Source organism: Uloborus diversus, chromosome 4 (genome assembly GCF_026930045.1).
Source record: "Uloborus diversus isolate 005 chromosome 4, Udiv.v.3.1, whole genome shotgun sequence".
NCBI classification, from domain to species: domain Eukaryota; kingdom Metazoa; phylum Arthropoda; class Arachnida; order Araneae; family Uloboridae; genus Uloborus; species Uloborus diversus.
In genome coordinates, this window is record NC_072734.1 from 177,208,571 (window position 1) to 177,352,749 (window position 144,179).

At 32.6% G+C, this 144,179-nt stretch overlaps 3 protein-coding genes across 3 annotated transcripts; 2 read left to right on the forward strand and 1 right to left on the reverse strand.

Annotated features, from left to right (window-relative positions):
* Nucleotides 1-5,695: 5,695 nt before the first annotated feature.
* On the reverse strand, nt 5,696-31,920 carry LOC129221218 (NF-kappa-B inhibitor cactus-like). The gene is made up of 7 exons (XM_054855672.1): nt 31,750-31,920; nt 25,802-26,226; nt 19,519-19,624; nt 17,567-17,828; nt 13,194-13,282; nt 9,537-9,794; nt 5,696-6,148 (listed from the first exon to the last, which is right to left on the reverse strand). Exons 2-7 carry the CDS (start codon nt 26,197-26,199, stop codon nt 6,095-6,097), a joined length of 1,167 nt encoding a protein of 388 aa, XP_054711647.1. The 5' UTR covers nt 26,200-26,226; nt 31,750-31,920; the 3' UTR covers nt 5,696-6,094.
* Nucleotides 31,921-32,366: 446 nt separating this feature from the next.
* LOC129221014 (WD repeat and HMG-box DNA-binding protein 1-like) lies at nt 32,367-76,641 on the forward strand. The gene is made up of 26 exons (XM_054855449.1): nt 32,367-32,431; nt 34,786-34,897; nt 39,158-39,309; nt 41,376-41,484; nt 42,506-42,603; nt 42,904-42,949; nt 43,657-43,749; nt 45,921-46,027; nt 46,110-46,191; nt 47,505-47,552; nt 48,616-48,691; nt 51,962-52,164; nt 53,807-53,991; nt 55,659-55,740; nt 55,858-56,023; nt 57,639-57,756; nt 58,423-58,531; nt 60,777-60,838; nt 61,269-61,383; nt 65,806-65,934; nt 66,936-67,177; nt 69,144-69,253; nt 71,029-71,102; nt 72,322-72,432; nt 73,460-73,675; nt 76,220-76,641. The coding sequence occupies exons 1-26, from the start codon at nt 32,367-32,369 to the stop codon at nt 76,469-76,471; spliced, it is 3,162 nt and encodes a 1,053-aa protein (XP_054711424.1). The 3' UTR covers nt 76,472-76,641.
* A 10,030-nt stretch (nt 76,642-86,671) lies between these two features.
* On the forward strand, nt 86,672-93,704 carry LOC129221015 (protein KRTCAP2 homolog). Its single transcript, XM_054855450.1, is given in 7 exon segments — nt 86,672-86,750; nt 87,500-87,579; nt 87,581-87,637; nt 87,639-87,656; nt 88,155-88,218; nt 89,819-89,885; nt 93,521-93,704. Coding segments are annotated over 7 exon segments (483 nt in total). The 3' UTR covers nt 93,639-93,704.
* Nucleotides 93,705-144,179: the final 50,475 nt, after the last annotated feature.

Sequence of the window (144,179 nt, forward strand, 5' to 3'; positions counted from 1 at the left end):
TATGTGGGTTACAAGTGGGAACTGATAGTTCAATTGTTTAGCATATTTACACTAGTGATTGTTTAAATCTATTACTCAAACTATGATAAATTTTATTACGTTAACATGGTTTTGAATGTTTAAAGTTAATGTCAACTAAGTAAACAGCATTTATATTGTTTTCTTTGTGTTTATATTGTCATACGGATACTTGATCCCTCTAAACGAAGGGATCAAGTATCCCTAATATGCGATTTTTACAAACATACTTCTTCTATTATTAAGAATCAGTCGCAATTTACTAAAAATATGCCTCAATTATTAAATACTATCCATACTTTAACATTACACTTCTTTTTTTTTTAAAGTAGTATTTAACGGGTAATGTAAACTTCGGAATGCTTTCCTAAAAAAAGTTTCCCTTGTCACATTCAGACAATCATTTCTTGAGCTAAAGCAAAATGGCTGAAAAAAAAAAATGTTACCAGCTTTTTATGTACAAGTATAACTTTAATATAATTGTCAGGTTTCAAATCTCTACTTAATGGTTTTGGTACATGTATGGCTATGGGATCATGTATCCCTAGGGATCAAGTATCCCTAGTCTCCCCTAATAATTAAGCTTCCCTAACTACTGACTTAAGATTGATTTTGATGTTTCAAAGATAGTACATAATATTAAGAGCAGGATAACATGTTGGCATTAAATGTACTGCTGGTAATACACAGTTTGTAAATAAATATAACAAAAACAATTTAAGTAAAAAAATATTTATTCCTTAAATAATGTTCAACTGCATAAATAATGAAACATACAACTTAATTTATTATTGAAATGTGCAACAAACAGTAAGGATTTTTATTTGAAAAATTCAATACCTGTGTTAAGTAACATTTATTTCCATTCAAAATTCTACTCAAAAAGTATGAAGTTCATTGTTACGTAAATGACTAAAAATCACTTTCCCAGCCTTTGCTTTGTTTTCAATTCCCCCCTCCAGGTCAGTCAACTAGCTATATTTCATTAGGTAAATTAGGTTAGGTACATACAGAACACTATTAGGAGGGGGAGGAGAAAAGTGCATTTTCAAAGCATTGTAAGATGTTTTACTAAACAGCCACAAAGTTACATTTATAAAATTTTCTAACTTGGACCATTCTCAGATAATGGTAAATTTTGTTTAAAAAAATAATACACTGTTTTATCTTTTTAATGGATTTTTAAACTAGACAAACCTTGGGGGGAAAAAACTAAAAGTCCCATTAAAAGTAAATAAATAAAAAAACAGACTTTTTAATTTGCCAAAATAAAAAAAGAAGTCAAGATAAAAAAAAACTTTAGAATAATTCAATATATCATCTTAAAATGCTCCATTAACATGTAGAATAATCAGCTTAAAAAATAGACACTCATGATTGACTTGCTTAATTTTGTAGTCAAGGACACTTTACATTTCAATTAAAAACATCAGATTCCTATTCTTAACACAAGTATTTTCTCTACTCCACTACACTACTGAAAATTATAGTGGTCATGAAAACCTTATTTTTTATAAATTAATGTGAAATTATTATTATTATTATTACTATTTTTTTTTTGCAGTCAAGGAATAGTTAGTTTGATACATTAACAAATATTCAAATTTTTGTGCTATAAAATAAATGGGTCACACTTCTCTTTTTTTACTTGAGATATACAACAAGAATACATGAATACGAATTAATCACTAATAAATGCAAATACAGTAGAAGACCGTTATAACGCAAACCTATATAATGCAGTTCTCTATAAACCGCACTACTTTTCAGAAGTAAATAATAGGTTTTGAAGTTCAAAAACTACCTCTGTTTTGTCTTGCAAACATAAAAATCGCTAGGCCAATTAAATTTTGAGAGTTTATCATCTTTCCATCTTAATTCAAAGCTTTTGAATGAAAATTAGTTCTCACAGTAAACAGAAAATACCAGATGGCTCTTGAAGATACAGCTGTTATGCACGCCATGAAGCCAGCAGAAGAGCAGGATAATTCACTTTCTTTCGATTGTGAAACATATTTATTTGTGAATTACTAATTGTAATATTGGTGCTTTAATACTCATTGCAGATAAAACTCATTCTGTAGTGCTAATATATAGATATATTCTGAATATTAGTTTCAAAATTTGTGAAATGATCTATATAATGCAAAAACCTGTATAACGCAAAAGCTCTGGTTCCAAGGTGTGAGTTATAACGGTCTTCTACTGTAATTCACTTTAAGCAGAACAAAGCTCACGTGACAACAAATGGTCACTGGTCCAACAAACTACCAAGTTTTTTTTTTTTTTTTGTTATGGTCCAAATTAGTTTTTAGCCATTTCAGACCAGAGCACAAGCAATGACTGATAATACCCTAACATTGAACTGCTAAAATACCCTGGACACACATGCCAAACTTCATGAGTTTTTGTGCCCAAGGTGTTCGAATGAGATTTGGTTCACTATTAAATGATTTGAGGCAGTGAGAAGCAAAATTAAAAATTTGGAGATAACCAGTACACATGGTAGGTGAACCTCTCCTCTGTCTTGGGGCAAGAGATGGTACTAGTAGCCAAGGCTAGTTGCTGCTGTAAAGCATGATTTGGAAAAAAAAATTCAATGAAAACCTACCTATGACATTATCTTTATAGTTGTTTTACTCAAAACTTGAAAATGTTACTCTTACATCCCTTTGCTTCTCACTGCCTCATTTGCACTTAGGTACTCTGCACAGCAGAATTATTTAATTTTCATACTTCCCAATCGATGGCAGTGTATGATTTGAAAAGAGAACAACTGAAGGGAAAAGGAATGAAGTCTTACATAAAATTTAACAGGGGTCATATTGCGTTTCATCAACTGATTTATTACACTATTCGAAAAAATACTTCATTATTGTTTAATTTTACAATCATTTTCTTTCATTCAGTAACAGTTTACTTTTGATGTTCAACTCGTACTGAAATGAATTACATTTAATTAAAATCTTTATGCATCTACATTGTACAGGGGTCATGGCGTAGACTGCGCCATTGAAATATTTAGGGGGGAGGGGGGTTGAGGAGTATTTTTGGGGGAGCTCTTGCTTTTGGGGGCCTTCACAATATTTAGGGGGGATGCACCCTTGCTTTTAGGGGAGTAGGCGGGCACCCCTGCATTGTATATCTGGTTTTGGTATTATGTTTGCATGTTCTGACATTAATCTGGAATATAATTAGAAGAGTTAATAAATTTACTTGTATTTCCAATTTATCAGTAAGTGAAAATGGTGGGCAAAAGCATGTGCAACACATCCAAGTTATAAAATGCGATATAAACAAGTCTACAAGGTTTCAACAAATCACAAAATAATTGCTAAATTTGAAATAAGAAATAAGTAGAATAATTTTTTTATGTGTCTGCATTGACTTTTGACCTGCGGATTTTTCCAATTCATTAATATAAAAAGGTTTTCTTAACATAAGAATCCACTTCCATATTAGTTGTGAAAAACGTTCTTGGTTGTTTTTTTTACAAACCTACAACACTGCATGAAGCAACACTAGCTAATTTCCCATACACACAGAAGAACCAGTCATAGTTGACTATTTTGTAATAAATTGCAAAATTTTGGAGAAATGTTAAAGCCTAAGATTTCAAAGAACATTCTTCCAACTGTGTTTGCACCATACTCAAAGCTTTTAATTTATGCCTGTCACCAGTATTTGGAGAAAAATCACCTATATATTATAAAATGTCTTAGCCCAGAATTTTTTCTTCTTTTTGGGATTTCTGAAAATTGTTCCCAGAATGCTGAACTTCTCCTAAATCTAGTTTGGACACATTTTGCATGCTTGTTATATTTAAAATTTATATTTTCCCATTTCCCATGCAAACGCATGTGATTACAAGTTTGAAGCAATAATTAATCATTGTACAGTCGAACTCATTTATAACGAGCCCCGATTTAACGAGAACACAGATTTAGCGAGGAAATCAGGAATACTTGGTTAGTACAATGTTAAATCTATGGGGAATAACTCTCTTTTAACGAGCAGATCCCGCCTAAAGCGAGCATTATTTTTGTGATTCAGACAATTTCCATCAACTTCTAGCTCAATTTACTATTTCTTGCAAAAATTTCTTTTGCACTACGAAGTCAACCTAAAATTATAAACGAGTCATTAATCCTGAGAACAAGTGATGACGGTACTTTTTCAAAATTTACTGTAAAGAAGCGTTTGAAAATTACATACTTATTGATGCAAGGATATTGAAATTCAAGCTAATGCAGATGGGGGAAAAAGAAGAAAGCAACGCTGATAACAATGAATGTTAGAAATTTTAAGCTGAGCTACCCTGTAAAAGCTCAATGGCTTTTGATGTGTCGAGAAACTTCTACCTTTTTTCGAAGCCATGGGTGCAAATGTTTTTGGGCATGAGTATGCTTTGAAAAAAAAATAAACACAAGAAAGGGACAGTGAGATAGCTCAAAGCAAATTGAAAAACTTATTTGGTACTGTACAGAAAACAAGAAACAAGCAAATAAAATATGTATGAGTCTGTGATTTTTTTCTCAGATCCGGTTTTTACGAGCACTTATAATGAGCAAATTTCGCCACTTATAATGAGCAAATTTCGCCACTTATAATGAGCAAATTTCGCGAGCACCGAGTACTTATAACGAGCAAATTTTGTGGTATCTTCGGTATCTTTGTGATATTTTCGAGCACTTATAACGAGCAAATTTTGCGGTATCTTCGGTATCTTTGTGATATCTTCGTATTTTGCAGTATCTTTGTGCTCGTTATAAGCAAGTTCAACTGTAGTATGAAAATCACACTGCTTATCATTAGTATCAAAGTCATTAAATTTTTTTTTAAATTATGGGAAATCTTTTTAATGGTAGAGAAATGTAAAAGAAAAATTCAGTTTTCTTCGAAGTAAGTTATAAGATAAGCATGCTCATAACATTCTGCAAGGCAAGGACAGTTATCAAATGTGTCTGACAAGAAATAATTTAAAATTTTTGATAATTTTAAAATAAATCTTTCTTTATTGAAATAAAACTGCAATTTTCATTATTTGGTAACTAAATGTGTTTTCTTATTTCACAAAATTTAAAGACTTTTTTCACAACTTCTTAGACAATTAGTAAAATATGAGGTGATATAAATACTTCTTTAAAAAAAAAATTATAAAATCAAACTAAGTATTAAAGATTTTACACTTGTTTCCTAGAATATCCAAAAATTTATCTTGGTATTCTATTAAAGTTCAAATTATTTTCACTTTTTTTAATGAAAACTTTCAGTTTTTCCAAGATGGTCATTTGTTTGGCTAATATTCAAAATTACTAGACACTTTAAATTGAAAAAAGAAAAAAAAAAAAAAAAGAGTGAAGGAAATGAAACAGAGATATAAAAGATCACTGGGAGATGGGGGACGTAAGGGGATTATGTACATTAGTATTTATAACTATAACAATTATAAGGAAGTTTTTCATTGCACGAAAAATGTTATCACATAAAGCAAAATATGATTTTGATAGCTGTTTGCTTCAAGAAACAAGAAAAATTAATATAATTTCAAAATAAATACAGTATAAAATCAAATAAAAGTAAAAACATTTTATAAAACCATTTCAATGCCAAATTATAAAAATATCTCTTATATTGAACACAGCTACACATATATAAGGCATTAAAACAACGGAGTAATTACAATAAACGTAATGTAATAGCAATACTCAGCTGTTAATAATATAGATTAGGCGTTTATACACTGTAAAGAATAAATATACTTTGAACTAAGCACAATCACATTCCTTAAGGCATGTTTTACGGACAGCATTCCTTCAGTAAACAAGCAACATACACTATGTACAAATATCATATTAACAAATTTATTTCATAATAAATCACTTAGTAATGCTTCAATACGATAAAAGCAATTTGTACTCTTCATCACCACGTACTTTTCAGGTGTAATTTAAACCAACCTTAAAAATTAACATGAACACTTTTGCACGGCAGTCAAGTTTCAAAATCCATTTTGAGTTCACAACAAGAATCACTTTCAATCAACAATTCATAAACTTGGTAGTTCCTATTTGTGTCATTTATTCGCATGTTCTTGAGAGTTCTTTTGATTTAATTCTGTTGCATCAGCCTAATAAAGGACGAAGACCAAAACAAAAATTAGTAATTACAAGAATAAATTAGAACAATTACCATAGTTCTCATTGAAGAAATTGAACACTTTGACTTTAAGAAACATGAATTAATAGACTAAATCAGAGTTTCCCAAACTGTGATCCATGCCAGGTGGTCCGCGGTGCTATACAGTTAAACCGTTAAATATAATCGAGATTGAAAGACTAGTAACGATTAATTCAAAAAGAAAGCACTTATGAGGAATAAAAGAGTTCTTGCTCAAGTACATCCAGGAAGAAGCAGCAACCCCCCCCCCCCCCCCCGTCGAAACTTTTGGAAGTAAACACACTAAACATTAGTTAATTTTGTGCGCATAGCGATGGTCATACTGTTAAAAAACTATCTTGAGTAATATGCAAATATTGAGGCACATTTTTACAGCTGCGAAATTATACTTCAAATGAAACTTTTGCTTTACAAGACTAAATTTAATAGTCAACACTCAAAATTTTAAGCAAAAGCTGAAATAGATCAAATGCTATAGTTTGCAGTCGATTTTAATAATTATGGAGTACTACTGCTTTATGAATTTGTTGCATTATATGCTTGCGTTTAGTCAGCAAAATCATTTCAAATGAAACTAAACGTTTGACGCTTGAGATTTTCACAGAGTCAACAAATTTTGGACAATCATCCTTTCATTTTGGCCGAATCGTCAAGGCCTAAAATATTTAGTGCTCAGAATATATTGGTATCATTAGCATACCTCATACTATATTGAACCCGCACCTGCTGGACTCTGGTAGTCCGTTTGTGGTGAACTGATGAACAAAAGCGGTGAGCAAGGTTGTAGCACTTGTGCAAATGGAATTAGTTTTTTTTTTTTTTTCTGTATACTGAAAAAATAAGCATACTTTTTCAGTATTACAATTTCATTCAAAGCATTAATAATGCATTGATTGCAATGAATGAAATTGCTTGCTGTTTCCGGGGTCTGGTGACCGATAGCGAGCAGAGGGCGGTGGCTCTCTAGTCCCTATAATTGAGGCAAATTTAAGGAGGCAGCATTGTGAAGGCTACGGAAATCTTAATCACAGTATTACGACGCTGCCAGGGTAGGTTCGCCTGAACTATAATTATTAATTAAACTTCTAATACACCATAAAAATACAACTTATATGAAATATTAACACACTTAAACTTGGCTAACAGTGTTTTTTTCCTTACTTCAAAAGATTTTTTTTATTAGTAAGCTCTTTGTACAAATTGGGTGATAACATTTTCATTCCTAATTGAATTTCAACCAGAATTTTACTTCCATAACTTAAAATAATAATTCGAGAAATGAAAACCAGACAAAAGCTCTGAAATGAATGAATAAATTTAAGAAAGAATGAATGAATAAATAAATTAAAGGGAAAAATAGCGTAAAAAATATATTAGAAATTTTTTTTTAAAAATGTGTTGACTCATTTTTTTTATGCGCTCGCCGTGGGGTTAGGGGGAGGGGGTCTGCGAAGTTCATAATTTTTCTAGAGGCGGTTTGCAAAGGTCTAAAGTTTGGGAACCTCTGGACTAAATGGAAGAAGCACAAGACGACACTCGGCTTTCCAGCATCATGATGCTTACTGATGCCAACGCAATAGCCCCCTAAACACTGCTTCATGCTTCTTCCCAGAAACACTCCACCCCTGCCCTAAACTGTAACTGTGCTATCCCTACAGCCATTACCAGGTTCAGGACCAAACACTTCAAGGGAGTGAGGATACATCCCGATGGCCATCGAAGCTATAGGAGCTGTCCTCACTTCACAGACATTGGACTCTCTCCCAACCATATCTTTGACTGCCCTGCCATTTTGGCAAAGTTCTTCAGAATCCATATTGCTCCCACACATCAACTCCAATATTCCTCGGAAGCTATAGATGTGGCCACGGGCTGTTTTGGATACTTTCGGACGAGCTTGATTCCATCGCACTATTCCAATGGACAAGACAACAACAACAGACTAAATTGTACAAATGTGATTTAAATTTCAGGAATTACTTCATAATAGGACTTGAGTTTTTAGAAATCATCTGAATTTGGAAGGAATTTCATTTCAATGCAGAAGTTAAGCTTCAATTCAGATTGGTTAGATATGATGTAACAAAGTGGATGTAACAATCCAGAGTCAAGCTGTGACGACTGCCGTATTCAAACTTTTCTCCTGACAACTTTTACATTTCGAAACCTCATACACAGAGACAGACCAAAACTGCAAAATCTTAGGAGCCACAAAAAGATGTTAGGTGACAGACAAATCATTTCTCTGAGTCTATATATAAAAATTCATCATAACATGACTTTTGAAAGGTTCTTAATCAGAGAGAAATAGTAGCCAAAGAATTATTTTTAGTTGTCTGAGATTTGTCGAACCCTGAACCCTGGTCACACAACACAAATAGTCACATTAGAGTCCTATTTTAGTCACTATGCTATTATGTGGTGACTCTTTTAGCTTAGAACTTTTAAATACATATAAAACATTACTTTGTTTCCGGTATTCAACATTGCATGAAAAACAACTAGTGTAAAGTTTTGAATGTGCCTTGTCAACCCCATTTGCACTGATAAAAAAGAGTTACTCTGTTGCTAAAAGAAATTTGAAAAGTCAACGAGGGACTTTCTTAATACAAGTGAACATGTAGTTAGACTTTGTAGTGGCTGCTTTGAAAAAAAGAAAAACCTTCTCTTCACAGAAAGTATTCTTTCCAGAAGTGATATAATCATATCTTAAGCTAACTATGTCAATTTTTAAAAATCTTCAATAGTAGTAATAGTAAGTCTTTAGAAAATAGCCAACAGAATGCCCAAGTGATTAGACAACAGATACGAGCATCCTCTGCTTAAATATTCTTGGACTGAAATGTAAAAGATGATTAAACAGCGGTGCAGTGTAAAAATTTGCAAATGAATGATACAGATGTGCTTTGGTGTTAAAAAGAAATAGAAAATTATTAAAATGTCAACAAACACATAGGAATGCAAATGCATACAATGTTGGCACACTTCCTCCCTGGGACAAAATGAAAGAAAGAAGGGATTAGATTGGCCATTCAGATGCCAAAGTATCAGTTATAATTAAAATGCATTCATACATGCTTACACTTTTTAAGAGGGAGGGTAGAAACCTGAACTATTTTATGCAACAACATTGGCTTTTGTCAAACTGCAACTAAATTTCCAGTAATTTTTAGTATTTTTGTTTCAACCATTCCAAATGTCGAAGCGGAATGAGCACATAAAAATGATTATAAAATTGCAATTTTTCAATAATTCTCCCATTAAATCAAGCAAAAATTATGAACTACTTGTTCAAAAATTAAAAAATAAAATAAAAATAATAATAATAAATAAAGTACCTCATCACTGGAAGATTCCCATTCAAAGTCAGAACTTGAATCCCATTTTTCAGCATAGGGTTTCAAAATTTCGATAATGCTTCTACGAATCTCTGAAGGCTTTCTCTTATGAAGTGATCGAGCAATGCAAAATGCAGTTTGTCCGGCGTAATTCTTTACATAGGGATTAGCACGGCATTTTGTGAGTAGTAGCTGCACTAATTCTACATTTTCATTTTCGATTGCGTAATGCAAAGGAGTTCGCCCACTTTTACCATCCTAAAACACAATCCAGTGGTTAATGACATAACATAACAAAATCATTTCAAAGCTAGTATAAAATTAAACTTTGAAATGTGCAACAGAAATTTTGCACATAAAGTGAAACTCCAATTTAACATTTCCTGTACTTAATGACTTTTCTCACAATGTCATTTTTCATTACACAAAAAAATATCCTTGTATTTGTAATGTTAAATCATTTTAATATAATGTCAATACAATTAACTCATTTTATGTTACTTAAAATGATTCCTGCATTTCACATTGAGTAATAAAATAAAATTTTGTTATTTTCCACAGAATGTCAGTTAACAAAATAAGTAACAGCCATTCTATCTGATGGAAATACCAAAGGTAACTTTTATCAAGTGACTCTTGTTTTTACAAACAGGTTCCCAGAATCCCTAATTCAAAAAAAAAAAAAAACCTTAGTCAATTGTACAAAGATAGTTCAAACTATCAATGAGGAGGTAAAAAAATACTGTAATCCTTTAAATTAAACTACCAAAACCAACTTCTGAACCAATCTTGCAAACATGAAATTAAGAGGCAAGAACGAGTTGGAATACCAGCTTGAAATCCTTCATATAATTTCTTTAGCACGGGAAAGTGTCAAAAATGCATTTCAGATTGTTTTGAAACATGGAGTTTCTGAATATCATATGCAATGCATTTGACAAACTAGAGCAAAAAAATTAAGTTATGTTTTGCCTAAGGGACATTCCATGGAAAATGGTGATTTTGTCCCGCACATAAAGCTTCATACATTTCATAAAAAATAATAATTTAAAAGCATGGTGGACAAAATTTTGTTGCTTAAGAAATCACATACCCATGATTGACTTCTTAAGCAAAAATTTTCTTCAAAAATTATTTCTTTTTTAAGAAATATAGGAACCATTACATTGGGGCAAAATGACTGTTTTCAATAGAATGGGCATATACATATTTTTTTTTCAATGGTTTAAATAATTATTTGTAAAATAATGAGATATGTTTCTCTTGCGTTGAAACCATAGCTTTCAAAATCTACAATTTGTTTCGTCATTGCTGTTTTAATAGAGCAAAAATATTAGCTTGTTCATAAGCAAGTTACCAGAGGTTGACTTTGGATTTCCCGAATGTGACGCATGTAAATAAATTTTATTTTAAATAACAAAATTGTTTAATAAAAATATAACTGTGTCAGGAGTATCTTTGTATCAAATGTAAAGATTAAAAAAATTGCTTACCCCTGTTTCATTAAAATATTACGAGGTACGACAAAATGTTAATGAAATTTAAGGGTATTTTTGTCCCGCGCGTGACTGTGGAATGGCTCCTAGGCATTTTTTCAAAGGCAACCCTTGCCTGCCTTTTTTTGCCCTTTCTTTGAGATCAATGCTCTCTTTTTGAACTTTTTATACAAAAAAAAGCCCCGTATCCTCTCCCCTTCTAGCATTTTATTCTTATCAGAAGAAAAGATTTCTACTTCTTGACAAGAGAGACATTTGCACAACCTTCCGAAACTATGATCAAGGGTCATATTTTGTTGTCTCTCACAGGTAGTAGAAGTAGCGGTCAAAGCTTGTATACCATGAATTTTTTTAAATTTGCAATGAAATTGGCGGCATATTTGCATATTTGGTAGATTTACAAAATTAACATGACTTAAAAAGCTGCATGATTTTGATTTTTCAATCGCCATTATTTTTTAAAGTATGATTTATTGAAAATCTTTCTTACCTTTTTTTTTGTGTGAATTAAACACATGCATTGCTTTAACTTAATTCCCATATTAATGTTTTTTATTGCACAATATTTTGATTTATTTAGAAGACTGAACAAAAGTTTTATCATGTTATGAATATCTCTGGTATTTAAAATAAAGTTTCATTGTTTCCATCACATAAAGAGAGAGAGAGAGAGAGAGAGAGAGAGAGAGAGAAACCTTTATTTTTGGAAATATGAAAAACATTGCACACTTATTGAACTGAAAATTGAATGGTGTGTTTCAAATTTCAACCCTTTTGTATTCTGAAAATATTACAATTATTTTGAAAGTTGGAAGTAATTTTCTGGTTTAAGTGTTTGTTTTACTTTTCAGTTTAACAATTCATTCATTTTTTTTAACTTAAATAGTACTTTTATGGAATTATTGGTAGTTACTTAAAGTTTGAAAAAATAGTATAAATAGCAAAATTTCATATTGACGATGACAGGAATCAATTTAGTTTGAATGGTACATGGGCAAGATTTTTTAGAATAACATTCACTATTAGATTTTGTTTAATGTTTTCCAAATGTATGCAAATAAATACTTAATTTCCACTGGACTGGATCTTTTTTGACTTTCTGATTTCTTTAATAAAAGTTACATTAAATTACAAATCTTACTTACCAGTAATTTCTGTTTTTACAAAAGAGTTTTTTAACATCTAAAATATTTTATAATTAGAAATTCATCATCACCAAATTAAACTACTTATATCTCCAACTGAATAGCTACTTGCAGAATACTAAGACTTTTGTTGCAGCTACCTAAGTTTTTAAGGGGCTATCAAAGTTTCTTGCATTAGTAGTCACTGGCTACCACAGAAAAATCTCAGTCTACATCACTACTTTTGTGGCAATTCAGGTCACCTTATTCAAATCATTTGCATGTTTTTTACTCTCGAAAATGACTTATTTCTGATACTTTAGGAATCAGTTCCCTAGTATTAAACCGAGTTAAACCTACAAGAAATACCACATCAGTTTGGAGATGTTTCAACACAATTAAAAACTTATACTTCGTTTATCTCACTTTTTGTAACTTCTCACAATAAAATAAGGATATTTGATACAGAAAAGACAATTGAGGTAGGGAAGAAGCAAAAGGGATGCAAGTGGCAAAATTGAAAATTTGGAGATAATCAGTACACATGGTAGGTGAACCTCTCCTCTGTCTTGGGGCAAGAGATGGTACTAGTAGCCCTGGTAGGTGCTGCTGTACAGCATGATTTAGAAAAAAAAAATCAATGAAAACCTACCTTGGATGTGATCTTTAAACGTGTTTTACTCAAAACTTGAAAACGTCCACTTGCATCCCTTTGCTTCTCACTGCCTCAATTTAGGTATGAATGAACCTTGACACCCCCAAACAATTTAATACCCAAAGAGATATCTTTACGAAATATGCATCTCATATGAATTTCAATCTCTGCTGGTATTATAGGCAAAGTGTGTTTGTCATCAGATGAAATGCAATAATTTTGATCACTACTAATTAAAATAAAATTTAAATAAAACCCATACCAAAATATTACACATGCATTCTTTCAGTTCTTAACAACATTATATTTAAGATAATTTTTATCTGATATCAGTCAAATATTTTTTTAAATAATGTGCACACAGAAAAATAACAATCCTTACTTGTTCATTTATGTCCCCTCTATATTTGAACAGACATTCTAGAACTTTTTTGAATCCTCCTGATGCAGCAAGATGAACACAAGATTGCCCTGCAAGAAAATGTTTTATGATATTATTCAAAAGATTTCATGCATGCTTCCTTAGTTAAATATAACACGCAATGTATTTTAATATACCCCCCTGCAGTAACAACCAATATTAACAAACTTTTACTTTAAATGATTGATGTTTCAATGGAACAATAAGTAGTTAAAATGACTAATTGAAGATTTAAAAGAGGCGAAGAACTACGCAAACCTAAAGAGCATGCACACACACGAAGTAAAAGACACCCTAACAAGAAGGGGGAAAAAATTCTTTGGGACTTGAAAGTAAAAATATAAAGTTCTACCATCACTATTCAACAGCTTCTCTTTCCCAGATTTTCAAAGTGAATGGAAGTCCTAGGTATCTTGCTCTTTGTATATAGAATTTACTGGGTTATATTGTTTTTTAAGCCTTGAAGACAATATGACTGCTGATATAAGAAGGAATGTTTTTTGTTTCCCAATGGTTGGAGATAAAATAAGAAAATGACAATGTTGCCAAAGTTCGAAATATAGAGGATTAACAAAAAAAAAAAAAAATATCAGATGAAAACATAGAAATATGCTGAGTTTTCATTACAAGTGCAGAGAAATAGATACATTTTCAATAAAGGGAGGTTTTTTAGATAGATAGGTTTGAGGCAAATTGGTTGGACTCGATCAATAAATTTATCATGTAACACATGGAGGTAACAAAATCCTGGGAAAAAAGTTCCCTGATAATTCACTGATTTAGTTCCAAAAAATTTCCCTGATTTTACAATCGTGGCAAGCTGTGATTGTAAAAAAGTTCCCCGATAATTCACTGGTTTAGTTCCAAAAAACTTCCCTGATTTTACAATCATGGCAAGCTGTTGATTTTAGTTTGAAAATTATGCGGAAAAATGGTAGATCAGAAAACAAGAAAGAAAACAGTAAGATTAATATTATAAATACTTTTTTGATTGAATTTTGTCCAGTTCAACATTTAACTTGTGACATTTGAAAACTTGCAATGAAAATGATTACAGAATTTCAACTAAACATTTCCAAATTAAGGTTTTAATGAAAAAAGACAAATTTTATTTAAAAGCCTTCTAACAAAGCTTAATAGTAATCCGAAATTTCGATCTCAAGACTTTGCTGGTTTGTAGCAGTTAAAAATAATTTTAGAATGTGTATAAAGTTTCATTAAGCAAAAAAAAAAATCTTTTGTATCAAAATGAAAAGTCAGGGAGGAAAACTTCAGAGGTTTGGCGGTTGAAAATTATATTTTCCCCTGACATTTTGAGAAAATTTAAAAATACCCTGATAATTCCCCAATTTTTTGCAGACATTAAAATTTCCCTGATTTCCAGGTTTTTCAGGTTGTGTTACCACACTGTAATAGCAAAGCCCCAGCAGCAGAATTTCTGTCCACAGTTTGTGGCACAAATTGAAAATCCTAAGAATAGTCTGCAAGATAAATCAACATTAGATGAATCGTAAAATTTACAATAGCACCGAGAAATGCTTGAAAATAAAATACTAAACTTAAAAAACACAAGTACATTCTACCTGTGGTTATATCCTAGAAAATACAGTAAATCTTTGCTTGTTGAATTTTAAGATTGCTTTTTCTTTTATTTATTTTTTCCCGTCCCCAACTAAGTAAAAATATATGCAGATTTTTTCAAGAATCTGCCACATGGGTTGTAGCGTTGAACTGTTTTTGCTACTGGGAGCAAAACTATGCATTCGGGTTATGAAATTGTGAAAAAGGGAAGGGAGGTATTAACATGATGTGAGACAATATAGCATGGCATGTGACAAGGGAGGTAAGGTGAAACGTGATACTTTGGAACAAGGGGGGGGGGGGGGGGGGCAAAACATGTGGAAAAAAGTGAGACATCATTTAGAGACAAACCCCTGCATTGGAATACATCCTTCTAAGCACATAAAAAATAGCTTAAAAAACTTATAACCTCAAATTAATAATCCATATTGAAACAAAATCGATTGTTGCATTTATGCAAGGAAAAAAAAGGCGGTAAGTTTCTAATGTTCAAAAACTTCAATTTATGGTTCAATTATTATAACATTAGTTACTTTTGTTATACGAAAAGTCTCTACATCACATTTTCACAAATAGTTTGCAGCAGATATGCCCAACCCCCCAAAGAGCAAGGGCACACCCCCCTAAATGTTGCAAAGACACCCCCCATCAAAAAATGAGAAAAATACCTCAAACACATCCCTTAAAAATTTCAATGGTGCAATCTGCGCCATGACCCTCCCCCCCCCATTGGACACCCCTGGTTTGTAGAAACCTCGGTAGTTTGGGTGATTACATCAGATTTTTTGTCAATTCAGTTAAGCTAGAGCCCAATTCCATATTGGAACATTGCTTTTGTTGGAATAAGCTGAGTGAGCCCTTTATGTTTTTTCTTTTTATTACATCCAGTAGTGGCGATTTGGGGGGACAAAGGGGAGGGGCAACCCTCCCCCCTTTTAATGGTTAGTTTATTTTATTTTCCAATTTAGGAATCAAAACTAGAAATTATAAAAAAAAAAGCAGAAATGTCAAAATTTTCAGAACAAAATTGTCTGTTTTACTTTGTATATCTGTTTAAGAAACATTATTTAGCACAAACAAACTCTTTTAGTTTTTTTTTTTCACTGCTTACATATTAGTAAAATTGTTTTACTTAAACAAGCCATACTTCTTTAGTAAAATTATTGTCAAGTGTTTGTAACACCTCAAAATACTTCGGGTAAATAATGTAAGTCTAATTCATGTCTAAGTGTTTCTTCAAGGAAAGTTATTGTGCACAAAATTCATCAAAATCTTAAGAAAAAGGTGAGTTAAGTTTGTTAGATTTGCATCAATTTCCACTTATCTGCTTCTCAAAACCAGCCCTAACAAAATTTTGTACTTTTTTTTTTCGTTTTTGCTGCTGAAAGTCCCATGGCTTTTAGTTGTCTTTTTTTTGCCCCCCCCCCTCTCATAAGCTCCAATCGCCGCCACTGATTACATCCCAAACCTTGCTCATTTTGTTTCCATTACTTTCAGACTTAGTATTCATTTTGCACAGGATTTTTGCAATTTAAAGGTAGAAACCAACAGAATTCAACATCTTCTCAGGCTCCCACCTCTCCCTCCAACAAGTACATTTGTATAATAGTCAATTAATCGATGTTTCTATGTCTAATGGGTGATAAAACACAAGTTTGTCATTCTTTGCTCCTTAGATGAATATTTCTCCAACAAAGGTATTTTGACATAAAGAATTTGATCTCGCATTTGTGGAAAAAATATTTCTGGATGTTTCCAATCTGTAAAATGTTACAAAGTTTGCACAAAATGGCTGCTATAAGCATGTACATATGATGAATTAAACTAAAGATCTAGAAACCATCTCAGTATTTTCAACAACTAGAGAGAAGTGGAACAATATGTGTTAACTGATCTGTTACAAAACAAAAATAATCACCGAAAAAAATCCTTCAAAACTCGCTGGATAAAAGACATAGGCTTTTTGTGTTAGTTTCAAGCAAGTATTGTTTTCAAAACACTACATTTGATAACCTGGTACGCCCATGACACTACTTCAACTTAGAATTAAAAACTGTATCTAAATCAAAAGAAATAAGTTAATGCCAGACAAAATTCAACTTAACACACATTTTTACTAGCAATTATATCAGGCCCGGATCAATAAAATTTGCTCCCCCCCCCCTTCAAAAAATCAGCAGGGCTCCTAACCATCTACTAGATTGCCCTTCAAAAAAAAAAAAAAAAAAAAAAAAAAAAAAAAAAAAAAAAAAAAAACAAGATTTTTTTAACTAGTGCTGGTGGTATGTTTTTAACTGCTTCAACATTACTACTTAAACGTTGACTTAATTTGTTTAAATGTTTTATTTATTTATTAATTATTATTATTGTTTTAAGATTTTTAACTTATTTGTTTGAATGCTTCTTGCTAGCTGTGTGGGGTATTTTTTATTTTGATTTTTGATAACTCATTTTATTTATGCGTTATGTCAGCAAAAGAAAACAACTTTATACAGTCTCCTCCCCCCTTGCTTGAGTAAAATGTGTTTAGTTTCAATTTTTCTGAAATTTTACCAAAACATTACAAAAATATTTTCAACTGCTAAAACTTGAGCATAGTTTTTAAGAATTTATTTTGGTTTCCTTGGCCATAGTCCCTTTAGAAACGTGCCTCCCCCACCCTCCACCAAGAAGTTTGCCATTTTGTAGATCCCGGCCTCATTGAAATAAATTTTTAATTCTTTAAAAGTTGCATGGAACATACTTCAACTTACCATCATAGTTTTTCAAGTTAATTAGATGAGATAAGTCTACATCCTTTCTGGCAAATATTCTGTAAGAACACTTCGCTAGTTCTAGTTCAGCATCAGATATTGGCATCAGTATCAGCTCAACACAATCCAGATCTCCGCTGCGTGCAGCAATATGTAAAGGTATGTTGCCACTATGATCTTGAATGTCCACAGTTGCTCCGGCGACAATAAGCTTACGAACAATGTTTGATTTTCCCGTTAGGGCTGCTAAATGCAAAGGAGTCTGTAAAAGAACTTGTTAATGAGTATTTTAATTGCAATAAATTTCAAGAGAGAAATATTTGCTTATACAGTCGAACCTGTCTATCTCGAATTTCACGGGAAAGAAAAAAATCGAGATAAAGAGGTTTCGAGATACGGAAGTTTTGAGAAGCTTATTGAAATTTGGAATCTGATGATGAAAGTTTGAATTTTATACTAAAGACAATACATGCGAAAGATTAAAATTCTTCCGTATTAGTTTTGTTAAGTATTTATTTTACTATTTTATACCAAGTACTTTATTGCAAGTTTAAGGAATCATTTTGACAGTAATGAAATTTTAAGCTTTCTTTTTTCAAGCAAAATAGTTTTTTTATTGTTTTTTGGTGCCTAATTTTTTTGGATTTTACTATCCTCTTGAGGTTGGCGATGGCTGAAACTCCATCATTAGAAAAGTCTTCCGCTTTTCTTTGTAGCATTTATCCACTTTCTGGAACAAGTTGGTCCTTGCATTGGAGGAACCATTTTATTTTATTTTATTATTTTTTTTTTCATTAATGGATTGCCGTCCAAAAATTCTAGAATTTTCATTTTTTCTATTGTTCTTTTTAGCCTATAATCGGCTTTTCATTTGAGTGACATTTAACCATGAACTTGAAAAACTCACCCCACATTTCAAATCTGTCAAGCCCACCCCTCACCTCATTATCTGCCCTCTGCTCTGCTTCTGAAAAAGTGCTTGAAACGACTGTTTTGTTGGTCTTCCTAGAAAAGCAACGTATTCCTGGACGCATTTCTGCCTTTTTTTCCACTGCCCTCTCTGCCCTTGAGGACATACTGTTTCTGTGTTTAAGGTAAGTTGTTAGTTGTTTTGAAGATTACTGGGCTTAGAATCCGAAAATGACCGCATTGCTGGAATTCGAAATATAGAGGTTTTCAGAATTTTTTTTTTGAGATAAACATGGAAAATACATTGAATTTTAGCTGCAAATGCAGGGAAATTAAAAAAAGGTTTTCGAGATAAGCAGGTTTGAGATAAACAGGTTCGACTGTAATGAGCGTGAAGTGACCACAATATTTTCTCCTTATAACTGAGTGCTCGTAAAAAGCGGATTCATAAAAATTATTACACACTCACTTTTATGTTATTGTTTTAAACTTTCTGTACAATACCAAATAATTTGGTTAATTTTCTTTGAACTGTTTGTCTCCTTCTTGTGTGTCTGTTATGTGTCGTGGCTAACTAACACATAATTTTGAAATACTTCATCATTCAACATTTTTTTAAAAGGGTACGACTCGTTACTTGTTTTCGGGATCTATGACTCATTATTAACCTTTGGTTGACTTTGTAATGTTAAATGATTTTTTGAAGTTCGTAGAAATTTTTTGAAACACAAATATCGATCGATTTAATTGGGTTTTGTTCGTTAGAAAAGCGAGTTACACACATTTAACATTGTACCACAACCAAATACTTCTGATTTTCTCGTTAGATCAGGGCTCATTACAAGCGAGTTCAACAGCATTATACAAAGACATCTCACACACATACCCGATGATGCATTTATCAAGAAATATCTACATCACAGTCTTATGCTAGTGTGATGTACAACAACCACATATTACAAGAATCCTATCTAACAAATTTTCATAACTTATGCACTAAGTTATTTTTATTTAATATTGTATTTAAAAATATAACTGCTTACTTGATATAAATCATTAGTTATGTCCAAAAAATCTGGATGAGGTGCTAATTGAATCAATGGACATGTAATATCAGAAAGGGCTTCTACAATGGCAAGATGTAAGAGTCTGAAAATGAGATTAACGTTCTATAATTAAAGTAAATAATATCTCATAAAAGAATATGCAAAAACAAGCATGGATTAGTTTTTTTAAATAAATTTAAAAAATCACCAATTTTTTAAAAAATTTAAATTGAAAAAAATAATAAAAACACTAAAACTGCATTTATTTCTTTAAAGATGTCTCCATCCGAGATTGCATAGAAAGGCAAGAAGAAATTCCATGTCTCTTATGAGCTCTCGCTCTAGAAAAATTAAATTCTTTTGGTCCTAAATACATTAGTCTATGCAGATGGATCTAGGGACATTGATGGAAGTTCTGGAAGTGCAGCAGTTCTAGAATTCAACATCCAACTCGGAATCTTAGCCATACAAATCCCAGAGGCTGTACTACCATCAATGCAGAGCTTCAGGCAATTGAGACAGTTTTAAATTCTTAAATCCATGCCAATGAAAACAGTTTTCTTTGTAGATTCCATGCAAGTCAACCAGAAATTACAAAGGTGTTAAACCAGCTCAAAATCAATTTTAAGAGATATAGTGACTTGCATTGAATCATTTCAAAAGGACTCCTCACTAACTTCCCAATAGATCTCTTCTTATATTGTACTGAAGGGAAATAAGACTACTAACAGACTTGCTAAGCCTGAAGCTGTTCCCAATGCAGATACTGATTTTGATCTTTTTGAATCTTGAAAGAAGAGGGTTTCAGGGCTTCTGCTACGGTCGCATTTTTCGCAGAATGCGAAAACACTATCTCAATCAGGGGCGGATCCAGACAGAATTCTCGGAGGGAGCCATTTGGAAAAATACGATGCTTTGGAAAATTTTTGAACTTTACTAAATATAGCCCACTTTTAACTAGAGCATTTTTTAAGGAATTTTCACTAGGTGATGCAAGTTTAACATAAAGGCTGTAACCTTTCCAATATTTTTCCTCTTTTCTTAACAAAGATGTGCATATATCGTCGCCTCAAAGTAGTCATCTTGTGTTTTGAGGCGACTGTGTAGGACTTCTGATTTAAGAGGAAGCCGATATGAACCAACCACAAATATAATATTAACTCCGAAGTAAATATAGAGGGCACGGTGGTTACTCCCCCGACAGATTTTCGAATTTGTAGTCTAAAAGACGCATTTTAGACGATCTTTGGTAATGTAAGGGGAGAAGAGGTTCGGTGGAGCTTCCCTGTCTATTTTTTGAAATAGTAGCTCTAAAAATGCAGTTTTAAACGATCTTTAAGGGTGTTAGAGGGAGGAGAGATTTGAGGGCCTATCTAAGGAAATTTTCCTGATTTGTAATTTAGAAATGCATTTTAACTGCCTTTTGTAATATTAAGGGCTCAGGTGAGAACCCCCCCCCCCCCCACGTTCATTTTTCGAAACTGAAACGTTAAAAACGCAAACATTATTTATAATAATGCTAAGAAGAGGGAGGTTCGAAGTTTCTCCGGCGGATTCTTTTTTTTTTGCCATTGCAGAGTCAAAAACGCAGTTTAATATACGATCTTTTCGTGATGATACGTGGAGGAGAAATTTGAGGGCCCACACCAAGAAATTTTTCTAATTTGCAGTCTTAAAGATGCATTCTAATTATCTTTGGCAATGGTAGGGGAGAAGAGGTTTGCAGCGCTCCCCCCGAAATTGTAGTTCTAAAAAGACTGTTTTAGACTATTTTTGGTGATGTTAAGGGAAGAGAGAATAAAATACCTATCCCAGAAAATTTTACTAATTTAAAAACTTAACGCATTCTAGACTATCTTTGGTAAGGTTAGGGGTTGAAGAGATTCTGAGGTCCACTCCCAAATTTTTTTCAAAATTGAACTCTTTAAATTGCAAATGTAGGCGATCCATGATTCATGAGTAAATTTTAGAGGACCAGCAATTTTTCGAAATTGTAGCTCCAGAAACGTAATTCTTAAAGACTTTCAATGATGTTCGGGAGGGAGGAGTTCTCCCCCAAAAACATTTTGAAACTCAAGCGCTGAAAACAAAATTTAGGCCGATCTTAAACGATGTTGGGGAAAATGAGAGGCAGTTGATCCTCTTCTAGAAACATTTACAATTTTTCTTTGAAAATGTGGTTTGTAGACGATATTTGTTAATATTAACAAGAGGAAGAGGAGTGGTTTGGGGGGTTCCATATTAAAAAGAGAATGAAGAATAATTACATAGCTCAGCATAAAGCCAGGTTAAAACTTAAATCTAACTTTAACTTGATGCGCAATCATTAAATGTATAACATTTTATCGGACACTTGCTAACACATATCCTTTTCTTTCCCCCATGAGGGAAGTAAACACATCTAACAAGAAGAGCCCATTATGCAAATGAACCCAAATATTTGGTATACATTTGATATTTTTGAAATTTTCGTGGGGTGGCCGTGCCTTCCCTGTGGCATTGTTTCTATTCTTGTTAGACTTCACATGAATTACAATAAAGTTTTTTTTTTTTTTTTTTCAATTTAAGCTAGGAAAGAGGGTTTAAGGTTAATTAAAACTATACTTGAAACTCCCCCAGTGTGGTTTTATGGCTCTCCGCCATTGTCGTTCTATTCTTGTTAGACTTCGAGGAATAATAAGACATTTTTTTTAACTTAGCTCTAAAAAAAGGTTTTAAACTATTTTTGAAACTTTCTCAGGGTGGCCATGGCCCCCCCTCTCATTGTTTCCCTTATTGTTAGACTTTGTATGTATTGTTCGGGAAATTTTTTACATTTTTGCTCAAAAAAGGGGATTTTAACTATTCTTGAAATTTTCTCGGAGGGGGCCATGGCCCCCATAGCCCCCTCCCTGGATCCGCCCATGATCTCAATTGCGAAAACAAAGCAATACATTTTTGCTGTAATAAAAAATTCATTAAAAAAAAAGTATGATCCTAGAGAGAGGAAGCATTCAATGCCATAATCAACTTAATCTTTTTAAATCTTAGCTAAGATGATTAAACAACTATTAAGTTCAATAAGACTTTGTCTTGTCCGGCATTGTCCCTTCAATAACTGCTTTATTAGGAGGAGGGACTGCAACGTTCTAAAGACCAATCATGTTTTCTTTTTTTTTACTTTGTTTTAAAAAAAAGCTGATGTTCTTATTTTTTCAAAGATGTCACAGATAAAATATGAGTTTTATTTTCAACTGGAGACGAAACACACTGAGGCATATGTTATATGAGAATGTAACATTTTAGCATTTTGCTAAAATTTCCCCTTCAATTTTAGCTTTTATGCTAATGAACTTTTGAACCCAGCTTTAACCCTGGAGGGCTTTAAAGGAACATGGCATCCAAGGAGTGTCCTCCCACCATTGGTATGTGGTCGAGGAGTCAGGAACACTGCTTAGTTTTGGATTGAATCGCCACAAGTCTTCATGCGTATCAAGTAGAGACGTACCGAGTAGCACTTTGGCCGAGAAGCCGAGTACTCGGCCTTTCACTACTCGGCCGAGTTACCAAGTACCAATTATGTTTTAAGAAGAACCACCAACACACATATGATGAATTTTGAACTTATTGGAATAGACCTCCTTGTCCATATAATAGTTTTTAAAACTAAATTCCTGCTGACATTTAATTACGCATTATTTAAAAAAATTTGTGTCAAAAATTTTACAAAGACATTATTTTTAAAATTAAAAATAAATAAACTAAAGGTATGATTAATCAAGTTGGAATTTAAAACAAATTACAGTAAAATCCCTCTAGTGTGGACACTAACAGGACAATTTTTTTGTCCTCAATAGAGGACAAAAAAAAACCCTGTCCTTATTAAACCCCTTAAAACCCCTTATTAAACCCCTGTCCACAGGACAGGGGTTTAATAATGTTACTTGCATTGGAACTGAGGAATTAAAAATTGTACGCATAAAAGGGGTGTCCGTTAGGAGGGGTTTCACTGTATACCAATCAATTATAGTTCTAGTCCGCCAAACATAAATAATTTTTTAAAGCAGATAAAACAAATGTGCAGGAACACTGCACACACGTGTTTCTGCCCCCCCCTCCTCCCCCGTTACAAGGAACGTCTTTTTCAGTGCATAACATGTGAGCTAAAGAATGTAAAGACATTCGACAAAAAAATCATACTTTTGTCGGATGGCTTTAAATCCACGAGCTTCCATTTTGTGCATTGATAAAGGAACTCCTTGTAACGCCAAAACAAGTGTCTGCAGTGTTCCTGCACTGTGCTTTTAACGTTGTTTTATTTTCTTTTATTTTTTAAACAAAGGTATTTTTATATTTTTTATAACTAATTTTTGTTTGTAGCAAAAATCCATTTTTAATATAAAAATTCCATATTTTCTATACTTACCTTTTTTGCATAATTTTTAATAAATAAGTTTTATTAACTTTGGGGACATTAAAATAAAGATTTATTCATATATGAATAATTGATATGAAGCATTACAAACTTCATTATTCTCAAAAATTTAAATTTGACTTATAAATTTTAATTGTAAATGATTGCAGAATATAATGCTTGCTCTTTTTTTATACATTTTAGAATCTGTCTAGGACAATATTCAATTTTTTGCAACTACTCAGTATTGGCCGAGTATCTGATCAGAATTTGGCCGAGTACCGAGTACTCGGCAAATTGGCCGAGTAGGCCGTGTACCGAGTAGTTACCGAGTACTCGGTACATCTCTAGTATTAAGACTATAAACACAGACATACTAGGATTCTCATGTTTATGGTTGGAGAAAAAGTTTTTCTAACCTGCATAATAAGTAACAAACAGCAAGCATCGCCCAAACATATTCCGGGTTGCATTGGGGTAACAAAAAGAGAACTCTTTAACTACTTTTTTAGACACTTCTTTTAAAGTGTTTTTAGCGTTATAGATATTATTTAATTTTATTGTCACTCAGATTTTTACTTTTAGATATCTTTGCGTATTTTTAGATATTGCAGTTTTACTGTTTCAGGCTTGTGTATTTGACTAGGGACACTAATGCAGCCAAAAAAACCCTTCTGGAGGGGGTTTTTTGATCAAAAATACCTACCGGAAGGTTTTTTTTTTTTAAAATCACTAATACTTTCTGAAGGGAGTGTTTTGATTAAGAAAATAATCTGGAGGGGCTTTTGATCAAAAATACCTTCTGAAAGGGTTTCCTGATCAAAACAGTCCTTTCATATGTTTAAACTACTGTATTAGAATACGCATTTATGTTAAAGCCGATGCCTCTGGGGGGCGTTCTTACTCCCCCCCCCCCCCCCGCTGCGCCACTGGAATAATACTAAAACCACATGTGGGAGGATGAGAAATATTTAATGAAACTTATGGTAGAAAGTCAAACTGCTCATTTAAATTCTCAATGAGATTTAAAAATAACAACAAAAAAAAAAAGTCGCCAATGTGCCCCGACTTCTACTGTATATAAATGCAAATACAAAAGTGACGACCAGCAACAGGCTCTGGGCTCAACGAGGCTGGTCCAAATACTGTATGATACATCACTTTATTCAGTTTAAACCAAGGTTCGTGATTTTTTTGATTTTTTAAAAAAAATTAAAAAAGTCGGATTTTTTTGATTTAAATTGGATTTTTTAAAAATGTTCAGAAATTTGTAGATATCAATTACTTTACATTCATAAACATAATATATTTCATACAATAGATGAATCCATTCAACTTACTTTTAAAATTAAGATAAGTTCTCCAGCTATTCAATAATATTTTAAGATTTATAAATACGCTTTAATGCTTAGATAAGATGTGATTTTGTTTTATGCTTTACTTAAAGATAAGGTTTCCATTATTATGTACTTTTTAAAGTAAAATAACATGTTGAACAATTACTTTTCCGAGCTATATTAGTCATTGTGTATAAGAAAAACTCTAAATTTTTATTTTGTTCTAAACTAATTTTGGAGTAAAAGCAATAGAGTGAAAATCTGTTACACACATAGAAAGAGGGACCTATGTAGTTTTGCCTGTTGAAGTGAAGATAGTATAATGCAGTGTAGTTAAATTTAGGGCAATACATTCTAAAAATGCAAAATTAAGTTATAAAAGTAAAATCAACTGATTTTAATTAATGATTTTGTTAAAATCAATTAATTTAAATCATGATTTTAATCACAATTTAAATCAATCAACAAACCCTGGTTTAAACATGAAAGATAAAGAAAACATTGAACTATTTATCTAATCTTTAAAGGACATTAAAAGAAAAATACTCACGTATCACCATCTTTATCTGGTGTAAAGATATCCTTCCAAGTAAGTTTACGGTTTTTATCATAAGTTTCTGTAGTGATTTCTTTTGATACTTCCTCGGGTGCAAGACAACTTTCTGAAGTCAAAGGCGAAATACAGTCTGTTCCAAGACCACTATCAAATCTCAAGTCCGATTTTGAAAATACACTACAATCTGATATACTTAAACTTGATATATTTTCTGTTGTAGAAGTCCTTGTGAGGCTAATTTCATCAGATTTGTAACTGCAATCTACAGCAGAATCAAATGTCAGTGAAATAGAACTATCAGTCTCTGAGGTATGATGTTTAGAAGTTCTCAGTTTTTCTTTTCCACCAGCATCAAGTTTTGTTTGATCTTTGTTTTTTGTATTTGTTTCCATTGTTAGTTCTTTTAATGTCTCAGATACCTGGGAGGGAAAATAAAAAGCATGTATACCTATACATTTATGTATTTATTTATATACATTTGGGACGACAAACTAAATCATTTCGGAAATTTTGCAATATATGTAAAACGTTAGTTAATCTTTCAGCTTTGAACCTTGTTTTTTTTTATTTTTTATTTGTACGAGTTTGCTTGACGTATACTCAAGTATATACAATGATTAATTCAATGAAAGCTTCGGCTCAGATGTCTTATATACCTCCCCTCCCCCTCATTTGGCAACATCCGAATTTTTGCACAAAATTGAAATTATATTTTTCGCCAACGAGGCAATAATTTTTTTAACATGGTATCCCTGGCGAAACTAACCTATGTGTGGCAACCAGAAGGTAATCTAGATCTGTTCAAACTTGTTATCGTATGCACGCACGTCGGAACACTTTTGGTATATATTTCATTATATTTTTGGTATTTTGAAAGCATTTCTGGATAGCAAATTAATGTATGGTATTTTTTATGTTTAGGATGTTCTTTCAAGACAATTCTATTTCTCATACATCAAAATTTGATTGCATTTTTTTAAAACAGAAATAGTATTAAAAATATAAAATAGTAGACTTATAGCTTTTGTTAAATTTGTAGCATTTCTGTTCTACTTTCTAATATTTTTATGTTTGCAATTGGTTTTGGGGATATTTTCTGCTTAAAACATCACAATTTGAACCGCTTCACTCTTTTTTAGTAGACTATAAGAAAAGTTTTCGTTTGATGAAATGTACGTTGTAAAAAAGCTTTTACACTGCTTGACGTTGAAAATGAAACACCAAGGAGTGGTCAGATAGTGATGATATTTGGAAAAAAGACAGAGACAGCAAGGAATAATAAATGATCTTAATTTCAAAATGATTGGCAGAATACAGAGCGAGAACAGCGTCGGCTCAGTAGGATGTAGGACCACCGCGGACAGCGATGCACGAAGAAATGCTTCTTGGCAGAGTCAATAAGAGTGCGGATGTATCTAGAGGGATGGCTCTCCATTCCCTTTCAACCATTTGCCACAGTTCGTCTTCTGAACGAGGCAGGGACGGAGTCTGCAAACGGCATCCAATCACATCCCACACATGTTCGATTGTTGACAGGTCAGGAGAGTATGGTGGCCAGGGAAGCATCTGTGTGCCTTGGAGAGCATGTTGGCAGATGCAAGCACTGTGTGGTCGGGCGTTATAGTGCTGAAAAATTGCATTAGGTAGCCCTTGATGGTAAGGGATTGCCACCGGCAACAGCACATTATCCAAGTATCGTTGGGCCGTCATAGTGCCCTGAATACAAACTAGAGGTGATATGAAATTGTACGCAATTGTGCTCCAAACCATTATGCCACGTTGTCGTGCGGTGGGACGTTGCACAGTTGCTGCCGGATTAGATCTGTCTCCACGTTGACGCCACACACGTATGCAGCAACTATCACTGGATAAACAGAAGCGGCATTCATCTGAGAACACGACATTTCGCCATTCTGTCATCCACGTCGCTGTAGTCCGGCACCATACTAAAAGTTGCTGTCTATGTTGTGGGGTCAATGGCAGACTTCTTAGCGGACGCCGTGATTGCAGACCACATGCGACCAAACGACGGGAAATGGTTCTGGTTGACACGGGAACATTCAGGGTATCTTGCATCTGCTGCAGAATCGAGGAACAAGTGACTTGTGAGTCTGCTACAGCCTGTCGGTGGATGAGTCGATCCATGCGTTCTGACATCACTCTAGCTGCCTCTGCATCCCTCAATTTTTGCCACATTTCGTTCAGGGTTGGCAAAAACCCGGGTTTTTTTAAAAAAGCCCATGGACCCAGGGTTTTTTGTGTTTTTTTAAATAAAACCCAAAAAAACCCAACTAAAGTTGGTTTTTTTAAAAGAAATGTGGGTTTTTTTTGTCTTTTTTTAGGGAAAATGTGGGGGTACTTATAGAATATTGTAGCATAAGTATATGGACAATGTGCAAAAATTGTCTTCGGGTAAAAAAAGCTGGAAAACTAGTTAAAATTTAGCATTTTCTGGAGAAAAATATAAAAGACGAAAAAACCCAAGAATGGTGAAGTTTCAGATTTTTTAATTTTCATTATTACCAACAGTTAAGGTAAAGTTACTTCTCGAGTGATAAAATCTATTGTACGTTTTTAATTACTACATTTTTTTTTGCATTTTACTTAATTGTATTTTATTTTGTTATGTAAAACTATTGTAGAACCTCAAGTAGTTTAAATCCCTTTTTACTGAATTCCAGCTTAATCAAGATATTTCTTTGAACTGTATGTTGCATGTTTTTCTATTTCTGTGTACAAAGTAAGAAATATTAAACTTTTTCGTAAGATAATGAAAATACTATACCTGTTCTGTTTTCTGTCGACCGTTTGAAAAATCTTTTTATTTCTAAAAAATATACCTTGTGTTTATTCGAGATTTGTGATGTGTTGGCTAGCAGAAAATAATTCACATGAAAGCCTTTTAACTAAATTAGTTTCCTCTGTACAATCTACAAATATTGAGAAAATCAGACTGACAGGACTTGGTCAATATAATTTGAGTTATTTATTGACCAGTTAAAGAAAAAAGTTAAATACATTTATTTAAAATCTGAAGTATTTTTTTAATGCCGTTAAGAGTTAAGAAATACTATTCAAGTTCTAAATTCATTTTTTTTGTTCTTTGTCTGTGGTGAAGATCAAATAAAAATGAAGTTTAAATTGTAAAAGTATTTAAATTAATTAATTTTTTTTAAAACCCAAAAGTGGGTTAAATAATGGGTTTTTTTAAATGGGTTTTTTCAAAAAAACCCATTGGGTCCAACCCAATTGGGTCCAATTCGGCCAACCCTGATTTCGTTGCTCCAACCATCTTCGGCACAGCCGATGCACCGTGCTCGCATCCATGTGAGTATCAGCTGCGATTTGACGTACGGACCAACCTCCCCTTCTCAGTCCGATCACCATACCCCTCGTAAAATCGTCTATCTGCTGGAAGTGCCTCCGTTGACATCGGCCTGGCATTATCTCGTGTTACACGTATTCTCCAAGACAAAAACAAAATTTCTTTGATAATTCTCCAGTCAGAAATAACGACAAGAATATTACCCATTCTGCAAATTCCTTCCCTTATATCTTACTTCACGTGCGTCGGAGAGCTGTGTATTTCACGTCATTTACATAACTCGGTGATGTACGTCTACTCTAAAATTTGCATAAATTTCTGAACACTCCTTCTTGGTGTTGCATTTTCAATGTCGAGCAGTGTACTTCTATTGGTACACATTTTTTTGGTGAATTGTTACAGTAATTTGTTAATTTAAGCATTTTAAAAAACTTCTTGCATTTTTTCTTTATGTACAAAAGCTTTCTAGTTTCTGGTATTTTTGAAGCATATTTTCGCGATGTCTTTTGCTGTGGCTTCATGTTGTTTTAATGTGTTGTGTTCTGAAGTAATTTGATCAAGTATTTTTACCTGAATTTTTCCTGTTGGCGCTAAAAAAGTATAGCTAAGAACAATGCATGATGTATGTCGTCATATATTTTTTTTGGCGATGTTTTTTTGTTGCCAACAGGAAAAAGTCGCGAAGGGGGAGGGGGGGATATATGATATTAGTTCTAGAGTTTTTAAACTTAAATTGAAATAATTGTCATAAATTTTCACATCTGCCATGTTGACATTTTCTGTAGTGATGTGAAAATTAGCAAATTCAGATATCTCGAATTTTTCTGCTCTTGTGGCTACCGAATATGCGGTCCTGTACAAATGTAACCAAATTGAAATATATTAACATAATAGAATTATTTTACTGATAGATATGGCTATATTCTATTTTTTGACTTAAGATTTTTTAAATAGTAATTTTGTGAAAGGTCTAAAAATATTTTAAAACAGCAAAAATCTAAAAAATGACTAAAACCCAATTGCAAAAAAAGTTGCATTGAACTTCCAACAGTTAAGGAATACTAATGATTTACACTGTAAATAAATATTTCAATTACCAATTTCATTAAAAAAAAATACATATAATAGTAATAGCAAGTGATTTAAAATCTCTGTTACAACATGTTCCAAAATATTAAACATTTTTAAAAATCCAATTCCTTTAATACAGTTGAACTTGCTTGTAACATGCCCTGATTTAACAAGAACCCGGATTTAGCAAGGAAGTCAGAAAGATTTGGTTGGTACGATGTTAAGTCTATGGCAGTATAACTCGCTTTTAACGAGCAAACCCACTTAAAGCTGGCAATATTTTTGGGATTCAGAAAATTTCTCTTGCCTTCCAGCTAAGAGTGTCCTTGGAAAAATTTCTTTAATATTTCGAAGTCAACCGAAAGTTAGTGATGAGACATAAATCTAGAAAACAAGTGATGAAATAGCAAATGAAAAATTTGCTTTTCAGCAAAATGCATTAAAATATATATATATATCAGACATAAAATACCAGGAGTAGGGTTGAATATAAAAAGAGCAGGGGTCATATGCTGAAGTTCCAAATTCTACAGAGACAAAGAATACATAGCCTTAATCTTCTAAGGCTTAAAAAAATATTTTTCTACTAATTGACCCTATATTTCCAAATCTTTCATGCAAGTTCAACAATCAATACATTATTGTTCCTTATTTAAAAAAAAAATAGTAACAGGGAATCACCATTTTTATTTTCAAAGTATGAAAAAAGTTTATAAATGAAAAAACACATTAATGTGCCTTAGACTCTGCAAAAACCAATTTTAAAAACGTATAATTGATTACAACACATAAAAGAAAAACATATACACATTGCTTTACTGTATAAATATATACTTTTTTAATAGGGTTCGATTTCTGGAAATTTTCAAGGGGCCTGTTGTTTCCTTGTATTCAAATCCTCAATCAACATTAAATCTAAGGCAGCAACATTAAATCGAGGAGAGGACGTGTCAGCCTAGCCAGAAACAAGTGACCTGGTTTGAAATTGAAGTAGAAAACGTTTTAAGGGGTTGGGGGGGGGGGGGAAAGAGAAAGACTCAGTGACCAAATTGACAACGGGCTTGCCTAAAACTCTCGGCCGCCCTGATCATATTTACCTGGAGAGAAAAAAAAATCAAGGTCACTTTTAGTCATAGTATTATTTTCCAAGTACAGTACAGACCTACCGACACTTAACATTGCAGCAAAAATTTAAATAAAAAATTATATAAAAATTACTTCTAAATTGAATATATAAATAATGAAAATTTAAACATAATGAAAAAACAAATTTTGAATAAAATGCTAGTTAGTATTCAAATAAAGGAATGAATTCTGAAAGGAATTCTACAGAGAATGAGGCTACACATTTTCGCACCACTGTGTATGAATCCGTGATTCAATTGTCAAAGAAATTGCAAGACGGACAATTTAAGCATTTTAAAGGTTTAAAAAATATTTATCAGCCAAAATTAATTATTAAAATTTTTAAACAATGAACTTTTCATTAGTTTTTACAAATGACTATGAACATCAAGCATCTTGTTAATGCAAGAATATGACATACCTTAGAAAGAATTTGCAACTGTATTCATTATTTGAAGTGTTACTGCAACTTATTAAAAATAAAGAACACCAAATAATGGAATATCTACTACATAAGGATAAAGAAAGTACAAAATAATCAGTTGAATTATCACTTTTTTGTGTATTTAAAAGGACTAAAAACGTATTAGAAAATTTCCCGAACGTAAATAGATAACGTCTCGCACGGAAAAACCCAAACATTAGAAATCATTGCCCATCAAAAGATGAAAAGAAAAGAAAAAAAAATTCAACAGTTACAGCTACGGACAAGTTTTCATTTCTATGGCACGTTTAATACGATTCTAATCCTACATAAGCTTTGTATGTCCTTTATTTGTAACATACATAAATTTGAATGCGTCATTTAAGGTTTTAAAATGCATTTTGTTGGACAAGTGACGTGATCCACGGATGTTAGAAGCTGTCATAATTTTTGATTTCACCATGACCGTGACTGTAAAAGAATTGGCGCTTCAATTTGCTTGTTTTGATGTTTTGGTTAGAGTGAGTTGTGAAAGATTTGTGTCGATGGTGTGTGTTCTATTTTAAATTTTGCGTCTTTTAAAACCATTATTACTATTTTTCATAAAATAAAACATGGAGGAAATGAGATATGCTCATAGCGATGGTCATACCGATATTTGTTTTGACGACAGTGGTCGGTAGGTAAAACTTTCTTTTAATAACAAGCTTATAAGCATCCTGTTATGTATTTCATAACGTGGAACACTTGGCATGTTTTCTCAAAAATTTTCGCCAAACTATTTAAGGACAAATCGCTTATCCATTACTTGTGAAACGTCGCTAAAAACAACCGTAAAAGTTAAAATATTTAACAAAACAATCCTTTAAAAAAAAAGATTTAAAATTCCCTTAAAGTGAAAATTAATGCTCCAAACGGGAAGATTTCGATAATTGGGAATCTGGCGATCTTTCTTCACTGGTGTCAAGTTTTGGCTCTAGCGCCTGCGCGAGAGATATTTTTCTTTACAAATCTAAACAAAGAGACAGGAAACATCTATTCACATAGGGTTACTATAAATAAGCCGGGTTACCAAAATAAAATTATTTACGCCTAATATGAGACGGCCGTGCCAGATTCCAAATTATTGAAATTCTCCCTGTAGCGAGTGCAGGGCTTAGCTTCCCTTTATCCGCTTTGGTTCGTTTAAAGATCAGGGGTGATTGTGGTCCGGTATTTTACCGAATTTACGGTATTTTCGGTCGTATTTCCGGTATTTTCATGTCTGAAAATACCGGAATTATGTTCTTTTTTCGTTATGCTTTTATCTCCCTACCTCCGCAATTTATTTTAAATTATATAATACTCATCAAATATGCCTGCAAGAGCCTTAAGATGGACAAATGTCATGATAATTTGTATAACACCAGCTCAAAAGCAACTTTGTAATCCATTAAAAATTTAATTAAATGTGCACACAATATTTTGACTCAGAACTATTTAAAACTATGGCAAAGGTGCACTTAAGTAATAGGGGCCAAAGATTACCCCCCCCCCCCCCTTCTCACTTTGAAACTTTCAGGTATTTTTTGATGAACTCACAATCATCCCTGAAAGATTCAGTGAACTCATCTTTAACTTTAGGAACCTTTATTTACACACCGCCTCTAATCAAATGTACAATATATACACAAGAATAAGCATATAAGCATAACACACAACATCAAACAGATCAACTACCGGTCAGGGCACACAACACCGCTACTCTCTATCAGACCTCAGTCATCTCTCCCCAAACATCCCTTCGCTCCCGAGCACCAGGCAGAAGTAATCGTGCAACCAGGAGAGAGGGGTCGAGAAATATCTCTGTTGGGGTGCCGGACACTACACCCCCCTCCAAATAACTAAATCACGCCATTTAAAGATAAGATAATCTACCAAGTATATGTCAAAAAAAGCAACATTAAAATAAAAATTTAGCATTTCAGCAATGAAACTTTTTCGCCAATTTTTCATGTTCCACTTAAATAATTCCCCCTAAATTTCGCCTAACAGTTTGATGATATTCAACAACTCTAAACTATTTCTCTATTGTGGTCAAGGTAGAAAGTAAACAAGTTGCCAAACTAAATACTTTCAACTAGAGACGTATCGAGTAGCACTTTGGTCGAGTAGCCGAGTACTCTGCCTTTCACTACTGTACCGAGTACCGAGTCTAAATTATGCTTTAAGAAGAAAGACTAACACACATGTGATAAATTTTGAACTCATTGAAGTAGTAGTATAGACCTCAGTTTTTAAAACAAAATTCCAACTGAAATTTAACTATGCATATGCAATATTAAAAAAAATTCGTTTGTGTCAAAAATGTTACAAAAAATTTATTTTTAAAATTAAAAATAAACAAATAAATAAAAGGTATGATAAATCAAGTTGGAATTAAGACAAATTATATCAATCTATTATGGTTCTAGTTCGCCAAAAATAAATAATTTTTAAAGCAAATAAAACAATGTTAAAAGCATAAATGTGCAAGAACACTGCAGACACACATTTCAAGGAATATCTTTTTCAGTGCATAAAATGTGAGCTAATGACTGTAAAGACAGCCAACAAGAAAAATTCGTCTTTTGTTGAATGTCTTTAAATCCATAAACTCACATTTTGTGCATTGAAAAAGGTATTCCTTGTAAGGTCAGAACATGTGTCTGCAGTATTTCTGCACATTTGTGCTTTTAATGTTGTTTTATTTGCTTTTATTTTTTAAACAAAGGTATTTTTATAATTCTTATTAATTTTTCTAAATGATTTCAGTATATTATATGCTCCTACTTTTTTATTAATTGTAAAATCTGTCTTGAACATTATTCAATGTTTTACAACAACTCAGTATTGGCCGAGTATCTGATCAAAATTTGGCTGAGTACTGAGTACTCGGCAAATTGGCCGAGTACCGAGCAGTTACCAAGTACTCAGTATGTCTCTACCTTCAACAAAAAACACTAGCACACTATTATGCCAAATGCCTAAATATTAAATATTTTTCCCATTTAGGTACCTTGTAACATGTGGAAACGACGGCGATATACGAATTTGGGAAGGCTTCGAAGACGAAGATCCAGTGTCTCATCACATGGGCGATAGCGTTTCCGCTGTGGCTGTGAAAGTAATTCAACTGATATATAATAATTCAACTGATAAGAAATTAAGTTTTTATAATTGGTCCTAAATGACCATACTTACCTGAACTTAAGTGATGTTAGACCAAGCCCAAATTATTGCACGACACTCAAGACTCATGCCCAAGGCCTGGTAACAAAAACTGCGCAACTTTCTCAAGAAAGTTTGCATACTATTTCTTAGTTGATGGAGAAATTGAAAAATTTTTAAGAAATAATAATCTGAAATTTCAGCCAATTAAGATTTGTGCCATATTTTCTGAAATATAATTCACAGATAGCATGTACTTGGATTGGCATCTTATTTTAAAGCATTTTTGGTGTTAATTTAGATTTTATCTTGCACATTTTTTTATCAATGTCCTCAGGCCTGGAACTATACATATACATTTGCCCCCCCCCCCCACAAAACTCTTTAGGGTTCCCCCCAGAGGCCCAACAGTGTATATTTGTAATGTTAATAAGTCTTAGTGCTAGTTTTTTTCTTTTTTTTAAAATTTTTTTGGGCTGCTGTGCCCCTCCCCCAATTGCAAATAGTTTCAAAAAATCCTGTAACAAAGCCCTCTGCTTAGAATTTTTAAGGGGCTTGAATATTTTCCATGTCATCTAAATTCCATTTTTTAAGATTATCAACATTTTTTTTCCTCGAAAATGAAAGCACAAGAAAACAGGAAAATTTCTTTTACCATTTTTCATGTTCATCTCATACTAGTCAAAATTGTTATCTAGTAGAGAGTAGGTAAAAAAAGGAAAGAGCAAGTATTTTTCTGTTCACCAATACTGGTTAGGGAATTGAGCCAACTAAATCTTATCTTGGTTGTTGTTTTGGGTGGAAAGCTATAGGGTGATAAAACTAATACCTACACTATTTGTGGTAGAAATTCCTGATCCTAGCTTTTCTGGCATAGAAAATATGAACATTGTAAAAAGTACAAACCTTCAAACGATTCAAAAATTATGAGGCTTACAATTTTTGAAAGGAAAGTGGAAATAAATTAAAATTTTTATTTTGTATTTTAATTAAAATTTTTATTTTGCATTTTCAATTGCTGTTTTTGTGATCCTGTACCATTATATCACTGTTAATTTTGCTGGTGAAAGCATGATGTATTAATCAATTAAGTCTCACCAGGTTCAATTTTATTGTGTGTAAAATTTAAACAATGTGTATAAAATTAACACACACACTATATGACCAAAAGTATTGGGACATTTTCAAAAATTCACATTTTTAAGGATTTCTCAAGAAATAAGAAACTATTTGCTTTTAAACTTTTGTCACATAAAAGGAATATTCCAGCTGTCATTTTCCAATAAAAATTATATCACCCTTGCTTTTTGGGGATCAGTAACAAATTGAGGGAAACAAAAGTTTTTTGATCATCATTCATTGTAAATAGCTGAGAATAAGCTGTAAATTTCAGAAATTAGATAGCTTAGTATGTGCAATTATTTTACGTCCTTTCAAGAAAGTATCACTGATATTCACAAAGATATAAGCATTTTTTTTTTCAAAACTGAATTTTATTTGAAGGTTTTTGGTTCATAACACGCAAAGTTTTCCATCAAAGCTTACCAAACTTTCAGAACACTTGACAGCATACAAGAGAAGTATAATACCAGGGGTCTGGCCAGAGGATATTTGGGTCCGTTAACGGACCCTTCACAAAAATCCGATCAACCAAAACGGACCTTTCACAAAATCCCGATCAAACAAAACGGACCTTTCACAAAATCCCAATCAAACAAAACGGACCCTTCACAAAATTCTGATAAACAAGATCGGATCTGTCACAAATTGTTTATTGAAAGAGCAAATCTGAAAGCAAAATAATGCATATTTCTGTGTATAAACCGATAAATTTTGGAACCTTTTTTTAAGTCAAATTAGAGGGATCAGCTTATACAAAATTGGCTAATTTTGAAAAAAAAAAAAAAAAAAAAAATCGGCACTTTTGCGATGCTCCTGCAAGTGATAAATAATTGCTACTGCCAATTAAATATAATGGTTGTTTGTTTTATCACAGCTAATTAGCAGCGGTGTTGTTGTAAACTTTTTTGAAAAGGCATTGGTAAGCACTTTTCTCCGCTCATGATTTAATAAACAATAATAATATATATCTGCGAAATGAACTTAGAACTGCAAGGGATAGTAAGGGTGAGGAAAAAATATGATCGCTTCAGATAGGGTTACCAATTTCAAAACTATCACCACTTAGCGTCTGGCGTTGAACCTTTATAATGACTTGATTAGAAAATATTCTCATCATTTTGTTGGCTTGTCAATATTTGCGTTTTACAGTGCGGGTGCGATGTTTAATTGTTATTTTGGGAGAAAATTATATGGGTTTTGATTTTTCGATGCTAACAAGGATGATGAACTTTAAATTAACTCTTTTAATTATCGTTTTTTTTTTCTTTAGATGTCTACATTTTGAAAAACGCAATCTTTTAACATCCGATATGAGAATCATATTTTGTTCTTTTTTCAAGCTAACTTCGCTTTATTAGGATTCAAATAAATGAAAAGTCTCTTTATTTCTGTTATTTATTTATTTATTTATTTTTTTGGTCAACTGTGTCCACAGATATTAATGATATGTTATCATAGGACTCTAAAATGCAATTTTAAAATAATTTTATCAAAAATATTTCTTTTACAAGCCGTTTTTATACTTTTGATGCCTTCACTTTGAGAATTGCGATCTCTTTGCATCCGCTATGGGAATCCGATTTTTCGAATTTTTAATGATTATTACGCTTTGTTAAGAGGTAAACAATTGAAATATCTTTTTATTTTTGTTAAAATCACGGAATTTATAAGTTTTAAACGAAATTCTGTGCTTTTTAAGAGTGTCTTGGGTCAAAAAGTTGAATGCTGAACCCTATTCTGAATTTTGTTTTATTTATTTATATTTTTGTTACAATTATTTTAAATACTGTACAGAAATATATCTAGTATAATTTAACATAATGCAGAATGGTAGATAAATATTGATATTTGAAAGAGCGATGCCCCCCCCCCCCCCCGCCAAATATCAGAAAAAAAATCCAGAATGATTTTCTTGTCATAGAAGTGGAAAACACTCAACTTCTTTAAGTTTAATTGATGCAGTTTGTGCCATCTCTAAATTCTAAAATTTCGTTTTAACAGTTTTTTTTTTTTTTGCGAAATTTTTTGATTTTTCACAAAATTAATTCATTTTTCACAAAATTATTTGATTTTTCACAAAAAACGGACCCTGTGAAAAATCCTGGACAGACCCCTGAATACTAAACTTTTAAATTAAAATATGAAAAATTTGATAAAATATGGAAATTTTCACTTCACATGCGTGAAAGATAGCACTTTATAACTTTGATAATCTAAAACCCAACTAGATTCTTCAACTCATGATAAAATTCCAGTTGAATATCTTAAAAATTCAGAAAGTTATCAGCAATCAAATGAGCCGAATTTGAGTAACTCTTGAAGAGACGACGAATCGTGATTGATCGTTCACAAATCATCTGTTTGTATCTTGAATCACAGCGAACGTTTGCAAGAAAATAATGCAAACTTGCAAATGACCCCTCACGGTGCATCGCCTATCCAAAAATTATTGAAATCCAACTCATTAGGTTGCTGATAACTTTCTAAATTTTTAAGATATTCAACTGGAATTTTATCATGAAATGAGAAATCTAGTTGAGTTTTAGAGTGTGGAAGTTATAAATTATTATCTTTTGTGCATGCACAGTGAAAATTTAATTGGTTTAAATGTCTATATTATATCATATTTTCCACATTTTAATTTAAAATTGTTGTAATACACTTCTCTTGTATGCTGTCAAGTTTTCTGAAAGTTTGATAAGCTTTAATGGAAAACTTTGCATGTTATGAGCCAAAAACCTTCAAATAAAATTCGTAGTTTTGAAAGAAATGCTTATATCTTCGTGAATATCACTGATACTTTCTCGAAAGTATGTACAATAATTTTACATAGTAAGTAAGCTAACTAATTTCTGAAATTTATAGCTCATTCTCAGCTATTTACGATGAATGATGATCAAACAATTTTTTTGTTTTCCTCAATTTGTTACTGAGCCCCGAAATGCAGGGTGATATCACTTTTATTGGAAAATGACAGCTGGAGCATACCTTTTATGTAACAAAAGTTACTAAGCAATTAATCTCTTATTTCTTGAGAAATCCATAAAATTTTTGAAAGTGTCCCAAGTGTATATATTTTTCTTTGTTTTTGTAGGAAAACAAGCTTTATGTGGCTTCTGATGATTTTAAGTTAAAGTGCTATTTATTTCCTGATACAGAGTTTGATGGAATAATTGCAGAGTTCAGTTCAACCGTTTATCATATTGTTTGTAGCAAAGATGGAAACTTAGTAGCTGCTGGTGGAGGGTAAAAACAATTGCTTTATTGTATTTTTATTAAAATGTTTACTTTTTATTTTATTACTTAACTGTCCATTAAGCATGAGACAAGAATCAAGTGGCTTGTTTTTGGTCTGCTGCAAATTATCTAAAATTATTGCCATAGGGGTTCTTTCTAATTTATTTCATATTAAAAAAGTGAATGATACTTGTCCTAATTGTAAAAGACAACTGGTAAGATACCTTTTAAGTCTTATGCATATAATATATATATTATTCTTTCAATTAGTCTTTTGCAAATTCTGTACACTCCCAGAAAACCCTGTATTGGTTTTCCCAGAAGAAACTATCAGCAAAAACTAGCTGGGCATTTGTAAAGTGGGGTTTTGTATAAAATATGTGCAATTGTATTTACTGATTTAAAAGAAATGTGTATATAGGCGAGACCTTAGCACATCAAAGTAATCAGTTATCCAACGTTTTGAAGCACAAAAAATGCACATTACTGCAGACACGTGTTTTGGTGTTCAAGGAACACCTTTTTCAATGCAAAGAAGTATAAGCTTCTGGATGATATTCAAATTCCACAAAATTGTGTGTAGTGTGAGAAGCATCCAGATTTTCCAAAATTTTAAACTATGTAGCTAATTGAAGAGTGCATTCTAATGTTGCAAATGTGATGAATTAGTTTGAAAAAAAAAAAAAAAAAAGCTGTATTAGAATCAATAGCTGTAATTTTAGAAGTATCCATCTTTGTACCGATGTACCTCATGATAGGGTAGATAAGTACATGGATTGGCTACTTTGTACATTTGCAAGAAATACATATACACAATAATTTAACTTTTATTAGGATACACAAGTAGAAATATACTTGAAAATGTATGAATATTAATTGAAACTGCAGCAATATAGAGAAACAACAAGACAAAACATAGAAAAGAATAAGAGTAAAATTTTTATAAAATCTGCAGCGTTATAGGGATTTAACTCAACAGCAAAAGAAAATAATGTTGCAGCTGTAGCAGTGCTACCACAAAATATGGGAGGGAGAAGGATAAAACACACATTTGAAATATCAATAATGCTATTCTCACCCTGCTAGGGGAAATTACATTTTGGGCAGTTGGTTTTGTTAAATATTTTACAAAAAACTCAGATTGTCATATTTGGTAACTTTTAAGGATTAAGCATAATTTTTACACATTTTAGTTGCACTTTACGCTTTTACCCATTAATTCTGATTTTTTACTCATTTTGAAATCGGATTGCATCCACTTCTGTAAAATTTTCTTGTTTTGCTTTGCTGTGATTCTACCACATGGATATCGCTGATTATGGATACCACTAAAGAGTGATAGCCTCTATTAAAGTCTAAAATAGTTCAGCAGAGTTGGTCTATAAACTAATGTCTCAATCTTTCCTTGAAGAATGATGAAGAGACTTCTTTAAAATATAATTAAAACTTTTTAAGGTTTGAAAAGGTAACTGTATAATTGCAAAAACTCATCCAACTGAAGCCAAAAGTAAAACTATTAAATATGAGTAGCATGTTTTTGTTAAGCCCATTCTATTATTATCGCTAATTCATGACTGCAGTCAGCTGGATAACTTTGGCATCTCGCCGAGCAATACGAGAGCTCAACCTAAATCCATGCTCGTTCTGAAAGGACATCACCGAAATCAAAAAGAGAGAACAAATCTCAACCATCTTCTCTGTTAAGTAACAAGCACTCATTAGTATCAACATCAACACACGCTACCAATGAGGATGCACTAAGTGGCCGTGAAGCCTCCCTGCTTAGCTATGAGCGGGAGTTTGTGATATCACTTGTCGGATCCAATGGCTTGTTTACGATTCCCCATTCGCTATGATTGTTCACTCAAATGAGTATCTCAGTTGACTTGCTTAATGTTCTGTTAAAGTATAGTAAGTGTAGAGACAATTGTTACAAAACTATTTCTAACAATTATGTGCTTACGTGCACCCAACTGTGGGTGCTCATATTTCACTTCTCGCTTTGCAGCCATACAACCACAAGAGTTATAGCTTATTTTTATTATGTTTTTAAATTCAATTTTATCTTATTTTAGGGACTTTTTAATAAAGCTCTACAACAATGATAGTAAAAGTTTAGCAGAATTTCGAGTTCATGATGGTCCTATACTTAGTTTGACATTTGATACCCAAGGCAAATATCTTGTGAGTATCAATGAAATTTTGTATGGTTATCATTTGTTATTTTTGTTAGTTTTAAACTTCTTTAAAATGTAGTAAAAGTAAAACTGAAAAATATATAATTTTTTTTCTGTGATTAATTATTAAAAATTGAATGATCATCGCTATTATTGAGTTGGTAATCATTTTTTCATCTATATTGCTTGATGTCTATTTAAAGTTTTTCATATGTGTTGAGCATTCTCAATTGCACTGCATAATGCAGCCCGACAAAAGAGAGTACTTTCTTCTCTTTTTTGGATAAAGTTGCGAAAGAACTTTTTCCAAGTAATTTGACAAAATTCAGTTATTAAATAGTTTTTGTTTGTAACAAACTTTAGTTTCGTTTTCATTATCTCAATTGAATAATGTCTTGTGTTGTAAGAAAATGTCCTTTTATTTAAAAAAATGGCCTGTCATATGTATTTAAGAAAAAAAAAATCACTGAGCACTCTGTGTTTAAGAGAAGGGTAGCGTGATGGGTAAGGCATTGGATTTGTGACCATAAAGAAATGGGTTCAATCCTAAGCGGTCGAAGATCCACCTTCTTCTTTAATGGTGATGCAGGGGGGGGGGGGGGCGTTAAATATGCTTGCAGTAACATAGTCCTTCAAATGAAACAAAACCTCTGGAGAGTGCTGGACCAGTTTCTGGTCTGGATCAAAAAATCAGAGCTGTCTTCAGGGTCCTATCCAACTGGTTAAACTAGAAATAGTGGTCGGTATGAAAAGTGTGTTTAAGAACAACCTGTGATTTAACAAACTAAGTTCTTGGTCACTGCAGTGTTTTAAAGGTCCGTCTGAATCATCTTCTGTTATCATGTGGTATTCTGATTTATATTTTTTGTTTGAGTTTTTTTGAACATTCTTTTCCACTTCTAATTGAAATAAGTAATTTAAAAAAAAAGTGCATGCAACAACTACCTCAGTTGTACCATTCGATACTTTAAGGAATCCATAAGTCCTTACAGTAACTGTTGTTAATGTTAGTATTGTTAATATTTTAGGCTTCTTCTAGTTGTGATGGAACGCTTCGCATTTGGTTGCTTTCAGATCAGAAATGTGTAAAATCTTTGCCGATATTTAAAAAGAGCAATGATATGAAGTAAGCAATTTTTAATTTCATCTATTGTAGATTGCAAATAATGCTCATTAGTATTATACAGTCAAAAAACTTTTAAATAATTATAAATCTGACTGTTCATATTAAAGTTTATCATGCCTCAGTTTCATGCCATTATATAAGTGCATTCTATATCCTCATGGGCCTTAGTGCCGTATGTTTCTATACTTTACAAAAATAATATGTGTCGGTTACAATATTTTGAACTAATTTTTATGAGAATATCCTTGTTTCCAAAGATATTCAACTGTCATTGAGGTAGTTTTGTTTTTGTATTTTCAGCCCTGGAAGCTCTTTAAATCGCATTGATTGGAGTCCTGACGGCCAGGTAATAAATCATCCTGCTCATATTAATCTATGAGCTGTGTTGACATGGTTTAAATCACATATTAAATCAATTGGTTCCAAGAAATTTTATTTTTTGCATTATAACCCTTGTAATATGTGTGTGCAATAATTTGCAAATTTCTGCTTTAATGATGCTAATGTGGTATGAAATGCCTCAATTGATTACAATTGGTTGCTGCTGTTGCAGAGTTTTATTTATTTATATATATTTATATTTTTTGTGATCCAAAAAAGCTTTTAATCATCTGAAATTAGCAGATATCTAATAATTTTTGATAGTGTATATATCGATATGTGTATATACAGATATGAGAGTGTGTGTACTGTAAAGCACCATACCTGACAACTTTTACGTATTAAATATTAAATGTAAAGCGTTTTAGCTATTATTATGCTTTCACTCTCAGTGCCTGTCCATAAAACTTTCAAAATGCGATTGCATCTGTTTTTCTGGAACTTTTTTATTTTTGTGTACTATGCGATTCTATTTCTTGGGCATCAATAATTTTATGTTGACCATTATTTTTAATCCTTCCTGTATCCAATTTACTGTAAAAGACTTGCATGCTTGTTTTTTTTGTCATATGTATTGGAAAATTTCTTTGCATTTGCATCTGAGTTGATTCATCGCGAAAACTTGTAAAGACTAAAATGTAAGCTGCTATAGGATTCAAATTTCCTTTTCAGTTTATTGCTGTTCCTATCGATGCTGCTATTTCTTTCTATCAGAGAGATACATGGGAATGCAAGTTTTCTTTCACTGATAATTCAACCACTGGTGTAAGTATTTCCAATCTAACTTATTTTTTAATTCTGAAATGTTGTTGTGCCTCTAAATTGCGTTTAAATTGGGACAACTGTTAATTTTTTGTGGAACAGAAGTTCCCAAATTTTCTGATTCGTCCCTTTTTGAGTACTGATGCGAACTCACAATCAGACCTCATATATGGTCAACACAAGAGTACCAGACATTGAAACTGCAGCTGGCTGGGACGGCCAAAGCTGCTTGTTAAATAAAAATATAGATAATTTTGTCAACAAAATTTAATATTTACAGCACATGAAATCAAAGGACTATTAACAACTAAATTTGAAGTACTTTAGGATATAGGGGAGGTTAGAATGTTATAGCTGTTACTTTCACAGTATCAAAAATGGAATAACCAATGTTTCCTCTTGACAAGTTTTTAATATTAGGTTGTAACTTTTGAAAAAGCGCACCTCGGGTCACTTTTAATGGCTATTCTTGCTTAGTATTTAGACTCCATAAATGTGCTAATGCTGCAAGTACGGGTTTCTAGGGATATGTGGACAAAAACGGCACTAAAAACTTTAAAAAATGGAGATAATGTTGAAAATATTTATATGTGACCTCAAAATTGAGCAAATTATTGTTACTTTTAATTTTTTACCTTACTTTTTTACTTACTCATTTGTTTCACAATCTTATATGATTCGCAAGAATTTAAATTGTCAATTAGAAAGAAACAGATTAAAAACGCATTATGAACCCTTTGGAACAAAAAACACCTCATCCTCAGGTTTCAAAATAACTTGTGCCAACTTTCAAAGCCGTAAAGGCTAAGGTGCTCCTGAGCATTGCAAAACTGCAGTTTTGTACGTTTGAAAAGTCGCTTTCATGTTTGTGGTCTCTGGTAATATATTTTACTCTGTAGCTCGGGGCTTGAATTGAGACTAAGATTTTCCTTTGAATCAAAACCCTTAAAATTTGTGAATAAGAAAGAAGAAACATGCGAATCGAAAAGACGTAACTATGACAACGCCAAATTAAACATCAATAATTTTAATGGAGATGAGATTATCAGAACTTGATTTTGGCGTGTAAATTTTTTTCCTTTGGAGATAGAAGTTTAGTTTTTCGACCATAGGTCGAGTTAGATCTGGAGTTAAAAAAAAACCTGACTGTGGGAAACTGTGGAACAATTCCTTAACTTTTTACTGATAGATTTAATGAAGAAAGTTATGTCTAAATTTTAGCTAAGCCTAAAAAAGTTCAAGCTAAAAACACAAGTAACTTCTGCCGTATTTAAGTTAGAGCATTGAAACAAATTGCATAGAACGCGGAAAATTCTACCCTTTCCAACGATATATAATATTAATATATGCAAGTAATTTTTCACCCCTTTAATAGGCAATAATAGGCTACACAGAATTTGAGCTTAAGAAATTAATTACAGAAACACTAATTCGAATTTTAAAAAATAAAAACCCAGGTGCACACCTATGGGGCTCAAAGTAATTTTGTACTAAATTTCAATGCTGTGGGCGCTATGGGGTCTCCTGGATACACATCCGCCACAGACTTCCTTCCAGAATTTCTTTGAAACCTTAATTTTATTTACTGTAAAAGAGATTTTTAGAGAACATTCACACCTCCCTCGAAATTCTTCTACAGAATTCTTTCGAATTCCTTTTAGGGGGTATTCCCCCCCAGGTTGAAAAACCCTGATGCAGAAGATTGGGTATTGAAGGGCAATAAAATAACTCGTCCAGGGAAAGTAATTTTGAAAAATGTACTTATTTATTAATCAAATTTTGCTTTGAGCTGGTTGGTCAACTCGATTTTTGACAAATTTTCCTTTTTTTTTTAGCAGCACATAATTCTAGTTTTGGCTCCTAAATTGATAACCAAGAGAATTAATTGCTGTGAGTGAACAAATTGTGTTATTTTAAATATGTATGCAATAGTTAAAAAGTTTCAATTTTAATCCAGTGCCTAACTTTAAAAAAAAAAAAAATCCTGGAACCATAATCATGGGAGCAATATTCGTTAAAGCTGAACTCCCTTCAAATATTTGTCTTACTTGTTATTTATTGTGCAAGATTTTAAATGGATTTTCATTCATTTTAGCTGAAAATGAGGTTACTAAATAAGTGTTTATCACAAACTAAATACTAACACAATTATATGAATTCTTTTGTTGATGCAGGGTTTATCTATTGTTACCTTCTCTCCCTTTGGCAATTTCATTGCAGCAGCTGGATTAGATGGTAAAATGATTGTATGGAATGTAGAGGCAAAAAGTATTGTCTCAAGGTAATTTAATTGTCATAAATTTTTTATTTAAAAATTTTCTATAAATAGTTACATGACCTAAAAATGTGCAACCATATTTTAGGAAGATGCATGAAAAAGAAATGGCTATTTGTGGTTTGAAATGGAGCCCAACTGGTAAAGATTTAGCATTTTGTGATATTGAGGTTAGTAATAGATTATGTGATTTGCTAATATATCAGATTAGTAAGTTATTTTTAATGTCATATCACGCTAATGGTAAACTGATAATAGATGCTTTTAATATTAATGCATATTGATAATTTGCTATGTTTGATTTAAAAACTAATAATAAAGTCTTTCAAAATTATCAGTTATCAAGACAAAGAATTCCCAAAACACTTTTTTTTTAATATGAATTCTTTCAAAATCTTAAGCTTAATAAGCAGTTAAAGTTGTTTGAATTTGTGTTATATCTTAGTTTTTAATATAACCTAGTGCTAAATGTTTGCTAATTCAGAGGCCAAGATATTAAAGATTTTAGGAAAATAATTTTTCTTTGTGAAATATGTGAGCAGGAATGTGTTGCAGCATTTATTTGCTTAGAGCTAAAAAGCATCTACTTCTGTTAATTATTCCAGATGTAAATTTTATGTGCTTTGTAGTGTAGCTTTGTGAAAAGCATAAGCAACAACCAATGTTTAGTGGAATTTTTTGTAGAGGAGTTCAAATGAGTTGGATGACATGTGCCTTTCTTATCCCTTTACTAATGCCGTGTTTTTAAGCCAAATAGATGTTAAAAATTAAGAATTTCTTTATTAAGTAGGCAAATAGTAGAATATGATGTTTATTGTGCCTAATCTCTCTGTGAAACACTAAGTCTTTACATCATTGTATTGTTATTATAAATAGGAAAATTGAGTTTTTTCTATAGATTTGGATATATACTGAAGTATCAAGTTTTGTTCTAAATATCTGGTGCATTTTCCCTTAAATGTTTGACCATAAAATTAAATTTATGGTCCTGCTGAAATGTTTAAAAATATAGGAGAAGGTGCCCATTTCAATTTTCATGAATTTGTAAATTATTTTTTTCAAAAACAAAAATTTCACTACAAAGAATGGTAACGCTTTTATTTATATATTTATTGTAATATAATAATTATATAAATAAAAGCATTTTATGTTCTATAGAGTCCCACTATCCGAGTCATGTTTATCCGGGCTCTGGTTATTCAGAAGTACCTTAAATAGTGTACTTTTATCCCTCTCACAATGGTTTTAAAAACAGGTTTATTCCAAAAAACAAAATTAAGACATTTTAGTACTCAAGTTATGATATTAATACGAATTGGTACTTGACAGTAATAAAAATAATTTTATTTTATTTGAATTGTAAACAGTTCAACTGTATATACTATCATTTACAACATTTTCATCAACAAAATCTTGCATTTACTTATATGGATTTTAAATGAATTTTTTGCGTTTTTTTTCATAAAATCTTTCTTTGTTTCAGGGTCAGATGGGTATTTACGACAATCCATTCACCTCAAGTACAGAAATGGTAATTTATCATAAATAGTACTAATAGTATACATTTTACATGCTTGGAAATATTTATGTGTTACAAGGTAAATTAGCTTTTTATTTCATTTCTGTTATGTTGGTGTTTGAAATTATAGAAACTTTGGAGCAGAGTGTAATACCCCCCCCCCTTCTCCCATACATATACATTTTTTTTTTCTTGTTGATGGCCAGAATTCACTGTAGGGGGAACACACTGCATCTGTACTTGCTGACACTCAGATGTCACACGTCCCCGTTATGAAAATGCCAGTTCTGAATTCACCAAGAAATGATCAGATTCCGAGTTTTCTTTGGCATTGAGAAAAATAACAAAAACATTATTACTGCTGATTAAAAATTACTACTACATTTTAAGTTCCCTTGGGAAGTTCAAAAACCTTTTGTTTCAATTGTTCAGTATTTAAAGTCTGCAATCAGCCTGTTCATAGTCTCTCGGCCCCTGTTCGACTTACAAAATGAACTTTTGCATTTCTTGGCATAGTGAGAAGAGCATAGGACTTGACTATTGTGTTAAAACTGAAATCGTCACGTGTGATTCACCTGTTGAAGGTTTCTTTTGTACCGTCCTGGTGGCTTGATCGGTAAGATGTTGGACTGGTAACTGGAGAGTCTGGTATTCAGTGCTAGCGAGCTTGTAAAAGAACATCTGTGTTTGCTGACGATAATGGGGCATGTTAAATATATTGTGGTCACAAGGTCCTCCAAATTCCAATTCAAATCTATGCTTCAGAGGGTGCTGGATCAGGTTCCTCAGCTCCAGGTTTGGATCAGAAAACAGGGCTGTCTTCAATACTGCATCTAACCAATTAAACCACATGTAGTGGTATGTAAGGGTGATCCTAGAGTGTAGTGTAATTTACTCCACTTCATAATAATTATGCTACTTTTAAAATTTGAGAGTATGTACTTATTGTTACTTGGTTAAAAATCACTTGGGTCAAGCTTCCTGATAATTTCCGAAAATTTCTCACTGTCTTCAGCAAATTTTACTTGAGTCCACTTGTACCCCTGAAGTAATATCATTACTTTGTTTTATATAGGATGCTACATTTCTTGCCAACATTGCATCTACTGATTTTCAAAATGAAGAAAATGATGATGAGGATGGAGAAAATGGTATGTTTTTCTACCTTAATGCTTCTCTCTCATAATGAGAGTAAACACTACCCATGTTATTGTTGAACATTCATTTTTCATGCATGTAAATTAATGATATAGTGCAACACTCCTTCACAGATGTCTCATAAGATTTTAAGGAATGTGCTGTGCGAAATTTTTCAGCCCATAATAGGCTTCGCATATATCCCGCAAGTTGCATATTTTGAAATATTGAAAAAAAAAATGCTGGCAGATAATACACAGAACCATATAATCCTCAGATAATATGCTGTGCCTTATTATTACGCAAAATACTACATGCTGATCGCTGCAATAATAAAAAATTAAAAAAAATTAGACTTGTGCTAAACAATGTTATCTCATTTTTTCAAAGTATGCTTTATTTCATGAACTATTAATATAATAATAAAAATGTAGTAAACCTAAAGCAGATGCTAAAAGATGGTTGCATAGTTACAGGAAAATGCTAAAATTTCGCATGATGCATGGTATTAAAGGAGCATAAAAATAAACCAAAAAATGAAGTTTTTAGCCAAACATGAATGATTTGGACAGTAAAATAAGAGTAATAAAATTATAAAATATACTAAAACCAAGTTTTTGCAAGTCTTGAATAATTTAATTGTTTTTTCTCCTCATCTTGACAGTGGTTAATTCAAGAGCGAATTATTGCACTCAGATCAAAATATTTTGGAAACATCAAAAGAATCAGTTTTAATTATTGAAAGAGTTTAAATTAGAACCTTTTGTTTTCACTCACATTTAATGACTTGTCTGCATTTTTCACCTTTTTGAACAAAACAACTCCTTTTTAGAAGTATAATTTAAAATGAAATGCACCCCATTTTGCATCTAAACGAGTATTTAAAGCATTATAAATCATGAGCAATGATTACAAATTTACAAACAATGTTCTTGAAAAATCAATCTTATAAATAAATTTTGCTTTAAAAAAGTTCTTATAATCCATGGCAGCATATAATACATAAAATGTTCAACTTTTTTAAACAGATTATTCTCCGGCTATTAGTCCAAAAAATATGGTAACGGAAAATGTTGGTGTGCAAATTATTGAATTCTTATTCTCATCACTATAAATTACCTTTCATAAAAGCAAGACATTTTTTAAATAACTGTCATCATTGCAAATATGTTGTATGATATACAATCAGCAACAGCAATGCAACAATTCGTCAGGCTTAACATATGCTGGGTACCAGGTTACCATGACTTTGATTTAGAGAATTTAAACCTCTTTTAAAAGCATGCTAAAGCATTCAGGGCTCTCAAATAGTCTTCTTTTGCCTCCAAAGTCTGTTTTATAAAGTTAAGTAAGTTTACTATAGTATGTTTTTTTTTACATTTTAGCCTGTTTAGTCCTCTTTAATTGATTTAAAAATCATTTTTAAAAAGCCCTTTCCCCCTCACAGTGATCTGCAATCAATTATTGTGCCGAAGCAGTGATATGCGATCTTTCTCCATCCACCACATAAATGTCCTCTTTAAATTCAACTTACTTTATGCTAATCGAAAGTCTTTAAAGAAGTAGAAATAGCCCCCTTTTTTTGGCTTTTCTTTTCTTTTTTTGGCTTTTCTTTTTTTTCTCTTTTTTTTCTCTTTTTCTTTTTCTTTTTCTTTTTTTTTTTTTTTTGGAGAAAGAGAAAGGGGCATTCCATGTAAAATGAAGGTATTTTTATTACGATATCGTTCCTCAAAAAATAAATACAGAAATAAATTCTTAATCATTCAACAAAAATAATTTTCTTATGATTGATTAAATTTAAAAAAATGCATGCTTGGCCTGCAGTGAATGATTCTCATAACAAGGGTATTTATGATCCGACATTTCCAAAAATTTTGGTCTGGCAACATTTTAAAACCGAAAAATTATAGTAAAAAAACCTTTTAAAATGTTTTTTTTTCCAATGAGTTTTGTTTGCATATTTGAAGAGATTTTACAGGGGGGGGGGGGTGTCAAACTTCCGAAAGTGTTACACTGTAGTAAGAAAATTTTACTTTAGCCCACTTGCACCTCTGTCTCTTAAATTATTTGATAGTAAATTTAGGAGCCATGGTTGGCTACCTCACCCACCATTGTTGCACCATTTGATTTCCTTTTATTCCAATCTATGTATGACAAAAAAAACTTGAAAAATTGTCTGATATCCAATCATGCTATCTTCATATATTTCTCCCAAAAACCAATTATTTTCTGTGCATCCCAAATTAATAATACAAATTTAAAAAAATATTTTTTGAAACTAAACGACATTACTTTCTGGTCCCCCTTAATATTTCTGGTTTTCTCCTTAAATCAAAGCTCATTGTAAATGAGTCTGAGCCTCTATAAATGAGTATTAGCCTGAGATTGGTAGGTAATTGCACCTTAAGTAATAAATATTGGTAATGGTAATTTTTTGGAAATATTTTTCTACCTGGTAAGTAGAGATGTTATGAATTCATCATATAAGGGGTTACAAAATGTACCATATTTTCTTGTATATTATCCGTGGCGGCATGTATATTATCTGCAGGTCCTAAGATCGGCCTGAAGAAAAAAATCTTTGTATAATCCGCGAATAATACGATGCAAAAAAAAAAATGAATTTTTGATGTAACATACAATTTTAGCACCTAAATTAAAAACGTAAAGATGTAATAACTTTTGAAGTATATTCAATATTAAAAAAAAATAATCTGAAAAATAAAAATTTGTTCTTGAAATTCATTATAGTACGCTAATTACTTGAAGACAGAGTCAAGAAAAGAGCAAACAGTCTAATCTTATGCATATGAAGGCTTCTTCCTATACTATATGTTTATTTTACATACCCTGAATCGCTTTAGAACATTCAAGCTATATAAAATAAACAACATACAGGCAGGGTAACAATCTCTAATGGTGCGAATCCTGCCGTAAATATTGTGGTTCAATGCGTTGGTGTTGAGAAAAAAAAGTGTGCAATTAATCCGTGGCTGCATATACTACACACCTCATTAATTTTACACTTTTTTAACAGATAATCCGCGGATCATATGCAGGAAAATACGGTACACAATTCGCTATTAATTCAGTCTGAGCTTATAAGGACTGTATATTATGGTGATGTCATAATGAGGTTTGCCGGTAGTGTTTATTCTTTATTTGTAATTTCCTCGATATGGTGTGTGTGGTTTTTTTTTATAACAAACTTAGTGTTCAGTTTGAATTTCTTTGAAAATGAATCTATGCTAGTAACAATTTTAATTTCAAAAAATTTTGTTCAGCTTTTGACATAGGTGCAATTAAAGCATCATTAGAACCTAAAATATTTGGTTCTGCTGAAGAAATGGAAGATATAAGCAACAATATTTCTGTGAAAAACGAGATAGATGAGCCAAAAATCAAGATAGTTGAAGCACCAAAGCCACCCATGCAAACTGCTTTTCAACCTACCTCTAGTCCAATGCACTTGGAAAGAAGATATATGGTAAATATCAGTTGAATAGCATGTTTGTTGGATTTCCAACTATTTTTTTAAAATGCATTTTTACACATACAAAGAAATTATGAATAATTTAGAATATTACCTGAGTTTTAATTCTTTGTATCCAGCTTTATTCTATGAAAAACAATGTATTTAAATTCTTATGAGTTAGGTATGAATTTCTTCATTCTTTTCTTAAATACTTTAAAGGAATTTCCAACTTTTAATCATTTTTAATTGACTTTAAAAAGATTTTTACTTTACCTTAACATTTTATAATTTTTTAGTGCAAAGTGAGATTACATGCTTTTTTCTTTTTTTTTTTCCAGAATTTAAGTGCATATTTCAGTTATTTTTGTACATATTGCACTCTTATTCCTGATAAAATGAGCAATAATTAAAAAATAAAAAAAGAAAATTATCTTTTCCTGAAAAAATATAGTAAACTTTGTTACAGAAGTTTAAGAAGGTAAAAAAAGGCATACCTTTTTAAGATATTTTAAATGCAAAGAAAACATTATTTTTTTCACTAAAATAACCTGTTTAAGCCTTTTCAAATTTACATGCTGATTAGCTGATCTCTCAGCAGATATCATACCCTGAATAATCATACCTGCCAAATTTTTGCATTAGGTTTTTACGCTCCAGTCCTGATTTTTTACTCATTTCAAAAGTCCATTGCATCTGCTTTGTAATGCTTGCACATTTTTATCTGCTAAGCCATTCAAACTCAGACACTAATAACTTTGTGTTAACTACTGTTTTCAATCTTACCTACATTTTACTTTCTTGCTGAGGACTGGCAGGCTCCTTGTTTTTTCATGCCCATGGCTGAGACATCTGCTTCAAAATGGAGTCCAAAAGTACCATTTACAAGCCAAATTACCCCTGCCTGCTCGGAAACCAAAAAATAAATAAAATAAATAAAACATCAAATTACATCTGATTCTGAAAGGGCGACTGTCCAAATTTTGTGCCGCTTTTTCATCTTGACTTTATTTATTTAACTGGCCAATAATAGAATGAAATATTGTGTGAACTTCTGATATGATTAGTAATCATTATTTAAAAAGATTATATCATGAGCTTTTCTCTAAAAATAGCACTTCCTCCGCCAAACACAAATCTTAAACACATGCCGTGTTTAAGATTTCAATCCTTTTTCATCCTGTAAATATTTCAATTGTTTTAAAGTTTGGAAGTTATTTTAATCTACACTACCTAAAATCCACTTATTTTATTTTATACTTTAATAATTTATCTATTTTTAACTCCAATTTTAAGTATTTATTATCACATTATTAATTCATTATTTTTAGGAAAATTCTGAACTTCAAAGGATTAGTACGTATTTGTGTCGCCACTTAATTAATAATGGTATCTCTGAAAATATGTTTTTCTCAACAAATCTTTTTTTTTTTTTGTGGGGGCGATGGAAAAGACGATGTTTTTTCCAGTAATTCTAAAAATTGTTTTAGTTTCTGCTGTATGTTGTAAAAAAATAAATAAATAAAACATAAAATTCTTTTGAAAGATGATCATACTCTTCTCTCTCTGTTGATAATACAATAACAATTTAATAGCAATGTATGTATTAATTTCCAGTAATTTATATCTCCCTGTGTTCAATCTTTTCAAAAAATAGCTTTGGAATGCTGTTGGAATTGTACGATGCTACAACACTGAAGAAGAAAATTCTGTTGATGTTGAATTTCATGACACCAGTGTTTATCACCCTTTACATCTGGATAACGTAAGAAACCATACAATGGCATCTCTTTCAACTGAAGCTCTTTTGTTGGCATCTCCAAAACTAGAAGACTGTTCAAGGTATTGAAATATATATAGTTATACACGTTGCCCCCCGAGGGCCCCCTGTTCTTACCACTTTAGTTATATACATTAGAACCAAGCGAAACTAATTGGTACCAATGTTTGTTTGGATAGCAAAAAAAAAACTTTACTCAAAGGTCTTTCAAAAATGAAAAAGGAAAAGATGTGTGCTGAAAAAATATAAATAAGTACTCAGTCCAGTCGCATACCTACACCCGGGGCAGTAATTTAGGGTGTAACCCCTCCCCCCCCCTCCAAACACAGAAAAATAATAAACAAATGAAACAGGAAAAAACTTTATTGTTCTATGTAAACATGAAATTCATATAATTTTCAGACATTTGTTTTCTACGTTTGTTTAGCACACTAGAGCAGCCAGAAATACCTTCTGGAGGGGGTCTTTTGATGAAAAATACCTTCTAGATGAAGTTTTTTGATGAAAAAACCTCCCAGGGGGGGGGGGGGGGCTTTTTTGATCAAAATATCCTTTTGAAGGGGTTTTTTTTGACCAAAACAGCACTTTCATATACATAAACTACTGTAGTTAGAATTTGCATTTATGTAAAAACCAATGGCTCTGGGGGGTGTTTTCACCCCCCCCCCCTTCGCTGTGCCTCTGGTTTAGCAGTAAGTTACCATCCCTAAGCCTGGGCTAAGGCCCAGAACCACATGCAATATACTAGACTGCCAGGTTATCACATCCAGAAACTGTAGTTTCGTTCTTATTAGAACTCTTCAGTCTGGAATAGTGAATAACCGAGCTGGAGGCAGATGTCATCTCATTAAAACTGAGAGCGCCAACAAACTGGTAAATAATATAAATTCATCTCATCAGCAAGTGTCCGCAGCATGGTACGGCTCGACTTGTTAATTGAAGGCAAAGCTTGGGTATTTAGCAGTAAGTTATTGCTCCTGAGCCAGAGGGTTAAACTGGTGTAATTCACCAAACTGGGTGCCATAGTGCAAGAGCCGCAACTAACTCATGATGTCAATAATCTTTTTCCTAAGAAAACAAAAACCGAGATACTTGCAGTTGAAGTACTTGTATAAAATTTAACTAGGATCTTTATTTATTTTTTTGGATCCTTACATTTAATGAATTACTTGTCCCATTTAAAACTACTTCTGTTACTTTGATTTTAAAGTCATGTGTTTTAATTTTTAAAATCTTCAGTTGAATAAAAATAAGCACAAGTTAATATATAGCTGTACTAGTATTAACAAGTTTAAAAAAAAATAAAACTTGTGTAATATTCAGTTAATTAGAACCTCCCTCCCCCACCACACCCTCAGATCTGAGCTAAAAGGTGGGTCCCCTTTAACCATATTTTGAATCCTGATAATAATAACATTGAATATAATCAGCTTTATACTTCTGGTTTTTTACACCGATAAAACTTGCCTTATACAGGCAGATAGAAAGCGTGTTCAATGCTAGGAGACTGAAAGTAAACTATAACTCTTGCATATTAGATTTATTTAATATTTATTGCAATTGTTACCGATGACTTTTATTGTATTTTAAAGTTAAACTAACATTCTTTCAGCATTAATGAGTTCATCTGATTTCTGAATGAAGTAAATATGCCACTGGAAGTTTGATTTTTTTAAATTATGTAAAAGCTTTTTGTATATCATAAAAATATATTGCTGTAATTTTCCAGCAAACTTGAATGCTTACATTTTGGCACATGGGACTCTGCTAAGGAATGGATTGTAGAAATGTCTGAAGAAGAAGAAATTGAAGTAATTTTTTTAAATAACTCTTTTATTTTGTAATTTTTATAAAGTTACAGATTTTTATCAAAGGAATATTTTTTACTAGAATCTTTTTTTTTTCTTTCTGCCCTCTTTCTTTTTTAGGCAATTACTTTAGGAGAAGGATTCGCTGTCTGTGTAACAAATAAGCGATTTGTCCGTTTATTTACTATAAGTGGAGTTCAGTGTGAAGCATTTTCTTTGCCTGGACCTGTGGTTTGTTGTTCAGCTCAAAATAAACAACTTGCAATTGTTTATCACAAAGGAATTGGTAAGTAATATTAATTGATATTTTTGTCATGTTTTCCATGTTCATATTTTAAAAAAATTCCAAACAACTTTCCAGTTACAGATTTTTCAAATTAAACTTACTATATAATTAATTATTATTTGTATAATATTTTCCTTATTGTTCAAATCAAAAATTGGCAGATGAAAAAAAAACTGTTTTAAATGTTTAGAATTAAACTTAATAATAAAAATAAATAAATAAAATAAAAACTTTAAAATATTTTCAAATAGTTATAATAGTGATTTAGTAATTAATATTTAAATAAATAAAACCACTCAGATTTTATTTTTGAAGAATTAAATTGTATTCTTCAAAGATTTTCCACTCAGATTTCACAAAGCTTATTTTAGCTGTACCTGCCAACATGTACACATTAGATATAAAATTTATCCTTTTTAGCTGCTATTACACTTTTCCGTGCCAGTCTAGAATTTTTATTGTTTCAAAGTCTGATTGCTTTTAGTTATATAACACTCACTAATTTTTGTCTACTATGGGATTCTACCACTTGGACATTAATAAGTTTATGTGGACTATTATTTTCAAGCCTTTCTATATTTTATTTTTAGTTGAGGATTTGCATGCTCATCTTTTTACCACTCCCATTTAAAATTTTTTATTCAGTTGCATCCGAGTTAATTTAAGCCAACGCCATTTGCAAAACTTTGCCTTAATGCATACCAGGTGTACCAAAGAAACAGTTACTGAAGCATTTGATGAAATTAATGTAATCTAATTATTTAAAACGTTTAGTATTACAATAGGTTTCTAAAGTCAAGGGACTTTTTTCTGGAAAAGGTTTGGCAGAAGTTTGGGGAATTTGCGAGTTACTCAACTAAATCACTCAGCGTTATGTCACCCAACTGTGTTCAAGGAGGAAAGCGTGCGAAGGAAGGAGCGCTCGCTTTTTGTCACGGTGGTATAATGAGCTAAAATGTTGAATGACAGATGATTTTGCTTTTCCAACACTAAAAAGTAAAGTTAGCAGATGTACTTTAAAAGTTTTTTTCCCTTTTGAACGAGGAGTCTGGACCCCCTCTCTGGCCGGTCCCCGGGGATTTTGCTCCTGCTGCCCCCCTCCCCTCTTGGCTGCCCTGAATTCATGTAACAATCGGATTTGTAAAATAAAAGCAACTCTGTTGGAAACCTTACAGTTTATTAATTTTTTTAAAGAAAAAAGTAAAAGCAACTTTGTCAAAAAATTTGATATTGCAATTTACAAAAATCACATATTCAAAATTAATGTTTGATTGATGAATTTACTATATTTGGGGCAAACCTAACTTGGCAACATTGTTAAGGCTAGACATAATCTAATCACAGCACTACAATGCTTCCATTCTAGGTTTACCCCAACGGTGGTTTAAATAGTTTTTGGTGTTTGGTATTTTGTTGCTGACTTTTTTAAATGGCAATAGTTTCATAAATATTTCTGTTAAAAAGCATAGCATAAATTGCATCTATTTGCAAAAATTGTTTTATTATATTTATTTAGAACTTTTTGTGAGAAAATATAGCTATTGAATACATTTTAATTCACAAAAAATTAATTTTTCCATTTGTTTAAAATAGCGCAATAATGTACTTTTTTTAGGCATTGAAAGTGACCAGTGCTTCAATTTGATGCTTGTGGAAGTAAAATTAGGTGGCCATTGCATCGTCAGAGATTATCCGCTTCCTCTTAGTCCTAAATCATTTTTATGTTGGCTTGGGTTAGTATGCCTTGTGCTATTTTAAATAAATTTGTAACTCTTACTCAAAACACTAACTTTCAAAACTTAGTGAGTGCTTTTCTCCTGTTAATACCTTCTGTTAACTAAAGTCCTTATAAAAGTTCCTATAATAGTTCCTAAATAGTTACTATTAAATTACTAATTATTTGAAACTGATTATATTGCAATTTCAATTTGATTGATGTACGTATCACACTTACCCCACAATATGGAATGCAGTTGCCTCTGATTTTACTTTCAAGAAGGTGCAAAGTTCGCCCTTGGTATGACAAAAGCCTAGTTACAGTATTAAATCGAAATAAATCTTGTATATTATTTGCAACTGGAACTAAATAGAAACACATTATGTTTGCTGACTTCAGTTGTTTGATACTGTAACAAAAGAGGTATTGATCACTGGGCATTCATGTAACATATTCAATGAATGGTAGAAGTTCCTTCATGCTAAAGATTCTCATAATTTTGAGGTTGACGCTATTAATCAGGTGATGCATCCTCCTCCATCTTACCTTATACATAGACATAAGTAACATATATCAGTGTCTTTTATTTAGTATCTTATTAAAGTGTTTTTTTTTTTTTTTTTAATTTTCCTGTTAGTTGTAATTTTTCTATTAAAACAAATCTAAAATATCATCTTTACAGATATTCAGATGAAGGACATCTTACCATTGCAGACACATGCGGTGTGGTTTCTCTTTTCAATACTCGTTGGGGAGTAAAATGGACACCTATAGCAAATGTTAATCAAAATGTATGTTTTTATGTTTCCTTACATTTCATTTTTATATATTATATAATCTTTGCATTTCGCCTAAAACGAATTTAATAACACGTTATAGTTTTCAAACATTTAATTCAATTGTATATTTTTAGAATAATATGACAAACTCATTATTCATAAGATATAAATAATATTATAGAATCGATCCACACTTTTCAAAAAAAAAAATTTCCTGATTAGTTATATACAAGTTTTTAAAAATTTCACATTAACAGTGTTTCTGGTTTTTGCCCTTATCATCCCCCCCCCCCCAAAAAAAAAAAATGTTGACTGTTTTGTTGATCGAATATTTGCCAGAACGCGACTTGAAAACTGCTGGTCATGTGAGCTCAGGCCCGCGCCAAGCTTGATCGACGCAACCCAAAAACGCAATCTTAGACTATCTTCAATGTTGTTAGAGCACAATTTTTGGAGGTTCTCCTCAAATTGAGAAGATTTTTTTTTAGGGAGGTGGGGAACATCCAGAGTTTGGCATTTTTAAAACTTTCGCATTTGAATACGGATTAAAAAAGGTGAAAAAAGAGGGAATGAAAGAAAGAGAAATGTAGTTGGGACGTAATTAGCTGACCAATAATCTGCAACATGGAAATTTTTAATTCAAAAATTCATTTTAAAAAGAACTAAGATTTTGCCTCCACATTTTATAAGCTGAAATGTGAAGATCTTCACATTAAAAATGAAATCTTTCTACATTTTCGTATTTAAGTAATTAAGAATATCATAAAACATTTCACGGGGGAAAATACAGGAGTTTAAAATCTTCATTAATTAATTAATGCTACTCATAAAAAAAATTCATTTGCACTTAAATCATTTTCGAGTATCACTTTCAGTTTCAGGGCGAGGCGCATCCCTATCCTTTATTGACATATTATACATCTTAAACCGTTAAAGTAAAAAACATGAATAATTAATCCTCCCGTTTTCCGTTTACCTAAAAATCGGAAAACGGCAAGTATTTCATTCTGGAACACTGCACATTTTTACTTCATTTCTCGGAAGTTTTTTCGATTTCAGTCAACAAAATGGGGAATGGCAAATTTGTTGCGCCTTGTATCTTTAACTAGAGACATACCGAGAAAGCATTCACGGCTTCACATCAGAAGGAAAAATGCTAATGTATGCATTAGTTAGTTCAGGTGTTTTCAGAAAATGCACGTTTAGACAAAATAAGGAAATAATTTTTCCATTTTAATGTGCAGTATAATTTCACCGCCACCATTTAAATATTAAAAAAATCAATTTTATTTTTATGTTTGGAGATTTTTCCCCCTATTTGGAACATTTTTAATAGGTAGAACTCGGCACCTTTTCGACTCTGGCACTGTCGTGGGCCGCACAACCTTGCAAATAGGGATGGCGCGGCCCTGTGTGAGCTTAGCAAGAAAAGAAGAATTTCAGCTCAGTAATGTGCTTATGGGACAAGCAAATCAAGACCCCCCCCCCCCCCCCGCTCTTTATAAAATTAAAGAGTTAAGTAATTTTGACAAAAACAGCATTACAAGAAAGAAAAAATCAGAAAATTTTGAAAGAAATGTATTAATATGCAGAGGTTGATTCATATGCAAATTTTAAGCTCCATTAACTTGTCTGAAAGTCAACCATCGGTAAAAAAATCCTTCCAGCTTCCAAGTCATTAGAGATTCCCAAAAAATACAGTGAAATACGTTTAACACGAAAATGCTTGACGTCAAAAATCCATCAACAGGAAATGGTGTAATGACCCAAACGGTATTCTATTCTATTCAATACAAACCTTTTGACATGAAAAAAATCCATTATAGACCCCCTTTAGTTTCCTGTTAAACGTTTTTCACTGTAGTTCTTTTTCCTTTTTTTAACCAGAAAAAGAAGGAAGTTTACAAAAATGTTCACAAAATGCGGATCTAAAAGCAAATACCTGGATCAACCCCTGATATGATACCAATAACAGACTTGTTTTTGTTTTTTACTTAATTTGGCTAGTTTTTTTTTTTTTTTTTTTTTTTTAAATTGTGTAACATAATTATTTATGTATTGCAGGTGTTTAGACAGTTACTTGTATTTTACTTATAAATTCATTATATAGAATATTTTTCTTGCCTGAAAGTGATCCATATATTTATTTGCATGCATTTATCATGTTTCTTTCTTCTAAATGATTGTAATGTTTATTTACGCTTGTTTTTACTTTCTAAAATATTTTTTTTTAATTTGAACTGTTTTCCTCCCTCAGTTAAAAGGAAAGTCAGACAATTATTTTGTTATTGGACTTTCAGAAATAAAGCAAGAAATCAGGTATTTTCAGTCTCTTTATCTTGTGTATTTGTTTGCACTGCTCTTTATGCTATGTATTTGTTTGCTTATAATGGTGTAATTATACAAGTATCTATAAAAGAATTTTGCTTACACATGAATTTGTTATGGCCACTTCATTTAACTAATCCTACTGAGATGTGAGGTATAGTTGTCTGAAAGTGTTTGCAAAATATTTATAATTACATCAAAGTGTTCACATTTACTTTTTGGAGTGTGTGTGTGAGGGCTGAAAAAAATCATTGCTTGAAACTTGGGAATCATGAATTTAGAAATAAGGTAAAAGGTAATAAGAATAATAATTGAGTTAAAGTTTTAAAACACATTAAAATATTTTGCCAGTTGCTTTTTATTAATAAACATAAATGAGTGATTTAAACTTTATTTGTTTCAATTTTATTTTTAATTTTAGATGTATATTATGTAAGGGTTCCAGGTACCCAATTTTGTTGCCAAAACCTACTGTGTCTGTGGTTTCATTTTCCCTACCATTTTGTGAAATGACTACTGATAAAGGTAGATTAGAAGTAAGTTTATTATTTAGCTCTCTCTCTCTTTTTTTTTTGCTATGTTTGATTTAGGTTTTTTAAGTGAATTTAAAAAGCAGAAAAAGTGCATAACACAGAATCTTTGTGTTATACAGTACATTAGATCAATCAAATTTTATTGTTACAGTTTCCTAGTTGGAATACTACTTAGATCAAAAGAACCACTTCCAGGGTAGTTGTTTTAAGTTTAAAAAAATAATAAATAAATAAACAGCATAATGTTGGTGTAGCATCACACAATGTTTGTGGCAGTGGAATGTGGGGCATAGTAAAATAGTGGATCAAAATGAGAGGGTGAAATATTTTCTCTTTGCATCACCAACTATCCAGTAATATTTTAATTGTGTTCTTTAGCAAATAAATTATTCCAGTCAAACAATAAATTGTCTTAAAGATCAAGGTGTATAATTAAACAAGTCATTTTCAAAATTTGCTTCCCATGTTGTAATATTTTGGAAGTTACAAAAATAATTTTGGTTATTATAAAATGGTACAGTTTTTGTAATTAATATTTTAAATATTGAGATCCACGCCATACTTATTTACTTAATATTAGGCATGTTAGGATTTCGAATGTTTCATGCAATTTGCCAAGTGCACGCAAAGAGAGTGAAATTGTTCATTTCATTTATGTATTCATGCATTTATTGCATCACTTACATATTCATTTATTAATTTGTTTATGTTCCTTTATTTATTTTAATTTTTTATTCATTCATTTATTTTCTTTTTCAATCATTATTTTATTCACACGTTTTTTTTTTCTTGTATATAAATTAATCAGTTCATTTATTTGCTCGCTTTTAGTTCAATTAATTATTTTTTTATTTGTTTATTTATACATTTATTTAAAAAAAAACATTTTTAATAACAAAATAGAAAGTATTTCATGAGAAAACATTTTTTTTTTCACTTTGCTTCATGTAATTGTGAAGTGAACATTTTCCAGTTTTTTAAGGTACAAGTTTATTGCCAAATATAGAAAATAATATTTTCAATGCAAGCTATATCACAAAATACATTATTCCCTTATGTTGTGTCATTTTCAGAACAAATTCGTTCATTTTGAAACTTTCACTTTGTGCCACATTCTCCTTCTTTTTTGTTCAAAGCTGTATAGCTCAGAGGGAGAAAAAAGAGATATTCATGAGATGAGTGAAGTGGTCTCTTAAATAAAGTCCAAAGTGGAATTTATATAGGGGAATATGGGGCAAAGTGAAATGGTGAAATTTTAACTATGTAGTAACATACAGTTGCTCCTTAAAGTGTTCGTACACCTTGAAATTTTGTAGTAAAACCAAAATAATGCAAAACTGAATTCGAATATGAAGCCCAATTTTTTTTTCACACCATTCTTATACCATTCTGAATAAAACCCAGTAGTTTTTTTCAAAATATTGCCAGATTTTATTTTTCAAATTTGTCCAAAAACAAAGAGACAGAGAAAAAATACGCCACAAAAGTCATCATACACTGAAATTTTTCGAATAAATTCTAGTCATAATTAAAATTATCATATGCGTTTTTTTAATTATTTTTGCATTGTAATGATACTATAAAGTCATTTGCCTTTAATTGTTTGTGTATTTATTCCCTAATATTCTGCTTAAATATTTTAAAATGATAGGTATGCATAGAAAACAACAAACACGATCGGAATTTGACTTTTTCCCCTCTCACAGTAGCCGTAAATTGGTTTGAAATGTCTCTGAGTTCGTTAATTTACATCATTCTATAGTGAAGTGCTTGATAAAATGCTTTAAAGACAAGAATCGGGTCGAAAAGAAGGTAAGAAAAGGTTAACTGGCAAAGTTAACAAAGCGTGATCGGAGGTTTTCAGTTAAAAAAAACATGAAAAATACACATTTCAGAACTGAAAAAGTTTCTGCAGAATTGAATAAAACATTTTACGTTTAATTTTTGCCTAAAATTCTTCGCCAAGTTCTCTGATTAGCTGGATTAAATGGGACCTCTTCTCGCAGACATTTTCTTGTTCGTTCGAAAAACAGTAAGCTTACGCTTTTTCCTTAAGCTTAGAAATATCTCCAATCGCCAGATTTAAACTTAATGGAACATATTTGGAGATATCTGGTATCTAGATTACGAAAATACACCATTGAAACGAAAAGCGAACTAGAAACTGTAAGACCCGTAGTGCAGCTGAACACTTACTCAGAAATTGCACAAAAAAAGAAAGAAAAAACAATGAAATCTATTCCCAGACGTTTAAAAGCTGTTGTTGTTACTGTATGATATTCTACTAAATAATAACTTAGTCAAAAGTTAGATTATTTACTAATTTTTTGACATTTTTTCAAAGTGTACAAAGACTTTTGTGAGATAAAATTTCTGGCACTTTTTGATTTTTAAAAAATTAAGTTTTAATGTTTTATTAAAAATTTTCATGTAGTTTTGCTAAAAATAGATCATAGATCTTGTAATAAAATACCTATTTCGAAATATTAATTCTAACCAATGGATAAGAGCCTATTTCATTGAAAGTCGTAGGTGTACAAACACTTTTGGGAGCCTCTGTATGTAGTCAATTCCAGTCAAGAAAAAATTACCTCTGAAAATCAAAGTACAGTCGACTCCCGCTACAACGCGATTCGACTTGTGTGAAATGTCTATAAAGCGAATTTTTCACAAGTAACAAATTTTAGAGCTAGCATAAAGTTTTCACCTATAACATGATTTTTTTTGGAAGGAAGTATCAGCTTCGTTATTGGCTACTAAATATTGATTTCGTGAATCCACACCCCTTTACCCAATACACAGCCAAAGTTCCCACACCAAACTAGTCTAGTGTATCAAATAACCACACAGCATCTTTCATTTATTTATTTTTTTCATTCTAAATATAAAAGTTGTTGAAAAATAATGGCATCTTAGTATCACCGTCATCTAAAGTTTGTGAAGATGGGAAGAAAAAGAAAGTTTCTGATAAAAAAAATATAAAAAATGCTAAAATTCTTGATATGCTTGAACAACTACAAAACTGAAACGTTATAAAGGCGAAGCAAGTGTATTTAAAAATGTATTAGATAAGAATAACGATCTGATCGTGGAGCATAAATCATCACTATCCTCATTTTTTAACTCTTAAAGATTGTTACTGTATCTACTGTACTATTATAGTGCATCATTTTAATTTTACTACATGCTGTGTGTACCGTGCTGTTTTATTTTATGTCTTTCTTTCCCATTGGTTATTCATTTTGTTCATTTTAAAGTATTTCATGTGGAATAGTAGTTTTTTATTTTTTAAATACTGTAAAAGTTCAGTTCTCTTTATGCAAGAAACTAGTGTATGATTAAGGAATGCTTCAGAGATAAGTGTCTAAATGTATTTAGAATGCTTCAAAAAAATTTTATGCATATATTTTTCCACAACACGAAATTTCAACTTACGCAAGGAGTCTTGGAATGCATCCCTCGCGTAATTCGGGACTCGACTAGCAATTTTCAAAAATTGATACTCAAATTGTAATATTTTATTGTAAGTCAAAAATTATTTTGATATTATTAAATGATAAAGTTCTTGTTATTAACACTTTAAATATTAATTGGGACCTTCTGATATTTAGTGCAGTATTCATTTAGTTAATATTTAGCTTATTTGTATTTTTAATTAATATTTTTCACTATTAGTCAAGTGCATGCGAGGCAAAGTGAAATTAGTTTATTTCCGTTACTCATTCAATCATTTACTAAATCACTTATGTATTCATTTATTAACTAATTTATTTACATTCCTTCATTTAATAATTCTCTGATATTACTACATTCACTTATTTTCTTATTCATTCACTAATTTAATGCACTCATTTATTTTCCCTTGTGTATTAATTAATTTATTAGTTTAAAGCTCCATTATCTTTTCATTTATTCAATTATCCTTTTATTTGCTCATTAATTTGTTCAAAAATGTTTTTCACAATCAAAAAGATAATGTTTCATTTGAAAAATATTTCGTTTTTCACTTTGCCCCGTGAAAAAAAAAAATATATATATAAATTTCCATTTTGTTTGAAGGAACAATTTTGCTCCCAAAAATAAAAAACAATGTTTCAATGCAAGTTTTATTATGAAATGTGATGTTTTTTCTTTATGTACTAAAATTTTCTAAACAAATTTTCAATTTGTTCATTTTGAAAAAGCTCAGTCATCTTAACCATTTTACTTTGCCCCACATTACCCTACATTATATCTTTATCATTAAATAAGTTTAAAAAATCTAGACGAAGAAGTAGTAGTTCTCTTTTACCATGCTTAATCAAGCACAAACTCTTTGCAATGAATCTCAATTTATTTCTACTCACTGTTTTTATTTATCTGTTACTATTATTCTACAATTTTTAATCAACATTTAAAATTTCATTTTTATTTTGTTACTTATAGGAAGAAAATCGAAGGTATTCACTTACCCACAAGTGTTTAGAAAATTTATTGAAAGAAGGGTATGAAGTTGAATCTGAGCATAAAAGCGTGGAAAAGAAATGGATGGATGTCCTACTAAAATTATTTGCTGTAAGTATTGTGTTAGCAAATTAGTTTTAGCTATTTTTGTGTTTTTAGTACACAAGATGTCATTTCTATATTTGTCATGAAACCATTTTTCATCACATTTCTTCACTTCTAGATACAAATCCTTTGCACTTGACATCGAAGTTATTTTAAATCTTATATAATTAAAAACTGAGCGTGTGTACCTATGTATGTCTAAGTTACTTCTCCCGAACGCCGATAGACTGACCATCGAGCCAGGTATCGATAGATTCCTAATTTTCCCGTTTTTATGTTTGGCTATTCAACATAATCCTCCGATAATAATTAGCAGAGATCTCAATTAAAAACTATTAATTATGACTCTTAGACATAAAATTCCTATTTTTCGAAGGCTTTCCTCTATTCAAATTATTATTCAGTGCTTCATCTCAAATTTCTGTAACAATGCTTTTATTAAAATTTGTAATGGTGAAGAAAATCATTGAAACCAAAGATCTGTTGTCATTTTTGTTTCTCGAATATGAACAAATAAAGTTTATGCTTTTGTTTTAAAGGCTTTTCCTGTAATCGGGGGACTTAAAATGTTTACTTCTGGGTTATTTTTCCGCAATCTGCTCCAAAATGTTACTGTTTTTTTTTTTTTTTTGTTCCTGCTTGATTGTTGAACACGCGTCACTAGACATAACTATTATTTTCAAGGTGCACCATGACAAGCCGGGCGATGCAGCTAGTAAGTGACACAAAAATTGTTTTTAAAGATGTTTTTCTCATGTTTTTTGACTATGTTTTACTTGATGCTGCTTTCCTTTTAACACATTGATTGCCAGTAAATGTGTATAAAAAAATTTCAATAAGCGCCAATGCTATTTTATACATCTTATTAATTGGGTCTTAAAACTAGATCTCAGTAGTTTTGTGTTAAATTCTTTTTGAAAATTTAATTTATTTTTTTCATAATTTATTTGAAAATTATCATTTAAAAAAAAAAGTATGGCATTTATAAAATGTATCTTATTCCTTAGCTAGCTACAAGAACTGATAGAGAATACAGAGCTTTAGACATAGCTGAATTGATGCCTAATCCTATAGTAATTCAAGGTGCAATAAAATATGCAACTCAACGACATAGGATTGCACTTGCAGAGCGATTGGGTGAAGTAATGAATAAGAAACTTAATGTTTGTGAAGAAGAAGAAGATGAAGAAGATTTCCTTTCAATGAAATATGATGAAGTTGAAGAAATAAGAAGCTCTCCTGCTATCCCGTAAACAAAATTTCATATTCATTGCTTTGCTGTTATTATGTTATGATGTGCCTTCAATACTCTTAATATTCGTTTTGATAAATGTTTGCCTTTGTAGAAAATTAAATTGTGTAAAACTTATGTTGAAATGCTTCATTTTGTGATTATTGCTTACAGTCTGGAAGTTCCCTTCTTTTTCACAATGAAAATGAATCTTTGTAGCCCTATAAATACATTTATGTAGTAAGTTTTGCAATTTAAAAGCACAGTGAAGCACCATTTTTACGTTTCTCTTTTATACATTTTTATCAATTATACATTTTTTAAATTAATCCCTGCAGAGTCTAATACACATTAACCTATATCTATTACACATTTTTTAAAATTTGTATGCTTTTTTCATCCATTCCCTTCCAAAACGTATAAACGGTGCTTCAGAAGTGCCTCCCCCATAACAGCAAGGGCACACCCCCTAAATATTGCAAAGACACCCGCCCCCCAAAAAAAGCAGAATCTCCCCAAATGAAAAAAATACCCCCCCCCCCCCTAAAAATTTCAATGGCGCAGTCTGTGTCATGACTCCCCCTAGGTGAGCACCCCTGCGGTGCTTTACTGTAGAAATAAAAGTGATAGAAATAGTTTTAAAACTTTCACTTTTTAACACTTTTTTTCAGTTTTATTTGTAGTATTAATTACGTCTCATTTTCCTCATCCTTGTTTACATGTAAATTCTTACCTATTGTAATTTTTTGCTTAATGTGGTAAAAACTGAAAAAAGAAAAAAGAAATCAAAAATTTTGTATTAATATATGTAGTTTTTGGTAACAATTTTAAATTTAAAACTTAATAATTTTTTCATGTGTTTGGTGTATCACTTGTCATTGCTACATTAATTGTTTTTTAGTTATAATAGTAGCTCAGCTCGTTATATTTTACTTGAAATTGAATTTTTTATATGACATTTCCATTTTCCAAAGCATAGATCAGCATTTTCCCCCACAAAACTCTAGTTTAGGTATTCTTGTAGAAATTGTAGGTTTTTCTGAAAAAATTACATCTCGTAAGTCATGGAATGTTACCACTGGAAGTCATGGAAAGTCATGGATTTCAAAACTCTAAATGTAGCAGATACCCTGTTTCAGAATACAATGTAACTCTAGAGTCCATACTAAATATTAATTGTTTTGATAGGTAAATTCACCTCACGTACTTTGTCAACAGTTTCAACTACACTACCTCGCCATTTGTCCCCGGACACCCCTTGAACAGGATAATGGTATGGTCGTGTTTTCGTGGTATAGGCTTGGTCCACTTGTTGCAGTGGATGGAATCATGAATGCCGAGCAGTAACAAGCAGTTCTAACCAACCCAAGCAGTTATTACCTACCTTGTGGCAATACTTCGGAAATGGCCCTTTTCTCTTTCAACAAGACAATGCACCATGCCATATCGCACGTTTTATTGCTACCTGGTTCGAAGACATGGATGTGGAAAAACTTGATTGACCTGCACAGAGTCCAGACCTTAACCCCATCGAGCATCTTTGGGATATGTTGGAGCGGCGGCTGAGAGTCAGGCCGACCCGGCCCCGAAATAAGACTGAGCTCTACGACATGTTGAAGGAGGAATGGAGCCTGATTCCTGTTGCAGCATATCCTCACTTGGTGGAAAGACTTCCTCAAAGAGTTGCAGCTGTCATTGCAGCAAATGGTGGCCGTACACGCTTTGATGTTGTTTGAGCCCGCTTTACGTGGACTTGTATGAGGTGTTCGGTGACAAATGGCAAGATAGTGTATATTGCCATGCATTTACTAATAATGGAGAGTTACCAGATGATAGGAAAATTACCAGAAAGCCTGAATTTTACCTATTTTGTTTTTAATTTTGCAAGTGGCATTTATGATTTTATGTACTTGTTTTTTTTTTTTTTTTAATTTTTTTTTTATTTTGAACTAAATCCAAACTGAAATAAAGTTGTCATTAACAGATATCTTAATCATGAAGAAAAAGATACAGTATTGCGACCCAAGCCTCTTTTTAGAACCAGAAATGAAACTCCTAAAGAAACTTATGAAGATGTAGAAGTTTCCAGTTTTGGTCAGATTATTTTTATAGTCTAAGTTTATTGTAATAATTCAGCATATTTACATAATTGCTTTTGAGTTCAAAATGTGCTTTGCAGTTAAAAATGTTATTGTTTTTTCTTCTAAATAATAGCATTTGCAATAAGCAAATGAAACAAATTTATGAACTATGACATATCTATGTTCAATTATTATTAATTTCTATTCTATATTTGATCTCATAAAAGCTAATGTATAGTTAATTTATAGATCACCGTGATATCTCAAACGTCCTTAGTTTAAAACCTTTAATGTCTGCATTTTCTGTAAAAAAAACTTTTGTATTTGCTACTGTTATCTTAAAATTTATTTTTTAAAACTTTAAATTGAAATTTCGCTACGAGCATAGTTGATGTTTTTTCTTTGGCGAATTTCGTAGTAGAACCAGTTCTGGAAGCGTTTGCGTGTAGTATTTTATCCCTTTTCCTGGAAAGTTAAGAATGGGGAATAGTGATGGGAGATTAAGGGAGTGTGGTTGTAAGACAGTGCTGTAATGTGTTTTTTTCACCAGAGGTTAGATTCTTTGCACTTTTCTGTTTTGGAACACATACCCACTTTGAGAACAAGATCAATTTTTCTTAGCTAAGGGTTAATGCAGGTCTTTACTTTAGGGGATGTCCACATTTGGAAGGGGGGGGGGGGGAATTGAGCTTTTGTTTTGTGGGATAAAACTAAACCATTATAAAGTACTATTATTTAAGAAAAAAGTACTATTATCATTATTTTTTGGGGGGAAAGGGGGGGGGGGGTGTTTTTCTTTCATACAGTTTTTTGTGAACAAAATCCTCTCATATTATATTAAGCATGTTTAGCTATATTCAGTAACTTAGTACTTGGCGGTGTATTTTATGTTTAGCTATCACAAATCTAATCAGAAATCCCTTTGATCTAAAGTTGGGGTGCCCTCCAAGAAAGGGGGGTTTTTGCATGCCGGGGGGGGGGGGGGTGCTTGAAGGACTTCCCTGGAATTAACTTGGAAGCTGGAGGGTTTTTTTCTGATGGTTTGTCTCCAAACTAATTGATCAAGCTTAAAAGAGATGAAGGAACTGTTTTTACAAATAAAATTTTGTGAAAGCTCTAATTTTCAGATTTGAATTTTGTTAAGTGAATGAATGACATAGAATTTTGTAAAAGGGCAGCAAAGCGGACCCAATTTGTGTCTGAATCTTCCGCTAGTACTTGACTGACTTACCAGAGAAAACATATTCTACGTCATTCCATTTTTTACTTGTACAAAATGGCTGGTGAAAGTGTAAATTGAACATGGTATTAATTGAGATAAAATTAGAATTTTGAAGTCTTTGCATGGAAACAATCTTACAAATAAAAAAGTCTAAATTTCTGCTCGTCTCAAAATCCTTTAGTAAACTTTCCACAATAAAAAAACTGTTTAGTTATTGAAATAACTACTGTCCAAGACTTGTGTAAAAAAAAAGGAAACTTTAATAGTTTGCTTATAAAAAAAAACGGCTAAACAACATCTAGTATTCGGTCAGAAATAAATTGATATTAGATACTGTTATATCGAAACAGATATGAAAATAAATTTCAAGTCTAGTAAAATGCTGAGACAAATGACTTAACAAGTCTTTCACAAGTCATGGTTATACAAAGTAGTCACATGGAATAAAAATGTATAAAATTCATGTGTATGTTATTGTGTGAGTTAATTAGAATAATTGAATTACTACATGTTTGTATGAATGTACTTATGAATAACTACATGTTCATTTTCATTCCTTTAAATAGGCATTAAAGAAAATGGTGTGGCTGAAAATGGGTCCCTCACTCCCAAAGCATCTCCTATGTCCAATCCTTTTAAGGTGAATTATGACTTTCTTTACATTTAAAACAAAAGAAAATCTGCTAAAAATTTTAGATGCTTCAGAGTTCTGCTTTGCTGAAGTGATTTTGAAATGATCCTTTTTTAATCTCGATGTCAGTATGTTCATCTCTGTGCGGAATTGTTTAAGATAGAGCAATTGAGCTTCTTGACAGTCTCAACATGCAGGAATTACTTAAAATCATATTGTATTAGCAGTAAACATGTTTTTGTAAATTAAAAACTGTTGCAGTAGTCTGACACTCAGTGATGTTCCCATCAATTTTTCTGAGGGTATATTCTCAGTAATCTATTATGCACAATATCTGTATGTATCATGTACGTAATATGTCTAAAAAAATGTTTGAGAGTGTACGGCGTATATGGATATACCTCATGGGAACATCCCTGCTGACACTTACTTTGATTTGTGGAAAATAGAAAAGTATGCTGCTAGCTGCTTTTTAAAAAAATGTTATTTAGGCCTTTTCAGCACCAAAAAAAAAGAAAGATTATGTTTCTATCAAACTATTAAAACTGGCAAAGAGCACAGTCCGTATTCAAAAAAAAAAATTAAAACTGAATTAATTATTCTATTTGAATATGTATAAAAAAGTTTTCACTCATTTTTCCACAAATAACTATGATTACAACACAGATGATATTTTATTAAGAAATATATAACTCTTCCTGTTTATTTTTTCTTACTTTTCTTCACAAAAATATCTTCCGCTACAAATCAGAAATTTAACTTTATTTGATTTCAATTTTGTGAACAGAAACCACAAACAATACTTTAAAAGTAAAGATAATCATTGTTTTAGAATATAAAATCAACTTAAAATGAAGAATTAGGGGGTGTTCTAGTTATCCCTGAAATGTTAGGTAAAGTTCTTATTATGCAGCTTTTTGAGGGCCTTCAAAAATGAAACAAGTGTGACTTTTTTTTTTTTTTTTTTTTGATGAGATACTCACAAATTAATGATTTTCTATGAAATTAGACAAAAACTCTTGGAATTCTAGTCTGACAATGTGTATACAAAACATGATTATCAGTTGAGTTGTTAATTCATGAAAGCATTATTAACAAACATATATACAAACTAAGTTACTTTTGCATTTATAATCTTAGTAAGGAAAGTGTTATTAAATTGTTGTAAAATCTTTGCTTATATATAATACTTATTTTATTTATTGGTACTATTTTTAATTTTTTATAGGCTGAGTCCAAGCTTAAGACAAAGTTGGGTGCAAGTCCTGGTGGAATTGATGAAATTTTATCTAGTAGTGGGAAGGAGAGATTAATTTCTCCTACTATTCCAGAAAAAAAAGTATCATTGAACTCTTATGCATTTTATTTTATGTTTAATATTTTTTAACTTTTTCATTCATTCTGACTGAAAGTATCCATAAAATTTAACAATAACCACTCTTCTTCCTGGCACGAAATAGAAAAATTTTTTGGTTAACAAAACAAAACTTTTTTTACCATAATTTTTGACTGCAACTTTAAGAAAATATTAAACATGATATTGAAAAAGTGATGATATTAGTGATGAGTTATTTTTATTAGCCTAATTTAGTTGAAATAATACAGGTTTTTGAAACCTGTTGTCCTTATTTTAATGGTATTTTATTTTGTGTTTATTTTATACAGCAGATGGTTTCTTAACACACTATTTTGATATCCATCATATCATATAGTGAAAACGGGCGAAAATTTTGCTCTGTTTAATGGGTATACTTAATAGTAGAGATGATAAATAGCTTCATTTAAGACAAAAACGTAGCTAAGTAGTACGCTAGTAGTAGTAAGAAAAAAAATGTTTCTTTTTTTTTGGAGACTTTTCAAATAAGTAATTACCGGCTGTAGTGTTTTCATTATTTTATGAATATCTTTAACATATGCACAACTTTCATTACAATAAAATGTTCTCATCATTAAAATAAAATTGGTATGAAACCATGTCAAGAGCACCATTTGTGAGTAACTGGAGAGAGCTACGCCTGTCCAGATGATCCCACTTATATACCATGGACTATTAATTTTATGCTAATACTATTTAAAAATAATGAGAAACTATTTTAGGCAATTTTTCCGTTTGAGAGGCTACTAAAATGACTGTTTTTAGGACCATTAACTCAGTGGCAGCCATGGAATCATTAATAAAAATTGTCCTCCAAGAAGGAGCATCAGGGTCTAGTGCTAAATTACAATGTTGACTTTAAAGGGACAACAAAATGCTCCAAGATATTTATAATTCTTTTTTTTTAATTGTATCATTATTTTTTAAAAAAATTTTTGATTTTTTCCCCCATGTGTATCTTGATGTATTCATACAAATATTATATTTATAGATTTCTTTCAAATCAAGACCTGCATCCAAAAAGATTGAAAAGAAAACTGATACAAAAGAAAAATCATCACAATTTGGATTCAAACTATTTCTGGAGGAAAAAAGACAAGAAATAATCAGCCAACGGTCTTCTTCTTCTTCAACAGAAGTTAATGAAAGTGAACTTGTTAGAACAGCAATAAAATTATATAAAGAACTTCCTGCGTCTGAAAAACAGGTATTTTGACTGCTAACCCTTTCTGTCAAGACTCTTTCTAATCTAAAAGAGCTTGATACAACATATTTGTTCATTTTTTAGCCTACTTTCCCAGTGAAAGTCAGAAAAAGAAGAAAAAAGCATGAAAGAAGGCTTAATGCATCTTAAAAATATCGCAAAAAAACAAAAAAAAAAGTCAAAAATAAATAAAATAAATAAATATCGAAAAATTAAAAATTGGAACGTAGGGTATTGAGATGAGGAAAAATGTCTGTCTGTCGGTCCCCCCCTAATAACTTTTGAATGAATAGTCCGATTCGAACAAACTTTTTTTTTTCGAAAGATCTCAACGAGGACACCTCATTCCCATATTTCACTTTTTGATTTAAACTATTTTTTGTTCAATTTTGAACAATTCAAAAAACTTAACATTAGCGCCTACGAGGAAATCCAAGGCAATTCCGAACTGTGAGGCGAATTTGCTTCAAACAAACTTTGTAGGAAAAAGCTTTTGATGAAAAACTTGTATATAAAATATCTTTTTGATTTGAACAATTTTCCGTTCAATTTTGAACTGTTCAAACCCTTAACATTAGCGCCTATTGGAAACTGAAAGTCAATGTAGATTCTGTACTTGAAGACGGATTTTTTTCAAAGAAATTTTGTTGGAAATAGCTCTTGGCGCCAAACTCCAGACTCCGAGAATTTAAGGGCACTTGACTCCGACTCCCCGATTTCGACTCTGACTTCGTAGCTTTGGCAAAGATTTATACATGGAGGACAAATGACTGACTCCGATTCTTGGATATTCGTCTCTGACTCCTTTATCCCAAAATGAGATAGACTCTGACTCCGACTCCGCAGCTATGGTTTTAATTAACTGTTAAATAATTATTGTTGATATGACTTGTTTTTATTTTCATGCTAAAGTTTTAATTTAGGTATTCTGTTTTCGGCGGATAAACTCAAAGTCAATTATGTTTCTACATAAAGATATGCGCAGACGATTTTTCTTTTTTTTTTGACAATGAAAAGTATTTCTTTAAGTTGACATTTTATTGTTTTTATTTATCTTGGTAAGTGCATTAATTCATTTAAAAAATTGTTTTTGGCAACAGGGGAAAAATAAACTATTTTTTTTGATATGATGTATTTATTTTAATGAGCTTATTAATTTTAATTATTATTTTTTCGTTTTGAAAGCTGTTAAATATTTTTTTATTGGAAAAAAGTGTATTAGCTGCTTTGTTTAAAAGTTGCTGCTATTTTATTTGTTTTTTTACGCATCTAATTTTCTTTTAGATGAGTGAGGAATATTTTATTCCTAGAAATCAGCTTAAAGTATTTTAAAACTATGTTTGAAAACATTTGCGATTTTAGCTATTTTTGAGAATATTGATCACCTATTAGAAAGTAGTATGGGTATACGGGAAAGTAGGCTCGTCTAGTTCTAGACAGAACTTCTTGTATACTTTAAAGCGTGTGTGTAATATTCTTTGTTCTGTGTTCAGCCAATAAGTAAAACTTTTCAGTGCACAGTGTATTACTTTGTATCATCACTAAAAATGTTGAGGATTTACAAACAGACCCCTTAACATATCATTCAAACTTGGCAGTAGTGAGGACTCAATGATGGCTTTAAATATTTCTCAGATTTGAATTTCTTTAAAATGGATTGCAGTTTTAAGGGATAAAAGAAAAGTGAGGCATTTTTTAAGTTTTTGAAAGTTATATCAGTAGACAGTTGTGCATTCTTCAATTTTCATGGTTATTCATTAAAAAGAAAAAGAAAAGAACATACAAAATTGAAATTTTCTGTTTCAACCACTTAGTACACAGCCCTTTTCTCGATTTACATTCTCTAAATGCATCATCTGCCAACGTAAAAGTTTGTGTTTACCAATCGGAAGGATTGTATTCTAAATTCATATGTCTGGTTATAATATTGTTAAATTGTGTAAGTTCATTGTATTAAGTCATGGCTGAGCCTGGATACATAAAATTTGTTTCATTCTTTTTCTTTCTTTGCACTGGTGAGCACAATTGACCAGACAACTTTTTTTTTTGCATGTGTGTTTTTGTTGTTCAAGCCGAGATGAAGAATCTCTTTATGGTTCTCAGTGGTATTCTTTGTTTAATAAATTATGCCTAAAATGTTTATTTATTTGCTTATTTTTTTCAAGAATTACTACTTTCTAACTAAATTTCTACCAAAGTAATGCAACTCTTTCAGTCAACTTAGATTTTAATGCAAACTACTGTGTATATTATTATAACCATAGGGTTTGTCACCCATAACAAGACTAAATATCAAAGATCTGATTGCAGCTATCTCTTTACTTTTATTTTACACAGAAAAAAAGGGGGGAGGGGTGTAGGATGTTCATATTTTGAGAGATTTATTGAATTATAATGAAATGTCTGTGTGACTTCCTGATTTATATCAAAACATTTTTTTTTTTAATTGACTATTCATATGGAATCTTAATCACTTTGTTTTAAATCTTGTATGTTTCATTATCCACTGTAATTATTTAAAATGTTTTAATAATTTTTCCCTTTTAGAAATATGCTGGAAACACTGAAGAATCGTGTAATGGCACTACAACTGTAAATGGAACTGACGTCAATGAAAATAATCCAGCCAAAGATTCTGAAAAATCTCTTACAACGAAAATGAAAGAAAAAAGAAAAGAGAAGATAGATTCCGAAGAAGGTTTACCAAAACCAAAAAAGATCAAAACATCTCAAACAAAACTTTCTGAGAATTCTCTCCAAAAACTTACACAGTTTGCCTTTACAAAAACATCTAAATGATAACTAGATATTTTTTGTTTAGATCATTTTAAAATTTTAATTTTTATATGTATATACATATGTATGTTTATGTGTATGTCTGACTATTTAAAATGAAAAAAACATTTAAAAATGTTTTCCTTTGTGTATTACTATTTTGAAAAATAAGCTTACATGTTAAACTTGTTGAAACTTTTTCGCTTTCAAAGGTTTAAAATGTTCTTTAATTGAATCTTAAATTATTTGTACAATCAGCCATATATTGTAAAAATACCAAACTCAAATTGTTATTTATCAAACTACAGTTACATCATTTATAACAAAGTAAAAATGCCACATAAAAATTTTGTTATGAAAATACTAATTGATACACAGTTGAGCTTAAAAAATAGGAAACATTTTTGAAAAGGATGTCTGAGACACTTCCTTTTTAGTGCCCAAAGTAAACAAAAAAAAAAAAAAACAAAAAAAAAAAAAAAAAAAAAAAAACAAATATGCATAAAATAGCTGCCTTTTTTTTTGTAATTGTTTTTTTCTTTGAAGTGTTTTATGCTTCTCAAACTGTGACCGCATGTCATTAAATCAGTGAAAGAACACTTAATTTATTTATAAACTAGCGATACCCTCACGGCTTTGCCTGTAGTAGAAAATTAAAAGGTCATTTGGTTCGCTTGTATATTTACAAATAATGGGTGATGAATTTCTCTCCAATTTGCTATGTTAATTTGCTTGCCCATGGTCGCATATGGTAGTTTGCTCGTCCAATTTGTGGTAACTTGCTAGTCCATGTTACGGAAATTTGTTCGTCCGCGTTATGATAATTTGCTTGGTAAAATGTTCTTAAAATTGGAATAGAAAAAAGAATAAAATCAAATTTTCGAAAAATCACTTTGTGGTGCAACCCCCCATGCTACAAACTAATTTTGTGCCAAATTTCATGAAAAATCGGCCAAACAATCTAGGCGCTATGCGCGTCACAGAGATCCAGGCAGAGAGAGATCCCGATATCCAAACAGACTTTCAGCTTTATTATTAGTAAAGATAAACTGTTTATAGTGCCTTAAAACAAGGGAAAATTCATTACATAGTAGAACCATGTCGTAAGTTGCAATGATGTCTTGCCGAATTGGTTATATTGCTGTTGTCATCATGTCCCCCCCCCCCCTCCCAGAGTTTTTCAAAATAAAGAATTTCCATTTTCATTCATTTGCTAATTTTATATAGTCTCATACTTCAAACAATATTACATATCATATCAACTTCTGTGTTCCATTCCAACCTCTTCCTGTTCTAGGAAAATACACTAGTTACACTCCAGTATGAGTGTTGATCATATTTAGGCTGTAATTGCTGTTATTATGTCTTAAGTAAAGACAGTTTAAAATATCCTACAGGCAATAATGCATCACATGATTTCAGTAAAGTTTGACTGGACGTTTAATTTTAAGTCTATGAGTACTGTACTGTCTACTCACATTTGCTATGGAATTTGCAAACTGCCAATTAAGAGGGGTCCATCTGCATGAGGTAAGGCCCCTACAGTGGAGGAGCCAACGCATCCACCATTTTGGAGCAAACTTGATCCAGTGCTTAGTAGCGATAGCATTGCTGCTGATGTTTACATTTCTTTAGCATGTGTTAAATTGAGTCAAATGGGTGGTTGTTCGGCTGTTAATTGTGCAAACAGCTCCAAAAAAGGATTTCAGCTCTTCAGATTTCCAGCAGATGCAGAAAGAAAAAAGAAATGGATAATTAATAGCCCACAATGTGACTGGCAGCCTGGAAGCGACGCCAACTGTTTCCAAAATTTCGCCAATGTTTACCTTTGCCCTCTGACTCTCTCGTTCCCTGTTTGGCGAATGATTGCTAATAAAAGTAGCTTTCCCTATTGTATGCAAATAAAACATGAGCAATTGTAACTATTGTATGCAAATAAAACATGTAGCAGCAAATAAAACATGAAAACATGCTTTTGAATTTGCTCAAAATTTGATGAGTTTGAAGCATAAAATTTCACTGAAATTTCAGTTCAATGTATTTTAGGCCCGTAGACTTTATATCCACTAGAAGGGTGTAAAATTTGTTTGATAAATGCTTAAAAGTGGTGTATTGATATTATTAATGTATACTATTATTCTTATGTTTCAATTTTGATATCTCCGCATGATTGCATTTTGATGCAAAGAAAAACTAAAAATTAGAGGTGCATGGTGTTTACATTTTATGTTTCAAAATGCATACATTTATTGTTAATTAGGGGACATGGGGCGAAGTGAAATAGCGGGGCAAAGTGAAATAACAAAATATTTAATCTGCTTTAACTCCACCTATCTGGTATTATTTTAACTATGTAGTCCCATATGTAATCTATTCCTGTCAGGAAAAAAATGCTGCCGAAGATTAAAGCATTTGATTATACAGGCAATTTTTAAAAAATGATACTGATATTGTAATATTTTGTTGCAAGTCAAAAATTATATTTGATACTATAAAATGATAAAGTTCTTGTTATTGACATTTTAAATATTTATTGAGACCTCCTAATATTCAATGCAGTTTTAATTTAGTTAATATTAAGCTTATTTGTGTTTGTAATAAATTGTACAATCAGTCAAGCACATACGGCGCAAAGTGAAATAGTTTATTTCACTTACTCACTCAATCATTTATATAAATCACTTACGTTTTCATTTATAAATTAATTCGTTTACATTCCTTCATTTAGTAATTCACTTATTTATTCATTCATACACTTATTTTCTTATTCACTCAACCTTTTATTTAATGAATCTTTTGATCAAAAATATGTTTTATAATCGAATAGTAAATATATCATTAGAAAAAAATTTTTTTTTTTCATTTTGCCCCATAAAAAAAAGTGGAAAATTTCCACTTTTTTTTAAAATTAAATTTACTGCAAAAAATAAAAAATACTGTTTCAAAGCAAGTTTTATTCATAAAATACAATGTTCTTTCTTTATGTACTGTTCAAGTTCGAAACACAAAATTATTTCTTTAACATAAATTATGTTATGTTAAAAGTAAGATTGATCTTTGACAAAATGAAACATAAATGAGTTGTAGATATGATTCATAATATTCTCTTTCATACTAATGAAGCAAATAACACAATATTTCTGGGTTTTTTTTCCCTCTTTTGAGTCATTAAAAAATCAACTTTAAAGGTTTTTTTTCTATGTTAATAATGAATTTTTTATCCTCATCTATGCCAATAATCGGTAATGGGACTAAGAGATATATTAAGATCTTTATCATGAGTATCTTGTATGTTGTGAAACATTACTTTGGGAAAACGTTAATAAATAAATGGTTCTAATTAAATTAACACACAAATAAATCCTAGAGAGACACAAAAATTGATTTAGTGCCAATTGCTTAAAGTTTCAGATATGTACATAGGGTTTTTTTTTCTTTTAGTATACAGCATTCGTATAAAAAAAATAAGGTGAAGTCTCGTGATGGTAACATTATTCTATATTTGAGATACATTTACACTAAAAAGAATAACGTAACAAAATATTTTTTAAATACTTAGCTCTTTTCATAACGCACTCATTAGAAAAAAACAGCTTTTCTGAGTCATTAAGGGCAATTTGAGTATTCCTGTAGTTTTCAATTATTTCAAGAAAATGGCACCACAAATGAAGTAATGTGCAGCTCAAGTCATTTCAGACCAAACTTTCCCATTACGAAAAATATGCATGTTTCGACACTCAAACAAGGGCGCCCATATAGGGGGCAAAGGGGGAGCTCGAGACCCCCCCCCCCCCCTAGAAATTAGAACTTCCTTGCTTTTAGTACTTTTTTCTTTGCAAAAATGTAAAAACATTTGTTCTCCAGTCATTAATGAATAAGTAATTAAAAATGTCAAATTTTAATGACTGATCTGTCCTGAAATCTGCTTCCATGGGGAAAATATCCTTTTAAACCATGGTTAAAATATCTGAGCCCCCCCTTACAATTTTGCATATGGGCTCCCATGCACCCAAATTTATGATTAAAGACTAGATAATAATATAAAATTTGCTACATGACTTGAGCTGCACTTTTCTTTGTTTGCAATGTCCTTTTCTTGGAATAATTCAAAACTACAGGAATACTTAAAACTGTCTTCTCTGTCTCAGAAAAGTTAAATTGTTCTGAGTGCATTATAAAAAGTGCTTAGAATTTAAAAAAAAAAATCTGTTTTATGATAATTAGTTACTACTTTAATGATAAATATTAATTCAGATTTTTTTGGAAAGTGTGAGGAAAAATGAAAGCTAATTTTGAACTTTCATAAGAAAGTTCCAACCATTTATGTTAGATCCAAAAGGTTTATGCAGATCCTATGAAAATTTCTTTGCATCTACATGCTTTATTATGTTAACAGTCAAGGATAACATGCTAGAATGAATCTTACAATGATACACCTTTGGCTGTATCAAGTAGTAAATCTTGAAAAAAAAATTGAATCTCGCTTTCAAGTTTCAAAAGATACTACAAGCTTCTATTACGTATACCAGGAATTCTCAAACGTTTCCAAGTCGTGGACTTTTTGAGCAATTTAAATTATCTCACTGCACCCCTTATTGTTTATCTCTATTATATATTCATATTTATCCATCTACATATATATATATATATATATATATATATGTGTGTGTGTACTGTCAAACCTAGTTAATTGGAACATGCGTTAATTGAATTACTGCAAAGGCAAACTACATTATCGACCCCTATCCTATTGTATTGATACATAACGCTATACTCTGATGGTATGCCCACTGGAACCCCTATTTTACACTTTCTGTCAACGAGTGATTAAAAACGTTTTAAGCGGAGAAATGTAAAACCAAAGTGTGTTAAAAATCTAGCATATTATTTAAAAATTTACTCTTATCCTATGAAGTAGTGGGAAAAATGAAATCTTAATAATTTTTTTTGTTTTTAGGTAGTTAGTTTTCATTCACAAATAAACATAGTCAGTTTTTTATGCTTAAAATCACTTGATCAGCTTCTGGGACACTATTATTTCTTCTTCGTCTCCACCATTGTCATTGAAAGCGGGTAGTATCTCATATTGAGGAAATTTGTTGGTGAAAATTTGTGTAATTCCAAATTTTCACCAACTTCTGTAAAATTTTCAATGAGAGTGTCAGTAGCTCTAGTCCTCAACTGTCCTGAAGGAAGATTGGACAATCAGAGAAAATCCCTCTCTGAGACGAAAGACAGTTAGACCTAACCAAAAGAATGGTAGAGCAGCTTCAAACGGTTATAAAACAAATTTATCTTGAAAAAGTAGAAATCTTTAAAAAAAAGAAAAAAAAAAAGAGGTAGGTATGAATCTTGTAAATGAAAAATTATTTTGATCTGTTTGTAGAAAAACATTTTTAACAAACTTTCTCAAAAAGAGTAACTTTAATCCCGAATATTTTAATTATCCATATAGCCTTTTTCAGGGACCAGAGGAAAATGATGTTGGTAGCAGGATACTGTATAAAATGAACAATGTAAATTCAGGGTTCCATTGTATATTGTTTTTGGGGGTAAGACAAACTACCATTAACACCAAATTAGTTTTAAAGTTTCTTTTAAGTTTATTTTAACTAGTTTCCACTGAAAATTTATGGATTTGTGTATAAATAGAACTATATACGTACGTAGAAAGATATAGTTAAAAATTATTGTTTATATATTTGTATGATTTTGCGGAAAAGACCTAGAAATTATGTATGTAGAAGAAGTAACTACTTATTACGGTTTTTTGAAATCAAGACATTAAATTCACATAATGTAGAGGATTGGCATTTTGTGTTATCCTTTTATTAAAGTAAAATATAGGAAACTGAGTGAAACGTTGATGAGTAACCATCACACTCTTTTGTTTAACTAACAACAAGTATTTGATTCAATAATAGCCCATCTTTTCATCCCAGGGTTTCCGGGGCACCCACTTTGGGAAACCCCCTGATCTATACTATTAACGTCTGTGCGCCTCTGTGTGTGTCATTAACAAGGGCGCCCGTATGCAAAATTGTAGGGAGGGGGGGGGGGGGGTCGGATATTTTTTCCCATAGGAATCCGATTTCAGTACAGATTAGAGTTATTAAAAAATTTGACATTTTTAATTACTTATTCATTAATTGCTGGAGAAGAAATGTTTTTACATTTTTGCAAAGAAAAAAAGTACCAAAAGCAAGGGAAGTTCTAATTTCAAAGGGGGGGGGCTTGAGCCCCCTCCCCCCCATATGGGCACCCCTTGGTCATTAACACAATTCTTCCGGACTGGCAATGTCTACCGCTTCAATACTGGTATTGTTGGATGCAAGACATTCACAGGAAGCCATTCTGCCCTGTCTCACCTTTCTAAACCTTAAATGGTCGAACATTCCTGGGGGTAGAAAGCAATAAAACCAATATTCACTTGTCACAGGGAGCGCAGAAAAGTTATACAATTGATACTTACGAGATTTGCTTTGGATTGAATTCAAGCAAAAATTTGAAACAACTTAACAACATCTAAAATATGTTGTCATGTAAGACATCAGTAAATTTGACTTTGTTGTGGTAAAACGTGAGGATCAAAATATTGCAATACTTCATTACACACTGTAAGAGGGAGGGGGAGAACCAAATGAAGTTCGGGTCCAGTGTCAAGAGTAACGGCGTAGTTTGATAAACGGATAGAAGGAGAAAATAGGGAATAACTATATTTTGTCCTAGCTTTTCTGAAAGTTTACAAAGTCTGCATGCAATTAAAATAAAAACTGCAATAAAAAATTTAGTAATGCAATATTTATTTCAAAAAAAAAAAAAAATCCTCTCAAAGCGGGAAGGGAGTGAGGGAGACTTGCAACTTTACTGAATCAGTCTTTCACTTCATAGCACCGGAGTTTCTCATGAAACTTTCAAACCCCTCCCAGGAAACAATCCCAGGTGCGCAACTGGGTGATGGACTAGTACCAATACATGTCTCTAATAAAAAGGATTAAAAGTGAGTAACCCTGGAATTCTGATAAACACTAAGTTTAATTTTTTTGGGAAACTGTACAAAGCAGAGACAAACAACTTCTGCTGTAGCACTATTGACATAAAAGTAGGCTCCTCATTAAGGGCGGGACCCAGCTTTTGGTTTTGGGAGAAGAAGCCATCATCAGAAAGGGGGGGGGGGGGTCAAAATAGCAATTTTTGGGGCAAAAGCGTGTGTGGGACGAATTTTTTGAAATATAGGTAAAAAAAAAGGGGGGGGGGGGATTTAGGATATGGTTGGTTGTTTTAGGGAGTCATGATTCCCCCTCCCTCTGGATCCACGCCTTGAGTCTCATTCGCATTGATACCACTACACTTATTGCTGATACAAAAACTTAAACGTAATGCTAAAATAAGCTGCATTGTAAAATATAACCTTATTAATTACAATGATAACGTTTAAGGATTTCATGCCTGTGCCAGATTTTCGACTTTTCCGATACCCATCTTCGGGTTTTGGACGAAAAAAGGGCAGATATAGGGTAAATTTGCCTCCCGAGGCAATGGATCCACCTTGTTTTCGCCCTAGTTTTGTCACCGACTAGCTCTGCTACTTTTTTTTGAGCAATCACGATTGCTCATTGTTCTCACTTCACCGTCTTTGATGTTCCTTTCCTCTTTCAGCTAGGACCAGGGGCCTCTGCAGGCGGCGCGGCTGCTCCGGTCCTGAGCTATCCGCTTCTGCTGGTCGGGGGGCGTCCATGTCCTACACACACACACGCTCACATCACGACTTCTCACACATGCCTACATACATGCACACAGGTCTACGCACACAAACACACACAACTATGCACACGTGAGACCGCCCAGGAAGAGGGGCAGGCTTGGGAGGACAGGAGCCGTTTCTAGAAACAATAACCCCAATCAGTAGGGTCCTGTCGCAGTTCGTGATTGCGAAAACCATAATTTGAATTCAAAATTTCAGAATTCAAATTAATTCTCTCTCTCTCTCTTTTTTTTTTTGAAGAATCCTAATCTGAAAAGTTTCGATATCTTCCTATATCAACCACGTCATAACGCGATATAGTCACGGTGCGACCGTTCCCTATTTCCGAACGTACCCTTATTGTGACAGCTCTTTCTTAACTGTGATTGTACCGAAATAGCAGTCGAATGTTTTGAATTGAAATGTTAGCGTTAGATAGGTGACGTGGTCTAATTTTAAATCGCAATAGGACGTAAAATAACATACTTATTATAAAAATCGTCTACTGAGTTCTATGATGGGTAAGTCATTAGTATATTTTTGTATTTTAGGGCCATCACTTATATTATTAAATGACTTGATATTGCTTCTGTGCCACTGACCGGCATCGTAATGAAGCTTGGTTCCTGAAATAAATTTTTGTGTATACAATAAAAAAAAAAAAAACATTCATATCAAAAGTATTGTCTTCATGTATTCCTAATGGGAAACTTTTTGCAACGTTATCTGTTTTACTATGTAAGCCTCTGTCCTGCAACTGCAGATGAACTTTGATCCCTGAAGTCGAATTGAGAGGAGGTGAGAGCCTGCGTTTCGGGATCCGTTCGAGGTGGGGGGGGGGGGGGAATTCAAGCTAAAGATGATTAATAGCTGAACTCGCTATATTTAATTTTATTCTTGCTTTTGTGCATATACATAGTTTGCAGGAAACATTATTAGACTCTTGTGATTGATCTGGGTATCTTAACTGGGACTTCAAGTTTAGTCAACAGTGCAGCATTGCAAGTAACAAAGCCAACAAAATGCTTGGGTTTATCAATAGATCTATTTCAAACAAATCTAAGAAGGTTCTTCTGCCTTTATATAGGAGTTTAGTAAGACCCCATTTGGAGTATGCTGTGCAGTTTTGGTCGCCTTATCTGAAGAAAGATATTTGTGTATTAGAAAGGGTTCAAAGAAGGGTAAGGTAACTAGACTAGTAAGGTGACTTTCAGATTTAGATTATGATACCAGACTTAATAGGCTTAATATGTATAGCCTGGAGCAAAGGAGGATCAGATGGGACATGATTCAGTTGTTTAAAATGAATGGTGTTAATGGATTAAATTTTTGCACTGAAAGCAGGATGAGGGGTCATTGTTTTAAGGTATTCAAATCTCAGGCTAACCTGGTAATAAGGAAAAACTAGTACTTTAGTAGGGTTGTGGGCATTTGGAATGTCTTACCAGAAGAGGTGGTAATGAGCAAGGGATAATGGGGAATTAATAAATTGACTAGGACCAGCCTAGCTGGGTCAAGTGCCTGTTGCTGGTCATCACATTCGTATTTTTCAAAGCATTGAAGGGGTGAGTGAAAGAAGGGACAATGTAACATTTGTTTTTAGATGACCATGTAGATGATACTATTTTATGAAAGTAACATTAAATGTTACACCTCCTTAAAATTACCTCAACTTACCACCCCTTTAATTGTAATATGTGCCTTTTAAAATAATTACTGTCTTAATAAATCAAGTTGTGTTACTTTATAACAGTTATACTTCAGTATTTTCCCTTATCTTCTTGTTCCTGTTGTAGATTATAATTCAGCCTCTGGGTTGCAGTGAAATATTTAATTTCTGAAGTTCTTTATTATAATTTACAAATGAATCAATGTGCAAAACTGAAGTAAAACATAATCTCATGGATGTTTTTTTTTAAGTACGAAGTTGAATTATAGCCAGTATTTTATATTTGGACATTTTGGCGTGAAAAACTTTCTTTAAAGCTAGTAAACACCTCACATCATTTCATAGTTCCACATCATTAGGTGCAGTTCTAGAGATTTGTAGCTGTGAATCCAGTTCAAATGATAATCCACAGTCTTTCACAGGCAAAAAAAAGAGGCAATGATTTACTGAATGTAGATATTTGCACCCATTTTAAATTAACAAGTGAAAATTATAAAAAAAATCATATTTCTTCTGTGCCTTTAATTGACATAAAACCTTCCAAGGTCGCCGAAACCTAATTTTTAGTTCTGTACCACTTGCCCGCGTAAATGAGTAACCTGAACAGATTTGTTTGAAAAAATTCCTCTATAGGTTTTTGGTGTAACCTTCCATGATCTGTTTGCTCGTATATGTGTGTAATCCATTTGTGTTTTATGAGCAATTCTTTTTAACTTTTACATACATTTTTTACATCACTTATCGTTTTTTAGCTATAGTTTTTTAATGTATGATGATTGTTATCAATTTTTAAAACTGATGCGTATTAGAGATGAGATGGGCCCAAGAGCCCGAGCCTGAAGCGGGCTGGGGCTCTAGAACATTAAATAGGTTTCAGGCTCGGGCTCAAGGTAAGATTTTTAATCTTTACTCTCCATACAAATATTGTTTTCTATTGAAAAAGGATTCTTTTTTTAAAATTTACTTTGCTCTAGTGTAAAAATGCATGAAACTTAAACCATGGGGATAAAATATTTCAATTTTAATTTTAGAATTTCTTTTTTGGGCAATAAAGGGTATATTATTATTTTTTTCAAAAAAAAAAAAAAAAGGATATTTGTTGAATTAATATTTGCCTCACATGAAAATTTAAAAAAAAATGAGACAAAAAATTCATTAACAGTTACTTACAACATGTTTGTTTGCAATTACTATTACCAGACATAATATATTAATTCATCTGAAATAGAGGCATTTTGAGAAAAGTTTTAATAAAATGATCTTTATTTATAGACAGATTTATAAAAAATGTTTTGAACCAATCACTGTTGAAATAGGAGAACCTCCATTTTTGATTGATTTAAAATAAAACAACAGCTCATAAACCATATCGGACTTTAGTGGGTTTGGTTTTGAGAGTTTTTGACTCGGGCTGGGATTTTGACACGAGACAATATCTCTGGGCTCGTGCTTCCAAAAATGATCCCAAACTCATCTATATAGCATATAATCTAGTTTTGTTTTTCGACTATTTTGTGGATTACAGAATTCGCTTAACCTTTGTTACCGTGCCCCCCAAGTCTGGATGCAACAGGAGTTATATTTGTATTGTATTTATATTTGTAATGTTTTGTAAGAAATTTTTTTTTTGTTATTTCAGCTATTTCAACTGGTGCATCGTGTCTATTGTCAACAACACTCTTCGTATTACTATTTGCTTCTATGCAAATTTACCGATTGGCACTTAGCATCATCACAACTCATGACCGTGTTTGGTGGCTTTTTAGGATCATTTCTTTTTTCTTTTGGCATTGACTGTATCCCTTTTAATTTTTTATTTGTTACAAATTATTCAGATTCAATTTTATTTTTCTTGTATTATGTCCAAAATATACATGAGCATTTTTCCGTGAGTACTCTAACACAAAATGTAAATTCCATTGCAAAGAACCTTCAACTGACCACATATTTTGTTTGCTGAAATATGGTTCTTTCTTTTATGTATTGATGAAGAGGTTTGCTTTTATAACTTCTAAACAGTTGTTTGCAGAGTTTTAAAACTTTTTTACTTTTTTTATTTCTACATGTGTACATGTTGTCATAAATTTACTCACTTATATATGGTTTTAAATTTTAAGTGTCCAAATTAGATTTATGAAAAGCAATTTCGTTTTAAAAATTGATTTCAAATGTTGTGTTAAATCATTTCTTTAGCAAGACTTAAAGTAGTACGTCATTTTGTTTTAGGCTTATTTTGATTCAAAATATTGGTTCATTTACTATTTGAGGAATGTTATCTTTAACATTTTGTTTAGGCCATTGGAAATCTTGAAAGTTATGCGTTTGGAAAAGGATTTCAAACAAAACTCTTTCCTGAAGGTAATATTAAGTCTTTTGTTCATTTGAATTTTTTTGGAAAAAAATTGTTTTCAGGTGTGTATATACAGTAGCTGCGGCTTAATGTGATCAGTTTGGGACAAATACTGTTTGTTAACAATAACCGATTGATAACAATAACCGAAAAGAATCCAGGTCAGACAAAATGATGGTTATTTCCATTTAAGAAGCATTTATTTTTATAAATGCAAATTAATATTACAATGAGTCAACTAAACGTTTAGATTTTCATTTAGCTTCGCTTTTGTTTTCAATCTCGTCACGATTCTTTAGTAACTTACTAAGTAATGGCTGAGAAATTTTTAGCTTGCTGCTACACTTCTATATTGAGTCATTCCTTGACAGTAAAATCATTTAACTTTCCCCCATGGCTAAAATGTTTGATGATTTAGAGTAAACTTTTTAATGTAACTACTGGACAGGGCAAAAATTCTTCTGCTTTACTGATAAGAAGGGAACTTGGAACTAATGTCATATACCCCACCCTTGGCGACTTTTTCCTGTTGGCTCCAAGAAAGCATCGCCAAGAAAACAATGTATGACGACATATGTCATACATCGTTCTTAGCGATGCTTTCTTAGCCCCCAACAGGAAAAATTCAGATAAGCATGATCAAAGCACTTCAGAGCACAATATATATAAAAACAACATAAAACCACAACAAAAAACATCGCGAATATAATTGAAAGTTTATGGAAAAGTGATGACAGTTAACAAAGACACTGATCACAATATCTGACTTTGTTAACAACTGTTAATATACAAAGTGTTCCGAGACTTTGATTCTGATTTCATTACACAAATGATAACAGAAAGAAAACTGCTTTTAAAACAAACTGCTTTTTAAAATTATTCTCTCTAAAAACGTTTTTTATGTACATAGTTCCAGCAATTAATTTATCCGAACTATATGTATTGTAGTCAATCTACTATGCACTATTTCTTTAAAAAAAAAAAAAAAATTACTTTTAAGAAGGCTCGGAAAGGAACTTCTGATAACTCGAACTACCTATAACTCAAAGGTTTTAGCTGGTCCCTTTTGAACTTTAAATTATAAGAGTTGAATGTATATAGAAACACCTATATTAAGGGACTGGGACTCATAAAAATGTCTGCTATTTGGATGTGTCTGTCAAAGAGGGTTTCACTGTAATTGTATTTAGAGCAGAATTTTTAGTTTCTTCACAGCTGTAAAATATAATTTTCAAAAGCATTTTTCAAATATTGATTTTTATTTAAATGGGATGCCAGTATTATGTATTTAAAATAATTTAATTTTCTAGCTTAGTTTTAATGTTATTTAATGATGAAATTAATCTATAATTATGTAGAATATCTCTCATCTTGAAAATGATTCCTAATAATCATCAGCATGTCACTACTATGAATTTTTTTTTTTTAAGTGTATTTGAAAGTTATTGAAATGGCATTTATTGCTAAATATATCAAGTTTTTTTTTTTTTTTTTTTTAAATAAATCACTGCAGTAGTTGTGTTTTCCCATTGTGTCCTTACATCAACCATTTTTGTTCAAACTGTTTTCTAAAATCAAGGCTTTAAAATCTGTTTTATTCTTTTTCAGTGTTAATAAGTTTGTTGGTTGCTGTTTTTGCTTCTGGATTAATACACAGAGTTTGCATAACCACATGGTGCGTAATTTTTGTTTTCTAATTATCTTTGAAGTCATTGTAATCATCCGATAAATTCCAATTTAAAACAAAGTAATAACACAACAATCACCCTCTCTTTTAATCGGTTTTGTAATAAAAGTCTTTTATGATAACTTTTCAAAGACTAGACAAAATCTCTCTTCATTGTAAAAATGTTTCATATTCCCAAAATTACACATGTTTCTATCAATAGTGTAGTGTGATCAATTGCTTTTACTTCACTATTTAATACTAGCTGATGCACCTTATTTTACCTGGGATTTTAAACTCAACGTATCAAACCAAACATGGGGAACAAACGATGTTGACCTAAAGCATCTTGATCTATTTTCTCAAGCCATATACACATGTACATTATGAGGGTCCAAAATGAAATGAAAAAATATAAAAGATAAAATATTTATCTTTACATTGCTGTCTTTGTTCCACAACGCAAAGTAAAATTACCAAAGGGCCATTTCACAGTATTTGAATGTTGCGAACTCTACATTTCACAAAGTTTTGAACGTCAATATTTATAACATAAAGATATAGAATTTAATTTTAACTTTACTAGTCTACAAGCCCTACCAATACACAAACTGAAAATAAAATAAAGTGTTAATATAAACCCTAAATAAAATTGTTATAGCAAAAAAGTGTCATGCTGCGGACTCTACGCATAAAAGTTCGTTAAAAAGTTGATCAAAATTGAGCTGCATTCCCTCTGAACCTATTAATCCCATATTATCAATGCTTTTTTTCAAAGACTGTTAAACTACAGATAGTAGGAATGCAAAAAGTTAATTTTTAAAATGAAAAAAATTAAAGATTAGATGAAAAAGCTTCACATACACAATGAAATGCTTTATGTTACGGACGCTACAAGTTGTACCAATTCACTTGTGTCCAATATTTTTTTATTTAAATTCGTTTTACAAAAAAAAGTAATTAATGGTTTAGATTTACATTTGTTTTACAAAAAAAAGTAATCAATGGTTTAGATTTACATTTGTTTTACAAAAAAAAAACAAGAAATGGAAAGTATAAAGAGGGAACATTTCCGTGCTTATTGGCCGTGTTCTAAAGGAAAAAGAAGAAAAACCAAACGTTTCGTCAAGCTCTGCGGCTGACGTCATTGGCGGATGGGGTTCATCATCGGTGGAATGGTGTATAAAATTAGAAAATAAAAATATTTATTGATGTGCGTTTATTTAGAGCTATAAAAACAAAACTTTTTTATGTTTTTTTGTGCTGGAACTCTACAGGTACATATTTCTGAATTCAAAACACAGACAAAATTTCATATTTGAAATTGAAAAAAGTATCTAAGTGGCTAAATACTCATTCTATTTTCCCCATTTCAAGCAAAAAATTGATTAGAATACATGTTCATTTGTTAGACATGGAAGACTTGATGCGATTTTACACTGTAGAGTCAGTCTGGCAACGTGAGTTTTACCAATGTTCCAATTAAATACTAAGTATCTCTATAAATACCAAGCAAATTCAAGACAACCAACATATTCTCATAATTTAAACATTTAACTTCAGATTTCTGTTGAAAAAAAAATATTACCAATAAGTTTTGTTGCGGACACTTTTTGGACAAAATACTGTGAAATGGCCCCAAACCAAAAGTTGGATCAATTGGAGAATGCTAGGGGCTGCTATGAATTGAAAGTTCTAAGCTTTTATTTTACAATTGACACCAATTAATAAGATGTCTTATTTTTACTAGGATACAGCGTAATATCGGTGCGTTCAAATCATAAAAACATCTTTGCCATTAGTGCAGTTTCTTAGCCCTATGATTTGACATTGGATCAGTTGTTAGCAGCTTCAGCACAATCACAAGAGACTGGTAGATAATGATAACTCAATTTACATATTCTAAAACAGAAGCTCTCAGAGTCCAGGACATGGCTGACCCTCATATGAAAACAGTCTAACATTGCAGACCCCCCCCCCCCTCCTGTACAAAAAAAATAAATAAAAAATGAGGCATTTAAATCTTGTTTTCTAATAAATATGTATTTACTAATTATTTTTTGTACTTATTCATTTTTCTGTACATTGTTTAGAACTGTTGTCTAGTTTTCTTTACTTAACCTGGTAGAACTCTTGTGGTAAACAGAACAAAGAAGTCTGGGTGGGGTTCCTGTATGACCCCATCTATTAATTTTGACTTAATGCAATTTATAAATGTAAATTTTTGGTCATTTTGTAAAAAGATATTTTTAGGTATGAATAATTGTTTAAGAGACTTTAGATTGAGTACTAGAACACGTTTCTAAGAAAAACTTATATTTAAATTGGAGTGAATCTCACAACTAAAATGTTTATGTTTAACACAAGATTTTGATTTTTTGCATTTGATCCCCAGTTGAGTTTGGCCTTCCAAAAATGAATGCAGTTACTCACTAAAGTAAAAACACCAGCTACTGGATATTAAGAGTTTATTTATTAAACTAAAGAGGCACCTCCTCCCCCTGCTCTCTGTCGCTCTCCAACCACCAGAAACTGCAAGCAGTTCTATTTGCAGTTTATGCAGTTCTAATGCTTGAAATGAAATGCTGAAAAGTTATGTACTTTCCATAAATATAGACAAAGTACAGGTGTCCCTTGTATAACACAGTACTTGTACAACTAACACTGTTTCACTATTACACAAACCAAAACTTGCGATTACTACAACACAGATTCATGGTATAAAAGATGACTTTAATATTACATGGTTTTGATACAACTCAATTTCAAAAATAGAATTTTACTTTGGATTTAGTTCACTGTTAAGAAAAACATAGATGATAAATTTAGGCTAAATTTAGCAAAAGATAAGTAAAAAAATGTAGTTATAGAATAATTATATTTATTTTATTTTTCTGTTATTGTTGCTTAGACAAACTTTATTGGTGCAGGAATTCCTTTGAAATCAATTTCTTTTTGATATTGAAAATTTTGTTCTTCGTAAATGAAGCTGATGAAGATGTTTCTTATTTTTTTTAATTATTTAATTTTTTTCCCATTAAAGTAAATAATGTTTTTTGTATGTTTTATTGGGATGAAGTTTTAGCTATCATAAAATTTTACATTTTAAGACTTGATTTATCAATGTATAACTCGATACACATTATTATATTATTTCAAAGTTTCGTATCACACAGTTTTTATACAACACTGTACATATGGCCTGGATTTATGTTATGTACATACATGAAATAAATAAAATAGTAATTTGAATAAATAAATAAAGACCCTCATTACACGGTTTCGATATAGCATGGTACAAACTAACCATGTTATGTGATAGACACCCGTATTAACTTTCTCAATGTGTACCAGTGCTGCATTTTTGCTCTTGTTCACCACAAAATAACTGCATCAACATATCTAGCAGGTGCAGGTTCAATATAGTATGCTCATAATATTGGTATATAAACTTGTCTCACAGAAGCTAACTGTAGGTATTTTATTGGTGTATTCACAAGTTTTTTCCTTTCGAAAGTTCCATTTTTCTTATAGACAAATATGAGAAAATCAGTCATGAAACTCTGCTGTTTGTGCATGTAGATTGATATTCTCAATGTTGCTATTTCCGTTAAGTTGTTCCAAGTTTGTTTTTCTTGTTTCAGTTTTCTATTCACCATCGTTGCTCTGTATTACATGAACAAAATATCAACAAAAGTGCATGGCACCGCTCCAAGTGCTTCAGTGGTAAATAGTGTTCCTGAACGAAAAAGAAGAAAATAAGTTTTGTATTTCATAACCTACCTTTTTGATACTTAAAATAAAGATCAATCGCCTTTGTTTGTTACATTTTATGTCATAGTGTTTTCTTTTGCTATGTTTATTTGATTTTATAAAGTAATTACAGAATTCGGAAACCAGCGAATTTCTAAGATTTTGAAAATAAAGGTTGAGTCATAAAAATTGAGAAAAATTTTTGTTTTCATTGTTTTTGAACAAAAGTAATTAGTTATATCCCTAGACTTAATAGCAATATTCCCAAACTTAATAGCAAGCGAACCCTTTCATGGACCAACGTTTGATGCGAACCCCTGTCATTAGATTGTATAAATACTTATAGTTCGTAGATAATTGAACTTAATTAAATTAAACATTGCTAACTAGAAGGGAATATCACTACTTTTAAAAATGATTGGTATTTTAGATAGTTTAACTTCATTTACAAACTCTGGAGTACAAAAATCAAGTTGAGCATACAGAAATCAATAGGTAGCAAAACAATCAAAATTGAACATTGAATTCATGAGATGAGTGAGGTTTTTATTGATGCAATTCTAATATATTATGTTTAACTGTTGATAGCTGGAGTCATGTAGGAATCAGCATCAAAATAGTTTCGGTCTTTAGTTTTAGTGGCTACATAGGTTGAAAATCCGGATTTCCATTGATAAGTTGCGGCAGTTGGGAAAAAGGGCTTTCCTTTTTCAATATTTGGTATTTTTTGTTTTTCTGTCAAAGCCAAAAATAGGAGTAATCACAGACTGATAAAAACTGTAAAAAGAGCCAGGTAAAATTTGTAGGCTCTAGAAAAATTATTTTTTCAGAGTTTGTGTGGAAAATTTATTTAAGATGGTTTCTAAAGTAATTTTCTAAAAGAACTAATCACCGAGGTGTTAATTTTTTAGTCAGGCTTGTCGGCTCTCGAGATGAGTATCTTGGAAGGTAGATTGAAGCTATGTCTATCAAACATTCATATACGCATGACGACACACTGCACGGTTTTGTCGAAGCAGAAAACAATTCAGTCTCCTATGCATGATCTTGCTACACTGTACCTTGAGATGTCGGGGAGCAGGAATTAGAAGACATCTCCTTAAATTCAAAGGTGAAAATTCTAGTTTTTAAATGCAAAATTAGTTATTTTTTATTTCTAACTAGCTGCATTGCCCGGCTTTGCACGGTCTACCTCGAAAATAAAAGTAATGTCAAGTGAGGCATGTTCAACAATCAGGCTTCAGTTAGAGAAAAAAAAAATACTGTAAAATTTCCTGTCAAAATAATCATTCCAAAAAAAAAAAAGGCAACCTTCTGAATGGTTTTATTCGCGCTAATTTGAAATGAGATCGCGTAAGTTAATTTTTCATTTCCATTAGGCTTAAATATGCTTTTAACTGTTCTTCTGGTGATTTTGAAGGTTTTTTTTTTTTAAATTCGATGGGAGTAAAAGTACTCGAGGGGTATTTTTCACGGGCTTTCAAATGGTACTAAAATCCAACTGGTCGGATAATTATTTCGGGTAGAAAGAGCCATTTAATGCCATTTTCGGGTCCTAAAATTAAAATTCAAATGGTTCGGTACTTTTTTGGCATTCAAACCACCCCCACGTTCCATCTCAGGTGCCCAAGTACTTCCCTCTCAAATTTGGTCCAGATCCGATGAAAACTGGATTTGTATAGGGAACATACATATATACAAACATATATATTCTTTGTTTTATTTATATAGATGACTGGTAGTAAGAAAAGACAAATAGCAAATTAGGAAATACAAACGCAATACACAGAGCAAGGAACACAGTAAAATATTATCTGCTCTCTTGCCTCCCAATAACGGTTGCATAGGCCACTTCCAGTAGCTTAGTACAAGTGTGAATGTCCATTTCTTGATTTGAGTTACAAAGAGGACAGTTGAAACTCTCGACAATCCTCAAACAGTGAGAATCCTTTGACAAATAGTCATGGCCAGATAAATGTAGAAGCATGGCGTCTGACTCTGTTCTTGGTGTTATTGGAACAAAATTGCGGTTTAATAACTAAACTTCGTGGTTGCTTCTATATTTAAAGTATTGCTAAAAAACATCCCTTGATTTCTTTCTGATATGTAATTTTATTGCATTAAACGAGACTCGCTCGTTCGATATTTGAATATCAGCAGTTCCTTTCTTTGCTAGAGCATCAGTGAGCTAGTTTCCCATAATCCCACTGTGTGCTGGGATTCACTGCAACACCACTTTTATGCTTCTCAACAGTAGCTCGTTAAAATTTAAGCATAATTTAATGGTTTTTAAACCTTTTTTTTAAAGTTTGCTGCACAAACCACAGTTTGGGAAGCCTTGCCCTAAACCTGGAGTATTCAATATAATTTTTAGTGAACATTTGTAGCCTTATAACACAATTCTGAAAACAAATTTTATTTTTAAAAATAATAGAGCTGTAGTTTGTTTTCAATTTGTATTAAATCTTAATATAATATTCATATCTTAAGATGAATATAATATCTTAATATAATATTCATAATATTATTTTATCTTATTCCGTTATTCACTCATTTGCATTTGAATTTGGCAATATCTTTTCTATCCAAATTAGGTGCCAAAAAAGAGGTACAGTGAAGCCTGTATAAGTTGACCACCTACGGCAGTGGCGCCGACTCCATGGGGCTTGAGGGGGCCCGAGCCCCCTCAATAGTTTGTTTTGGGGGGCAGAGCCCCCTCAATAATTTAAGAATATTATTTGTCATATTGTGGTTTCTAAAATCACAAAATTATGTTGGTATTTTTTACTTTCCTTGTTTGAAGATAGTTACATTGTAAAATACATTCAGTAATGAATTAAAACAAATAACTATTGCTGTAGTAAGCAGGTTAATTGAAAACGAGTGGTGTGAATAAGGATAGTGTTACGGTGCTGAGAGCACTCATAGAATTTGTCCCAGTGCGCAAACCTTCGGATGAAGTCTGTCGTCGGCGGCTATCTCATCTAAATAAGTGTTGCTGATCTGGAAAAAATATATCAGGGTTTGATTTGTACATTTAATGGAAGGCGTGATAGTTTTCTTCAATTATTAGAGTTAATGAAGTTATCTGTTTATTAACTTTTTTAACTCTATTAAAGCATTAATTTTGAGACATTATTTTTATTTAATGAACTCTGAGCCTTATTCAAAGCAAGCTTAAATTAGTTATTTCACTTTTAGTAATCAAAGTGCGACATCAATCTTTTATGCTTTATTCTTTTAATGATAGTTTAGATTTATTTAAATATCATTTCAATCTTTTCAGAGCTATATATTCACTGCTAATAGACTAAAAGTAATTATTACTGTAAATTAAATTAGCTTTTCATAAAAATACCATTTTTTCTTTTTTTTTTCAAAGCCAAAAAATGTGTCGTCTTGTCGATTTTCTCAGAGTGTCGATTTACCGAGAGTCGAGTTTTTGGGGTTCTAATGTTGATCATGTGACTCTAAAATGCTTAAAAAACTTTAAAACTGACTATTTTTTATCTCAAATTTAGAAAATTTCAACTGGCAAGGCCCCGTTATGGTACCCTCTCCCCAATAGTTGTTTTGAATCGGTGCCACTGGGAGTGCCTTTCCATGCAACTCAAGTGCACTACCTTGTATAGTGCCGTAACCTAGCTATGGTACTGCATGTCTCCCCACAAAATGGAACTGTAAAATTATCCCTCACTTAAGGCAAGTGACATGATCTAATTGAAGCAGAAAATTTGTGTACCAATTTTTAGATTGTTTTACTTTGAAAACGCCCTGTCACATATGTTTGTTTGTATAAATTATACACACCAGAAAATATGTAAGTTGGCATTTTCAAGGCGCAAAAATCTGAATTTTTTTTGGGGGGGGGGCTCCGTGCTTTAACATACTCCCTAAACCCCAGTGACATCCGGCCCCCCCAATAATTTTTCCAAGTCGGCGCCCCTGACTTACGGTGCACTACTTTGGTGGTCAACTTATGGAGGTTGAATTATATAATATAGGTCTAATTATCTGCTTGAGAATAGCAATTAACTTAGACATGTGGTCAACTTTACAGGTTTTACTGTACCAATAAATCTTTTGTCAGCTTGCTCACATTTTACGTAGTTTTCCCATAAAGCCCATGTTAAACCATATAGGCACAGTTCTAACGGCAATGTCTGTAAAATTGTGTTTTCAGTATTGGCTTGCTACAAACTGGAGATTACAGGGATATAAAATGTTTTTTTTTTTATTCTAACACACTTTTATACTTCATTTTAGCTCCTTCAACGATTGTAGCAGATTTTCCAACATTTTAAGTCTTACCAAAAACTCAGAATATTTGAAGTTTCCCAAAATAACTAACACAAGTATAGAGGGATTATGGACGTCTAATTTTTTAACAGTACTTCGTACTTCGATGACCACATGATTAAGGTTGGATACTATCTGCAAAAAATAAATTTATGGAAATATTTCGATAATTTGTAATGATCTCTTTCAATTGGCGTCAAATCTTTGTTACCAATGTAGGAGCAAGTATTTTCCTTTTGTTCTAGATATACAATGGGCTCTCTCTATTCTGAATACACATGGGACAGAACAAAAGTGTTCAGATTACAGAGGTGTTTATTATAGAGGGAGACTGGATAATTCATGTATATGTATTGTTGTTATTGTTGTATGGAAAGTACAAAATGAAATACAATAAATCAAAAAACGATAGTCAAATTGAGCCGAAAGCTTCTAGAATGGCTTTGGTGAGTTCTACGGCCTTATCTGTGTAGTGTTCGCTATGTGCAGTTCAGGTCAATTTTGAAAGGGTAGCTACGATGGACGGGCAATTGAAAATGTGTTCCGGGTCAAGTTGTTCCCTGGACAATGTAGGCAATCTTGGAAAAATGTATATATATTCTATTACATTTGCGAATTATGTTCAGTACTTTGCCTAGGGGGGTGAGCTATATCAGTTACTGAGATAGAGGTGCTGAATTTTGGATTGGTGGCTAGTGCAATGTGTAATTCAACTCAGTAGGACCTAAACTCTTGCATTTATGTATTTCTGTTTTAGTTTTAAAAAAAGTTTAAAGTAGCGTTCAACAATAAAGTAATATAATACAGCTATCGGTACAATACCTGAAAAAAAAAAAATCTGTTTTTGCATTGTGTATTCTCATGCTAGGTTTGTGTTATCATCAAAGTAAAAATGTCTCGGGTGATTCTCCGCCGCATTTTGCTTGAAAGTAATCGTAATTTAAAGGCCTTGAATGCTACTTGATACAATGGTAGGTTTCTTAAAATAACACAGTTCAGTAGCAGACACTTCAGGCTAGGCTCATATTGCTCAGCTGAATAATTTCATATGATGTAGTAATATCCAGGTAACTAATTTTCTAGTTCCTCTCTCCCTTTTCTCTTTAATGCCATTCTTCAGCATGACCGGTCCCCCCCCCTCTAAAATGGATTTCTGCATCTGCCCCTGATTGCAGATGCTTATGTAATATATGCAATGCATTTATACCCTTTGTACGCCACCCCTTGCCGTAAAATATTGAATTGACCGGAAATACCGATATCTGGAAAGTGATATATGGTGGTATTAAAATTCTGATATCGTCCCAGCAGGACCAACGACCCCCCCCCCCCCCTCCAGTTTTTCAGAAATGCGGCCGCCAATTTCCTTTTAGCGATGCAGCAAACGAAGAAAAAAGGGAAACTCTTCGTTGTTTTAAAAAATTAAAATAGTAAATAAAAATGAACAATTGAAATAATAGTGACAAAAAGTATTTTTTCTGTAAAATTTGAATGGAAAACGTAATCTTAAAATACAATTTAGGAACATCCGTGATTCTCTTTTATTAAGATTATCTAAATAAGGGCCGCGGAAATGTACGCTTCAGACATTTTTTAATGCAAAAAAAAAAAAAAGTTTTCAGTGCACTATTCACAATGCCGCAGAGTGGGTATGTCTCTCTAATCGGAAACTATGGGCCTGACTCAAAGTATTGTGCATAGAGTAAAATTAGCATAATGGGATGTAGGACCGGCGACAAAACGTCCACGCCTTGTCTCTCGGCGGCTCTAGTTATACAAAACTATGCTTCATGGTTCTTCAGTTTAAAAAAAAAAAGATAAATAAATAGGATGGCTTTAGAGGGGCCGCCGAAACATTCCCATTTGTAATCTTTTTGATGAAAAATATTGTCCTAAAAATGGTTGCTAAGTGGAGAAAAATGCATGGGTTGCCGAAATATATTTGAAACAGAGAGAGAGAAAACAGTTTGCCGCTAAAAGAGAGATTTAAAGTATTGTGATGAATACTCACACCAGAAGTTCTAAATGTTTGAACGTGAAAATCGTAAATAAATCGAAGCTCAATCAAGAGATGCAGGAGGAACATTTAAAATAAAATGAAGTGGAATAAATAGGACCTAAGGTATCACAGAAAATTATTATATCCGTTCAAAATGCTAAAAGTTCTTTTTCTGGGGCCGCAGACGCTTGTATGTCGAGGAAAGAAAAACATTGGGCTGGAAATTGAGAATTTTACTATGGAAAATCCAAGCAAATAATCGCGTTTGGCAAAGCAAAATTTGAAGAAAGTATTACCACAATATTTTTCTCGATAATTAAAGTTTAAAATGAAGATAGGGACGTAGCGAAACTGAGGGTAGAGTGGAGAACTCCAACTCCTTCGTTTTACGTCCCCAAGCTTCAATTTCAAAAAATTTCGGGAGGACGGCGCCAGCATCTCTCTTTTCCTTAATGTCACCATAAATCGTCAAAAACTGCATTTTTCGAACTATAATTTTCACCTTTGTCCCGGGGGAGAGCCCCCGAACCCTCCTTTGTCTGTCACAATCATAATCAGAAATAATTCACAATTGCGTACTTGTAGTTTGAAGCTTGAAAATTTATCGGAAGATGACCCCGAGTCTCTTCCTCCCTTAACATCACTAGAGATCGTCTAAATCTGTGTTTTTCAACTAACACTCTTGAAAATTTCCTGGGGGAGAGCCCTCAGACCCCCTCTCCTGAACATAATCAAATATAACGTACGATGGTGTTTTGGGAACTTATTTGGGGGGCGGGGGGATTGATCAGGGGAGGCTATCGAACCACCTCTTCCCTTTATCCCCAACTTAAAATATAGTCTAAATCTGCGTTTTTACATCTTCAATTTCGAAAAAATTCCAGGAGGAAACCCTCCGACACTCCTTATTTCTGACAGAATATTATCCTTAAGATTACATTTATATTGCTAGTACTAAAGTACAGTAATATGACTATCCCTGCTAAATCAGAAGCTAAATCTTCTCTCTCTTTCTCCGCATATTGGAACATGCGTTTGAAACAATTAGGGGCCGCCAAATGCGTACACCTCCCCAGTATTTTGACCGTTGAAACAGTTCTATGTAGTTTTGTTATAAAATATGGTCTTTTGCCGAAACGAAAATTAAGTCTGCTTATTTAAGGATTTGTTTTGCTTATTAGGTATACTACCGGATTATCATCAAGCATTTTTAAATAAAATCACTTTGATTTGCTTTTGACATAATAATGTAATTGGAGGTCAGTATGGAAGAAGACGCAAAACTTGCTTAACTCAATAGTTTCGAATTCAAGGGTATTTAAAATAAAACTTGCGATTCGTCCATTGACTCCTATTTGATAGAAAAAGTGGATGTATGTTTACCTCGAAGAGTCGTTTCAGTGAAGGAAGCTAATTGTGAAATTCTATACCTTAGAGCCAGAAGGACATAAGTCACATTGTGGTAATTTTACCGGAAAGAAGAAAAACTTTTTTCTGGCGCATGCAAAGGATTAAACGCGGCTGTTTCAACCCTGATAAAAAATCGGAACGGATTTTTTTTCCAAAGAATTACGTTCACATGGCTCGATGCGGAATAGACTTCTGCATACAATGCACTAATAAACGAAAAATCTTAATTTTTGGACTTACGTTAGCCTGGCTCTGAGGTACAGAATTATGGATTTATTTTCTAACATATCTTTATTTTTACTAATAATAAAGCTCAAAGTTTGTCTGTATATCTGTCTGGATGTCTCTCTGTGACACGCATAGCCGATTTTCACGAAATTTAGCATAGAATTACAGCAGAACCTCCCTTAAAGGTCACCTCTATTTAAGGGACATTTTTTCTGGCTCCAGTCCCTTTTAATAGGGACTTCCATGTATTTACCTCTAATTAAGGGACACTCTGTTTAAGGGACAGTCACAGAGAAAAAAAAAAACTACAAAAAATTATGTACAAGTGCATAAGAGAGAGTGAATTTGCAGGATTTCAAGTTTCACTTTTCCTCTAAAAATTAATTGAGGAGAGCTTAACATAAACATATGTTAAAAAGATACGAGTATATATTTTAAAAGTCTTGCGCGCGGAAAATTACGTGCACGATTAGCCCATTCAGATATTTATTCAAGTATAGGCTCAGGACCAAAGGAGAGGGCACAGAAACTGACTAGCTTTTTAGATAAAAATTGAATTGTGAACACTAATTGTAATTCACAATGTCTTGCATTCTAAATTACATGGCATGAAGTAAATTCATGCAATAAATTGCTTCAAAATAATTGCTTTATGCTGCAAAACTTTAGCCTTACCAAATTTTTGACTCAATAATAATTAATAAAATAATAAAAACTTAAAAAATTCAATAAGTGAATTTTATTTAGTTGTGTATGAAAAATGTGTAGTATTTAATTTTAAATATTAATAGTTAAAGTTCATAAAAAAAATATTCAGAGTTAACACACTATGCATAAACTAAAATACCTCCGAAGAAGGGACACCTCTATTTAAGGTACAAAATGTCTAGTCCCATTAGTGTCCCTTACTGAGAGGTTCTACTGTAGTTTGTAGCATGGGAGTGCGCACCTCGAAGCGATTTGTCGAAAATTGAATTTTGTTCTTTTTCTATTCCAATTTTAAAAACATTTTACTGAGCAAATTATCATAACGTGGGCAAAAAATATAACCAGATTATCATAACGTGGAAAAGCAACATCGGCAAGACATTCGATCCAAATGACATTCGAACCAAATAACCTTTTATTTTTCTACTACGGGCAAAGCCGTGCGAGTACCGTCAGTAAGAAATGAAAGATCAAAGTAACCTCATGGTAGTTTATTAGCAAGAAATGGGAAATGAAATGGGGAGGGCATTTAGTACAAAATGCACTCTCAACTGCATCATGGCGTTATGAACAAAGCAGCAACTGCTCTGAAATTAGAGAAGAAACACTTTCTTAGCCACTTCAATAACACTTAAATGCTATGAAGTTATGCTTTTATTAATTACGTTGTCTTTACTAATAATAAAGCTGAAAGTCTGTGTCTCTGGATGTCGGGATGTCTGATTGTCTATTACGCGCATACCGCCTAGACCGTTCTGCCGATTTTCATGAAATTTGGCACAAAATTAGTTCGTAACATAAGGGTGAGCAACTCGAAGCGATTTTTCAAAAATTCGATTTTTTTTTCTGTTCCGATTTTAAGAACATTTTACCGAGCAAATTATCATAACGTGAACAAGTAAATTACCAAATTGCCATAACGTGAAACCGTAACATGGGCGAGCAGCGGTGGTGGATACACTCGGCGGGCAACCGGGCATTTGCCCGGTGGGCCGGTCATGTTTCGGGCCGATCAGTTGCCCTGTCTACAAACAATAAAATGTAAATAGCGCTGCGTAAATTCTCCAGCTTCAATCCCTCGTTATGCATGGGCTCAAGCCCGCGGATGGAGGGTGCTAGGCCGTCGCTAAGGTGGCCGTGGGGTTGCTACACCAGCCCAGTTTTTCAGAAATGGGGCCGCCTATTTCATTTTAGTAATGCAATAAAAAAACCGAAAAACAAGGGCAGTACTTAAAAGTTAAAATACTTGTGTCCATTTTTCAATTTCATCTATGAATTGCAATTCACATTTACTTTACTTATGAATGGCAATTCACAATTGTCATGAATTGTAGTTCATAAAAATTGCAATAAAAGTGACAAAAAGGATTTTTTTCAATTAAGCTTTAACGAAAATGCAATTTTAAAACACAATTTGGAGCATCCAAAATTCTGTTTTATGAAGATTATTTAAGTAAAGACCTCCTAAATGTGCGTTTCTAACATTTTGTTTTTTTTTTTTTTGCGAAAAATAAAATATCCAGTTTCTCTCACTCAATATCCCTCGAAGGGTTCAAACCCACGGTTGATGACCCTTCTGTTTAAAAATGATTGTATAAAAAAAATATGATTTTCTGGGGCCGCCGACACACCGACCTTTTCTACTATTTACCTTTCCTATTTTTTTAAAATGAAAAATATCATCCTGAAAATCAGAGTTATGTATATAGAAAAATACATAGGCCCCAGAAATATGGTTTAACTAGGAGAAAAATTAAAGTATAGCGAGAGAGATTGAAAATATATTGAAATTAGTAGTCACACCAGTAGTTCTAAGTGTTTGAACGTAAAAATCTTGTATGAATCGAAAATTTAAACAAAACTTTATCAAGAGATGAAGAAGGAATGATATTTAAAATAAAGAAAGTGAAAAAAAAAAGACCAAAGATCATTAAGGTTATTTAAGGTCACCAAAGCATCAGGTCAGTTCAACAAAAGTTTTTTTACTTGGGGCCGCAGATGGCTTGCATTTCAAGCAAATAAAAATATTAGGCTGTAAATTGAAAATTTTATTATGGAAAATGTAAATGTAAATGGTTCTGAAGGAGAACCCTGTTACAGGGTTTTCCTTTTTTTTTGAGCAATCACGATTGCTTATTGTTCTCATTTGACTGTTTTTGAGGTCCGTGCCTTTTTCAGCTTGAACCAGGGACACCAGCACCACCGGCCTCCTGGAGGCGCAGCTCCGAGCACTGCCTCCTAGAATCTGTTTCTCCAGGTCGATGGCGTCGATGCCCTACACACACGCGTGCTCATACACACACGCATACACACACATGCATACACACACACACACACACCTCATACACATACACACGCCTACGTGCATACACACAGGTCTACACACACACATAAGCCTACACATGCATGCACGCGCGCCTACACATACATGCCTGCACACTGACACACAACTATACACACCTAACCGCCCAGGAGGAGGGGTAGGCTTGGGGGGACAGGAGCTGTTTCTAGAAACAATAGCCCCCAATGAGTAGGGCCCTGTCGCAACTCGTGATTGCGAAAAACATAATTTGAATTCAAAATTTCAGAATTCCAAGTTAATTTTTTTTTAAAATCAGTTAAAAAAATAAAAGAAGATTGGGACGTAGCCAAAGACGGGGGGGGGGGGGAAGAGATCCAAAAGCTTATATCTTCCTTTTTAGTCACCAAAGCTTGCCTAAAGTGGGTTTTTGAAACTTAGCTTTTTAAGGAATTCCTGGGAAAAACTCCCGAACCCCATTTCTTAGTTTAACGTCATTAAAGATGGCCTACAGCAGCATATTTGGGATTTCAGCTTCGAAAAACTTCGAGGAGAGTATTTCCGCAGCAATTGACCTAGAAACGTCCCCACCCCATTATTAAAGAGCATAAGAAATCAGTGCCGAAAAAATTTTGGAGGCCCTTTAAGCATCTCCTTCCCATAATATCATCGAAGATCGTCTAAAATTACCTTTTTTGGAATCTCAAAAAAAAAAAAAAAAAAAAAAAAAAGAAGAAAAAAAAAAAAAAAGGGAAGAAACCCCCCCAAATCCCCACTTTTTCCATATCATCATGATAGAGGATTTCTTTGACCTATTCCCAAAAATTTAAATTTAATTAAAACCTCAAATTTAAATCTAAACACCACACACCAAGCAATTTTTGTAACTGGCCATAGTCCTATATCGATCCACTTCGTTTCTCACTTTAAATTCTGTATCATGTAAAAGTCCATATGGTGTCATTGACGCACAGTCACAGGTACACCAGACCTTTATATCTTCCATTGTCCACTAACCTCATCTTTCCGTATTAAATGTTACCCCTCTAATTTCTCTTTCCGATGTTTCGATTGTTTACCGGGTGAAAGCCCTCGATCCTCTCTTCTTACACTATAAATGATCGTTTATAACTCAGTTTTCGAATATACAACATCGAAAAATTTCAAAGAAAGTCCCCCCTCCCTCCCCCTTCGTCATCATCAGTAAAGCACGTCAGAAATCTCGTTTTTAATGCTTTAATTTCGAAAAATTTCCAAGGAGAGCTTCGCCATAACTCCTCCTCCTAAAATCATCGAAGGTCGGTAAAAGTTTCGTTTTTGGAACTTAACTTCTGAATAACTGTCGATGATTAACGATCCTAGTTTTTATCAAAAAAACTACAATTACCTTTTTAAAATTTCAATTTCAAAAAAATTCTTGGTGGATGCTACTCAAATCTCTTCTTTCCCTAGCATCTCCCAAAATCTTTTAAAACTGCGGCCGGATTTGGCCCGCAGGCCGTAGGTTGGAGAGCCCTAACTCTATACAATGATTACCGTTTTGTGAAACCAATGAGCCACATATGTTGTACAATTTGATTTGTTCATTGATACACAAATAAGTACATCATGAATTACAAACATAGAATCCCGCATCTGGCTTCACAAGTAAATAATTTTTCTGAAGTAAGTGACTCAACACCAAAAAGCAGATATTTACTATATATACTCATACATTTATATACACAAACATATATACATTCTTGAAATTAGAAAAATTTTGAGGTTTGAAAAGTTAAGTCATTTACTTTTCCAAAAAACTTCAGGTGCATGAAAGTCCTGAAGAACACAAAGAATGCTCATTAAATAAAGAAAACGTTCTTCGAATGATAGATATATTTAGTAAATTCATAACAGGAAATGCGAATCCAAAACTGAAGGGAAAAAACCACATGAGGAATATCAGATAAAACCTATCCTTTAATACAAGGGAAATTAAGACTTTACTCTTAATCATGAAATAAATAATATGCAATTGTTTCCCGAGCAAGAAAGATAAAAGTGGAATGTGAAATTTGTCCCATTAGTAGCATTTTGTTTCTGCTGCAAACTTTTTGCTTTCTTTTCCCCAGTGAGACGATTCAGATCAGCTTTCGATGGTGCGATAAAGGCCATTCAAATTGCACTTCCTCAACTTCTAGGCTACTGGAACCACTTTTCAAGAGTAGTCATCAAATCAGTCTCGAAAACCACCTCGCAAGCTAATAACTCTTCTAGAATCTGTTTACCTTCAGTAGAATCCAGCCCACTGTGAAGTGGAGGGAAATGGAAAGGCTGTTTTTTTGACTATAAAATAGGTGCAGCGATTTTTCAAACTGCTACTTATGATGTATCCTTTTATAATGCAAAGTTAGTTATGAGATCACTTTTAAGAATAACTTGAAAAAAAGAACTATCAGTTTGGAATTTCCAGAAATCCTGGTGGAAAGATATCCAAATTCAAAATATTTCCCTCTAGCCTAGAATGTATGCAGTAGCAGAATTCTGCCTTGCAACTGGCCCTTGCTGCCTTGCTAAGCATGTACACATCTCATTTAGGTATTTAATGACCCACACTGCATGCTCTGTACTCTTCGGGATGGACTGTACTCACCTTAAGCGCTGCCCTAAGCTGTGCTCCAGGAGTTGGTGGGAACGCTGCTGGGAAGCTGTAGACCAAATGGGTTCATAGACTTTTTCTTCTGGCATTTTATTGTTATTCCTTGTTATTTCTTTGTACGTTAACTACCTTGCTGTGATGTCGGAATTATATTTTGTTCCCACCATTGAAAAGAAAAAAAAAAGTTGCATATTTTTCTGGTTATCATTATTTAAAAAAAGAATTAATGCTTGGATTCACTGATGTCCTTGATGATTTTCTTCAAATCTCTGTGATGGTTTCATAATTTACTTAATTGTCATCATGGATGACCTTAGTGCAAGTCTTCCGCTTTTCTTTCAAGTCCTATCACTACCTGTATTATACATGTAAGCATAAATTACGAAACCAGTTATTACAGCACAAAGAGCTGCAAACATCACGTACAGTTTCCTTGTGTAAGTGCGAAAAACTTCATCTTCCTCGGATTGGGTAAGAAGTTTTCGAGTGCAGTTGTTGCTGGTGTCGATTTGGTTGTTGTCGCAAAAAGACAAAGATCTGGTGAAGCGCTTGTTTCTGTTGCTGTTGTCTGCTTCTGGTCCGTACAATACTGACATTGATCTTGACCTCAGTGTAGGGGCTCGCACTCTACCTGTGATTGGCGATGGGACTGCTTGGCTAGAGATTGCCTGTGGACCTGTCGCGCGAAGTCTGCTTGGTGAGTGTCCTCCGCTGGGCACTGGCGGTATACCCGGTTTAGCCTGCTGGCCTTTCCGGTGGAGGAATCTTCTCATTTCCAGGAACCTATGAAGGAGAAGGAAGAAATTAAATGTAATTTACACCACACGCCAAGTTTCATTGAAGATTGCTCTGATAGCATAGTGACCAGTGGCATAGTCAGAAATAAATTTCGGAAGAGGATATGGTTAAATTTCAGGTGGGGAGAGAATATGGTAATTTTTAGCTATTTTATCTAATCAAAATGGGAAATTTATGCATTTTGGAATTGAAGCTTTGAAAACGCAGTTTTAGACGATCTTCGGTTAGGTCAAGTTGGGTCTCTGTGAAGTCATCAACAGGATGCAGGTAAGGCCGTATCCAGAACTTTTTTTCGGGAGGGACCAGGATTCTCACATTGCCCTAACACACACACACACATATATACACACATATACGCATATAGATATTAACATAGAAGATGTTTTTTGTCTCGATTTATAATGATTCCACTGTTTGGTCTGTTGTTATTTTTATTTTTATTTCTTACTAGCCGCCTTCGGCGACCAGCTGGTCCGCCTTTTTACGCTAGGGTTGCCGTCTTCGGCGGCTGCTTAGACAACTTAGCGACGGTATTAATCAATGTTTTTCTCTATATATCATTATTATCATCTGCCTTTTTTACGCCAGTGTTGCCGCCTTCGGCAGCTGCTTAAATAAGTTTCGTGGCGGTATCAATCGATCTATATCTATATCATTATTAAATTAAATAAAATATTTTCTAGATCTTATCTCCAGTTCCGTCGTTTGGAATATTTTTAAAGGAGGGGGAGGGGAGACATAAACTGCTTGCATTTCACGCAAATTTTGTCGAAAAATAACAAAAAATACTTCCACTTTTACTTGAAAGCATTGTTTTTTCAAAGTCATATTGTGTGTGGGGGAGGGGCATTGACAGCCCGTTGAAGTTCCTTAAATAACGGGCATGTCGCTTGCTCTCCATCTACTATATCGACCTCTGCATTTGTCTGTCTATCTATCTATCTATCTATCTATACGATCTATGCGTATCTACCTCTGACAGTAATTAACAATGTTTTCAAATCGCAGCGGCGCCCCCCCCCCCACCCCCGTTGTTCTTTAAATAACGGGGTCTGTCTATCTCTCACTGTACATCGACCTGTAGATTTATCTTTCTCTAGATCCATGGAAATTTACCTCTGATAGTAATTAACAATCTTTTTTCAAAGAAAAAAAGTATTAATTCGAAAACAAAATTAAAAAAAAAAAAAAAAACATTTTTTGTACACTCAATGTATATTTATCTACCTATTCGATTGAAATTCAAAAAAAAAAAAAAAATTATTCCCATTATAGAACAAATTAATGTACCAAACCGCTAAAAGAAAAAGAGCTGAATTATATTACACAACAATGTATCGACTGAAACCAAATAAAAATAATTAATGAAACAAAAAATGCATTCAGTTTTTAATATTAATAATCAAAGATATTTATGATCAAAATCTTAGCTTTAGCAATGACGAAGTCACAGCATGGCCAACTTCAGAACATCGCTGATAAAAGAACACAAGAATTTAAACGGACAGCTTGACATAATGCAAAGAAAATTCGTTCCTCCAATTACAATTTAGCGATTAAGATTCGATGCCTCATATCGAATCGAAATCCAAGTAGTGACGTCAGAGGCATAAGAGATTGAAGAACGCTTTTTTTCGACCGATGCGTGGAGAGACATAATGTGTTCAGCATTAAAAAAATTGTTAAAAAAAAACTATTGCGTATTTTTAAGAACTTTTTTCTTCTGAAGAGGGCGAAATGTTTTTACTATTACCAACTTAAATTTTAGAAATGGGGCTTTGATACTTCTCGCAGGATGATATTAGAAAAAAGTAAAACCCGGGAAAAAATGCAAATCAAAGGTTTTTTCAAAAATTCGTAAAAAATACAAAGATTGCTCTATCTTCAAAATTTTTTCATTCATTATATTTAAAATTAAATTTCCTACACTATAGTGCAAAAAATATTTGTGTGGTGCGATTGGTTCGTGGACTGTGAGGTAAAAAGTACTAAAAAGTGCAAAAAAACACATAAAACATTAAATAACTTTTTTTCTAATTAAAATATCAAAAATCGAAGCCCGAGGTGCACAACTTCAGCAAAAACTACACATGTATACCAAATTTCATCTTTCTAGGCCTTACCGTTTTCCCGGGATGCGCGCCACACACACACACACACAAACATCTTATTTTATTATATGTATAGATTATTTTTTTATTCACCTTGTTACAGGTGAGGATAACAGGAGAATGTCCCTTTAAGTCGGATGTAGAACATCCATAATTTCAGGGGGTCTCTCCCCCGGAAATTTTTTTGAAAAACAGATATAAAAATCTGTATTTTGAGGCCTTATATGGGGTAATTGAGATTACAAAAATATAAAGAAAAATAGGCAAACAAACTCTTTTAAAAGTTATACATTCTTTTGCGAATCAAGATCAATCAAAATAAAAATTGCTTGATCGACAAATCGTTGACATTAATCGACTGAGAGGAAAAACGAGAAAAGAGAAAAGAGAAGAAGAAAGAGGAAATAGGAGAGATGTGAACTATTTAGATTTTCAATATTTGGAATGCTTGACATTTAGTATTAAAAAAATTAAAACTTTCAAATAGAAAATTGAGAAATCTAATTGCTTCTTTTCCATTTTACAACACGGAGCTGGATTTTAATTTAAAATACAAAGCATGAGAATATACGCATGACTAAATTTTCAAGACGTGTTTTCGGTTTTCAATGCGTGCACTTGTAGAAGCGTTAAAGATCTCTGGTTCTAGCCTCCGAAAACTCCGGTCTCAAGGGCTTTGGAGATTTGTCTCCTCTCTAGGAAGCAAACAGTAAGTACGTTAAAAAAAAAAAAAAATAAGAAAGAACCTGGTACTGTATTCATTTGCAAAATATACACGGAATATCAATATAACGTATTACCGAAAGTCACTATCTCTTGATAAAAACACAGAAAGTGTATTATTATATCTTTTCCTCAGGAGATATCGTATTCGGGAAATGTAATTTAAAAACTCTTGTGCGTAAAGGAATTTATTTTTTTTCTTCTTATGTGCATAAATAATAGTCTCTTAGATCTCCCACACACGAGGTAGTTGATGTCTGTCAAATAATTCACTGGTGCTTTTCGTGGTGTTCACACGAGGCAACTACTTACAAGTAACCCTACTCAAGCGTAAATCATCGATTGGAATTAAACTTTGAACAGCGATAGAATACTCAGTAGCGTAACTGTGGGGTCTAGCGCCCCTGGCGAACAAAGAAATTGCGCCCCCCCTCATGGTCGCCCTCATGCCTCATGGGAAGTCACCGGAGGTCATTATGACCTCCAAAAATTTTTTTTTTGGAACATTTTGATTAGTTGATTCGACAAACAGGAGGCAGCGTTGTAATTTTTTTTCTTATTTTCGTTTTTAGAATTGTTTTCAATGATGCCCAATGTTCCTTCTCAGTGGATGTTATGTGTGTGTTTCTAGCTCTTTTTCTTGCGAGATTTTTTTTTTCATTTCGTTAAAAGCATTTTGCAAATTATATGATTAAAAAAAAAAAACTTTAATTTTTTTTTTTTAATCAGTTGAAATGTCGCCCCCTGGCTGCTGTGCCCCTGGCGAGAGCCACTCCTGCCAACCCCTAGTTACGCTATTGAGAACACTTGAAAATATTAAATCCGTGCTTTCTTTTTTATTTTATTTCATTTATTTTTTTTTTATTTTATCGGCAACAGACACCTTTAAAGGGGTGAAATGTTCCCCAAAAATTCGAATTTGGGATATTAGAAGGAGCAGTTTATTCTTTCATTTTAAATTTTAACTACGAAAATTCAAGAAATGATTGAAATTTAGAAAAAAAAAAAACACACACACTTAAAAATGACGTGTTTCAGGAGTTTTCTGAATTTTGCTATTGGTTTCGGAGCTCTTTCCAAAAGCAAAGTTATTAAACTCACACAATTCAGAACTCACTGGAAGAAGAGCTTTTCAAAGTGCCAAAGGAGAACGAAACCAACGAGGATACCGACATCCATGACAACCAAAAGTTTTTACTACTGAAATTTTGAGCCATTCCTTGACAAGGGCAAATGATTTTTCTGGTTTGTTTTCGGAAGGAAGATTACGTCGTTGAAATGACGCGAGTGATGATGGATGCATTAATGCTTCACAAAGAACTACACAGAAAAAAACTAATGACTGCCAAAAGAACATCATAACCAGCTCTTTTTTATAATAAAATAATAGTTTAAAAAACTAAAAAAACACGCTTTCGTAGCAAAATGAACTAAAAAGTGAAAAATAATCTTTGAATGATAGTAGTTGACCAATCACTTAATTTTAATGTAATACAAAAAAGCGTGGGGTGCTGTCTATTTACATTTTTGCTTGGACAACAAATGAAGAAATTCAAGACAACTGATAAGAAGCTCCCCACGCTTTTTTGTATTACATTAAAATTAAATGATTGGTCAACTACTATCATCCAAAGATTATTTTTCACTTTTTAGTTCATTTTGCTACGAAAGCGTGTTTTTTAGTTTTTCAAACTATTATTTTATTTTTCTGTTTTTTAGTCTTATGTTGGAGAATTATCAGGCAAAGTTTTTTTTTTTTTTGGTGCGGTATATGAAAATTTGAATCAGATTGGGACTTAATCGACGAAATTATTTATAAAACGAGTGCAAGGTAATATCTTAAAGTTAAGACACGGGCACCCCGATGGGAAGCTACTGTGAGTCATCGATGTATGTTTGCGGAAATCATATTTATATTACTTTGAAAATTTGAGATGCATTTGAATAAAAGTTTTGTTCAACAATGGTCTGATCAGCAATGAATTTCCAATTCAAGGCTCACCTAAATTTTGGCATTAAATTAGTTAAAAACAATTATATTTCATGTTCTAATTACCGTGGAACATTGGAACAAATTTTGTCTGATCCAGAAAAATTAAAGGTTTTTGTAGATATTTTTAAATAATTTTTGCGAGCATTTTTAATGTATTTTTTTAAATTTTTCCTTTTTCACATTGTTGGAATTCTGCCAAAATATTGATTAAAATTGGAGAAAACTAACAATTAAAAGAGTTAATTAATTTGATTATAGAATATTGCATTGTCATCGAGTCTGAGGTCGCGTGCCAAATTTCAAAAGAATCCGATCGCTGAAAGTGGGCGAAATTTGAGCTGCAAGATTCCGTTACAAGATACATATATAAATACATACATACAGGTGAAGCTAATAAAAGCGTGTTATAAACTAAGTTATATCATGTTTTTTTTATGCACGTTGTGCATATATATCGGAATAAGTACTCATTAAACTTATATACGAGTCCATTTATCTATCACTAGAATGAAGGTTTTTTTCCTTCTATGGAACCTAACTCCTATTTTAACACTACTATTAAGTCTCAATTTATGCGGTTTTGATTTAAACGGCATTTCCTTGGAACGTAACCCCCGTGTAAAACGAATGTCTTCTTTACTTACTTCCAACGTAATTAAATGGAAGAATTGCACAAACCGTAAATAAAACACAAGCTATATTCAAAGATTAGGATAATGTGTATAGCTTAGGGTGGTTCAAAAATGTTTTTTTCCAGCTAGAATCCAGGACACCCCCTATTTTTTTAGACTTACTAATAGTATTATGCTGTAAAAGTTTTAGCTTTTTGTTCAAATTTTAAGTGGGTGCTCAATGACCCCTCGATTTAACATTAGAAGTACCATAGAAAATGCCTCAAATTTAGAAACATTTAATTTCCCCAGCTGTTTTTCGTAAACAAGAAGGAAAAAGAGAGTTATTACAATTCGAAAACTCACAGATGTGACGGGAAAAAGTCCAACAAAATAAACATAATTAGTCGCACATCCCAAATGTACCAAAATATGAGGCCGGTGAATGATAAACTTACACTACAATCAATAAACATAGCTAAAGAAACAACTTTCATATGCTGAAAAGAGTTAAGAACGTTGAATGTAAAAAATAAAAAAAGGACAGACGATAAAATAAAAGCTATATCCGAATAGAGCAACCAATTTCAAACTAATTTAAAATGAAATTCTAGATGGAAACGTTGTTTTAAGATTTGGACAGCAGCGAAAAAAATCTCTTTTAAAACAATTTTTAGAATTTTATCTGCTCACCCATATGCAAAATGGCAACAGGAAAGAAATAAAAATTCCTGAATAACGTTATGTTAATTAACGTTTTAATAAATATCTCCGCTAATTAAAGTCGCACAATTACGAGATTGGTCCTACTGTTTTTTCTTTGGAAAATTTCGAATTGATCGGTATCTCGTTTGACTCCCGATTCGCAGCGGTTCTCGAGAAGATAGATCTTCAGACAGACAGACAGACAGACGCGAACAGATTTTAATATTATAGTGGATATGGATATGGATATTTATTTTATTGCCATGTATATGCATATTACTAGTGTATATTATAATGTGTAGCATTGTTTTTTCAGTTCGGTGTATTTTTTTTAACCCCCCTCCCCATACATATGAAATTTGGGGGAGGGGGTTGAGCACGCTCTTTCAGTTGAAATAGGAAGATAAAATTCTTCCAGTATATTACTATCCACAAGTCTAAAAATATTGAAGGGTGTCCTGTTATCTAGGAGAAACTATTTGTTTTACATGTATTTTTGGACCGTCCTAGTATAGCTATTTGAAAAGCATAATACGTAAATATTTAAAGTGAAGTGATAGATTTTTAAATCAACGACTTATTAAGAGCGGGGGACAATAATAAAGGTTCATACATATCTTAAGAGGAAAACTATAAAAAAACCACTCATTTTTCGGTTTCCATAAAACTTTAGAAACTATCAATATTATTTTAAATAGTGCGCTGTAAGAAGGGATGTTCTCTTTCCTGCAACATAAGTTGACTTTTATAGATAACTGAAAATAGGAAAATTTATTTCCGGTGTGATAGATCTCATAATAACTAATTAATGATAAACCTTTCATATTAACTGTAAACTGCAAACATAATCACATTAAAAAAAATATTTTTGGTTCAAATACAAAACATCGACACCGAAAAAACATCAAATGTAACGCGTCGATGTTAGAACAAATATCGATCTTCACAGTGGCGTACCTACGCGGTCTTGCGCCCCTGGCGAACTTAAGAAATTGCGCACTTCCCCCAAAGCCGCTCCGATGGGTGGGGGGGGGGGGGGCACGAGAGGTCACTGTGACCCCCTAAAAATTTCCCTGTTCAGCAAATTTTGATTGATTCGGCTAATTTCGAGACAACATTGCAACTTTGATAACCTTTTTTTTTCTTTTTTACTTTCTTCTATATCTAATATATAGAAGAAAATATTGGATTCGTGCAAATTTTCGAATTGTGACGTATTCGAACGTTTTGAGGTGTGCTGAGTCCATTTCGACCATTTTCGAAAATGTCTGTCTGTCTGTGTGTATGTCACGTATGTGTGTGACCGGTTTTTGTGGCTGCTCTATAGCAAAAACTACCGCATGAAATCGAACAAAACTTGGGACACTATGTGAACTTGTGCGCATTGATTTTTGGCGCGAATTCTTCCAAGGGGGAGTGGGGGAGCAATGGGACGTTTCTTGAGTTATGCGTGCCTGCTATTCCCCAGGAAGTAACTGGCAGAATCAAACAAAATTGGTCCATATGTTGCCTTTAACGTGTACAGGTGCTGATTTAATTTTTGTGTCAATAGCTCAAAAAGTGGCTGGGCTTTAGAACGTTTTTTGTCGTCACTTGTGCCTGCTATATCTCAAGAAATAATGAACGGAATCCAACAAAACTTTATCTACAAGTAGCCCTTAGAGGGTACAAGAGCTGATTTTATTTTGGCATCAAGAGCTGAAAGGGGGGTGGTGCAATCGAACGTTTTTTCTCTTTCATTGCGAGTGCTATATCTCAAAAAGTAATGCTACGTTCGGAATGAAATTTGAAACAAATGTAAACCTATATGTGAACAAGCGTTGGTTTAATTTTGGGGCCAATCGCTCCAAGAGATGCTGATTTTTTTTTCGAATAAAAATAGCTTTATTAATGCAACAATAAGGAAGATAAATCGTAAAAGACTGTTGTCTGCGTATTTCTCGTGATTTTAATTGTATCGGAAATATTATCTCAATGATTTAAAAATTTTAACTGTTGCCATCTTGTGTTTGTTAACAAATAAATGTTGGTAATGGGGTCGTTTCCAAAATTTTAAAAGCATTTTTTTCTGAAAGAACATGCTACAAAACATAGGATCTATCTGTTTTTTAAATAATTTGTTTAAGTTTAATATTTTTAAAAAAATTACTTAAATCGGTGTGCTTTCATTATTTACATTTCTTACCGATGACATCACAAATGATGAAACGCCATTCTGTGTTGCCATTCACAGAGCAAAATATTTAATTCGCATCCTTACTCACGTGTATTGGCAACGATATGGTTGAAAGCAAGCGTAGAGCGCAATTTTAATTCGCTTCTAGATTATCATAACGTGGAAACGCGGTACAAAATGCGCCAAAGAGCATCATTTGTGACGTCATCAAGACCACGCCCACGCCTTGCTTGCAAAATCGGACATTTAAAAAAATAATTAAAAAATAACTGTTGGGAAAATGAAAGTATTTTCTGGGTCCATGTTATTTTTTTTTTGCTTATTCTATCAATTTCAGTGACTAAAAGTACTACTTTTGACTGAAGGAAACAACCCCATTGTTTCAAGCAAGGCTTTTAAAATAATTTTCAATTTTCATTCTTTGCTTTGCTTTTTAGATAAATCGGGAATTGGGAAGGTCGTCAAGTTTTGGCGTGTGTAATTTTGTTTTTCTTGGGAATATTGCTTCCTCGTCAAGTATGGGGAGGGCCACAGCATACTAGTTTGATTTTGCTCGCATTTTATTATTCGGTAAAATTGGAATTTTTTTCGGAAAATTGAGAATTTTCTCTTCCCCAAAAATTTTAGACCGGAGCGCCCCTGCCTTCCCCAGAATTTCGCATAAATTCAATAAAAATCAATAATATTTGCGATTGGTTGCAAAATTCGTTCCTATTATCCAACTTGAGTTGGCTAAAACTTTGTTGACAAGAAGCTACAGTTGCAGGAACGGCTCGATGTATCCTAAGTGTGATTTAAGTATTTGGATCAATATCTTGCAGGGAAAACGCTTCGATTTTTTCTAGTAGATCCATAATTTACTTATTTTTTTTTCAAACTAATTTAATCAAGGGGAAAAAAAACTCAATATAGCTCTCTATATATTTTTTGGAATATTTTTTTTTTCAAAAAGTTTTTTTTTTTTTGAAATCGGTCAAAATGCCGCCCTTCTGGCTGTTACGCCCCTGGTGAGAGCCACTCCTGCCAACCCCTAGTTACGCCACTGGACCCTCAAACATCGATCGTAAAAACATCGGTGTTTCGAAAACATCGACATCGATGTCGCACCAGTAGTAATTACTGGGTCGAAATGTTCTGTAAATGGGTTTTTGTGACAAGTAGACAGGCAGAGTAAAAAAGCTTCATTTAAATCGCCTCAAAGCCGCGGTTTCGTCGTCTCACCTTGAAACGACGGTCCCTGGATTTCCCCATCTAGCTTGGTCTATCAAATAGCCGCTGTATGATTGCACCAATTTCATTCTAATATAATAGTCAAATAATTGCAATATTTCGTTTTTTTTGCATTACATTAATTTGAGCAACACAGTAACTCTGTGGTACTTGTGCCAGTTGTAAATCTTTACTAATAATAAAGCTGAAAGTCTCTCTGTCCGGAGAATGTCTGTGACGCGCATAGCGAATAGACCGTTCGGCCGATTTTCATGAAATTTGGCACAAATTTAGTTTGTAGCATGGGGGTGTGCACCGTGATGCGATTTTTCGAAAATTCGATGTGGTTCTTTTTCTATTCCAATTTCAAGAAAAAAACTATCATAAATTACGAAATTATCGTAACGTGGAACCGTAACGTGGGTACAAGCCAATCGGCGAGAAAATTCACCATACATTATTTGTAAATATACAGGCGAACCAAAAGACCTTTTAATTTTTCTATTACGGGCAAAGCCGTGCGGTTGCCACTAGTAAGTCATATTGATTTGACTAAAAATTAAATAATAAACTATCATTTCCTACTAAAACTATTTAACCTGTTGAATTCTTATTATCTAAATGATTATTTTTCTACATGAAAATTGTTGCAGTTTTGATTATATAAACTTGAAATTAATGTTGATATATTGAAGTAGAAGATGATAATATTGACATCTTTCTACTTCTAAAATAAACGCTAGTTGATAAGCTAGTATAAGATTAACAACACCGGTACGTAAAATTTATTTAAGAGTAGAAACAGTGAGCGCAACAAACAATGGAAGTATTTTGCTTCACAGGGTTCAAACTATAATGACATAGTAATTTTTCTTACATGATACTTGAAAGCAAACTTTTTTTCAAAAATATTGTTCACAGTATCTCGACCTGAATTTTCAAAAGTTTCCCCAAGCTGGAAATATCCAAACAGAAAATAGATTGCTGTCGTCTTACTGTTCTCCCTGTCTCATTGTACACATTTCTCCCCTACTTCCGTTTACTACTAGAAGTTAAATCCCGGTTATCACAAATATGCCATTTCAACTGCGCTTGCGCACTGACTTAGCTTTTTGAGCTTTCTGTTTTAAGATTTCGTGTTGTTTATATTTAGATTGAGCTAGAGTCCCAACAAATTAATGAATGCGATTAGAATATTTTCAGAGCGATTTCGGGATACATTATATGTAACTACGGATATGAATAACTGATAATCTTTATAATGAAAAGAGAAAAATGACACTTCAATATTTATTGGTTTGGAAATACTTATTTCACGTAAACGTAAAACACGTTATGTACTTCAAAAATGACTGGAATATGAGTGCAGATATCCGTCTTTTGCGGATATTTTACGTTAGGCGTAAACAGCTTAGTATTATACATTTGCATTTACGTTGAGGGCTCGGCTTTGTATTAGAAGTGATGCTGCAATTCGAGTACGCTCTTCTGAGGTTAAAAATTTGGCCCTGAAAAGGGCCTTTGTTTGATAGAAAAATAAGACTCCGAATCCATTCATAATTAAGACGCAAAACTCAATCTTTACTGAGGCCTAAAAACTAAATTAAAGAAAACTTTGTAATTTCTAATTTTTATCTGTTGTTATCTCATATTTATTAACAAATTTAAAATGTTTTAAATTAGTTTGAGCAAGATTTTTGAAATCAGCAAAGTCCGTGCGCAAGCGCAGTTGAAATGGCAAATTTGTAATAACCGGGATCTAACTTCGAGTCCGTTTACCTGTTCACAGCCGAATGGTCCCTTATACTGCCATGCGCAGGTAAACGGCAGTATCTGCAGAAATGAGTTTTCGAGATATTTGATGAAACGCGTTTTGGATTCAATATTAACAATCGGGAAATGTTGGAATTAGGCGACTTTTTCGCGCCTTTTTTTCAGCGGAAACCAAATAACAACACAATACAATAAAGATAACGTACAATAGATGACAAAAATGCAAAACAATGAAAAATGAAAAATTTGCAGTTACTGCCCTTTACCTGCACTCGGCAGTATACATTTAATTATGACCTTTTAAAATCAAAATGCAACGCAATATTTCAAACGATTTCTTACCCTCATATAAATAATAGCAGATGATCGAGTAACCCGCGAGTTTCAACAATGAAACTCGTACCACGGTATAATAATTTGATAATATGTTTTGGTAATGGTTAACATGCAGGGAAAGGCTTTATCGTGACAAGGCTGAACTCGATTGGGCAACTTAAAAGTTTTACTGGTAAGACTGAGTCATTTCAGGGGAATGAAGAAAGGAAAAAGCGGTCAACAATGAACGCTACCTACTGGAGTTTAGGGTTAATTCACTGGAGTTAGGTTAAAATTTCAACCATCAAAATATCACCCAAGAGGCAATTGCTTCGTTAAAATGTAGTAGAAGAGAAGCAATTTTCACCCGTCATACCTTGACGGGCGTCTATCTAGTATTTAAATAACTTTGGAAAATATAAAAGATGAATAAACAAAGTATGAAATGTATACAAATTTACATTTCATGCATGAAAAATGCTGACTTTTTTCGGGGCTACAAGGGTGGGCTATTTCTTTTCAATGCAAAAGAAGTGAGGTATTAATGAAAAGATATCCAAACGAAACCGGTCCTTTGTAAAACTGAAACACCAGTCTGCATTTTTTTTTGGCGGCTTTGTGCGTTACATAACGTTGTTTATTTATCTTGTACATTGTAGCACCAAGGAATTTATTTCTTACTGGAAAATATATTATTTAAGGGTGTCCGGAACACAAAAATCGTCATTTTTTTTTTATTATTTTAAAAATTACTCCGTTTTCGTCTGCTTAAAAGGACGTTTGAATATTCTTTATATCTTAATTAGAACGAGATATATAATTATTTTTGCTGCATGCATTTAACTATTATTGCATTTAACTTTAAAACTTTAAACGCGTTTTTCTCCACGATGCAGTTTTTCCCGATTTCTTGCATTCAAACTCTTATAAGTAATGAACCGATCAAGATAAAGTAATGAAATTTGGATCATATCTTTTTCAAACAGTTTACTTTAATTTTTATATGGCGAATTTTAAAAAAACATTTACTGCAAAAAATATGATTTTAAAAGTATAAAGTATCTTCGAATTTTTCGAAATTTTTCTTCAAATATTTTTTATTTTTTATTGAATTAATATTTTTAAAATTGCCAAATAAAAATAAAGCTTAGATATTTGTGCATAATTTTTTGTAAAAAATTTGAAAATTGACCAAGAATATTTTGAGTTATAGCAATATAAAGCAACTCCATTTTTTTTGAAAATACAAATTAAATTTAAATTGGAAGAAAATTGATATTTATGTAATGATTTTGCTTATTAAATAGATGGTGAATCGGTGCGAAAAATTTCAAAACTCTAAAGTATTTATTAAGAAATTTTTCAAAATGTGTCCCGGACCTCCTTAATATTTTTCATTTTGAAGCGAGTTTTAATTGCTTACATTGTACGTCATAGTAAACTGCACGGATTAACTTCATCCCTATAAATAGTAATACGAACTTTGTAAAGCCAGGGATATTCCCTAGAGTTTACTGCCGCATGATCCGTTACCATAGCAACTCTCTAGGCATATGGCGCCAGAGAAACAACCACGAGAAGACTAAAATAAAGCCGTCTTCCGTATTTTCAGTTTTTGACAGCTCATAAATTGGATTCGTTATGAGGCCCGGATTGGAATATCCACCCGACCTTGATAAAGTATTTGTGATGCGATTTTCTTTTAAGAGCTCGAAAAAAGATTAGTGGTTTGTCAGGCGCGCAGCGTTTAAACGATGTTTGTCAAATGTTTACAGACTGTTAACTTGCTTACCATATACTGTTTTATTGAAAAATAGGATTATTTTGTTACACAAATACTGAAAACCCTTCGAACGGACATTACAAAAACTAATGTTCGATGTTCATGAGCTAAAATGAAAGAAATATGAAACTAAAGGGGAATCCCTTTTTAGTCCTTTTCCTTTTAAATAATTAAAATAATTAATAATTAAAACAAAGTAACTAAGCACTATTTTTTTCTGACGGAAAAAAAATTGCAATAGTTAAATCAGTGATGAAATACAGAATACTAGTTAAAATTCGAACTACACTATATGACCAAAAGCATTGGGACACTTTCAAAAATTCAGTTTTAAGGAGTTCTCAAGAAATATAAGGCCAATTGCTTTGAAACTTTTGTCAAATAAAAAGTATGCTCCAGCTGTCATTTTGCAATAAAAATTATATCATCCTTGCGTTTCGGTGGTCAGAAAAGAATTAAGGAAAGCAAAAATGTTTTTTGGTCATCATTCATCGTTGATAGCTCAGAATAAGCTGTAATTTTCAGAAATTATTTAGCTTACTACGTGCAATCATTTTTCATACTTTTGAGAAGGTATCACTGATATTCACGAAAATATAAGCATTTGTTTAAAAACTAAATTTTATTTGAAGGTTTTTGGCTTATAACACGCAAAGTATTTCATCAAAGCTTACGAAACTTTCGGAAAACTTGACAGCATACAAAAGAAGCATAATTCTTAAATTTGAAATAAAAATGTTTTAAATTTAATTAAATACGGACAGTTAAAGCAATTAATATATCACTGCGCATGCGTGATCGATAGCAATTTATAACTTTCATCATCTTATACCCAACTAGATTCCTCAACTCATAAAAAAATTCCAGTTCAATATCTCAAAAATTTAGAAAGTTATCAGAAAACTAGTGAGCCGAATTTGAATAACTCTTGGATAGGCTACGAATCGCGAGAGATCGTTCGCAAATGAGCTGTTTTTGTTATGATTCTCATTGAACGATTGCAAGCAAATGTTACAAACTTGCGAAAAACCCCTCACGGTTTGTCGCCTATCCAAAGATTACTAAAATTCGGCTCATTAGAACGCTGATAACTTTCTGAATTTTTGAGATATTGAACTGGAATTTTTTTTATGAGTTGAAGAAATTAGTTGGGTTTTAGATGATGAAAGTTTTAAATTGCTATCTTTTGCGCATGCGCAGTGAAAAACCAATTGCTTTAAATGTCCATATTTTATCAAATTTTACACATTTTAAATTTTAAACTTTAGTATTATGCTTCTCTTATATGTTGTCAGGTTTTCTGAAAGTTTCGTAAGCTTTGATGAAAACTTTGCGTGTTATGAGTAGAAAACCTTCAAATAAAATTTGTAGTTTTTAAACAAATGCTTATATTTTCGTGAATACCAGTGATATCAAAAGTATGAAAAATGATTGCACGTACTGTCCAACCAGGGATTGTATGGAATTGGCAAACGTCCAATTAAGACGAGTCTATTAGAATGAGGGGGAAAAGTAAAAATTTGATGAGCGTGTTCCGTTCATTTGAATGAGACCCTACTTAATTTAGAGGCTAACATGCATTTGCGAACGCTGAAATCCCTAAGAACTAATTGATACGTAAATTTCCGTCTGTAAACCGGATGTTTGCCTTTCCATTCAATCCGTGGTGGACAGTAGTAAGCTAACTAATTTCTGAAATTTACAGCTTATTCTCAGCTATTTACGATGAATGATGACCAAAAAACATTTTTGCTTTCTTCAATTCGTTTCTGATTCCTGAAACGCAAGGGTAATATTATTGCAAAATGACAGCTGGAGCATACTTTTTATGTGACAAAAGTTTCAAAGCAATTGGTCTTATATTTCTTTAGAAATCTTTAAAAATGTGAATTTTTAAAAGTGTCCCAATACTTTTGATCATATAGTGTAAGTTGACATTCCATTTAACTGACAAACGTTCTTAAATGGTAGACCAAAAGCCGCGTGCGGCCCACCGAGCTTTGGTCAACGGTCTGGTCATCTTCTTCATCTTTATTACTAATAATAAAGCTGAAAGTCTCTCTGTCTGTCAGGATCTCTGTCCGGATCTCTGTCTGTCAGGATCTCTGTGACAGGCAGAGCGCCTTGACCGTTCTGCCGATTTTCAGGAAATTTGGCACAAAGTTAGTTTGTAGCATGGGGGTGTGCACCTCGAAGCGATTTTTCGAAAATTCGATGTGGGTCTTTTTCTATTCCAATTTTAAGAACAAAATTATCATAAGATGGACGAGTAAATTACTAAATTATCGTAACGTGGAAACGTAACATGGGCACAAGCCAATTGGCGAGAAAATTCACCATACATTATTTGTAAATATACAGGCGAACCAAAAGACCTTTTAATTTTCTATTACGGGCAAAGCCGTGCGAGTACCACTAGTAGCCAATAAAAGCTTATATTTTAATTTATGAAAAAAAAGTCACTAGCAATGACAATTTAATTTATTGTTTACTGTATTACTATCACATTTTTAATGAATGTAAACAACTGTATTTTTCTCTTTAGAGTAGTTTTTTTTACATACTTGACTCTTTTTCAGTTTTCCTACTTCGTTTGAATTGATCACGCGACTCACTATTTAGCAATCACAAATACGATAAATTGAGAAAGTCCCAGGTACGGCAAAGTGGCAGCAATTCGTAGTTCTAGAGCTCTGATACGCCACCTTCCGGTGATTTAAAAAATTAGCCAAAGAGGTAAAACATTCCAATTTTACACGGAGAAGATCTCATTGGACAGGTGTAAGAGGGTTGATCTTTGTTTTACATCTTTCAGTCGCCGATAGTTCAAGACAGCAGCGCCTCCTATTAGTTGAATAACAAATAAACCTTGATTGCTCACTAAAATTAATGAAGGTTGTTTATTTCAGGAATTTCTACTTCCGATGGCAGCAAGTTAAAAATAAATGATTGAAAACAAAAAAACTAAAATTAGAACTATTTTAGCACTCCACGCTCTAATTTTAATTTCCCCGTATTCAACAAAAGATTAATTATTTTGTCCCTGTTTTTTTTTGTCTTAAATAAGTCTCCGAGGAATTTTACGAGTTTCACATTCTCCGCTGGTGTATTAACTCTGAACGTTTATTGCCTCTAAAAGAGATGGGTATTTTAATATTCTTTCGACATATTGAATTCCATGGTTGATCGATTTTCATTCTTAGAAAATCTTCGCCCCTTTTCATCAGTTTTCTTCTTCGACGATCAAAAGGAAAATAGCTAAAAATAAGTGTTTGAAAACTGAAATGAGTGCATTTAAAAAAGAAATAAATAAATAAAAGAGATAATAAAAAAATATTAAATAAAAACAAAAAACCCGACTGCGTAAAAACCAAAAAAACTAAAAAGAAAAATGTATAAGCCCAGTAGTTTAGAATATTAAGTACTACTGAATAAACACACCGTTGAAATAGTTTTATAACCGTACACAGATAAGACAAATCATAAATTCAAAAGCAGAATAGAAGGATCAACAGTCGGGACCCATTCCTTTCTGATTTAAGGAACCCCATAAAAGTTGAATGGGCCCCGACTGTTGATCCTTCTAGTCTGCTTTTGAATTTATGATTTGTCTTATCTGTGTACGGTTATAAAACTATTTCAACGGTGTGGTTATTCAGTAGTTCTTAATAACATTCTAAACTACAGGGCTTATACATTTTTCTTTTTAGTTTTTTTGGTTTTTACGCAGTCGGGTTTTTTTGTTTTTATTTAATAATTTTTTTATTTTACACTTTTTAGTTAATTTTCATTGACTTAGTTATTATGATTATAAGACGGTACATTTCGCAACCTTGTCATTTCATTGAGAGAGTTTGTTTGTATCGTGAGGTTTATTAAGTAACTTGCGGTGGTCTAAACTACTCATAATTAGTCTCTCTAGGGACCTAACTCGGCTTAAAGCAACATGTGCTTGATCTTCGGCAAAAATGCGCGAACCACGAATGCGAAGTCAACCACAGTACAGCTATATGAACAGCCTGTATAACTAATGATGACGCGTTATCGGAAACGTCGTCAGTCAAATCTTTCTCGCAAAACTAAAAAAGCCTCTCAAGAAAGTACGCGTCGCGAAACTCAATCCCTTGAAGCAAGGCAAAAACAAATGCAACGTGTTAGAGATGAAAATCGAATCAGTAGACTTTCTTTTTTTTTTTTGGTGCTTATTGCACGAGTTTATTTTGATGAGGACTACAATCTGAGTATCTTGCCTTCGTTACGCATAATATATTTTTTATTACAGTAGAGATTACATATAAAGAACACATGAAAGAATTTACATCAGAAAGAGGGGGAAGTACATCCGGAGCAAAGGTGTCTTGACCCACCGCCTCAAGTGCGAGAAGCAATCGCTTAGACCACTCGGCCACTTGAGACCCCAATTAGTAGACTTAGTATCGATTTCGAGTCACAACTGACTACAACTGTATTTATTTCGAGGACTGCATACTAAGTGCCTTGCCTCCATTATTTTTTTATACCGATAGATGGCAGCACCATCGCCGGATCGAACAGTTAATGAGAATTTAGAACTAGACTAGGAGCTATTAGCTACCTGGTGCTAGCACTCCCATGGGTATCGTTTCACTTGGAGAACATTGAGACCACGAGCATATTTAACGTTGCCCAATTTAATGACGACGGTGGATCTTCGACCATCGAGGTTCGAACTCAGGACCCTCCGGTCCCGAATCCGACACTCTACCGATCGGGCTACCACGGCCTAGACTTAGTAAACAAAAAATTCAGGCAGTGAAAACTACCTGCATTTGTCGCACGCAGGTAGCGAGCGACACAGTGTGCGGCACCCAGCGTGCGCCGATCCCAAACTGACAAAATGGCATCTGGTTTTTGAAATGGTACTTTTGATTACTGTCATGTGTTTAGTGACGCTCCCAAGGTTAAAACAAATCGATTGATGTAAGAATTACCAAAATTGGCCCAGGCGTTTAGCCTGTAGAACGCAACATAGAAACGGACATACGTACATAGACTGATAAACACATTACCCTCCTTTGCGTCGCGCACGCGCAGTCGGGTAATAAAAAATTGGGGAAAGAAAAGCGTAGATTTCATTTCAAAGTATTACCAGTAGTTCTGTTAATAGTTTCATAATTAATAAGTAAATATCAAATTAAAATACACAAATAAAGTTGTAGACTGTTGTTTCGAGGTTAAAGAAAATCGTTTCTCGCTACACATGAAAATATTGGATATGGTAATTTATAAATAAAGTTATTTAAGAATGCTAAGGTTAGTTAATAAAGAAATACCTTTGTCCCGAGAAATGACAGAAAACATCCAACTTTTTTTTTAGCACAAATAAACAGATTATTGAATACACGTGTTTCGGGGTTTCCAGGAACTCCTTTTTCAATTCAAATTTGGGAGCTTTTGGATTCCTGAAAACCCCGAAACACGAGTATTCAGTAATCTGTTTATTTGTGATAGAAAACGTTGGATATTTCCTGTTATTAATGTAAAGGTTTATATAACATATACAAGTTATTTTAGTTCTATTTTTAGTATAAACCAAATATATCAAATAGATGTGTTTGTTTGTGCATATATGAAATAGTTTATGTTGTAACCTGGTGGTTATGATGTGAATTTATAATTCAATGCTAAGATTGCTTACTGATTTCATTTTGCAGTGCCTTCGCTTTCTGATTTCTAGATAGAGATGATGTATTGTCCGTTTTTCACGAGAAGGCACCTTGCCACGCCTCTTAGAACGCAGAGTTCCATTTTACGCGGGGGTGATCGGTAAGCAATCCACGCGCTTCTAAAGGAAACAAAACAAATACAACTACAAATGTGACGACCAGCAACAGGCTCTTGGCCCAGCTAGGCTGGTCCTAGGCAATTTATTAGTCCCCAAAGAAGGTCAATGGCACTCTTGCTATCCACCGCTTTGCTCATTACCACCTCTTCCGGTAATCTGTTTCAAGTGCCCATGACCCTACTGAAGTAGCAGTTTTTCCTTATTTCCAGGTTAGGGGGTATTTACGAAACCCGACTAACTAAAAGTGAGGCCCAAGGCCCACAACAATTTGGAGGCCCCCTGAAGGCTATTAATTTAAAAATGTATGTATTTTTTGTGTAGTTGTAATGCTATGCATAATTCTTTAAGTAATTTGGGGCCCCTTAGGAAGAGGGGGGCCCCAGGCCGAGGCCTAGTAGGCCTGTGCGGTAATCAGGCCCTGGGTATTTAAGGCTAAACAGACATCCTTAACTTGGGCGTGCAAAAAAATCTTAATATTCTTCACATCACTTGTCTGATGTCATTTTAGTTACTCTTACATTTTAAAAACTGCTGCTTTTGCAACAAAATGCTATGATCCGAATATACCTGTTGCCGAAAACAGCGAAATAGAATCATCGGATACCACGTGACGATTGAGGAGTCAAATGCCTTCTCGTAGAAAACGGACAACAGATCTATTGGCAGAATTGGAAGGCCAATAATTTCGATTTTTCCCAGGGAGAGAGGCAAACAGGGCCGCAGAGAGCCAAGGCGGGCCCCTTGTCAGTTACGTCACCGGATCCCTCCCACCCCCCAAAAAAAGAAAAAAAAAAAAAAAGAAACCAAAAGGAGGAAGAGGAGGAAAAAAGAAAAGAGAAGGGAAAAATAAGAAAAAAGGGGCGGGGAGAAAAAAGATCAAAACTGCTTACTAGGAAACAATTAACTCTATTTTAAGTGACACAACAGTGAATACCAAAATAATATAAATTTTATTTAATCTTTACGTTTTCTCTTGTTCGGAGTTCCCTCTCCCCTTTTATTTCTTCCCTTTTTTTCCCTTCTTTTCTTTCTTTTTTTGCGTCAGTGTTGCCCCCCCCCCCCCAAGGCCCGGGCCCCTAGTTTCCAATTGGGTTGATATGGCCTCTCGTCGGGCCTGGAGCAGGCAGAGGGTGTGTACTCAATGCAAATTTTGTTGAGAAACAAGGAAGCAACAAAAAGCTATCCCATTTAAGCAAATACATTATTTGGGACTTAAAAAGCAATCAGAAGATGCTGTATAATGTGTAAATTAAATTAGCAAGTGGAAATCAACTTGAAAGTGGAAAATCAAGCTCAAAAAAGACTTTTTTTTTCAGAGTTGTTTTAAGTGAAACTTTTTCTAGCCTGTTTACAAACTCTAGTGAAGGGAAGAGATAATTTTAGGATTTGAGGTGCGTTTCTTTGAACGTGCGCTCTACTCCTCATAAATTAACACTACCGTTTCAAACAAAAAATTTATCTTCGACGAAAGGGGAAAAAATCATTCATTGAAGATTGATTTATTATTTTTAAAAAGTCTTCGTATTACTTTACGGTTTCCCTAAAAATGTACGCTGTAAGTTAATTGATATGCAATTTATGCATGATGAGATTTTGCAATGAGTACTGGATACAACCAAACAATTTTGATGTAAAATATGTTCTCAGAGCAGATATCCTCAAAAAACTTTTAGAAACTACTACCATACATTTTTAAGTTCAATTTCTAATTTTTCACTCATCTCTATTCACAATGCATGTGAACCAGGGATGCTCATTTATTTATTTATTTTTTTATTTCGAGAAATGAGCAGCTCTCAGAGACTTCGTTTTTAAATTACAAAATGCGAATAGTGTGGTTGTTGGGGAAAGTTGTGCAAAACAGAGGAGCTAACATATTTTGACCTTGAGAGATAAAATATGTGAAAGAAAAAGAAAACGTCCACATGTGTACGTATGTATATGAGTATGTATCTCGCATAACTCAAAAATAGTATGTCCTAGAAAGTTGAAATTTGGTGCGTAGACTCCTTGTGGTGTCTAGTTGTGCACCTCCTATTTTGGTTGCATTCGAATGTTCAAAAGGGGGTCTTTTGCACCTTTTTTGGGGGAAATCATTGTTAATTTCAATGCAAACTCAAGTGGTGTTATAATTTGGCAAACACTTGGCGATGTATAGCTAAGCTTTTGATCGCCAAGTTTTTTCGAAAATTTGGCGACAAATTTGACGGTTTTTTTTTTTTTTTTTTTTTCATTCTTTTAAATCTGATTTCATTTTGGCCACTATTGAAGATATTTAGAGAGTTAACCATTTAATCACATTAAAATGTCCAACATTGGGAAAATTTTATCTGTATAAAACGTTTTTTGACTTGAGTTCGCAACAAACTTCCGGTAAAAATATTTAAATCTTTTTTTGCTTACTCCAAGGCACTATTATCATTAAATTATTAAAAGGAATTTGTAAAGGGAAGTTCTGTGATGCACAGATCAACTCGTTTACTACGTCACAATACTTTTCTTTTCTTCTTTACTAATAATAAAGCAGAAAGTCTCTCTGTCCGGAGGATGTCTGGATGTCTGGATGTCTGTAGGATGTCTGTAGGATGTCCGTAGGATGTCTGTGACGCGCATAGCGCTTAAACCGTTCGGCCGATTTTCATGAAATTTGGCACAAAGCTAGTAGGTAGCATGGGGGTTTGCACCTCGAAGCGATTTTTCGAAAATTCGATGTGGTTCTTTTTTTATTCCAATTTTAAGAAAAAAAGTATCATAAATTACGAAATTATCGTAACGTGGAACCGTAACATGGGCACAAGCCAATTGGCGAGATACGAAATTATCATAACGTGGAACCGTAATGTCGGTACAAGCCAACTGGCGAAAAAATTCACTATACATTATTTGTAAATATACAGGCGAACCAAAAGACCTTTTGATTTTTCTATTGCGGGCGAAGCCGTGCGGGTATCACTAGTTACTAATAATAGAGCTGAAAGTCTCTCTGTCTGGATATCTCTCTGTCCGGATCTCTGGATGTCAGGATCTCTGTGACGCGCATAGCGCTTAGACCGTTCGGCCGATTTTCATGAAATTTGGCACAGAATTAGATTGTAGCATGAGGGTGTGCACCTCGAAGCGATTTTTTGAAAATTTGATTTTGTTCTTTTTCTATTCCAATTTTAAGAACATTTTCCCAAGCAAAATTGTCATAAGATGGACGAGTAAATCACCAAGTTATCATAACGTGGAACCGTAACATGGGCGAGACAATTGGCGAGAAATTCATCATACATTATTTGTAAATATACAGGCGAAACAAAAGACCTTTTAATTTTCTACTACGGGCAAAGCCGTTTTGGGTGCCACTAGTTTTTAATAAATTAACAAGTTATTAGTTGATCTATAAAAAACATAAACATATTGCTTTTTCTATGATGTTGTTAGCTTCTCCGAGGGGAAACTTTGGGGAAAAAACATATTCAGAAGACATTTTTTCATGGGTTTCGGTTAGCATGTTTTAAGAATCATTTCTGTTATTTTATAAACTAACTTCATAACTCAAAAACTAAGCCTTCAAAACTCAATAATGTGATATTAATTTAGCAACATAAAACTTTCACGCAATTTTACGCACGTAAATGAAATAATTAAACACTTTCTTGTAATTTATCATGCAAAGATAAAAATTAAACAGATGGTGCAAATGAACATTTTTTCCGGTAACGAATTAACAACATTTTTAATAACCAAAAGTAATCAAAATGTATATTAATTTAGTAAATGCAAAGGAAGAAAGCTAAAATAAAATAAATTTCAATCAACTTTTCCGTTGGAAGCATAAATATGTTAATCAAGGTTCTCTCTTTTGAGAAACTAATGCATGACATCCAGAAAAGAAAAAAATATAGACCACAGAATTATGTCTGCAGAATAAGGCGACTGAAACATCATTACGCCATAAATTGTTTTAGGAGAAATTTTTAGTGCTCTTTCTTTGGAGAGAGAAAATCCGAAGTTAATTTCTTATTCTCGGAACGTGTTGCCACTGATATTAGAATTTCAGCCAGATGGCAAATAATATTTTTCAGATCAGAATAAATGGAGAATTTAGAGTCGAGATTAAACCAGAGAAGATTAGAGGACTTTACAAGGAATCGTATTCAGTGCTTTTTTTTTTTTTTTTTAAAGAAGAAACGTCTGTGAAATTGTTAATTTTTTTCTAAGGCGTCGTCTACAAATGATGTCACGCTTTGAGAAGGAAAGGGGCTCGTAAAATTGACAGTTTGTGACAGGAAGGAGGTACAGGGGTGCCCAGGGGGGGGGGGGGGATTATGGCGCAAGTTGCGCCATCAAAAAAAAAAAATCTTTTTGGGGAGGGGTATTTATTATTTATTTATTTATTTATTGATTTATTTTTTTATGAAAATTGTTTGGTTTATTTTATTCTGTTTACATTTTATTTCATTTATTTATTTAGTTTATGTGTGTGTATGTCATTGGCTTAGAGCAGAACCTTTCAAAAATGTAATAATAATTATAGTAATTAAAAATAAATAAATAAGTAAAAAATATTTTTTAAAAAATTAATAAAATAAAAAAAAGAGAGCTAACAATAAAAAAGGGAAAGAAGGTTGAGAAAAAGTTTGGGGGCGGGGGGGGGGGGACTTGTGCGATTCAACTTGAGGGGATATTCACCCCTGAGAAAGGAGGGGGGTAGCAAGAAGTGTGACATCACGCATTTTTTGACCACAATATGTTTATGAAAAACAATGTGATATGTGGCATTACATTGCACTCCAGAGTTCCCCGCACGTATTACTATACAGTCGAGTCTCAATAACTCGAATGTTCCTTCACCTCGAAGTTTTTTCTTTCACTCCCAAAATAATTTAGTTTTGTCAATACAAAGTTGTCTCTATTTCTCGAATGCACTCCTTTTAAGTCGAAGTTTCTACGAAAGTTTCGTTTTCATTTATGCATAAAAATGTAGCCAAAATAATTCTATTTTTTTTTATTAGCTTGTATGAGAGTGATAATTGATTTACAAAAGTGCTCCTTAATGTGCAGTGTTGCAAGACTACGCAAAAAGTAGGCAATTGGGTTACTTTTTGCCGTGGCTGATGACCTGAAATTCCATTGTCTGCTAATCTTTGAAAGACTTAAAATTAAAAAAAAAATTTTTTTAAGCGGCCTTTATTTTCTGGATAACTCAAATAATCGTGATTTTAGCACAAAAGACGTTTAAAAGGAATGCGAACTATATTCAAGAGAAAAGAAATTTTGCTTACGACTGAAACAGTAGTTAAAACGACTTTAAGAACCGCTTTCATAAACAGCAATGACAATAAAATTATCATTTGTCATTCCAAGTAAAAATATTTTTATGCAATACTAATATTTATAGTTTTATCCAAACTATAAGAGTTATAATCTATCTACTATGCACTCTATTGCCTAAAAAAGAAAAGAAAAATCTTTAGAAGGTTAGCAAAGCAGCTGCTGATAATCCGAACTACCGATAACTCGAAGGTTTTAGCCGGTCTCTTTGAACTTTGTCGAGAATTGACTCTACGTGGTTTAACCGGTTGAATGGGGTCCGGAAGACAGCTCTGCTTTGTGATCCAATTCAGGTACCAAGCAACCCCTGATCCAGCACCCCTAGAGGCATTGATTTGGAATGAGAGCTTGGAGGACATTGTAACAGCAACAATCATATTTAACGTGCCCCAGTCACCATTAATGATCACGGATTATTTTTGACTGGCTGACATTGAACACGGAACCCTCCGGATACGAGTCCGAGGCCTTACCCATCAAGCCACCACAGCAATTCTACAGAGAGTAGAAATATGGAAAATTTGATTAACTACGTTCGATAAAGGTCTCCTGTGCTGCGTTTGCCAAGAGAGATACGCAACGCAAAATTAAATTTTGACAAAGCAGTTTTATTGGATTTAAATTGGTAGTGTTTATTTTATTACATCAAAATATTTGTTAATAGTAGCTTTAAAAAGAATACAAAAGCTTTTGTAAAATTCAAGCTCAAACTAAGTAAATGAAAAGCTTGGATGCTATGAGGCGGTGAGAAGCAAAGATATGTAAGAGGACAGGTTTCACGTATAAGTAAAACGTGCTTTGGAATTGTGGGTCTAGGTAGGCTTTCAATGAAAAGGTTTTCTAAATCATGCTGTATAGCAACACCTACCAGGGTTACTAGTACCATCTCTTGCCCCAAGACCAGAGGAGAAGTCCTTTGTACTGGTTATCTCCAAATGTTTTAATTTGGCACTTACACATATCCCTTTGCTTCTTACTGCCTCATATAAGGGCATCAATCAATGGCCTAATCAAAACATCAAGGTTTTTCTGACAACATCAACCCCTACAGTGCATCGAAAATTGCTCATTCTTACCAACTTTTTCATGTACGCATTGAATTCCCAAGGATTACTATCTTAACTAAAAGTATATTTAAAGGGGTTCAGGTCAAGCAATATTTTTAAAGAAAAATTTGAAAAGTAGTATTTTACCCTGAATTAGCACATTACGGATGTGGCTGTGGTTTCATAGCCTCAGACTTAAGATAAACAAGTTGAGAAAAAAATAAACAAATTTTAAGGCTAAAAAGTTATGATCGGTTATCAAAACTCGGAGGAATCAAAGAAACGCCTTGGTAATTATTGAAAGTTAAATGCAACACGATGATTAAATTCTACAATGCCCATTTTCATACCGGCATTTTAGCTCATGTTTAAAAACTCCATTCATATACCTAGTACTAACCTCACACTCCATAGCAGAGGTTCCCAACCAGTGGCTCGCGAACCCATGGGGGTTCGCGAAAAACATATTGTAATGGTGGAGTTTTAAAATGCCTGTTTCTGATTAAGTTTCATGCTCAAGCGGTTTCAAGCAAATTTTGCTCCTTTTTAATTCATTTGTCTCTCGCACATTCGATACTCGTAGTTTGAAAATATCTGCATACTTCCTGACATATTTTACGCATAAATAATTTAGTCTGTCATTGCAAAGTTCTGGTTTTGGCGCTTCCATTGACAACGATAGGTGATAGCCTTGAAGCCATGTTGAAAAAACTCTACTGATGAATACAATGTCCGCAGATAAAAGAATTTGAAAGCGCTTGTTTCCTCAGAAGCTTTTGATAGGAAAGATGGATTAAACTTGATGAAAACATTGCATGGAGCATGGAGCATATTCGATCGTCTAAAATATTTTGATGTTTAGTTTATTTACCATTTGAGTCTGACGAAAAACTATCGCTTTTCTCTTGTGTTGAGTCAAATATTAGTAGAATGTAGCCATGTCATTAAAAAATAACTTAACGAAGTACGGTATTTTCATTTGTTGTTTCTGATGCCCATTGGACCACCCAAGGTGATGGATAACGAAGGTGTTAATCAGTTTTTGAAGCTAATATAAGCGGCTAAGCCCAATTTAGGTGGAAGTCCGACTTTTGCTCAGACACATAGCACAAATCAGTTTTATTACAATATAAAGAAATCAGAGGAATACCCAGGGCAGTGGGCGGGAATCGAACCCGCGCCTCTCTGCTTGCAAGCAGTTGCTTAGCAATACCGTTAGGCCACCGAGGCCCCGTAATTTCGTTTAATTTTATTCATTGATCTCTTCGTTCTTTATCGTTTTTCAAACTGACTGCTTTTTAATTTTATTTCGCTAATGTTTTCATTTGGAACTACTCGTTCTCTCACGAAAATATAAAAATTTCAATTTTTACGTAACTTTTCTTCGCACAAAGAAATCCTAACATTAAAACGCGTATGAATTAATTCATTTCTCTTTCTCATTCGATTACAGCTCCATTATAAATTCCAAAACCTTCTCAATTCATTCTGCGCCAGCTTAAATATTTTTAGCTAAAACTAATGAGCGCAAAGAGAACATTCCAGATACAAGATTTGTTTAAATGCCTATGACATGGGACCTCATCTTTAACATCATAAATTTGAATACTACGCGCATTCTAAGCCGAACGCATTACCTTGATGAAAAATCCAAACGCGAGAGAATTTCCCCGAGTTTCTGTTTGCACTCCGCCTGAATTCCACAAAGATAGAAATTGTCTCAGTCAAAGCTCAGATCAAAGAGCAGTTATCTTTCTGCATTTTCATTTTCCTCTTTTTATGTAAATCTGAATCAGAAAATCTATTTTATACTTCAAACTAGCTGCGTTTTCTCGCCAAACAATGACGACAGATGCTAAAATACTTTCAAAAAATTAAAATAAAATGAGAAAGATGGATTTAAAAGGCGTAACCATGGAAACACAAAATTAAATAAGTTTATGAATTGAAAATGAGAAAGATGGAAATAAACTATGGATTCAAAAAGCGTTACCGTGGAAACGCAAAATAAAATGGTTAAAAACTTGAATAGAGAACAGATTTTTGAACTTTATTTAATTCGCTTGTAACTTTTTTTCTAATGGAGATAAAGGGTTAAACTTTCGACCTTAGGTAGAGTTAGATCTGGAGTAAAAAAAAGTAGCCCTTTCAAATGCCGTCAAAAAGGAAACTGTGGGACAATTCCTTCACTTTTTATTGATGGATTTAATGAAGAGAGTAGTGCCTAAATTTCAGCTAAGCCTAAAAAAATTCTAGCTAAAAACGTAAAAAACTCCCGCCGCAATTAAGTTAGAGCATTGGAACAAATTGCGTAGAACGCGGAAAATTCTTCTCTTTCCAACGATATATAATATTACTATTTGCGAGTAATTTTTCACCCCTATATTCGGGAATTTATGTGAAAATTGTGCCTAAATTGGAATAAAAAAGAACTATTCATCGAATTTTTTTCGAAGTGGTCTACAAACCTTCTCAGGACTTAAAGGAACAAACTGTGAAAATTTCAGCAAAATCGGCCGGGTAGTTCTCGAGTTTTGCGAGTTCAAACACACAGACGCTTTTTGTAGACTTCATTTTATTAGCCTACTTTCCCAGTAAAAATCAGAGAAAGAAGAAAAAAGCATGAAAGAAGGCTTAATACATCTTAAAAATATCCCGAAAAACAAAAAAAAAAGTCAAAAATAAATAAAATAGTTAGATAAATATTGAAAAATTAAAAATTGGAAAGTAGGGTATTGAGATGGGGGAAAATGTCTGTCGGTCTGTCTGTCTGTCTGTCGGTCTGTCTGTCTGTCGGTCTGTCTGTCTGTCGGTCTGTCTGTCGGTCTGTCTGTCTGTCCCCCCCTAATAACTTTTGAATGAATAGTCCGATTCGAACAAATTTTTTTTTGTTAGAAAGATCTCGGCGAGGACATCTCATTCCCATAATTCATTTTTCGATTTGAACAATTTTTCGTTCAATTTTGAACAGTTCAAAAAAACTTAACATTAGCGCCTACGGGGAAATTCAAATCAAAAATAAATTTTGAACTTAGAAGCGAAGTAAGTGGCTTCAAACAAACTTTGTAGGGAAAAACTTTTGATAAAAAACATGTATCGAAAATATCTTTTTGATTTGAACAAGTTTTCGTTCAATTTTGAACAGTTCAAATCTCTTAACATTAGCGCCTAAGGGGAAACTGAAAGTCAATATAGATTCCGAACTTAAAGGCGGATTTACTTCAAACAAACTTTGTTGGAAATAGCTCTTGACGACCTACTCCCGACTCCGACTCCGAGAATTTAGGGGCACCTGACACCGACTCTGACTCCTGTTCCCGACAATTAATCGGACTCCGACTCCCCGACTTAGACTCTGACTCTGACTTCGTAGCTTTGGCAAACATTTATACACGGAGGACAAATGACTGACTCCGATTCTTGGATATTCGACTCCGACTCTTTTATCCCAAAATGAGATTGACTCCGTCTCCGACTCCGCTGCTGTGGTTTTAACTGTGAAATAATTATTGTTGATATGATTTGTTTTTATTTTCACGCTAAAGTTTTAATTTAGGTATTTAGTTTTCGGTGAATAAACTCGAAAAATATGCGCAGACGATTTTTTTTTTTTTTTTTGACGATGAAAATTATTTCTTTAGGTTGACATTTTATTGTTTTTTTTTTTATTTTGGTAAGTGCATTAATTCGTTTAAAAAAATATTTTTGGCAACAGGGGAAAAAGAAACGATTTTTTTAATATGATGTATTTATTTTAATGAACTTATTATTATTATTTTTTCGTTTTGAAAGCTGTTAAAAAATTTTTTTAATGGAAAGAAGTGTATTAGCTGCTTTGTTTAAAAGGTGCTGCTATTTTATTTGTTCGTTTTTTTGAAGAAAAGTAAGGAATATTTTATTCCTAGAAATCAGCTTAAAATATTAAAAAAAATATGTTTGAAAAAATTTGCGATTTTAGCTATTTTTGAGAATATTGATCAGGTACTAGAAAGTAGTATGGGTATACGGGAAAGTAGGCTCGTCTAGTTCTAGACGGAACTTCTTGTACTATGTAGAGATGGCGTGGTTATAATAAGAGGGAAGTAAATCATCCTGACTCAGTTCCGTGTAATTGAAGGTTTTGTAAAAACTAATACAAAAACTAATACAGCGAAAACGTTATGGAAAGGCAAGCATCCGGTTTACAGGTGGAAATTGATGCAATTATTAGTTTACAGGGGTGGTAGTTTGCTCGTTACAGATGTGGGCTTTTGCTTTTGTATTTTTCAGACGCAGTCTTGTAAAAATGACAATTTGATCTATACTCTAACTGCAAAATTTAATTACTTTGTTTCTTTACAACATAATTTGGAGCTTACCATTTTGCTTTTACATTTCCGGATAAAATGTTTTCATTTCGTCCGGAAACATTTTATTTTCTTTTTGTTGTTTCCATAGAAACTCTTTTTCCTTCCCCTTATTTTATTTTAAAAAATGCAGTAAAGTAATAAGGCCTTAGTGATATTATTAAACGAATGCATCAAAATACCATTGCTATTTTTTTTTCTCCTTCGCTAGCTTCATTCAGATGGACTCGTCTTAACTTCGCCGACTGCGAAATTCCATTTTTTCGTGGTCAGACTGTAAGTACTTTTTTTTTTGTTTTGTTTTTTGTTGTTGTGCTTCAACTTTTCCCAAAAGTTACTTCCAGCTTGTGTTAAGATAACTTTTAATGACTTATACCACTGTCATTCTACATTTACTAAGTGTTTACCGAAAGGAAGTCAAATAGTATAGAACTTTCGTGAATTAAATGACTTTCACCCTAGCAGAAAATTCTGTCTCTGTCTCCTATTCAAATCAGCGGCATGGAAACTGACTTATACCACTATCATTTTCACCTCAACAATACACTACACCACAGAGTCTCCAATACCGAATAATTGATTTAATCTGCTCGATGGTGCCCTGAAGAGATAGTCCTCTCTCTCTCTCTGTATCTTTTGATCCTGATCTGGAACCGAACTCCTTATCCAGCACCTCCCAGAGGCATTGATTTGGAACGGGAACTTGGAAAACTTTGACTCCGAACATATTTAATGTGCCTCAGCCACCATTGACGAACATGAAGTATCTTCGACCTACTAACTCGAACTCGGAACCCTCCAGTGACGAGTCCTCTTTTTAATTCAGAATTGTTGCACATAAGGGAGAGGATTAACGGTATAGTTCGTCTGTGACGAGATGTCGCCTGTCAATTATGTGTGACGTAGGCAGAAACGAGTCAATTACCTTAAAATCTGTAGAGCAAGAAGAAGGGATCTTTGTCATATTTACTAGCCCAGCGCCATGTATTATCTTTTTTTTCAACAAGTTACAAAGATAAATTAAGTCCTTAATTGCCTCAATTGTTTGCAATATTCATTTAATTACGTTATAAGATATTTCAGTTGAGATTGCAGTAAATATTTTAAGTGGAAACATATCCATTTTAATACATTGTTTGTCGACTGAAATTCTGCCTTTTTTGGATAAAAATGGAGTATTTACTGAATTCACTAGCTTGACTCAATACCTTTTACGAAACACGTTATATAACCTATACTATCCTCTAATATATATTTTCTGAAATATCTAATGAACGTCAAGTACAAAAGCGTCACTTTTATTAAATTTTTAATGTGAAATATTATTGTAAGATTTGTTACATTCCGTCGAGTTGGGAATTACATAAATGAACCGATAAATTATGTAAATACGGAACAGTTTATCATCTTTACAAAGTTTATTGGTGATTATGAATAATCACTGGCAATCATGCATAATCACCTTATTATTACGTTTACTATAACAAGTACATACTTTGAACACTTATTTAAAAGTTAAAATGAAATTGTCTATGTTGAGATCCATTTAGGTTCCATGCAACTGTAAAATATAAAACTAAAAAAGGAGCCCAATAACTATTCAGCATTTATCGAGTTTAAAATTGCTTTCACAAAATAGTTTAAAAGCGAAGAATACTGAAGTCCGGTGATGGACTTATTCAGAAAAGTAAATAAAACTTTCTAAATTGAATTCACAGCTATGAAGTTGGCAGTCGTGGAGAGGTGTTTAAAAGTTCTGTTGGAAGCGGTTTATTGGTGATTCCCATCCTCTTTCGTCATAATAGCGCATTTATTTCCGAGTGAAACGAACATTTTATTGATGTCAGTGATTGAAAGTGTAATTTTGAATGTTAATTAAATCTGTTCGAATTCGCAGAGAACAAAACTTTCATATTCACTGAAAGTTTGAAATAGAGCCCTGAGCGGTGGCATCGGCAGGCATCTCGTAAATTGCTCTTGGATTTTTTTTTTCTCTTTTTCAGTAAAAGATTTACGTGGTTAGATATTTTTATTTCAAGAATAATTCATCTCTTCTAAATCGAAATATTTTAAGTTCAAATTATTTTAGATATACAGTTCAAACAATTATCTATTTTGATTCTCACATTATCTATTTATTCTAAAAAGAAAATGCATTTCGTTTATGTGAGAAAGGAAACTATTACCTATTATGTTAATGATATTTAATTCATTCTCGCAAACCATTTGGCATAGTATTTTTCTAATTTCCATCGACTAATGGTTTTAATAGGAAGAATTTAAAATGAAAAAAAAAAAAAAAAAAAAAAAAAAAAAAATATATATATATATATATATATATATATATATATATATTATATAGAACTGAACAAAAAATAGTTTCCGACATAAAACTTTAAAAGCTGAATGAGAAAAAGAAAAAAATTAAATGAAGTAATAAAAATTTTAACACATTACTTTATAAAGACTGGATTCTGGTGTATACTGTTTTATTCCATAAAAAAAAAGGAAAAAAAAAGAAAGAAAGAAAAAAAAACTTTTTAACCGCAGCCAAATGAAAAAAAAAAAATTTTTTTTTGAGTTAAAAAGCTTTTTTTTCTGTTTAAATGAAATATATTGTTTCCTTTTTTAACCATAAAACGTTTTTTTATCTTTTCGTAAATTAAAGATTCGTTTTTGGATTTAATGGAACTTGCTAATCGATCATTTTTTGAGATTTAGACATGAGAAATATTATTTGCCTGTCCCAACTTAAAGCAACTTAAAAAGAACTCCCAAATGTTCCGAATAAAGGAAAGGAAACAACTCTTAGAAGTAGGAAGAAATAGAAATAGGAAACGAGTCTTTTTTTTTTCGCTTGCAATTTCATTTGGTACAAGACGAAATAATCAGAAAACGAAGCAGTAAAAGTGACTACTTGGAGAAGAAAACACACATTTTATTTGATTGCTTCGGTAGTTTCAATTTTCAAGAGCTATAAAAAACACAGCGAAATAAATTCTTATAAAAAATATTTAAAGCAATAAAAAAAAAAAAAAAACAATGCTATATTTTCCTTATCAATTATTTCATTACGACAGAATTATAATTTGGCTTTACTCTGAAACTGAATTATGACATAAACTTCGGGAAGAAAAACAGATGTTTTTGGTTATTTCAAAATTTCCACAGTAAAATTCATTTCTAGCTGCAACATATTATATCTTTCAGCATAAATGACTTCTTTACAGTAACATGGATTCTAATTGAAGAGTACGGTATAAAAAAAAAAAAAAAAAAACTACATTTTCGAGGGAGAAAAACTATTGCAATGTTTTTCTTAAATGATCCAGGGGTGCCCACGGGGGGGGGGGATTATGACGCAAGTTGCGCCATCAAAATGGGGGGGGGGTGAAATTCTTATTATTTATTTATTTAAATTTATTTGTTGATTTATATTTAATTTGAATTCTTTATTTTATTTCATTTCATTCTGGTTAGATTTTATTTATTTATTTATTTTTGTGGGTGGGTGGGTGTGAGTATGTCATTAGCGTAGCATAGAAGTTTTCTAATAAAGTAATAATAATAATAATGTTAATAATCAAAAATAAATAAATAAACAAATAAAAATATTTAAGAAATAAATAAAGTTAAAAAAATAAAATAAAAAAGAGAGCTAAAAAAATTTAAAAAAGGCAAAAAGGGTTGAGAAAATGGGGGGGGGGGGTTTGCGCCATTGAAGTTGGGGCAGATGGGCACCCCTAAAATGATCAATGGTTATATACCATAGTAATATAATAATTTATATGATGGTAGTATAATAATTAAAATTATAGTAATATCTACTAAAAACAAGATACACTCAAGAACATTGAAAATTTTACCCCCATCTCAATACCCTACTTTCCAATTTTTCGATATTTATTTAATTATTTTATTTATTTTTGATTTTATTAATTATTATTATTATTATTTTTTTGTGTTGTTTTTTTTTTTTTTTTTGCGATATTTTTAAGATGCATTAAGCCTACTGGGAAAGTAAGTTAAAAAAGTAAATTCAGTTTTTTTCCTGTGCAATTTGGAAAATGCAGGAAACTGTTTCTTGTTTTGGTTGACATGAAGAGTTTAAATTTAATATTATTTTAGTCGTATGTGTTAAAGTAAAGAAGTTTTTATTAAATGTCTGAAAGTTTACTAGTATTATTCTAAATTCGGTTTAAATTTCAGTTGAAGAGAAAAACCCTTCCATTCCTTACCCTTCTCATTCTAAAAACTAAAAAGTTTAAATGTAGTAAATAAAAGAAAGAACTCTTAGAAAGAGAAAGATGCTTTTTTAAGTAAAACGAAAATTTTGCTCAAATTCCATTTGAAACGAAACGAAAATGAACAAAGCAGCAAAGGAGCAAAACGGACTGTTTCTTGAAGAAAGTAAATATTTTACTTGATTACTGTTGCAGTTTGCATTTTACAAGGACCATAAAAAAGGTAGAAAAGGAATATTTGTGTTACTAAATTTTTCTCATTCATAAAATTTAAACAAATTTTTAATAAGGAAATTTAAAGTGAAAAACTTTTCTATCTGTACCAATGTAGTATTTCGTTGAAATTGATATATGCTCTATAAAAATGCTCTGATTTTGTATTTAACTTGAAGGAAGAACATAAATCTTATTCGCACCTCCAATAAACTATAGGGGGCGCTGCAGCCATTGTCTAATGGCGAATGAAAAAGGTAAAACAAACAAATGTCGTAACTTGCTTTGACGCTTTGCGAATGACAGTAATTTTTCATCGTGTTTGTGGGAAGCTTTCTTTTCTATTCTTCTGAAATTACATCACACCACAAAATGTCTGAAGCCTGTAACTTACCCCAAAGAAAACACGTGGAATGGAATGTTTTACCTTTTTCGGTAGTATTGTTAATCACCGCAAGGTAGCGTATTCAAGCTCTGGAGTTGCGAATTGTACTAAAACTCCAGCACTAGAACCATTTCTGGCAACAAAATATACTTATTGCATTATACGCGTATTCTATGAAACCGTTTGTTGCTATGAAATCGAAACTAAACAAATAAAATAAATAATTTTTTAAAAATATAAAAAACTTTAACACGATTTTTAGTAAATGTATCGAACGTTATTTTATACAAGGTGTGTGCATAAATATAAGTAACATTTCGCTGTTTTAAATTTATTTAAGAGGTTGGCAACACCTCCCGCTTAGATTGAAATGCTCCATTTACAGATATGTTTCAAAAAAAAAACTTAATTGTATAACAATAAAATAAAACATGAAGCTTCTAAGAACTTGTTCTGATATTTCCTAAAAAATATGCTTAAATCGACTTACTTTAGCCCTTTATAATTACAGATGATGTCTTAAGTGTAATTAAAAAATTAAATTAAATAAATGAAAACAACAGACACAGAAATAGACTTGTGTGTGAGGTCTATTGCCTCCAGCTCTCTTAATGGTTATTCCAGACCGATACTCCCAAATAAGGTTGAAATGGTAGTACAGTGAAGTCCCATTACAACGAATACCAGTACAACGAAATATCCGTTTCAACGAAATTAACTTTTAGTCCCGATTTAATTTACATTACATTACTTGAATTCCACTACAACGAAATTCCCGTTACAACGAACAAAACTTGCGGTCCCTTGAAGTTCGCTTTAACGGGATTATGTTACTAGATCTGGATGCCGTAAGGAGCTGTTTGGTTTGTGTTTCTACAGAAACTCAAGTTTTAAGCAAACTTCCAGAAAATTACAATGCAGATGGTGGTGCAATATTCAAGCAGACAAAACTCAGTACCATAGTTTTAAAGTTGTATTAAAATTATTGTAAGAAAACTAACTATGAGTATGACCATGGCTTTAAACCTCTCTATATATATAGAGGTGACGGTGTTTTTTCTTTTTTTGCACCCGGGGGATGGCCATAGGACCTACAGCCCTGAAACTTAGCACAAAAATTCGAACGTACCCCGGGCTCGTGCACTCGAAATAGAAATCCTAAATTTTGAATGAGTTTTTCTAATTAACTAATTAAGCTAAATTTCGGCTAATTAGGGGGTAAAAAAAACACCACTCCCAAACATTATATATCGTTGGAAAGGGTTTTCCTCCTCAAACAAGATGATGTTTGTTCCATCTTTCTCAGTTAATTAGAACAGGAGATATAACCGATTCTAATTGAGCCAATTATCAAGGCTTCTCTTTCGAGAAATTGCTGAACACTAGGTCCATTTT

What these genes read in the sequence shown, in the direction of transcription:
- LOC129221218 (XM_054855672.1), bottom strand. Translation starts at nt 26,199, where the DNA reads ATGGAAACAAATACAAAAAACAAAGATCAAACAAAACTTGATGCTGGT. An exon ending in TAACTAATGATTTATATCAA is followed by an intron (nt 17,829 to 19,518) that starts GTAAGCAGTTAT and finishes GTTCTTTTACAG; the next exon opens with ACTCCTTTGCATTTAGCAGC. An exon ending in GGGAATCTTCCAGTGATGAG is followed by an intron (nt 6,149 to 9,536) that starts GTACTTTATTTA and finishes GTCCTTTATTAG; the next exon opens with GCTGATGCAACAGAATTAAA.
- LOC129221014 (XM_054855449.1), top strand. Translation starts at nt 32,367, where the DNA reads ATGGAGGAAATGAGATATGCTCATAGCGATGGTCATACCGATATTTGT. An exon ending in TAGCATTTTGTGATATTGAG is followed by an intron (nt 46,192 to 47,504) that starts GTTAGTAATAGA and finishes TCTTTGTTTCAG; the next exon opens with GGTCAGATGGGTATTTACGA. An exon ending in TGTTTATCACAAAGGAATTG is followed by an intron (nt 56,024 to 57,638) that starts GTAAGTAATATT and finishes TACTTTTTTTAG; the next exon opens with GCATTGAAAGTGACCAGTGC.